General features: G+C 34.1%; 3 protein-coding genes across 6 annotated transcripts in view; all 3 read left to right on the forward strand.

The window, feature by feature from the left end:
- Positions 1 to 8206, forward strand: part of LOC125055134 (UBX domain-containing protein 4) — a 13086-nt gene extending 4880 nt beyond the window's left edge. For 3 of the 4 annotated variants that reach the window (XM_047657394.1, XM_047657397.1, XM_047657396.1), the window contains 3 exons: positions 5475 to 5643; positions 7317 to 7569; positions 7664 to 8206. In XM_047657394.1, coding sequence (XP_047513350.1) covers positions 5475 to 5643; positions 7317 to 7569; positions 7664 to 7667 — 426 coding nt within the window. In that variant the 3' untranslated portion in view covers positions 7668 to 8206. Of the gene's footprint in view, positions 1 to 5474; positions 5644 to 7316; positions 7574 to 7663 lie in introns of those variants that run through there. The other variant, XM_047657395.1, reaches the window with a different exon arrangement.
- A 9538-nt stretch (positions 8207 to 17744) lies between these two features.
- Positions 17745 to 22736, forward strand: LOC125055135. The gene is made up of 4 exons (XM_047657399.1): positions 17745 to 18097; positions 20424 to 20593; positions 21747 to 21861; positions 22226 to 22736. Exons 1-4 carry the CDS (start codon positions 17827 to 17829, stop codon positions 22360 to 22362), a joined length of 693 nt encoding a protein of 230 aa, XP_047513355.1. The 5' UTR covers positions 17745 to 17826; the 3' UTR covers positions 22363 to 22736.
- Positions 22737 to 50889: 28153 nt separating this feature from the next.
- LOC125055239 (R3H domain-containing protein 2-like) lies at positions 50890 to 99487 on the forward strand. Its single transcript, XM_047657611.1, has 32 exons — positions 50890 to 51279; positions 71597 to 71780; positions 72394 to 72469; positions 73860 to 74030; positions 75450 to 75607; positions 76494 to 76585; positions 77021 to 77075; positions 77214 to 77269; positions 77926 to 78055; positions 78581 to 78711; positions 79245 to 79344; positions 80235 to 80361; positions 82274 to 82369; positions 83297 to 83414; positions 84323 to 84421; positions 84650 to 84750; positions 85318 to 85404; positions 86097 to 86157; positions 87207 to 87289; positions 87408 to 87809; positions 90070 to 90178; positions 91235 to 91308; positions 91972 to 92068; positions 92335 to 92404; positions 93072 to 93168; positions 93544 to 93690; positions 94458 to 94646; positions 95859 to 95971; positions 96958 to 97040; positions 97688 to 97890; positions 98834 to 98882; positions 99247 to 99487. Exons 3-32 carry the CDS (start codon positions 72410 to 72412, stop codon positions 99294 to 99296), a joined length of 3408 nt encoding a protein of 1135 aa, XP_047513567.1. The 5' UTR covers positions 50890 to 51279; positions 71597 to 71780; positions 72394 to 72409; the 3' UTR covers positions 99297 to 99487.
- Positions 99488 to 121116: the final 21629 nt, after the last annotated feature.

A 121116-nucleotide genomic window follows, 5' to 3' on the forward strand; every position in this document is an offset into this window, starting at 1 on the left:
TATGCTATATCATAAAAAAAAGACGGGTTACACTCCGAAAGCGCCGGCAGAAGTGAAAATTGAATATTAACGTTGTGCATTTTTGATATTTTGGAATGGTTTGGGAATAATTTCGCACGAATTGCTTTAATTATCAGTATAAAAGTACTATCATTTATGTGGTAGTGTACAATATTTATTTATTGCGCTACACGTACACAAACATGCCAATTTATATTACATTAAATACGCATAGGTCACGTGTCTTGACGCGAGTTTAACATTTTTTACCCATTCCAAAAAAAGTGTTCAACGCCGCTAAAGATGTTTTCACTTCAATAAAAACAAAAAATATTGTCTAAAATGTTCAAAAAAAAATTGGGGTAGACACCCCATATCACTTAGGGGTTTGACAAATAGGTAACACGAGAATTTTATATATTAGATTGTACAGCTTGCCAGCAATTGGACTATGAAATTTGTGGTTAAATGTATATGTATTAAATGTCAGGAGTATCTGTATAGTAATGTACTGTATGTATGAGCAAACTGCACTAGATAACTAAATATGAGAGGATGAGATGTAAGAACCTAACCACCCTACGGAGAGCTTAGCCCTACAGGTGTACATTAACACATAAATAGTGAATATATAAATAAGTACGGGATGTCTGCTACAAGAGACCGAAGGTAACAGACGGAGCCCTTCGAGTAGGTTCAAAGGTTTAGGTGGTGGGATTATCTCAAAGCTATCGGGCAGACTCACCACGATAATTAAGTTATAATAATTATTTTGTAATGGTGAATGTGGTGGAGAACAGATTTTTTTTACGTATGTAACTATAATGACGTTGTGGTTTATGACAATTTCCTTTGAATAATTGTAATGTAGAGGGAGGGGAAAACTTGCTGAGTTTCTTGCCCGTTCTTCTCAGAACAAGGCCTCCTGGTTTAGCGAACAGATGGCGTAGTCTTGCTCTTTCGCGAATTTTGTAGACGTTTTTGACATTCATAAGCATGCCCTAAGACGCTTCTAAATTGAATAAACGTATTTTGATTGATTTCATTGATGATTTGAAATGAATGAGACAGAGCAATATTCAAATCTGATTTATTGTTAAAAAACATTTTAAATACTACTTACACTTATTCACACATACACAATATTATTTATGTGAGCTATTGGTGTATCGCGTACTTTCAGCTGTTAAAATTTAGAACAACCATGTCAGCAGTTGGTGAATGTTCAAATGAAATCTGAACAAACATCTTATTAAAATTGTGTACTTAGTATTTTAGTCACCAACAGGTAAGGGAGCGTTCAAGTATTGCGTGACGCAATTTTTGGAGATTATTGACCCCAATGTAACGCGCCGTAAAGTTTTTCTGTACCCAAGTATACTAAAACGTTCGTGATCACCTAATGACTCTTTATACCTATTACCATTATGTGGTGTAAAGTACTGAAAAGTCGAGAATAATATTAACAATAACGCGTAATTCGATCCCCGCCCCGCATCGTAACGTTCTACAAAAGGACAAAAATTCGTTACGTAATACTTGAATGCTGCCTAATAGGTACTCAAGAAGTTGAATTACGTTTATATATTTTATTAATAACTAGCTGATCTGGCTAACTTCGTTCCGCCCTACAACCTTATAATATCGTTGTTACTTTAATTTAACTTATTTTAGGATTTCATTAATGTTAAGTATTACATTAATACAACTTTTTTGCAAATACAGAAATGTTTTATTGCTTGCCATTGCGAAAGAAGAATGGCAGTTTTACACATTAGGCATCTTCTCTCTAGCGTCAATATGGCGATACTGCATGTTAAGCACTTTCTGATATCCAACATCTTTTGATCAGGATCAAAGCATGGTTATGCATCTCCTCATTCACCTCAAGATCGGAATTTCTTGAACTGACACGAATTCGACGTAAAATGATGCGAAGTTTTGTCAACAGATGGCACCATATGGTTTTTGCATTCGTAAAATTAATTTATTTATTTATTGTTATTCGATAACTTATCCGATATTTTATTGCTTATTCTGCTATTCGGGACGGAAACAAATCCAACAAATCAAAAACCATGGCAATCGGTCCAGCCGTTCTCGAGTTATACGTGTTGTAACAAACACGACTTTCTTTTATATATATAGATAATACATTTATATGATGAATGAAACTCCATTGTGTTGCTGAAATTATTATTTAAACAGCAATTACTTTAATCTAATTCTTTTAAAATCCAAAATGTTAAAAAAAATCTTATAAAATTCAAATGACAAGCCAAAAGGAACTAGTGTCTTTTCCACAGACTAACAAACAAATTAAATGAAACGTTAGTTAACATATGAGGTAAAGAATATAATCTTTTGCTTGAAACTGGCATAAACTTTTTTTTTTTTTAAAGACAATTCACACCAATTGGCCTAGTCCCATGGTAAGCTGGTGAAGCTTGTGTTATGGGTACTAGGCAACGGATATACATACATATTATTATAGATAGATATAAATACATATTTAAACACCCAAGACCTAAGCACAAAACCAAATGCTCACCACATCGATGTTCGTCTCAGCCGGGGATCGAACCCGGGACCCATGGATTCGCAGTCAGGAGTAGTAACCACAAGACCAATGAGTCGTCGCTAAATAAACTATTGCCATAATATTTAAAAAAAAGAATATAATCTAAGAAATTTAATTATTTATTTTCATTTATTTTCAATATACAATCACAAAAGGTGTCAAACATGTTTATGCGTCTGCCATGTAAATATATGCATTTTGAACATTTAAGTATACGTCCAAATTATTAAATCGGTTCGTTTTCCTTAATAAATCTTGAAATTAAATGTCGTATTTTGGTCTTTTGATATGTTTTTATTTTTAGTCATGAATATATATCATATATATTTTTAAATAATTCACTTTAAAATAATCTTTTCAAGTAATTATAATATTTAAATTAAACCAAAATCACATTTTCTTATTTAAAAATACAAAAAGTTTTTTTTTAAAAAACGGTCCGGATGCTTGTCTGTACCGCTGCTCATGGACAATCGTACTGTAAGAAGGTCGCTAGTGTGTCGCCGTCCTTTAAAAATAGGTAGTCTCTTTTACTTAATTAAAGCAGCATTTGATAGTGATAGTGATAGACCACCTACTCTAGTTAGCAGGTATTTACTTAAAATGTATATTATAACTAGCTGACCTGGCGAACATCGTACCGCCTAACAGTCGATTCTTTATTTTTTTTAATATGTACTTATTCTGCTATTCGGGACCCCGGTCTAGCTAGTAAGATAAAAAAAAGAAAGTTGATAATACAACAAATAAATATGTCAAACAATAAAAATTTATCTTCCCGGAACCCCTTTTTTTTTTTTTTTTTTTTTTTAACGTCAGGAAATGCTTTTACGCATATCCCTGCTGAATTTTACTCCAGCAGGAATTATGTGGGACTCAGACATAATATTTACACACCTACCCACTAAAACCTGACGGATGCCTTCGGCTCGCCAAAGAGCGGAGGCAGGTAACAGCTGTGCCCTATCCTTACCCCCGCCAAACGCGAATGCCACAATATCAACGTGACTCCTCCCACGAACAAATCATCAGCATCTTAACTTAGGGCAGACGTGCGAAAGCACGGCGTCGCTGCCCCAGTCGTCGTTTTCTTACCGGCGGAGCATCAGAATTGTTTTCGCGCTGACGCTCCGCATTCTCTTTCTCAGTCATGACGGCCTCACAAAAAGCCTTGAAGGCATTCCATGGGCCGTCATTGTCAGCTTCCACCATTCTTTGGATAATTAGTGGAAGCGACAGATTGCCAACAATGCTATCAGCAAGGACCGAGCGAAAGCCGTCCCAAGCCGGACACTCCTCAACAGTGTGCCTCACCGTATCCTCTCTACAGTCACAATGATGACAAGCAGGTGTCGCCTCTCTCCCAACGATTCGATGCAGGTAACTCCCAAAGCATCCATGCCCAGAGAGAACCTGAACGAGCCGATAGGAAAGCGATCCCCACCGTCGGTCCACCCAGTGTTTCAAGAAGGGACGAATAAGATCAACGGTTTGTAAACCAAACCGACATTCACTTAACTCATCCCTCCATTCTAGCAAAATTAGGCGGCGATACTCCTCCTTCCAGACCTTGACTACCTCCAGAGGTGGGTCAAAACCACCACTCCTGGCTTCAGCTCGTCTCCAAAAAATTTCACCTAAAGCCAAAGCTTCCAAATGCCAAGGCGGAGTGGCGGCTATGACACATGCCGCGTCACAGGATACGGTACGGTATGCCCTAGCAATTCTTATGGCAACTTTACGCTGTGACCGTCTCAGTAAAGCCTTGTTGTAAAAAGACAACTTATCTGCCCATATCGGACACCCATAAAGCGCCTTTGCACGCACCACTCCAGCATAAAGGAGCCTACAGCCCCCGCCTGGCCCACCGTTATTTGGCATTATACGACCCAATGCCATTGCAGTTGAATCAAGCTTGGGTTCCAGGGCAGCAAAATGAGCCTTGAAAGTCCATCGGGCGTCAAGAACCAACCCGAGGTATTTCAACGTCGACTTTAATGCCATATGAACACCATCCACTATTATCTCAGCGCCTCTAGGTGGTGACCTCCTAGCGAAACATATGACATCTGATTTTTGTAGAGCGACTCGAAGACCAAGTTGTCTTATACGAGTCACTACTTCTTCCACTCCAGCAGTAACTAACAAACTCGCCTCCTGATAATTACATCCCTTGGCCGTCACAAGTGTATCATACGCATAACATATTAAACCTACTCCTGGCATCAGTCTACCTCGAAGGACTGCATCAAATCCAATGTTCCACAAAAGGGGCCCAAGAACAGACCCCTGTGGAACTCCACATCGAACCTGATAGCATCTCCAACCTTCCCGACTTGGATAAATGATCGATCGATCAAAGAGATAAGTTCCTACTACATGGCGTAAGTACACAGGCACACCATGATAAAGGAGACCATCCATAATCGCTCTCCAGGGAATAGTATTGAACGCATTCGCAATATCTAGCGAAACCGCCAACACAACCCCACCCCCAGAGACAGTTTCTTCGCACATCTTCCCGGAACCCCTCCACTAACACTTGAACTTTATTATATGGTATTAAAGTTCAAATTGCCTTTAAATATTATTACGAATATTTTGTATGGGATTATAGAAAAGTGTTGCTTTTAGACTTTTTCACTCAATTTTTTTTTATTTTTCTCTCCGTAAGAACCAGCCTCGTACTTCAAGGAATATTATAAAAAAAGAATCAGACAAATCAGTCAAGCCGTTTTCATGTTATGTCGTGACAACGGAAAACTGGTTTCATTTTTATATATATAGATAACAGATGACACGCCTTTACCCAAGGGCGACATATCCATATCCACAGGCGACTAACATTTATCTATAGGTAAATAAAATAAGGCTTTATTATTATTATTAACAGATGACACGTGCTTCGTTTTCTCTCTGGACGGCGTTTCCTCGCCGCGAGTTGACAGAAAACGATGCGACTCTGCGCGATTTACAACTAATCCCTTCTGTGGCCTTGCTCGTGCTTCCGAGACGTACCACCGTCGTGTCTTCTAGTCCTTCGCCATTTAGTTCTCTTATTGGTGAGTCCTATACACTATATTTATTGAAGTGAAACTTCTTTATCGGGGTTGGAAAAAAATTTAGTGTAACATTTTTTCGTTACGCGTCACATTTTTCCGTTACGCGCCATCTTTTGAAGTGAAACTTCTTTATCGACGTTGGAAAAAAATTTACACACATTTGTCACATTTTTCGGTTACGCGCCATCTTTTTCTTGTCCCTACCACGGTTGATCCGAAGAGATTCGAAACCATTAGTAACAAAAATATATAATAACGATAACAATGATAGTAATACTAATAATTCTATTACAATTAATGAAATTCTGTAATAATCTTAGTACTACATAGTAGTACAGTAATAAGTTAAAATGAAATAATTGTATGTATTTGTATTCATGTCTATGATAATAAAAGCCTTTTGTTAAACTTTATCTAATTTAACTTTATTTAACCAATTTCTGTAAAGTTGCATATAGTAGATCATTTTTCGAAAAATAAGGTCATAAAGAAGTTTCACTTCTTACGTGTGTACACCCACACATTTTTTTAAACACAGTACAAAAGCTCAAACCAGTGGCGTAACTATACCATCTGGGGCCCGTGGCAAAATCATTTGATGGGGCCCTATCTGTAAAAATCGTCACGTTGTACTCAGTTTAATTTTAATAAACCTCGAGATTTTCAGCGTACTCAATTACACGTTGTATATGTCCAACTAATGGCCATAGACCTCCTCTCTTAGGCGAGAGGGACTGGTCTGTAGTCCCCACCCTAGCCCAATGTGTATTGGAGATTTCACATTCATGCATAGAACATAATATCTCTTGGGCAGGGGCCCTCTTGGGTTGGGGGCCCGAAGCATTTTGCCCTGCCACCCTATTGTTACACCACTGCCACAGTTTTCTGTATGTGTTACGTGATAATCTTTTTTAATAAACCTACTTGGTCTATCAGATGTTGTAATGTGTCTAAGGCAGTGTTGCCTTTTGTTCCCTAATTTGATTGTTAAGAATTCTAAAATTTATTAAAATTATTTCTAATTTGAATTTTTTTTTTTAATTTACATACTGTGTTTCGTTAACAATTTCCTAGTAATTTCTTCCTAAAACCTATTTAAGATTCTTAAGTGAACAATTATATTATTAATATTAAAAATTATGTATGGTACGTAGTGGGCATAAGAATTTTAGAAGGTTGGGAAACTGATGTAATGCATGCCGGTTTCATCACGATGTTTTCCTTTGTACGATACGAGCGAGTGTTAAAAATCCTTGCACAGTCGTGATTCGAACATAGCTACTGTTATACCCTTAGTATGTTACCTATATTGCTAACCTTTGCCAATCTAGTACGCTAGGTGATGAAAGGGAAGAATTTCTTTTTAAAGAGTATTTTAAGTTCCCGATAGCACGATCTTAAGGCTAAAGCGGGCCATAGACGGACCGCATGTTGCTGTCAAGACCGACTGCAATATGCGGTTTGCTCAGGAACTGCTCGAGCGGTCCGTGTATTGCGGATATGAATTTAGTATGGAAACTACAGATCGCCGTGCGGCGACCGCATATTGCTGTCGGTCTTGACTGCAACATGCGGTCCGTCTACGGCCCGCTTTAGAGATACTTAAGATTAATAATAATAATAATAATTAGCAACGCTGCTGCATGATTTTATTACAATTGAATTTTTTTCAGCATTTTTCTCACAACTTTTCTCCTCAATGGTCTTGGATCCATCATATCAGCTATACACTTGGATTCGGTCGCGTTTGTTTGGGGCAACGAACCCCACGCGAACCCAGGGAGGTCCGGGAAACGTTTCGCCGGGGAACATTCCTTCAGGCAACATTCCACCTGGCATCAGGCGCAGGGGAAATGTGCATAGACTGACAGGGGACAGGCCAGACGATGATAATAATACATGGAATGGGAATTCTACGCAACAAATGTGAGTGCTAAGGCAAATTAAATTAATTTAAAAAATATATATATTTTTGTTTTGCATGTGGAATTTACTTTATTTAAATAATTCTTTTTTACAGGTAAACGGTATTAATGAAGATTTCACAATTACTACGTCGTCTACATATAATTTATATTTAAATAACCATTTTATAAATAATATACAGCACAGCATACATTTAAAATATTTATCTGGCGTATCAGTACTTAAGAGACTTGAAACTAATTTATATCAAATTATTATTTACATATATTCCCGTATTTATATTTTATGATTTAGTTGTAACATTAGAGAATTATATAGCATTGAATAATGGATGAATAATATACAAAATTAAACACCAAATAATTTTTTTTTTTCAAAAATACGCTTTCGATATGTGTAAATCTTTGAAGGCAAATAAAGAGTGGACTATATTAGGTCCCGAGTTGTAAAGCCGTGATTATTTTAATTGGATTACATTAATTATAACTTTGAATTTGTAATCTATATCGATTATAAAATGTAAAACTATATTAGAAACATTATATCACAGGACTTAAGCCTTATTCCTATTCGTTTTCTAGTATAGTTATAAATGATTGTGATCTAATTTATAAATAATAAATATGTTTATATTGCATTTTGTATTTTTTTTATCCCAAAAAAATCTGTTTTCCAACTATATAGAACAAAAATGGAAAACAAATGATTCAATTCAAGAATAGAATGGATCTTTCGATGCTTCCAATGCTTTTAACTCGTAAAAAGAGTCTAATACATAGGATTTTCAAAGTTAAATTTGTTTTTTTTTGTTAACCATAAGAGGATGTAATAAAAAAATTAATTTTAAGCTGAATACTGGCCGATTATACTTTTCTGACAACCAACTAAAATAACTAGACTATTGGCAAACTCTATGGTTGCATACAAGGGCGGATCCAGCTTTGGTGCCAGGAGGGGGTCACATAGTCGTGGTCAAGTCAAGAACTTATAATTTAATTTTGATAACAATAGATACAAGTAAAAAGTAGATATTTTATTAATGTACGTAAGTATTGCACTTAAAAACTTCTTTATTGTACACTTGAAAAACTTAACACATAATATTGTGTACATACAGGTTGGTTCAACTAGTGACGTCAATAATTTTTTTATAGATTCCTCACACCTGGGGGCATACGAAAATACCCCATGTATGTTCCGCGATTTTTTGTAGTTTTCGAGTTATATTTTTTTTTGTGTTTTTTTAATGTTTTCTGCCAGCGAGGTTTCAAAAATTCCTATCTTTTTTTGTTGTAGGTATTTTGCAGTTTTTTTTTTCTGTGAAAGGATTGTCTTAAATGTTGTTTAAATAAAAAAATATATCAGCTTCCTAAAATTAGTTAAAGCTACTCAAAAAAGGTTTTAAAGTTAGAAGTTTAGTTTTTAGCTGGATTTGTCCAAACATTCGACTTCAATTTAAAAATACAAAAAGAAGTTTCCATAGCTTCTGGCTAATTTTAAAAACTCCGCAGGGTTCTAAGCTACCAAAACCATAGAAAAAAATGGTACTTAATTGGTATTTTTTTGTTGTAATCGGTGGATTTTTTTAATTTTTTCAAACAAAATAGAAACAGACAAAATACATATATTTTAATAACTAAATAAATTTTTCTTTAACGTGTTTTCCCGAAACGCGTTATTATGTCATTTACGTCAACGGGTACGTTTTCATGAACGTGGAGAAGTGCCAGTCCGGTTAGGCGATCTTCAACCATTGAAGATCTTAGCGACGATTTAATTCTGCGCAACGTAGAGAAAGACCTTTCTGCTGTCGCTTCGCTGACAGGGTAGTGTATCCAATTTTCATATATAATTGTAACATCAATATGTATTAGGATACATATTGATGTTACAATTTAAAATTCTCAACTAGATAAGTTTATAATATAGATTATTTGTCATGATCCTCATATCGGGCCGATGAAATAGTTATACATATTAAAACTAATAATAAAATAATATACATTGAAATAAATAACTAAACTTAACATAAACTAAAATATATCATTAAAAGGAGTCCCTTTAGGCAAGGTTCCGAAGATACTGGCAGCGTTCCCCCTTTGAATTGCTAAACTAATTCTTTGTCCGAGGTAGCTGCCAGATCTTCGGTCTCCTGTGATGTCGACTAACCTTTTTGAAATTTCTTTAAAAAGCCTTAAAGCGCTAGGACCCCACGGACCAAGGGTCTCGACACCGAATGGGACAAAATCATATTCTGAGCCCAGACCCCTGTATTTGCATGCTTTATTTTTTTCAGCCGCTTCACAAGCCGCACCAGCTCTGTAGTTGGTTCCATGTAGATAGGAGGGGCCAGCGTGTCTGAACAGGTTGCATCCCATACCAGTACCCGACCCATCTTCCATGGAATCAAACTCATACCGTCCGGTCTCTTGCCATCGTCCCTTGCAATACCACTCGGCTCAAGTAGACTTGGCACGTTGACGGTGGCAAGGGAACGGCGTATGATATCGTTAAGTGCGGCATGTCTCGAGAAGCGGCCTGCACTTTTTTGGCATGACAGGCCGTGATGTCCTAACTTGTCGACATCACTGCCACAGGGACATATATGAGGAGCGCAGACCGGAACCCCAAGCCGTAGACAGGTTGCGATTCGAAGCGTGTCAGGCTCAAGAAAAGTTCCTGTATTTGACGATGGGTAAGCGTGAAGCCAGTAGCCGGCCTCATGCGTACCCACGGCCAAAAGCCTAGCACGCGCCGAACCTGTACTACAACTCAAAAGATCGTCAAAAGTCAGTTTGCAGTGTATGTCATCCCAGCTCCTCTGTGAATTTAGAGATAATGGAAAATTTTGACCTGGGCATGCAATCAAGAAGGCGTTTCTAGCTTCTTCCAAGCCAGCAATCTCAAAGTTTGAAGGGGAAGCCCTTAAAATTTTACTTATGAGATTTGCTGAACTATGGACAGAAGATAGAAAGGCTGGCAAAGCGACACTGGAAATTTTGCGAATCCCTAAACCACCATAACGGATGGGTAGGGAAGCTTGGGTCCAAGATTGCTCGTTCAGCTGAATATTAAGAAGTGATTCTAAGCTAATTTTGATTAAGTCGTCTAATGGTGTTAAAAGATCTGGGTAATTCCAAAAGGAGCAGCAACGGAGCACATACGTAAATTTTGGGAGGAAAAGACAGAATTTTAAGATGCAAAGTGCATAATGTGGACTAATTTCAAGGAGACGGTCAGCAGAATTTTGAAATTTAGTAATTGAAGTATGAATATAATCAGAAATAGATTCATTAAAAATTGGAGAACCTAAAAGGTAAAGGGAATTCCTGTTAACTATTTTAATATTTGGAGCCAAAATTTGAAATTTTTTTTTTACATCATTTAAATTTAAGTCGCAGTTATTTATGAAAAGTTCGCATTTGTTAAAATTAAGCTCCAAACCAATGGCTTCAAATTTATTTTTGATTAAAAGAAGGTCCGAAAACACAGTATCCACATCACCTCCTAGGGTTCCGTCGTCCAAATACCAAACATTGAAATTAGAATTTAGATTTTTGATTATCGGATTTATAGCCAAACTAAAAATTGCAGGCCCAAGGGGATCACCCTGTTGACAACCTACTTCCGAGGAAAGTTCATTAGAACGATATAACAATTTAGTTGGATCGGCGTAACTGAGAAGAAGATAATTGTATATTTCCGGTATATGTTGTTTTATTTCAGTCAGCAGGGTATCCCTATTCACCGAATTAAATGCATTTTTCACATCAATTTTGAGCAACACGTCTGGCTGTCCGTGACTTAGGAAAGAGCGTAGGGCATGGACGGCTGCCTCACACCCTCCTTTCACACCGAAGCCTAACTGTATAGGTTCAAATTCTGAATTTAATTTTGGTAAAATATGTCGAACAGCAATTTTGGAAGCCAGACGTCTTAGTGTTGATCCAACAGCAATTGGTCTCACCCCTCCATCCTTTTTAGTGAGGGCAATGAGGTTCGCGCCGAAAAGAATGGGAACAATTTCTGTATTGACATCCCCGGAATACATAAAATTTATTAATTTTGTGATCGAGTTAATAAGTTGCTCGCCTGCATCACCCACAGAATGCGATGTTAAATCTTTCAAATGTTGGGGTGAGATTCCATCCAATCCTGCAGCCGAACCTGGTTTAAAAGATAAAATTGCATCAGTTACATCTTTGTTTCGAATTTTAAGGCATGCTTGCCCTGCTGTTGGTGGGTCGAGAAAATATGGGTTTACTGGAGCTGGGGGATGTCTTGTCCGTAATGCCTCAAGGGTGTCAGGGGTATCTGGCGATAGCACGTCATTGGAGAACAAAAGGCGATTATTTAAAAAAAGACTATGTTGTGATATGTTAAGGTTTAGTCGTTCCGATTCCGATTGAGGTAAGGTCTAGCTAGACGTTTCATAGCGACAAGGGCGCGCAAGTGTGGCGCGAAACATTCAAATTTTCGATGCGTTCATTCCCAAACGTTTGCCATCATACAAAGTTATTATATTATAATAAATTAATTAAATATTGAAGGTATGTAGTTACATATAATCTGTATGGTGACAAATTTATATATAAAATCATTATGTTCAATTAGTGGTCCACCTAAGTCCTGCTCAGGGGGGGGTCATGACCCCCATGACCCCCCCCCTGGATCCGCCGTTGGTTGCATAGAATACAACAAACTTTTAACAGAAAATTACTTTTATCGATTTTCAAACACCTAACAAATATTAGTTTTTAGACAGTTGCTTGTCAGATAATTAAGTCTGTCAATCGTTCTCGATTTTCGATTTTGATTTATAGTAAGAATGAACGTCTAAAAATATTAAATTACAAGCATTAAATATCTACGTTACTCTCTCTTAACGATCTAATATCAATGTATTGTTACAAAAAATCGTATAGCATATAATTTAGATCACTTTCACTCTAAACAAGACTTGGCTATATTAGGGTTCCGTTTGGAGATCAGTCCGTCATTTGCATCATATTAAATTTTTGCCTAATATTATAAAGAGTAAATATTTGTTTGTCTGCATTGATCCCTAATAAACATAAAGCTAGAGAGCTGGCGAGCAAAATATCTATATGATTTGCTCATGTGCGCTGCGTTGTTAATTGTCACCCCCCTTAAAAATGGAAAAAAAAAACAGGTTTTGCTCTTGTCTGCCTTTAAGGCTAATGTTAGAAACCTTGTCAAAATTAAAAATCAAAGGCAGACATCTAGGATTCTGACTTTTCAAGTTATGAATATTCAAAGATTTTTTTTATAATTTAAAAAAAAACCCTGCGAAGGAGAAGAAACAGATTTAACCCTGTAGCTTAAAAACGCAAATGTACGACCGAAATAAATAAAATTTTGTCGTTTTAATCCGAAGTTTAATTCCAATACGAAATACGAGCAAATCATACGAGTATACATACTTAAATGCTCGCCAGCTCCCTAGGTAATAGGCAATAGAATACTTATTATAAAACAAATGGCCAGTCATGCGCAGCTGGGACTTCTTTTTCTCTTTCAGAGGCCCTTTCATCTGTAATACTTTCTTAAAAACAAAATTTTCATTGTCGATTCAAAACTATACATTCACTAACAGTCTCAACCAACATTTCAACCTGTCCTATGCTGGAACGGAAAGTATTCTTCTTGTGCGTCAGTAGTTTAATTATAAAATCATTATTATGTCAAATGGAAAAAATTTGCTGCCCATCATACAGGGATTGGAGGAATGCAGTTTCTCTTTTAACTATTCGTCCTACTTTATGTGTAATAAAGCCTTTTATGTTTTTTTTATAAACTTGCTAGACCTGGTATTGGGTTTTAAGGCAAAAATATCTGTTTAAGTTGTTCCTGTTCAATCATACATATTCTTTTTTGTAAGCAACCGTTCTCAACGCATACCAAAACGGCGGACTGAATTATCTGAGAGCGATAGGCAATTAAAGTATAAGTTAATAATAGGAGTGCAAATTGACTCTTATAGTTTTAAATACATCAAGTTTAGGGTCATAATAATGTAAAATGACAGACCAAAACGTCAATTTGACTATAATAAGACAGACGGACGTAGCAGCGTGACTTTGCGTGTCAACGTGTTGGACTAGAGTGAGCAAGAATATAGTTTCGTCTTCTATATTCTTGCTCACTCTGACATTAAATACGTTATCTAGAGAACGTTATACGTCCTGCTCGTAATATGCAGAACCTAAAACTTTGTCTATCTTCAATTCAAAGACAATGACCGATGTCATTTAGTTAAAATTAACTGGCTCGTGACGGGTTCGAATCCAGCACGCGATACTTTCTTTCCGTATTTTAATTAATTTCTAATTGCATAATCGTTACGTTGTCATTGATAATTCGTTATAATAACAATACAATAGAATGATGATGAATAATTTAATGAGAAAGTATTTGTTTTTTTATAATACATATATTTTATTAAAAAATAAGTATAACATATTTTCAAGTAATTCAGAATAAATGGGTTTATGATCCATTTATTCTGTTTAACACTAAAATACCAATTTTATTTGTTACAAATAAAAAATGTTTTAGTCATACTTTACAAATGAATCAGCTAAAGTAACATATTCCCAGGAAATTGTAAAAAAAAATAAACACATCTTTAGTACATTTTAAAATACATCCCAAAACAAGGAATTAAATGTGTAAATTACCGAATATATTTAATGGATTGTCTTAATGAAAATGGCTTTTCATAAACAATTCAATCAATATTAATAATACACGTTGTTTTTAGTACTTTTAAATAAATTAAGGCTATATATGTATAAGTTGGTTTAGCCAAAGGAACTCGGCCAGTTAATTATTTAATTTTTTTCTTCTCTCATTATTCTTTTTTTGATAACTGTAACACTTATACTTCATATTTATGCCAGAAATGTTACTGAAAGCACTGCCTTATAACTGTAATAATTTAGTGTAATAATTAGTATGTACTTTGTTATAAGGCGAACTTAAATAAATGAAACAATACATTAAAGATCCTTATTTCAATTGACGAACATTATTAATAATCAAACAATACGCCGTGATCGTTTAAGCATTGATATTAGGATTATTTTTGGCTATCATATGGTGTCTTCTGGTGTATATGATGATAATTAAAGTATTATATTACTCCAACCATTATTATTATTTATTATTATTTATTATGTATATAAACACACTAGCAGCTTAAAAGACTGATGCGCGTGTATTTTGAGATTTGGAGAAACTATCCAATCTATTTTTAACCATGGTTTGAAAATAGTTCGAAGATATAAGAAATATGCTATTACTTTCAATAAAGAGGTGTGTCAATGTAATAAATTGTATGAGAAACAACAATACAATGAGATAAATGATACACATAACGGTTGATGCACAGACACACACGGTCTAGGGTTGTGATATTTGTTCCTAGAATAAATAAAGAGAGGTGTTAGAGAGTGGCATGCAGATAGAAATGGCGGAATTTGAAGGAAGTCTGCCAAAAAAGGGTACCCAGATAAGATGTATTTAAATGTAAAGTATTTGAAATAAAAGGCTTTTACTATCTATTATTATTATACTAAATAAACTAGTGGTGCTATCTTTTAAGGTCAGCCTTGCGATTCTGTAACTCGCACAGCGGTTTTAGCAGCGGCGGTCGCGCTCAAATCAGTCGTGAAGCAGTCATTTTACGATTTAGCATTCTGATAAGGAGGGAGCTCGTAGTTTATTGTTTATCCGCTGTGCGAGTTCGAAAAGTGAGTTACAGAATCGCAAGGCTGAGCCTTAGATGTCTGTATCTTGTATATTCGTGATCATTTGTTTTTTTCTAATAGGCAAGTAATTAGACTTCTGCCACTGACACACGCCGTTTTTGGGTTTATGGTATGCTGCTCTGACGATGCTTTCCTTCACCGTACGAGTAAGTAAAATTTACAAGTAATTAAATCTAAGAACGAAAGAAAGAAAAATTCTTTAGTAAGTTAAATTATGAAACTTAAGTGCATCCAACCTGATACGCTTGCTGTACGTGAGCGTCGAGACTGGTTCGAATAATTATTGTAAAAATTTGATTTGGTTATTTTTTCTAAATTCAAAAGTTTAATTACTTTTTATTAATTACGTAAAAGTGTTTCCGAGATTGGTTTTTATAATTTTCAAGCTATTTCAAATCGTATTATTAATAATAATAGTAGTATTATGAACACGTCGTAATCACCGGAATAGCTGTAAAATTATAAACAATTTGATTCGCTCACCTACTTTTCATATCACGGGCCAATAAATTCGTACGGGTTTTGTCTTCTTAAAATAATGTTTTAATAATATTTAATATTTTAAATTTTTCAGTTGTTCGTTCACATACGAGCCACCATAAGGAAAATGGTTATATAGTCTTTGATCTAAACCAGATATTTTGCTTATAAAATAATTGACTAATTTTTTTATTCAAATGGTTAGGCGGCTCTTGAAACTAGATTGACTGATGTTTTGAAATACGGGCTTTAATGTTCTAAATACGTTACGTTCTATAATTTAATTAAGCTCGTAGAGAATTAGGCTATTTCATCACTTTTAATTCGGCCATAAACTTTCTTTTAATGAGAATCACTACATTATTTGCATAACAAGAAACGTAAAATCTATGTCAAAGTTTCCTTTTTACTTAGGAAAATGTTTGCTTTCCAAATCCTACGATTTTGTAACTTTAGTCACGCAAGACGGATGTTCACTTTTTGATTATTTAAACTAAACAAGGATGAATGAAAAAGCGAAAGTTTTTGTTCACGTTGCTATTTCGTATACCGTGTGTAGCGGTAGATGTTAGGGCTGCCACAAACAACAAATGCAAATTTAAATTGTTTGAAAAAATTTGATTTATAATGTTATGTGTTAATTGTATTGCATTCTATTGTTTTGCATTTGATGACATGACATAATACATCCTGTTACAGCCCGTTCCCACTAGTCGAAAGTCGCATAAGACTAAAAGTCGAATGCTCTGGTCACCATACACTTTATATGGAGCTGTTCACATTAGATGAGACGCGACTTTTAGTCGAATACGACTCAAAAAACCATCCGACGGGCCAGCGCCCGTTTTAAGACTAAAAGTCGCGTCGAATCGTGCTCGCATAGGTGCCTGCTTATTGCTGTTCACACTTGTCGTACGTCTTTACGACTCGAGCGCGTTGTTACCTCTCTCCCCGCCCCGCTTCCTAGACACACATTCCTACACATTGCTTGCTCACTCCATTCGTGTTTTTTTGTTTGTTGTGTGAAAATGGAGAAAGAAATAAAAGCCGAAGAACTTATTCCATTAGTTGAGTCGATCTTTCTGTTAGGATTGGGTACATCCAGTATTTTCTTGGAATTGACATTTTTTTCAACTTTTTTAATTTTCTTCGTAAGTAGTAGAGCACAACATCGCGAATTCGCTACGTACTGAATGGCGCGAAACTACGATCTATACGACTCGCGACGCAGTGTGAACAGGGACATCAGACTTTCGACTTTTAGTCTTATGCGACTTTCGACTAGTGGGAACGGGCTGTTAAGAGTATAACTTATCCTTTCATTTATCTGCATTTTTTTGTTTGTAGCCAATAGGTACTACATAATTTCATACTTTGGTTCATACGAACTCATACTATGCCGAATTTGTTTTGTGCAAAAGAGTATACATTATGTATATACGTATATGTTCGCTGGAGTAAGGCAACCAGACAAATTATCACTAACGTATATTGGATCTCTGCATTGAAAATATAATTAATTGATATAGGTATATATATTCGGTATTAGCAAATAAACACATATGGACATTTAAATAAAGAAAATATTCTAAATTTATATTGACTGCCAGAACTCCGCATTTTTTAAAGTCGACAATTATTTGGTTTACCACACGCTATGCTTGATGGCGAAGTAAAGAGCTATAAGACCAAGCATTACCTACAACGTAACTGTCAGAATAAGGAAATGGGAGCACGCAGTCAGTAGAACAACACGCAAACACAGGCAGAACAAATCTTATTAGTGATACCTATAGAATAATATCAATAGTCAAAGAAAGTTATTATGTAGGACAACAGCTGACAACCCTACTACCAATTGTGGAGAAAGAAGAAATGGCGGTCATTGGACTGTCAGTTTTGACAGCGCACTGGCCGCGCGATGACGCGCGCCAAATTTTTCAATAAAACAAAAACTTAGCAAAACCCCTTCTTAGTTCCAATTATGGATATAAAAGACATTATAAAATGGTTCATACCATGTTTTCATTTACTATTGCGTTTCGCTAGAATGGATGTGCGTTTGACTTTCGTTTGTTTATTTTTATTTTTTTCGTGTCCGAGTTACGCGGGAAAAGTGAACAGTGCAAAAGATGTAGGTTTTAGTGATAAACATTATAAACAATTAAATATTTTTAGTGATTATTATAATTATAGCCAAAGCAATGTTCCTTTAAGTGAAGAAATGTCTAGTTTGGAAGGAGATACCTCGATGGGTAAGTGGCGAGTTAAATTAGGGTCACTGACGCTTTAAATACCTTTGCAATAAAGACCTGATTTCTAATGAAATACAGCTTCTTAGGTTATTTGGGTGAATAGTTGAATTATAATAGTTTATTTTAGATTTTAAAGGAACTAAGTCAAATATTTATTTTGATGTCATACTGGTGTAATTCTTGAACTTTAATATTCTTGCAAATGTTATCGAATAACATTTGACATTGGGGCTAGGCTAAAATCTTACGACAATACTTACGTTTTATTTACTTATTCGGTGAACTTGAGAAAATCTTGAAAGATCGATAGTACACTTACCTACATATGCTAAAATATAAAATATCAAAATATCAGATGAATAAAAATATCAGATCTTTTTGAACTAATTTGTTATATTTATTAAGTATTTTTCTCTTCAATTGATATTTAAAAAACTTTACATATAAAATATTAAGTATAGGTAAAGGTATATCGTCAGTAACCTCAAATATTTTGTGACGTATTTGTTGGATATAATCCATTGTTATTTAGAAAATTGTATTTTATTGTTGATAAAAGATTTCTTACTTTTCTGTACTTATTTTTTTTAAAGATTTTCCAATACAATTTAGATACAGGTGTATCCAACATATCTGTATCTAAATTGTACTTATGTAATTTTCTCGACTAAGTATTTATGAACAGAGGTTGGGAATAAGGTACCTACTTACATTTCGTTATCTGTGATCTGAAGTGTTTAAATAAATTACCCTTTATGGTTTAGTAACCAAAGCACATGGCGTACATCTGGAGGTCCTGGGTTTGCTTTTCACCAAAGCAATACTTATTTCAGATTTGTTATCATAAATAATGTTGAAAACTATTAATCTGTTTAATTTTTCTAAATTAATTTTAAATTTTTACCTGATTGCGTATCAGGTGATCAGCCTATTGTGTCTAACAAACGTTAAAACATTCCGCTCCATGTTTTCCTTAATCGTACGTAATTGCGCTCGAAGAAGGAAAAGCTTAGCCGGAATTTGACACGCGACCTCAGGGTTAATAATATATAACCACTATACCTAGTGAATACTAATCGCAGATTTTAAAATTAAAACTGCGAGAATAACAGATATTTTCTATATTCACATTTGGAATTAGTTTTTCGCAAAATAAGCACAATTTCTTTACGTGGCCGAGATTTCACAGCACATTGAGGACAACGAGTAGCCTTAATCACAATCGGCAAAAACTATATTTTCTAAAATATAATGCTTTATGGAGTAGAAGTAACAGATATTTCTGTCACATATAAATTCTAAATGTGTATCACATATTTCTAAATGTGTATTTCGACAAATGTTTTTGGAAAAGTGCTTAATGTTCGAAAGTTTCTATTAATTAAATAAACTTCGGGTATAATTACGACAAAATGAAACTACTTTTGGAAATTTCGCTTTAAACGACTTTTTAATATACACGCGTGAATATGAAAGTAAAAACTAAGTTATTATAATGTTAATTATAATACAGTGTCAACTCTTTATAACGTCTGTCGCTATAACGAATAAATCTATATAACGTAAAAAGGAGTTAAATGTATTTGGTTTAACCTAATATCCATACATTAATTCTTCCCTCCCTATAACAAAACCAGTACATAACGTATAAAAATGCTCGGTCCCTTGAAATTCGTTATAAAGCGTTTACACTGTATATTTTAACCAGTAGCCGATTTACGAGCAGGCTAAGTGAGCTGGAGCCTGGGCGGCAGATTTTTGGGGCTGTTTTTTCTTATTTGCTACCACCTAGAAATCAAAAAAAATCTGCATGACGGATTTCTGATGTTTTACAGGTCTGCAACAAATTTCCCCTCTCACCTAATAGACCTCTGCATCCTCAACTCACACTATGAGAGAAAAGAGCGAAATTTCAGAAAATGTATTTCCCTCTTTGTGTTTGTGTGTAATCAAAAATCAAACCCAATAACATTATTTTACTTGCAATTTCAACGAAATTGTTGGATTGTAAAAATAATGTTACACATGACAATTGTAGAGGCAAGGGCGGCAAAAACTTCACAGCTTTGAAAATTTGTAAAACTGCCACTGATTTTACAAATTAGAATTTGTCTCAAGGCTACGATTTGTAATTAATGATAGAAAAGAGTGTAGTACATACAATATAAAAAATATTCCCATACCTAAAAGAAACGATAGCAGGAAACGAATAATTGTTATATATTTATATATTTTCATATTTTATTAACGATATATGTGTTTTAATTTAAAAAAAAAATTATAGGTTTAGGATTCCACATTTCAAATATATTTTATCAATTTCCAGGTCGTACCTTCGGTCGTCCCTTCAAGAAGATGATCGCAGCGTTCATACCACTCGCATTTCAAATGGGTGCGGCATCCACTTGGGCTGTCGTAGCCGCCCTTGTGGGTGTCAAGACATTAGCCATAACACTGCTTATTCTCAAACTCTTATTAATAGTTGGAGCTGCTAAAGTAAGTATTGAAAAAATGCCGGAACCGGAATTGACCAAATCAATAACAGAAACTATTTATGTAATAGAATAAACAGATTTTTATATGGAGGTATTGTGTTAATTAGGAGTCTTTAGAATGCTTTCTTATTCGTATAGTAAAACGTCTCAAAGGGTACTCGACTACATGAGACACTAATGTCTATGCACACATCACACATTTATATTACAACTAGTAGACCGGCCAAGCGTCGCTGTGGCTAAGGTTTTAGTTATATAACATAGTAGTAACCTATTCAAGGGAAACGGTAGGAGAACACCGGTCATGGGGACCACCATGCTTTTTTGGTGGTTATGCCATTACTTTCAACACTGCGCCATCTGTCATGGTGGCTGTACACACTCGTCGAGACACCCCGAGACAGGCCGAGTGCGAGAGTGTACAGTAGAGCTCTCGTCTCGTCTCGCTTCCTCGCAGTTGGTCTCGCCTCTCTCGGTCGCCTGTCGGTTTTTTGCGCACGAATCAAAGGGTCTCGCGAGTAAAACGAGAGCGACCTGTACACACTCGTTCAATCATTAAATTAAAATTTTATGATCCTAATTACCAATTTCTGTTGCGGTGTATAGTGACCATCTTCTTCTTCGCTATGGCTTCGTATTTTTTTTAATGGTGAACGTGTAGAAAATTATAATAAATCATTGCACAAAGACAAACAGCAGCAGCGGTTGCCACGTCCATTATTAACGGTGTTTTAAATACAATTAACGTAACGAGTGTGTACAGGTTGCGCTCTTCTCTCGGTCCTCTCGGTCGAGACTCCCGGCGAGAAGCTCTCGCCGAGTGTGTACAGCCACCATTAGAATTGTGACTATCATATATAAAATAATATTGCGAGATATATGCTATCCTATCTTTTAAGTTAGATAAAACTGCACACGGTGTGCAAATTTGATTGAAATCGGTTCGGTAGTTTAGGAGTCCATAGCGGATAAACAACGTGACACGTAATTTATATATATTAAGATGTAAAACATTTTTTTTTAAATATTGAAGACAATTATTTATATTAACGATATTAGCTCTTACGAGCGAAAGCTTAGATATTGGTGGGACATCAAAGGGTTTTCTTTTAGGAAATTGCTTAACTTAAAAAAGATTTATTTTCGTGTTTTAGATTGGCGCGCTGTTTGGTGCAGCTAAAGGTCATCATGGCGGATGGGAGCAACCTCACCAGAAAGAAATTCATCTGCACATACACGGACAACACGGTGAAGAACATATTCCTATATGTATGTATATTCTCCTATTTATATATTGTAAATTATTTATTTATAAATAACGAGTCGTTAAATTCCATTATTTATGAATCAGAGTCCTCTAGCGTCTAGTTGGGAAGCATAAAAATTATAAATTTTAGTACAACTACCAACAGCTAGATGGCGCTATCACCAATCATATTTTAATGTACCAAAACATTTTAAGTGAATTTACGATAAAACTCTAATATTTATTTAATTATGTGATTATTGTATATTTTATTATAATTGTAGGTAAATATAATAATAATAAGTAGGTGAGGAAAAACATATGGTCCTTAAAAATTTTGTAATATTTTTGTAGTCACTATTCAATAACAGATGGTGCTTTTTACAGCGTCATGGAATCGGGAGGGTCAAAGTTCGGATCCTAAGAATGTAAACGTGGTGTACGAGCCATATGGCGGACCACAGACTATCAGTACCCCGTATGGACATTATATGAAGATTGAACCAGCTAATCATCAACAATAATTCTACAAATATATTATAGTGAGAATGCTGGCCTGGCTCTTAAATATTTATTCTGAATTATAGTAAAAGATGAGAAAAATGTTCAGTACGTTGTCTTAAGGAGTGCCAAAAATATGTTTAATTCGTATTTTCGATCATATGATTTTGTAAGTTGTATAGGAAATGTCAAACGTGCGAGTTGGTGTTTCCACATTTCTATTTGGATTTCCCAGTTTGTAATTTGTGACCTATGTACATATTTTATTAACTTACAACTTGAATTACAAGGCATTCAAATTCCTTTCATTTATATAAAGTACGAATTTATAATTTCTACAAAATTTAGTAAGGTATAGACTCGTTGAATAGATGAAAAACACGGCAAGCTTACTCTGTAAATACTAAGTAGCAATCAAATAAAACAACTACCTCTGAGCCCTACCTTTAGAGGGCCAATGATTCCATAACTAGAGACTATTATCCATTTTACAGAGTATTCTGCTTAGAATAAAACGCGATTTGACGTTTCGAAATCATAGTTTAATTTTAAACTTTCTGAGTCAGGTTCTTAAGACTTGTACCGATTGGTAAATAGTACTAAAGTTACCAAATATACACAAAAACAAGTATTATAATTATTTAATAATGTCTAATATAATAATGTGAATAAACCGAATAATCTTGCTTATTGCTTCCTAATATAAGAAAGAAATTTATAAGGAAACAAACAAATGCAATAAAATCTTATTTTTAAGTATTACTAATAAGATTTCACTTGATTTCGTGTGTTCAAATACCATAAATTTCATAAAAATCACATTTTAGATGCTTATTTAGTGATTTTAGGGCAAAAGAGCACAAAATCTGTAAACTTTGTAATATTTGAATAATTTATTTTTTTCCTTCAATATACTTCAGGGAAAGGAATATGTTAATCTTATGTTAATTTATTTATTTCTTATTTTAGTATGTTATTTATATTGTATGAGGAAAATAAAACAAATAATTATTTCTTTTCTTTTATTTACCCTTACCCTTTATTACGAGTAATATAGATCTATTATTTATTCATTTATTTTATTTATTTATTTATTTATTCTATACATGATTCTAAATACAAAGAAGTTGGCGTGGTGGAAACACAAACTGGACACAGTTATTAAAACAACAACCTGCAGCAGTAGGTACTTTGTAACGATTCGTATCTGTGAACTTAGCCGAGCTTATCAGCTAAGCACATGAAGTTAGTAGTTAGTAAGTAGTTTTTTCTCGACATTCAAGTTCAGAAAAGGATTTTTTAGGGTTAAAGCAGAACAAAACTCTCAGCAGAACAAGAAATTCCATTCCCACATCAATGTTCATGTTTTGTACCCCGCGATTTCATGCCTGCGGTATATGATCAACGGAAATTAAAATAAATTAATGAAATAATCTTCAGGTTCGCTGTTGCAATTGTTATTGGAAGTTACAGAGTGCTGTTGCTCGAAAGAACCTGGAACGCTGGAACCCTAGTCGTACCAATTATTCTTTCTATAGGCAATCCGCATCGGAGGATGAGGATCTGAAAGAAAATAGCTTGACTTTGACGTTTTCGAATCTAGAAACAGAAATGTGACCTCACTGTGGTCGGTACATAAAAATAAAATATGTTTTTTATGTAACATAAGATACAGATATCACTTATTCCACGTCATTAAATTTGAATAGGTAGACATCCCTACTCATAGGAAGATCGGTAAAGAAGACAGAGGGTGTAGGCCGAGAGAAAAAGCCGGCGTTAAAAACTCTCGGTAGGTACTCTTTTAAAATAGCAAATTATCAAACAACACTTATTTTAAAACAAATATCGCAAGTTATTTAGAAGTAGCCTGTCTAGCACTAGTCCCAGGCCCTTTTATCAACTAGATAATCGTTGACTTTATAGTAAGCCTTTTTACACAGCTTTTCTTTAATACATTTCTTAAATTTATTAAAAGGCAGAGATAAAAGAGCCTCTGGGATTTTATTAAAGAAGAGTATCCCTTTTCCTTAAAAAGAATGACTAACTTTAGATAGTCTAGTACGGGGAAATTGGAGCCTGCGTTTGTTCTAAGTATTAACATTAGTCTAGTCGACAAGTTGAAAATGGAACAAATTAGAGATACTGCTCTTAAAATTATGTGCGATAGCTAATTGGATCCGGAATGACGTCTAGAAAAATGTGCTAAAAGCGTGTATTAGCACATAAAAAATTGCAAAAGTTATAGACCATTAAAGATGAAAAAAAAATGGCATTTAGTTGTTTGCCAATATTTAATAAACTATTAATATTTAAGAAAAAATTTCAAATAAAGATTCTGAAAGAGGAGGAAATTTACAATAAAAAACTCCTGACTCCCAGAGCTCTATCTCCATTATTTATAATGTTAATTTAACGCTGAAAATAGGTCTGCGGGTGACATTTTTAGGATTCGCGCGTGGCGTCAAAAGCGACTACGGCACATTAATTAATTTATTTAAGGTATTGAATATTTTGTTTTAAATTTGAAAAAATTATGGTGTGTTCTGAACACTATAATTAATTTATTTCCGTTGAAAATTTTACTTAAAGTTAATTTTTCAACAAGTTAAATAATTGTTAACTAACGAAATTTTCTCGAACGACCGTCTTAATTGTAAGTGAAAAAAATGTTTAAATAATGGTCGTAAAAATATTTCGCTTCGTAGAGCCTTTCTTACATACATACTTAACAAGATCGTGCCATAAAAGTTAAAAAAATATTTATACTTTGTTTATAACAATTTTTTTACTTAAACAAAAACTTAAAAATCCATGTAATGATGTTAAAAAATTTTTTTTTTTTCTAAATCATCATATAATCGTTTTTTATTAATACAAGATATTTATTGATTTGCAAAAAAAAAAATTCCCGCCATTTGTTGATTAATTTTTTTTTAACAAATTGATTAAATCAATATTTTTAAAAAAAATTTTAACACAACTTTATTACATTAAAAATTTTATGATTTTTAAAAAAAAATTTTTTCCTTAATAACAATTTTTAATTGTTTATAATCGTTTTTTTTAATTTTCTATTGTTTAAATAATTAGTTAAGAAACTTTTTTCTTCTAAAAATCATAATTGACAGTCCTCTATAAAGTAACAGAAAAAAATTTTTTTTTAATCAACAATTCTATTGTTTATTAACTTACCAATTTGTTATAAACAAATATTCAACTTTTGTTTATTTTTTTTCTAAAATTTCTAAAATTAACAAAAACAACCATATACATATACAACATAACTTGAAATTTCTTAAATATTAATAGTTTATTAAATATTGGCAAAAAACTAAATGCCATTTTTTTTTCATCTTTAATGGTCTATAACTTTTGCAATTTTTTATGTGCTAATACACGCTTTTAGCACATTTTTCTAGCCGTCATTCCGGATCCAATTAGCTATCGCACATAATTTTAAGAGCAGTATCTCTAATTTGTTCCATTTTCAACTTGTCGACTAGACTACATTGTGCGTATGTTCTATTCTAGTAAACTTATCACAATTTTTTATACATACATAATATTTTGATAATATAATAATACATAATTTGCATAGCGCTGAGTGTGACTTTCCTTTTTCAAAAACATTTTTGACATACTCTTTACAGAAACCAATCTTTTAAGTATCAACATTGCGGGAGCCTCCAACACAAACTTTGATTATATTCAATAGACGATCAATCCGTGAGAATTAATGACAGTGACGTCATAATTAATTCAGCTGGTTTTCCTTGGATTATAACCTTGTGTATTTAATTTTTTATACGACTAGACGGTCAAAGTGTCCTGATAGCGCCACGTTCCTCAAGATTATGATAGACGTGATGTACTGGCCTCGCCATCTAATAATAACACTAATGAGAAACTCTGCATCTCAGATATACCTCTTTTGATATATTCAACAATATTGAACAATAACTTTGTTAATTAACATTATCTTACTTTAAGCTATTTACTAATCTATATATATAAAAATTAAACCCGTTTTCCGTTGTCACGACATAACATGAAAACGGCTTGACCGATTTGTCTGATTCTTTTTTTATAATATTCCTTGAACACTTTTCTATATTCCCATACAAAATATTCGTAATAATATTTAAAGGCAATTTGAAATTTAATACCATATCATAAAGTTCAAGTGTTAGTGGAGGGGTTCCGGGAAGGTAAATTTTTATTTTTTGACATAATGTATTTGTTGTATTATCAACTTTCTTTTTTTTATCTTACTAGCTAGACCGGTGTCCCGAATAGCAGAATAAGTATTTAAAAAAAATAAAGAATCGACTGTTAGGCGGTACGATGTTCGCCAGGCCAGCTAGTATTGTATAAAATTAAGTCAAAATAATATTTCTTATTAGCCAAGATTATTGTATGGTCTTACTTAATGTCCCCTAGGCGGTCCCAGTTAGTCTCCATCACGTTCGGTCTCTAACCTATTTCACCTAGCTCCAAGTCTTTCCGGCTCTTTTTGCCTCATCTGCAACTGTACATCGCTTTCACTTTCCATGGGGGTTCAAATCAAGCGCCTGCTTGTGGATATAATTAGAATATCGGAGCGTGATCATTATTGTATAGGCAAGATTGTAATTCATATAAATTGCAGTCTCATTTGTAAACTTTATAATTTAGAACCGATTGAGTGCTAAAAATATTTCAAATATACAGTCAGTGTTGTTTAAGCTCCTGCAAACCCTGAAAACTTGATTGAACTGTATTTCTACCTCATTTGTAGAAAGGAATTAAAGTGCAGGATACTAATTTATTTTAAATACATTTTAACACAGACACAAATAGTAAATGATACTAAATCTAATAAATCTGGATTAAGTGTTTGCTTATTCCAATACCAATAAACATAATGTTAACAAAAATATAATCTAATTAGCCATGTCTCACCTATCTCGGACAAGCGCAATGTTGGCGCAGCTGCAGAACAGGTGGAAGATTACAAACGGCTAAAATATAAGAGTTTCCTCCAGCTTTGATTTTGTTACCTTTGGTGTAGACTCTTGGGCCTTAGGGTTCAAGTGCGCATGCGCTTATTAAAGATTTAACTTGGTGCATGGTAGATAGTGCCGGTGGCCCCAGAGCTGATGGGTTCCTCAATTCTCGTCCTTTCCTTAATGAGTATTTCAATTCAGCGAGGAATTCCTGCCAGTATTAATTATAATATTGGGACCAAATTTATAAATTGATTTTAGTTTTCTATTAATCTATTTTTAATTATTATTATGTAGGTTAGGAATATTGTAAATACTCTATATTTGTGTGGTACTTAATAATAAATAAATTGATCATAATATCACATCTAATTTTGTTTTCATTTTTAAATCCATATAACACAGAAATGAATCTGTCTCTTTTCACCACAGCGTATACTCAACGTAGACTGACAGAAAGAGACATCAGTGTTAATGAAAGGGCTGCTTTTTCAGACCCGTAATGAAAAGGTGCAAAAATCTGCACCAAGAGAAGACGTCTAGAAATTTAAATTAAATACCTACATTAGATTTTAGCAGGATCTCGAACAGGTTTTGAACAAGTGTACAAATTACCGAATTTATAATCAAATCGGTTTGACTTTTAAATACCAAATGTGACTTTAAGGATAACCTCTATTTTGCTTTCTAAATATTCAAACATATACAGTGTGTTGTAATAAACTTATTAATTACAGTCATAAACGGGCTCGTTATCTAAAACTTCTAAATAAAATCCACATAGTTTAAACTACCTATACTTTAAAACGCCGGTCAAAAGACTATATCGAAAATGGTAAATGCGCATCAGGGGTAACTTTGGCGCTATTTCAGCCTTGCTATTCTGTAACTCACTTTTGGAACTCTCACAGCGGTTTTCGCATCGGCGGTCGCTCTCAAATCAGTCGTGAAGCAGTCATTTTATGATTTGGCATTCTAATAAACAATAAACTACAAGCTCCCACCTTTTCAGAATGCCAAATCATAAAATGACTGCTTCACGACTGATTTGAGAGCGACCGCCGATGCGAAAACCGCTGTGTGAGTTCGTGAAGTGAGTTACAGAATCGCAGGGCAGAACTGCAAAAATCTGGAGTCCGTTCGATGTCTGTTATTAACGAAATCTCGCGTGTACAGTAATTTGGATACTACCTGGACCTAAAATTAATTAAGCGGAAATCTTTTTGATTGATGAACGGATTGAAAAATAATGTTATAAAAACCGACAACTTTTTTGTATAAAAATATATGTAAATCTATATATATTATCGAACAAATCATAACGGAAAACTTCAAGGAAATAAAAAGAATGTGTGCGTGTACTAGTGTACACACGTAAGAAGTGAAACTTCTTTATGACCTTATTTTTCGAAAAATGATCTACTATATTATGCTTTACAGAAACTTTACAGAAATTGGTAAAATAGGTTATGAATACAAATAATACAATTACATATATCGTTTTTATATATTTTTGTTATTAAGGACTTCGAATCAACCATGGTAGGGACAAGAAAAAAGATGGCGCGTAACGAAAAAATGGGACGGTAAATTTTTTTCCAACGCCGATAAAGAATTTTCACTTCAATAATTTTGAACAAATTTATGCTATTTTGCTTATGATCTAATATATGGTACTTAATACCTCCGACAACAATATGGACTATATTAATAATATATGTTAAAGGTATTCGACATATAACATATATTATTAAACAAAAAAACTACAGCAGCATTACTAAAACAAAACACAGTTGTAATAAGTATAAATTAAGTCTATTTAATAAGATAGTGTTTATAACGATTACTAAACATTAGCCTTACGCGGTCCGACCTAACGCCAACTCTGATCTCAGGTAAAATAATTTAGAATAAAAACAAGTTATGACGTCATACGACCTAGACAACCTTGCGTATGCGTTCTTATGTATACGTTTATTTTAAACCGAATTAAGTTTCTTTGAATAAAAACACATATCAGTGAATAATTCCTAACGAAAATGAAATTAGATTAATAAATAGAAATAATTTTAATAACAATGATCGTGTTATATTTCAAATAATTTCGAAATCAAATATCAAAATCTATAAACCGCCACTCAACAGCCTTATAATTCTATATAAATTCAACATAATGTCCATGACATATAAGTATATTCCAAGTATTCATGACAAGTGATTGATATATTGTAGATAAATAACTCAGCAGATACAAATGTACATTAATACATACATAGAAAAAAGTTCCTTGCGATTTTTTCCTTGGCAAGCAGATCCAAGTTACATACGATTTTAATATGCCTCGGATGTACTGTTCTCTTCGTGACGTTTTCCTTCATCACCTGAGCAGGTAATCATGTCCCACAAAAATTAAATGTCGATGTGTCAGGGATTTAAATAATATTAAAGAAGTGTTATTATGTATTTCGTCTTGGTCATCAAGGTTTTTTTATTTACAATAAAACATGATATATTATATACGCCCCGGCTCCATCGGTAATATTATTATTTACAATATTCATGGGCGAGCCGGGGCGCAATTCTTCGAGAGACCCGCTCTTTCAGATTTGTTTGCCGTCTATATGTATTTAACAATTTTGTCGCAGAACCGTTCCAGGCACGATCTGTGCTTTATTAACATGTCCTGTAGGCCGTTACGGTCTACAGTCATCTGCTTTTTTTTTTGTTGAGAATTCACACCAATAGACCTAGACCCATGCTAAGTTGGTGAAGCTTGTGTTATGGGTACTAGGCAACGGATATACATACATATTATAGATTAATAGACATATAAATACATATTTAAACACCCAAGACCTAAGCACAACACCAAATGCTCATCACATCGATGTTTGTCTCAGCCGGGGATCGAACCCGGATGGATTCGCAGTCTGGGGTACTAACCACTAGACCAATGAGCCGTCGAATTTTTTTTCGTTTTAATTTGTTGTTGTTGTTGCGTCTTCAAGGTTGAACAAGTGAACAAAACGTAACCTCTATCAGGCTATGTCTGATACATCGTAAGACACAGACAAAGCCAAGGAGAGGCTAGGTCAAAGTTCGACTCTTATTGTCTTCTTTCTTCATTCTTCTCTTCATAACTGTACATCACATTTGATTAAAATTCACAACTATTAAATAATATGTTCATACAGATCCATGTGTGCGGTTCACACACATAGATCTGTTCTTTTATTATTTACCTAATCCCAGACTTTATTTATCTAAAACAGTAAAGGTAAATATTTATGATATGATAATATTATTATTACTAAAAATTTTGAATAAAAGATTTAAACGCGCCCGCACCTACTTCACTTTATTAATAATGGCGACTTCTGTGTAAATCACAATTCCGCCAATGTTACGTTCTAAGTCTTCACACGGTGAGGATAGATTTGATAGATTGAATTTAATCCAAGCAGAGTTACCCAAAACAAAAATGACGTCACAATAAAGACAACACACACAGACATCTAATAATGTACCTATACAAGAGCGCCCGCACCTATTTCAAATTACATTTTCGTTACACTTTGATCCATATGTCATACGTCACTCAAGACTTGACATAATCAATTTACAAATAAGACACAATTATAGACGAAGTTCTTTAGCATATTCTTGTCTATGCTTATATATGACACAAATTCTAATCATATGTAGCAACACACCACTAAATCCTCTTTCTCAACACGCAACCAAGGTGATATTGCCCAATAGAAGCCAAAATAAATATTTCTTGTCACATGCAGATATCAAAAAACACGCGACTGGAATGACAAAAACGCTAAAGCAGTAACTTGTAAACCTTGAACAAAGTAAAAGGATTAACCAGTATACGTGAAATCCAATTACGTATATGTTATACGAAATCTGAGCTCACAATAAATTGGTTTATTATTAAATTATGCAAATTCTAACATTTAGAGGCAGACGATATTCTTAATTCAGTGATTTGTTAATCTTTCGAAGTATTTCGAAAATTCTGAGGCAACTACTCAAGGGTGTTGCTATGTACTAGTGATCAAAGTTTGGCTTGCCTTAAATTGGTATAAAATGAATGCCTATGCAAAAGCTGATGAAGGAGGTTCGACGATGATGATGATCAATTCGGCATGTAATTTTTAATTATAATATTTGATGGTGTTAATCTTATAACCCTTACCTAAAAAGGTGGTATTAATTTTAAATACCGGTGAGCTGGTGCTTTTCTATCTTAACGGATAAGTATTTGACGTTCATAAGTGTACATTGCGTTACCTATATGAATAAATGATCTTGACTTGACTATAGCAATACAGCGAGGAAATGCAAAACTGCTTCAATGTATCAAACAAAAATGCTTTCAGTAAAAAGCAGATTGCAGATTTGTCCATAATTCGGTCGTGTTATACACGCGATACATCCAGTTTATAATAAATATAAATAAAATATGCTAGTTATGGAATATAAGATACAGGTATCACTTATTCTACGTCATTAAATTTAAAGACATCTCTACTCATCGGCAAAGAAGACAGAGGGTGTAGGCCGAGAGAAAAAGACGGCGTAAAAAACTCTCGGTACTCTTTAAAAATATCAAATGATCATACAAAATGACTATGGCAGAAAAACCAGAATGGAGGAAGATACGGTCCGCTCTTTATTTGTATTAAATTTGAAAAATATTTTAATTTGAAAAAGCAGTTCCTAAGATTACCAACAAACTTCCATCTCTATAATATATTTTTACACGAAGCAAACATCTCACTCAATTATAAAATCAAGATGAGAACATGTAAACATGAGTCATACACGGATCTATTGTTAACATAGTTTTGCCATTAGTTCACAACTTCTATGTTTTTAGTATTGAAAGCGTTTCAGTGTATCTGCTAATTTTACGTTTTTGGACTTTGCAAGTTCTCAAGATTCAAATCCTGAAGATCTATGTTATTTGATTCAATTCAAGAATGCAAAAAAAACTGCTCTGCGGTCCATTCCTTGGATATATTAACAGTTATCTATATTTTACTAGAGACAATTAATCAAGTACGACAATGATAATATATGAAAAGGGAAAATATTAAGTCACTTCGATACAAAATCTATTAGGAGGTATTGGTAATCATTTGTAAGGACATGGAGAACAGGATGACAACTAAGTCATGGACATGGAACATCAGATATTTGAGAAGTACGTCGACGAGTTATTTGAGAGTACATATATGTTCGATGTCCTGACAATATGGCACATTGCCCGAAGCACGGATGGCTTATGGGGCAATGGAATCGAGGCTGAGGACCAGTCGGCGACGCGTTGGACGGTCCCCAGTGGGGGACCTAGTGAGGTGAACAGATGACCTGGTGGATAGAAGGCATTTGATTCAAAGCGCGGGGAACCGGCCGTACTGGAAATTTAGGGGATACTCCTACGTCCAGCAGTGGACGTCAACAGGCTGAACGAACGATGACAATGTGAAAATTATTCGTGTGGAACTGTGTCATATTCATTAACACGCTTTGTAATTTTTTGTCCCTATCACTCGCATCTCAATTGCAAATTAAATAAACGTGACGAAAGATTATAACTAATTGAATTTTAGTAAAGTACTAAACAATGTTTGTTTACGAATAAAATCTATGAATGTAGAAAAGAAAGTAATATCCTGGAAGTTTGATGAAATTTAGTTTAGCAAAACAAATTCAAATTCCAAGTTTTGATATGCGAGCTTATCAATCTCTCTTGGGACTTTTAGTCTAGTCGACAAGTTGAAAATGGAACAAAATAGAGATACTGCTCTTAAAATTATGTGCGATAGCTCATTGGATCCGGAATGACGCCTAGAAAAATGTGCTAAAAGCGTGTATTAGCACATAAAAAATTGCAAAAGTTATAGACAATTAAAGATGAAAAAAATGGCATTTAGTTTTTTTGCCAATATTTAATAAACTATTAATATTTAAGAAATTTCAAATAAAGATTCTGAAAGAAGAGGAAATTTTCAATAAAAAACTCTTAACTCCCGGAAGTCTATCTCCATTATTTATAATTTTAATTTAACGCTGAAAATAGGTCTGCGGGTGACATTTTTAGGATTCGCGCGTGGCGTCAAAAGCGAGTACGGCACATTAATTAATTTATTTAAGGTAATGAATATTTTTTTTTAAATTTGAAAAAATTATGGTGTGTTCTGAACACTATAATTAATTTATTCCCGTTGAAAATTTTACTTAAAGTTAATTTTTCAACAAGTTAAATAATTGTTAACTAACGAAATTTTCTCGAACGGCCATCTTAAATGTAAGTGAAAAAAATGTTTAAATAATGGTCGTAAAAATATTTCGCTTCGTAGAGCCTTTCTTACATACATACTTAACAAGATCGTGCCATAAAAGTTAAAAAAATATTTATACTTTGTTTATAACATTTTTTTTACTTAAACAAAAACTTAAAAATCCATGTAATGTTGTTAAAAAAAATTTTTTTTTTCTAAATCATCATATAATCGTTTTTTTATTAATACAAGATATTTATTGATTTGCAAAAAAAAAAATTCCCGCCATTTGTTGATAATTTTTTTTAAACAAATTGATTAAATCAATGTTTAAAAAAAAAATGTTTTCCTTAATAACAATTTTTAATTGTTTATAATCGTTTTTTTTAATTTTCTATTGTTTAAATAATTAGTTAAGAATTTTTTTTTCTAAAAGTCATAATTGACAGTCCTCTATAAAGTAACAAAAAAAATTATTTTTTTTAATCAACAATTCTATTGTTTATTAATTTACCAAGTTGTTATAAACAAATATTCAACTTTTTTTTTTTTTCTAAAACTTCTAAAATTAACAAAAACAACCATATATAACAAAGTATAGAAAAAATTGTTTTGTAAATTTTTTGATTATTATGAATATTACTTTTATTAAAAATTATTTGAAATTTCTTAAATATTATCTAATAGTTTATTAAATATTGGCAAAAAAACTAAATGCCATTTTTTTTCATCTTTAATTGTCTATAACTTTTGCAATTTTTTATGTGCTAATACACGCTTTTAGCACATTTTTCTAGGCGTCATTCCGGATCCAATGAGCTATCGCACATAATTTTAAGAGCAGTATCTCTATTTTGTTCCATTTTCAACTTGTCGACTAGACTTTAATAAGTTGAACATACTATTACTTTAGTTGATGTTAGGTGTAGCCAGCAAGAGAGAGAACTAGAACTGAATGATAGAATAGATTTTTGGGTAATGTGGTAAATCATTTCATGAAATGTTCATTCAATGACACGGACTTTTAGAAGTTGATGGAAACTTCAATACTCAAATAGGAGGAAATGAAAAAATAAGTAGGTAATAATAATACTTCTTTGTTCACTTTTATTCTATAGACAAGTTTATCAGAGAATGTGTCAGAGGTCTTAGATATTTGGATTTGAGACAGTCTCCTCACTATGTTTGCCTTAATGGTAGAAGCGAGTGCACATAGAAACAAAATTACATTGGTGCACATCCATGATTCGAACGCACGCAATGAGGGTCGCACGCTAAAGCCACTAGGCCAATCTGTCAAAAATACCTCACCTAACCTCACCCACACGTTCTGATGTCTGAAGGTTACTTAGAAGATAAAGATACAAAAACTTGTTCGTATTTTTGAATTATATTGCTAGCTTAATTTTTTTTAGTTTTTAGTACATTTCACCTAAAGCTTTGAGTTAAAAATAATGTTGTCTTTTATTACAGAAATGATATTTAAAAAATACTGTACCATAACAATGCTAAGGTGTTAAGAGTGGGAACGTGGGAATAGAGTGCTTACGTAACTTAGCACCAACTTTAAGTTGATTCGTCAAATACCTAAACGTATACGATAATTTTAGTATATGTTCGCTCAAATTTATCAATTGCACATACAATTTGTATACTACGTATTCTACTATAGCGATGAGTGTTCCTGTATATGTATGTATGTACCTTTTCTATCATGATAGCTACCAGTTTTATTGTATCATTGGTGCTAAAGCCTCAGTACATTATTAAACTCAAAATCATTTATGATAAACGCGTTTAATCCGATTTTAAACTAAAATTTATTATATTTAAATTTTTCCGTCCACCAGGGCCAATAAACTGGACGATTTCTGTTAAACTGGACGATCCGTTATAATCATTTGTACAAATCCACTGATTCATACGAAATAAATTAGTCTAATTGCGCCGTTTAAACTAAGGTTTTCACGTATATAGTACCATCTCCTTTATAAGTTTGACAACCATCTGATAGATTTACAACATTGTTACATCGATGTTGTCTCCTTGTTTTTGTGGGTTATGACTCGCTACTGTGTACACCACCAGAACCCCACCACACCAGCAATCACCCGACGCAGGATACGGCAACAGCGAATCCTTGTCCGCATCCCGCCACGCGGTTATATTTTTCCTGGTGTAGCTGGAAGCCAACCAGCGGGAAGTGGTACCGCGAAGTGTGTCGTTTCGGAGGCCATTTTTGGTTGTTAAGCCAAAAGAACTTACTACGGTTCTTACTGAGAAACGTAGCTACAAAATTTAACGCTTCGTTACTTAATGACTGGTTAAAGTGTATAGAAACGTTTTAGCTTCCAATTGCATTACGATTACATATAAATCCTTACTGAATGCTTTAATGAACGTCTCTGAGGTTGTTAATAAATAATCCAAATAACCTTAAGCTAGTCACAGCTAAATCTTAATAACGCCAATTATCTCATTTAAACGATTTTGTCATTCGTATTTAGATTGTAGGTATACTTGTTTAATTGATCTCGTTAAAATGTTAATTTTGTTAAATTGCCTTATACGTGTTTTCGCTGCCTACTAAAGAAAAATAAAAAATAATTCTCGTATTTTATTCGTAAATATCTGGCATTTAATTCTTAAAAGTCTTTAATGTAGTTAAATTCAGTAGATTTTATTAATACCATTGGTCCTGCATTGTCCTTCAATTTATAAACAAAATTACATATATTCAATATTTTAATTTAAAAATAAAAAATAAATGCAATATTAATATATACATAGTTTCATAAAATATTTATGAAATAAAAAATCCGTGTAACATTTAAACTTTTTTTTTTTTTTTTTTTTTTTTAATATTATGGCAACAGCTTCAACTTTATGCCAGTTTCAAGTAAAAGGTTGGGAAACTACACGCGAAAAAAAATAAACAAAGACATCAGAAGGAAATAAAGGGATAAGCTGGTTAAAAATAAAATATGTACATAAACATATTACATCTTAATATTATTATAGATTATGAAAGAAGATAATACATTATAATACAATAAAGGATAAAGCAAAAGGCAGGAGATTTTAGTCGGAAACGGAACATGAAGTGATTGTAAAGAATTCAGAAAGGAGGTACGGTCATATTGGGAACAAGAAAAGAAAATATGGTCAAGGTCACCAATATCTTCTCCACACTCACAAATATTACTATCAATAATACGAAGCCTTGCTAAATGATGAGGTGTACAAACATGTCCTAAACGCATTCTGGAAATGATAGAAGTGACAGTTTTAGAACTTTTAACCTCAAAGAACCATGGTCTACTGGGGATCCTGGGTTGAATTTCAGCATAATGTTTGCCTTTGAACTTGCTGCTTCTCAACCAAACATCATTCCATAACTCCCAAAGATGGGTTTTCGGAAGAGCAGCTAAATCATGACAATAATTAATGTATGGGACTATGTCTCCATCCTTTATAGCTTCTTTAGCAAGCTCATCGGCTTTCTCGTTTCCTTTAATTCCACTGTGACTTGGAATCCATGCAAAGATAACGGTGTAATTTCTTTGAGAACATATTAAAAGCTTATCACGTATTTCGCAAATAATAGGATAACAAAGTTTCATTTGGAAAGGAAATTTTTCAAGAGATTGTAGTGCACTTTTTGAGTCTGAAAATATGATTGTACTTTTAGATTTTAATAAAATAACTAGTTCTAAAGCTTTTAAAAGAGCAAAACACTCTCCAGTAAAAACCGAGGATTCAGGAGGAAGTTTAATCTTTTGAATTATTTTATGTTGCCAATGAATTAGACCAACTCCAACACAATCATCAACAGAGATTTTAGAGGCATCTGTAAAAATATAATCCCAACCTTCCCAATTTTGTTCCTCAACGCTACTCATGAAACGAATATTTGTTTCCAGAATATCTTGCTTACGGACGCCTATATTATATCTTATATCCGGATCAAGAATTAAAGAATTGAATTGTGTCATAAATATGGGTAATGATGGAGATCGATGAATGCGGCTGTGTAATGTTAAAAATTTACGAAAGCTTATTATTAGACATGGTAATGATTTGTGACGCCAGTAACGGGATGTATAAATAATATTGTTCAATTCATGCAGCCTTCCATGTAGAGGGTGGTTAGAAAACTGCATAGATTTGAACAAGAATCGATCACTTAAAAATTGCCTTCTTAATTTTAAAGGAGGATCGCAGCATTCTACTTGTAAAGCATTGGATGGGCTTGATTTCATTACTCCTGTCACAATTCTCAAAGCTTTTGACTGAATGACATCAAGTTTTTTACTTCCCAAGACACTTCCTCCATCTAAGAGAAATGTGCCATAATCTAAAACAGATCTTATAAGAGCGTTATACACAAGTTTCATAGAAAACGGATGAGCACCCCACCATACACCTGAAAGGCATTTCATGATGTTAAGCAGCTGTGCACATTTCATAACAACATGTTCATAATGGGCAAGTCCAGACAATTTTGAATCCAATATAACTCCTAAAAATTTAATTTTTGTTTGGAGTGGCAAAGATTGACCATTGAAGGTCACATTTATTATAGGAGTTGTGCGTTTTTTGGAAAATACGACTATAGAACTTTTGGAAACTGATAGATCTAGGCCATTTTTAACTAACCAGATATTAAGACAATTAAGTGAACTAGACATGGAATTGCAAGCCTTAACCACAGATTTATCAACGGAATAAAAAAGAAGATCATCTGCATATTGTAGCACATTTATATGGGAATTTATAGATAATTCTAAATCATACGTGTAAATATTATATAAAAGTGGGCTTAGTACCGAACCTTGGGGAAGGCCTTTAAAAACTGTACGCTTTAACTCGGTAATATTACCATCTTTCTGAACGATTAATGATATGTATCTGCATGATAGTAAATTGATGATAAAACGTATTAATAACGTAGGAACCTGTAGCTCTAATAATTTGCGTTGTAGAATAGAAATGTTCACATTATCATAGGCGGCAGAGATGTCCAAAAAGGCAGCAACAATATCTTCATCACGCGAAAAAGCTATGCGAATATCTGTGGTCAATATAGCTAAATTGTCTATTGTAGATTTTGACTTCCGAAAACCGTATTGACTATTGGCTATTAAATTATTGTTTTCTATAAACCATTCCAAACGATTCTTCACAAGATGTTCAGCAATTTTAGTTAAAACGGAGGACAACGCAATAGGTCTATATGAGGCAACATCATTGGTAGGTTTGTTAGGTTTTTTAATCGCTATAACTTCTTGAGACTTCCATGTTTCAGGAATATTACCTGTGACCATGACGGAGTTTATTAAATTTAAAAAATACATTAAGGCAGTATCACCAAGATGAGATAAAAATGAGTACATAATACCATCCTGACCAGGAGATGAATCTTTAACATGTGAAAGCACACCTTTCAATTCATGTAATGAAAAAGGAGAGTTTAAAGAGGAAGTGTCATCTATCAAAGACGATTCCAAAGGAAAGTAGATCGATTCAGCAGCTGATGGAGGAGCTAATCTGTCTAAAAAGGCATTTGTTAAAAAAGGGGGAAGTGAAGACGATGATAAAGATTCTTTGAAAGCAGATCGAAAACGTTTAATACTTGTCCAAACTTCTGAAGGGCACGTAGAAGGAGATAAAGAAGTACAAAAAATTTTCCAGCCTGCCTGCTTTTTATCTCTGAGGAATTTACGTGTGGTACTAATAACTTCATTGAGAATATCTAAATTTTCATTGGACATGTCCTCAGCATAGACTCTCTCAGCTTCCTTTCTTCTGCTTACAGCAACCATACATTCTCTATCCCACCATGGAGGAAAAGGAATCTTATTAGACGGATTTCGTTTGACAGAAAAAATCTGATCGGCAGATTCTATTAAACATGTAGCCAAAGCTTTAGAGGAATTGGTCTCACCACCGCTAACTAATTCAGGCAAATCATTTATTTTAGATTCGACAAGGATTTTAAATGCAAGCCAATCAGCATTATTTAATTTATATTTCACACGAGGTTGTCGTTTTTGATAAGGAGAGCGTCTAATAGGTGAGGATATGATAATCGGGAAATGATCACTGCCAAAAGTAGATGATGAAGTGTACCAAGAACGAGAAGAAGCAAGATCTGGAGTACAAATTGATAAGTCAACCGCGCTAAGCTTTTCATTAGGCTTTGTACGTCTGGTTGGTGAGCCAGTATTAAGTAAACACAAATTATGTAAATCTAATATTTCAACTAAACGTACACCATTGGAGTCAGTAGTGCCACAACCAAACATTTGGTGATGAGAGTTAAAGTCACCCAATAGAAGGAATGGACGACTAAGTGAAGAAAGTAAATTATTAACGCTATTGAGAATAACAAAAGAGGAACGAGCTAGGTAAATGGAAACTATAGAAATATTATCAATTTTTATGCCGACAATATTAATGGCATCATTAGAGATTAATGAAGAAAACGCTATTTCAGAAAAATTAATTGAGTTCCTGACCAGTAACGCTACGCCACCATGGCCATCAAATCTATCATCACGCAAGCAGGTATATCCTGGGATCCTTAATAGGTACCCTGGCTTCAACCACGTTTCAGATAACGCAACAACAACGGGAGAATGTTTATTTATCAAATATATCAAATCATGTTTCTTTGGAACAACACTCCTGCAATTCCATTGAATTATCTTGGAATCCATTATTTTTAATAACATTAACTGATTTAATTTTTTCATTAATAGAGGCAACGTGGGACGGTTTCAATAAGTTTGAGTTTATTAAACTAGTTAATAATGCTAGTATCATTTCTAATACATCAGATTTTTCTTCTTCTTTATTTTTGTGTCCAACCAGAGCACTGCCATTTTTAGGCTCTGGAACTTGGAAATCTTTTAAAACATTATAATGAGCAACACGATCATAACCATGTTGTGGTTTACGAGGAGAGCGAGGTTTTAAGAATATTGTCTTTTTATTTGAGGCATTAGTAGAATTATCACGAGATACAGACTTCGCTGCGGAAGGATATACGGGTTTTGGTACTTCCGGAATTGTTGAACTTAATGCATCTGCGTATGAAGGCTTAATAGAAGAAAAATATTTACTGGCTTCGGCATAAGACATGCAGCTCTGAGCCATTTTAACTTTGATTTCTGTCTGTCTCACAAATTCTGGACATGACTTATCTATCGCTGAATGGGACCCTTCGACTTCACACATTACACAGTACAGAGGATCTTTATCTGACCTGTCACATGATACACCTGCATGTTGACCTCCACAGTTATAACATATTGGAGTCTTAGAACGACATTGAACTTTGGTATGACCATAACGGCAGCATTTATAGCATTGTATGGTAGGATAAATATATATTTCTACTGGAAGAGCATTATAACACATGAAAATCCTTTTTGGTAAAACTTGCCCATCAAATGTTAATACAACTGATTCAGAGGGTTTCCAAGAAACCGAGTCATTAATTTTTACCTTGCGATTCAAACGTCTTATTTTAAGTATTTTGCCGCAGCCTATAGGTACGGATACATTTTGTTGAACTTCCTCTACACTCCAATCTACAGGGACCCCGCGAACTAGACCCATTCTTGTTACGCTGAAAGTGGGAATGAAGGCTTTTAACTTTTTCGTTTCCAAAAGATTGCAGTTAAGAAAATTATTGGCGTCTTTATAATCGGAAAAGCCAACTACGCACCTGTTTCTTCCTATACGCTTTACACTTCCGGGAATAATATTATTAAATTTGTTCTGCTTTAAAAAATTGCCAAATGTTATTGGATGGAGAATAGTCCCATCGTCAGGTGAACTTTGAATACGTTGAACATGTATAAAATAAGGGGAAACATCGGTAGAAACATATTCAGCACGGCCAATCGAACGGGGGTCCGTATTGGTTACTGAAGTTGTGGTGTTGTTTAAATTTCCCGCGTTAGAGTCTTGAGAGATATTTGAATTTTCCGTGTAAGATGTTGATGGTCGAGAGGATGTGCTATGTGAATTATTATTATTTTGCAAGTGTGGAGATGACGTGGATTGAGATATAGGTTTTGAAGTAACCTTTTTAATTAAAATTGACTCATCTTCTACATTGCATAAGCTTTCGCACTGACAGTAATCACCGCTAGAGCCACTACCTTTCTTTTTCTTAATTTTCGTACATTGGCGACAAAGGCGCAAATAACGTGTTCGTTTACGACTTCCTTCACCTGTTTGAGATGATACCGAACAATCGGTATCCATTTTGTCAAATTCATCTTGTGAACCAACAGATACATTTGATCCCACAGGGAGATTCAAGCCAACAAGGCTATCATCCCCCCGACCTAGATCGGGGGGCTTGTTCATACAATATTTACAGAAATTACAAAAACTTACCGACTACACGATGACACTATACACAAATATGATATAAAGATTACATATAATACAAAAATTAAAACTACCAGCTTATCCTCTGCGTTTTAACTAGTAAAATTAAATTAAATATTCAACACCGTGAAAAATACATCTACCATGAACGAAGTTTCCCGCGCTTTTTCCAACATTTAAACTTTAAACAGGACAAAACTGTGAAGTGTGAAACTAGTTTTGATGTAGATTATAGAATAAATGTTACGTAAGATTAAGCAAAAACGTGACGACAAACCTCCTTTGAAAAATCTCCTTTTAAAATTTGCCACTACATAAAAACTCTTTACTAATACTCAAAGTAACTCACCCTGGCCTTATTCCAAAATTTAAAATTAACAGCCAACACGTCGTAGTTTCACAGACACAGAATTGAAACTGACTTGAATTAACTATATTCATTCACGTCACAAGATCTAAAATCAATATAACGTCCTTAAAACACTATGAATCGATTAAAATTATACAGAAACTGGTCGAATTATGTTAGATGGCGCCATTTTTGTTCCCGCGCGCGGGCAGAAAGACGTTATACGTTCGCGGATTTAAAAATAATATAAAAAAGGAAAAAAGCGCGCGGATCGGTATGCTATGGTCTATGGACGGCGACTCCAAGGAGGTTTTATTCTACGGGTTCCGGATAGATTTAGTATAATTTAGAATGTGAGGGACACAATAATGTTAACTCACAATACCTTATTGTATTAAATGTTGGGATCTTTGGTTTATCTCAACTCCTAACATTTTGAAATACGTTTGTATTAAATGATTTATTTATTAATTTGTTTGTTTGTTTATTTTATATTATCTGATATAATAGAATTTTATAATAATTGTGTTCATTGAATGTTAGGAATGATAGTAACAGAAAGGCGAGTTGCTTACATATTTGTCTACGGTTTAGAAAAATAACGTACGGAATCCCAAGTCCCTTCTCAGAAATGTCATTGTTCAAGGTTACTTACGACATACAAATGTCAAATGCAAATATTCTAACACATGATCACATAGTGATATTAACGTCTGCGATTTATGCTCGGTTCCTTTATGATAATGACGGATAACGAATAGTTTGTTGCCATGGAAACGGCTGAGTATTTTTTTGGAATTCTGGAGTCCGTGAGGTACAATTTCGAAAGACGCTGTTATGTGGCTATTGAATGTCTCCTGTGCCTTAGTCATGCCCGGTATGCAATGGGTTTATCTGATGGATAAGTATCTGAATTCGATTTCTGAGAAAATTGTTCAATTTGTACTTTTACTAATTTAAATTTAATAAGTAACTAAGTATCCACCCATTAAAATAAATCAGTGGCGCTACAAACTTTTTAGCTCTGTGCCTCAGATTTCTCTATCTGTTCCGTGATCATTTGTCAATCTAATACTAATAGGTGGACACACCTTTTGGGTCTAAGGCAAGCCGGTTTCCTCAAGATGTTTTCCTTCGCCGTTCGAGCGAATGTTAGACGCGTATATAGACAGTCAATTGGTACACCGCCGGCGATCGAACCTACGATCTGAGGGATGACACTTGGTGAAGCCAGCAATGCTCTTAAATCTTAATAATTGTCTAAATGGAAGTTAACAATAACATATTTTGTATTAAACCATAAAATATTAACTTATTTAATAGTTAAATTCTAACAGCCTCTATATTTTTCTTAAATCAGAAATACTTAGATCGCCGAGGTCAAGTTACACAATTAACTTGGCTAATTACTTATTCAGTTAAAATTTAACTCGAAGGTTGTCTATGATTTATTATATACAATAAAGCAAAGGTTAAAAATAATATTTTTCCAAACACTAATTATTTATTCTAGGTATTTTGTAATTGCCTATGGTTCTATTACCTGTTAAAAAGTATCAGAGAAGCGAGCCGCAACCTTGAGGTCGTGTGTTCGAATCACGGCTGTATCACGAATGTTTTTTTTCTCTCCATGTGCGTAATTAAAATCCCTCGTACAGTGAAGGAAATCATCAGGCTGATCTGATCTTTCCTATTAAAATGAAATTTTTAAAAACTTACTTAGAGTCCTTCAAGAAATGAGCGTACCAATCCTTGAAAGGCCGGCAACGCACTTGCGAGCCTTCTGGCAATGTGTGTCCATGGGCGGCAGTGTCACACAGCCTTCTGCCCGTTTTCCTCCTATTAAAGAACTGATGCAGCAATCTGAGCCCAGAACCATGATCATTGGTCATACAGTGCTGGTAAAAAATTATCCATTTATTAAATCGTTATTTGACTTTGTCGCTGGTCGTGGTGGAACGTACGAGAAGCTTTTTGGACTAGCGCAAGATTTCAAATTGTTAACAGTCAACCTTTAGTAATTAAGAAACACCTGAAGATGATGATGTTGATGATATTAATTTATCCCTACTGGGAAAGACAAAGGACTTTAGTCTATACAGCCAGGTCTTGTTCTTGGTCATAATGTAATGTATTGTATTATATTGTATCTTTGTATCTTCTGTCAATCCGAAGTAGTGGAGGCCTGATGACCTGTAACACAGGTACTCTTACCTTTATCAGGCATCAGTCACACACAGACTTGCTTTTTCCATTAACAGAAGTAAGAATATAATTGTCACTTGCCTATGTTCTAAGTTTAAGTTTTTGTGAGAAAAATAAATAAATAAATAAAAAAATAATTGGAGAAATTGGTAATTTTAAATGCCGAAGCCACGTCTTCATTATTCTCGGTCATAAGGCCTAAGCCACTTCTTCGATGTTTTGAATTGGTCGAAGTCAAATCCATAAGCACTAATAGTAGAATCCAAATAAAAAATATTTATATTTCCAGGTGCTGAAACACCTGTAGAAGAATATTTGACTTTGACAGATAATAGTGGAGTAAACAATAAAACACAAACGCAATGGCGCATTATCAAAAACATAGTTGCAGCTAAGTGAGGGGTACCGGGTTCGATTCCCGGTTCGAGGGCAAGTTTTAATTTAATTTAAATTTGTTCTCGGCCTTTGGGAGGGTTGTGCGGTACCGGGCGAGTGCCTAAACCGTACATGGAGGTCGAATTTCTAAAGACAAGCACGAATTATAAAAAATCCTATACTTGACGCTGGCACAAATCGTGCCAGAGCCATAAAAAAAAAACATAGTTATTGACAGACGCAACTATGAATTTCTGTGTGACCAATCAAACGAAACCTGTCAACTCTATGTGACCACTATCATAAAAAAATAATTTACCTATTGCACTATTTTAACTAAAGGACTCATCTCTTTTCACTACAGAGTAAACACAATATCAGAAAGAAATTTAAATAGTGTAAGTAAGTATAAGTCTTTGATTTTTTAGATTTTTACATTGCTCTTACGTAAAAAAAATAGATCAGTGGCGCTACAACCTTTTTAGGTCTGAACCTCAGATTTCTGTATCTGTTTCATGATCATTTGTCAATGTAATAGGCAAGTGATATCTGTGCCTGACAGACACCATCGACTTTTTGGGTCTACGGCAAGCCGGTTTCCTCACGATGTTTTCCTTCACCGTTTGAGCGAATGTTAAATGCGCACATAGAAAGAAAGTTCATTGGTGCACAGCTGGGGCTCGAAATACGACCTCAGGGATGAGACTGCCTTAAAATCGCTCAGTTGTGGAACCAAAATGTGCTAAAATAAAGACTATCTACTACTACACTACGTTAGTAGTTTCGACTTCATATAAATTATGTACTTACACACTAATGCTATTGTGTTCGGAAGTGACCCTGCAGCTGTTTAGCTGGCATATTTTTTTCGTGGCAATGGAATGCAAGGCTTGGCCAGTCACGAAATGGCACAGATGATAATTTTAATATGCTTAGAAATTCAGGGCCGGATTAATAGGAGATTTTCTGTAAACGAAAAGCAAATTAGTCGCAACTATGACACTAACGTTAATAAACTTTTCCTACGCTAGGCCTATGTGCAACTTTCAATCTCAGCCGGGGCCTTTGGAACAGACAGTGATGAGACTGATCGAGAATCCTGTCTTTAGGTTGGAGTGACAGTACACCAGTGTTTATGCCATCCATATCTGGAAGCAACGAAACTTCAAATACTATATCTTTGGTATGTCGATAAGATATGAAAAATAGGACTTTAAGATTTACTAATTGGCAAGCAGTTCGTGAAAAATTTGAAGTTTTTGTTGAAATATTAAAAATTTAAGTCAAAAGAAAGATACTTGGTGATATGTTTTTTTACCCCTACATAGTAGCCTAACAGACATGCCATCAGGCAGTTCTGTGGCCGACAAGCTAGGCAGCAGAGGAGTATCAAATCCTATAAAAGACCTTTATTTGCTTTAAAGGCTTGGCTTCTACCGTCGTGCCCGGGCGACAACTAATCCGGAAATATAACTTATATAACATCGATTTTGTTCCCTTAGGAGTAGAGACTCTTTTGCCGTGGTGTTCAAGTGCACAGGCGCTAATTTAAGATTTAAGTTGGCGCATGGTAGATAGTACTGGTGACCCCAGAGCTGGTGCTTTCCTTGGTCAACGAATAAGTATCGCAATACAGCGAGGAAATGCTTCCAGCGTTAAAAGTACACTGCCACAGGGACCAAACTTTTTACATTTGTTTTAATTTTCTGTTTAATTATTTCTATTATTACTATGTAGATTAAGAAAACTATTGTAAATACTGTATATTTGATTGTTATGTTTAGGTTTTAATAAACGATTATCTTTAAAATAACTTATATCTTAGTGATATTAGAATTGCCTTGAAATTATTAATGACCCGAAATCCCTGAATACCTCTCTGTGTAGAACATTAAGAGTCTAGACTTTGAAACCAAAGGTCAGTTGTAAGCTTAGGTCATTCCGCGTGGGCTGACTGCCTACGAATTTTAAGCTTTTTATTATCTTGTTTTATTAAATTTAGAATGGAAATAATTTCGTAGAGTCGGGTCGGTATCATTTAAAATAAAAAGGGTGCGTGTACTTATGTACGCGCGTAAGAAGTTATACTTCTTTGGCATTATTAATACATAATAGTTTTTTATTGCATACAAATAATAAATTACAATTAAATAATCAAAGACTGGAAAAGGAGTCATTATAGTCAATAAAGTTCAGTTTACATTTGAAAAATTAAATAAAAAAATATTTATTATTATTCTCTTACATTAAGTGTAACATAAATTCTATTATTATTCGAATGTTGTTTTTAAATTATGTCCAATGCCGTAGCATCTTCCGTGGGCAACTTCATTCTGTTAATTTTGTGTCACGGTGCGCGCATCGTAAAATTTCACTCTCATCAATTTTTCATAACGCGCCTAAAGAAGTATAACTTCAAAAACTGGGGCGGCCGCAGAGCAGGCTGGAAATAATAAGGTGCTCAAATATAAGTCTTTCCTCCAACTTCGATTTTGTTCCCTTTGGAGTTGAGACTGTTCTGCAGTGGAGTTCAGGCAGTAATTAATGATTAAAGGTAGCGCCTGGTAGATTGTTCCGGTGACCCCAGAGCTGGTGCTTTCCTCGCTCAACGAATGAGTATCGTAATACAGCGAGGAAATGCTGCCAGCGTTAAAGGTACACTGCCAGTGGGACCAAACTTTTTAAATTTGTTTTATTAATTTTTTAATAGTTATTACTGTGTAGGTTGAGAACATTGTAAATATTGTATATATAACTGTTATGTTTAGTTATTAATAAACGATATATTTATTAAAGTCTAGGAGATATTAATGTACAATTTTGTTTGTCTTTGCTACTCGTATATCGTAATATATTCTGTAATCTCAGCCCTACTTATATAAAAAACGATGGTATTTCGTCCCATCCGGTCCGGATACTGACTTAAATAGGTATAAAATTAAAATATTCTCTCATCAGACATTTGAGAGTATACATAATACTGTGGAGTAAATTATGATTTGTTTTCAATAGATAGCATTTTATATAAAAAAGTAGTGCGTTTTCACGAATAAACGAGTTACTAAAATACACACATTAAAAATGGCGTTAGCATACATTATAATACAGATACCGAAAAAACTATATTTTTTTTAGAAACAACAGATGAACATAGTAATAATTAAATGCTAATAAATAGCAAACTAAAACAAATTTAAAAAGTTCCCCGTGGCAATGTACATGTAGCATTTCTTCGCTGTAATGCAATAGTCATTCAAGCGAGGAAGGCACCAGTTCTGGGGTCACCGGTTCTATCTATTAGGTGCGTCAGTGCCTCTACTCCAAAGGGAACAATATTACAGTTGAAGGAAAGACTCTTATATTTTAACTCTGCTGCTGCACCAGCTTTTGTGCTTGTCCGAAGGAGGTAAAACGGGGCTAACGTATCTACACAAATAGCATATATATATTACGATGGCAAGAGACCGGACGGTATGAGTTTGATTCCATGGAAGATGGGTCGGGTACTGGTATGGGATGCAACCTGTTCAGACACGCTGGCCCCTTCCCATCTACATGGAACCAACTACAGAGCTGGTGCGGCTTGTGAAGCGGCTGAAAAAATTAAAGCATGCAAATACAGGGGTCTAGGCTCAGAATATGATTTTGTCCCATTCGGTGTCGAGACCCTTGGTCTGTGGGGTCCTAGCGCTTTAAGGCTTTTTAAAGAAATTTCAAAAAGGTTAGTCGACATCACAGGAGACCGAAGATCTGGCAGCTACCTCGGACAAAGAATTAGTCTAGCTATTCAAAGGGGGAACGCTGCCAGTATCTTCGGAACCTTGCCTAAAGGGACTCCTTTTAATGATACATTTTAGTTTATGTTTAGTTATTTATTTCAATGTATATTATTTTATTTTTATGTTTAATTCGTTCCTAACGTAATAAAGTTAATAGCATCCTATACCAAAGCGTTCTCGTAATAATGAGTTCGTAAGATTTGTATGTTAACTTTGATGTCTTTGTGTAGCACTATAAAATATAGTAAGTAGAAAGTACTCTTTCCTGTAAAGTTCATGCCAAAAAGACATATGCATTTACATTTTGCTGTTCAGGTCTAAGGAAGGGTGACTCCCATAACTCCTTTCTTCCTCACTTGGGCCGCGAAGAGTAATTTTAGCTTAGCTTTTCTTGAGGAATGAGCAGTGTTGGTATAGTGGCTTCAACGTGCGACTCTCATCCTTGAGGTCGTAGGTTCGATCCCTGTCTGTGCACCAATGGACTTTCTTTCTATGTGCGCATTTAACATTCGCTCGAACGGTGAAGGAAAACATCGTAAGGAAACCGACATGTCTTAGTTCTAAAAAGTCGACGGCGTGTGTCAGGCACTGGAGGCTGATCACCTACTTGCTTATTAGATCGAAAAATTATCATGAAACAGATTCAGAAATCTGAGGCCCAGACCTAAAGAGTTGTAGCGCCACTGATTTTTTTTTCTTGAGGAATGTTGAATGTGGAATTGTTTAATATTTTAACGGCTGAGTTTGGTTTCGTTGTATCGGTTGGATAGCTTAAAGCAAATATGAGCTAGATTAAGCATACTTTGTCAGCTGGGTGACCTTAGGCATTACGCATCTATACGGATGTAGAGTATAAGAGCTGGTGTAAAATAAACCTTGTACCTTTTCGATTTTTTTTTTATGGATGACACAGGAGAGAAGTTTTATTCCTTATTTTCTTAGTGATATTCTAAAAGGCTCAAGACGAAACTAATACGACTTTTACGTTTTCTTCATTGATAATATTTTCTATTAAGACAAGTTTTTTATTTTATATATAGGGGTACTATACATATATAAGCTATATAGTAACTTATTAGCCGATCTGTGTGTAGCTGTGGCCGACGGGAGTGTCAAATTTCCTAAAAAGGGACTTCATTTACTTAAAATGCTTGGCGCCTCTCGCCGGGCCCGGGCGACAACTACTCCAGGAATAACCTCATGATATTTATGGGCAAGTCGGACGGAGCCCGCGTTACCTCTTGTGCTATTAATTGTATTTGACAATGTTATGGTAGAATTTTTCCAGCTGCGATCTGTGCTCAAGCAACATGTTGGATACCGGGATACCCTCATGCCAGTCTAGAGCTCCAGATCGCACCTGGCTCTTCCGAAAGTAGGACAGTCTATTCTTGGGTTTAAGACAATTCTATTTTCTCACAATGCAACCCTTCACTATAACTGCAAGTGGCCATTGCGCACATAAAAAAAACATTAATGGGGATTACGCATAGATAAGACCTAAGCTTAGATTGATTGATTAAACTTAACCCAGTTTGAAAGACCACTCGCAAATATCTAGTGGTCATAGAATTTTGGACAGGTGTGGTAGCTAACTTGTCTGAGTATTACTGCTCGCTCTTAGACTATTTACAACGGCCAGCGGCCGCGGAGGCGTACAATGATGTCACTCTAACGGATTTCAAAACCTGTTACCTTCAAAAGCCTTCGTATTTTCAGGTTTTAACTCAAATATTTTTATTTTGAGTTTATTTCTCTAACTTGTCACGTATGAAATAAAAAAATGGTGGTAATATAGTATAGCGCCTAAGGTGAATTAACCTAACCATTAATAATAAATAATCTTCTCACCACTATTATTTTAAAACAATAAAAGACATCAAACAACTTTAAATTAAATTCATATCGAAATTGCTTAAAACCTCAATTGGCTTTGAAATTTAATAAGAAGAAACCATCTAGTGAAAAGTGTCCTCTTTGGTTGAATAATATAACATTTTGTTTAATCAACTGCCATCTTACGGCAAGTAGCTAAATGAAAAAAGGTAATTTTAATTGTGACAGTAGAGGTCTCTATCCACTAGTTTCAGTGAAGTTTGCAAATCCGCGATGCGCATGTCAAAACTCAAATATGCAAAATGTCATTCTATCTTTATTTCATTCACATTTCACTTAATTTTATTTTGTGAAACCATGAAAACGTTTTGATTTTGTGGGAAATTGCAAAAAAACATTAAACTTTGTGGCCGCGGGCATGTGCGTGCCTCTGCCGCGGACTTAAACCATTTAGTTTTAAAAAAGTCTTGGTTGTGTTTTGGTTTTAAATTTCTTCAACAAAAAAATTCTGAGGTTTTCCTTAAATTTTTCCCAAATTGTGTTCATAATGGCACTTTTCTGTTTTTTCTTTCGAAGTGAAGCATTTACATAATGTGACTCGATTTCCTGTGGTGTTTGGTAGTTAATTTTCTATTTTGGACACAAATTTGGTCTAAAATTATACCTGAGTGCTATATCGTCAGGAAGGCGCTCAAATTGCGTAAGTACTCTTTAATTATTTATAAATTATTTTACAGTTCAGTCTAATTAAATATAAATAGCATTATCAGCTTTCATATTTAATAAGTTTAAATATTCTGAAATAAATGAAAAAAATAGTTTGTACACTCACAACTAGTAAATAGCGACAAAATTTTGTTGTTAGGCGGTAAATATTATAACAATACCTACATTATGCACAAAAATTTTACTTGCATAGGTTTTACTGTAATGTTTTTTAGAATTGTTTTATAAAACCTAAATTATTATTTATAGTAAGTTTAAGGTGTTATATTTTGGATTGGCAAATATCAATGTTTATTAAATTTTATTGGTTTTAAACAAAAAATATTTATATACTTATAATAAAAAGTCTAACAAGAAATAGGATCTTTGTGCTACCCTCATATTTATCTGTGAAGTCCTGTTATAAAACTGCAGTAAATTTTAATTTTTTATCAATTATCATTCAATAGTAAACTAGCTAACTAATCCATTCTCATTAGTTAGTTAATTAAAAAGGCTCATTAGATTAATTTATGCTATTATCACATTTTAACATAGTACACTATTTTTACATAACCATTATAGCCCCACTAAATATTCCTTCAAATACATAAACCACTTTTGTTGATTTTATCATAATTAACAGTTAACATTTGAGAAAACAATGTGCAAAATATTAATAAAGTAATATTTTTGTACAGAGCTGTTATGCTGTACAGTAAAGCCAGAGGTTTTATCACAAGACTAAAAAAAATATAAAAAAATGTTAAACTTAATATTTAATATATGTATGTTTTCATAGAAAATATCTTTGGTGGTATTTAGTTATGTACACATGACACACTGCATAGAGAGACATGGGTTTAGTTCTCTACTATACAATTATTTTCTTCTTCAGCTTCCACCGAAGGTTGATCACAAAGTTGCTTTAAAAATCAGTGACAGAAATATGTCACAATTGGTCTGCCCTATACCACTCAGGACCTTAAATATGTAATTTTAGTCTAGCCTTTATCTCATTAACACTTAAATGACATTCTAATGTAAACTTGGAATAAAACCATTAAAATCATATTATGTTAAACCGATTTATGCTTTCAAGCATGGCGTCATTATTCATGTTTAGTCGGAAGTTATAGGAAATAATGTCAAGGTCAAATCACTCACAATGGGGTTGATTGTGGGTTGATTCATAGTTTGGTAAGAATTTACTGGACTATATTGTATATGTTCTGTGATGTAAAACAGAACACGCCTACAGTATGAAAGAAACTCTTTGTTAGTCTTTTCTTAATTTTTAGTATTTCCTGTTTTGCTTTATACACTCAACTGCATCTTACTAAATATACTTTTAAATACCTGTATGTATACTAATAAATACTATTCAAAATAAAATTACAAAAATATTTGTTAGGTATTTTGTGTCTTGATTAGATTAAAAAATAAGTTATAAACCCATAAATTTATATTTTTTAGGTATCTCATAAAGTTTGCTGCATGTTCATCAAAATTTTAACACATTCAATTCCTTAGAGTATACACCTTTGTAATATGCAGTTATTGTTTTTTTTATTTATATTCCATATTAAGCAGTAAGTTTACAACAATTTAAAATTGTGTAATAAATATGTGACCTTGTGTATATTGGCTTCTTCGTCAGTATACAACTCAGCCATGTATATAGTAATTGTTGTATTGTTCAAATAAAGAAAGATGAATAACAATGCTCTGCAAAATGTTAGTATTAAAACACCAGTAAAACAAATTACTGTGTCAAGGTCAATTGATTTCTTATCAAAGTTTCAGGAACAACATTTATTTTTTAAGGGAACTTGTTTGAACAATATGAACTTTTAAAAGTTACATTTAAACCCACTTCCCCATTCCCAAAGTGAACTTTCATGCTCTGGATGCAGTATCTATTAAGATAGATATAAATATAGTAATTTTTTGTGATGCTACATTATATAAATAGATTTAAAAAACTGTAAAATTATGGATTAAATGTTATATTTGTATTGTGGCAATTCTAAAGATCTTAGACTATATTTACTTATACCAGTTTTATGTCAAATACTAGTGGACCTGACAGACGTTGTCCTGCATGATATTTCAAGCAATTAGTAAAGCAAAGTATGAAAGTACCGACTGCAGCGCCATCTGGCGGGCTGATTTGTGAATCTAAACCATTCCCAGATCCCCTTGAACACACACAAAAAATTTCATCAAAATCGGTCCAGTCGTTTGAGAGAAGTTCAGTGACATACACACTCACAGAAGAATTATATATATAAAGATAAATTTTTTCTAACTTTTATATCTTAAACTATTTTGGAAATAGATGTCTATATTACCCAAATATAATGAAGCCTTTTAATTGTTAAAGTATTTTTAAAATTCGTCAAGTAGTTTTAAGTTAAGTCGAAGTCGGGAGTTCGAAACTAGCTGGAGGCGGCGGCTATAAATTCGTGTGTTCGTCGAATTTATAGTTTTTTTTATAGCTGTTGTTAGGTTTATCTAAAACGTTGAATGAATGGAAAATACGTAAATGTTAATTTTAACGTGAGCTTGAAAGCGAATGTTATGTGCAAAAGACGTCAATGAGTTAAACACAGGAAAATTACAGCTTGCTCTCGTAAAACAATTTGGAATTGTATGATTGTGCCGGACTTATAGGGAATTATAGAATCTAGGGATTTTCATGACCCTTTTGTTGTCGTGGCTGGGGTGGCTACTAACCCAAGCAAGACGAGCCTGAAGTGGGTGGGCTCTCCTAGCTATATGAACAAAGTATTCTACTTTCTGATCTATTTTCCTCTATCACGTAAGATTACAGGAATCTTGTATACGTTTTAAATTTTTAGAACAATAACTTTGTTTTGATAGTAACAAATATATATATGTAATTTAATGTATTTAAGAAATTTAAAAGGGTTTTATAATCACACATGATCGCAGATGTTTAAATTACAAAATTAAAACTGTGATGGTGACGTGCATTTGGCATAATAATTAATTTCTCATGAAATTTGTCATTTTGTTAATAAGAATAAAGTTCTTTAAATATTACAGTTACATCACTGTCGTATCAAAGTCAATGTTAAGGGTTGGGTGATGATGGATTGAGTTATCGATAAATTGTGTGCGATTGTCACGGATTATCTTCTATCGTCTTAATTATGTTTATAGTTACGTCAGTGTTAATTACGAGATGTTTAGATTCAATTGCGCATTCAAACATTAGCATTCAAAAATAACATTTCTACGTTTTTTTGGTTTAAATTTGTTCTACGTAGTATGTATGTAGTCTTAAATTAATTCACACAATACAACGACTATTTAAAAAAAGGTTCAAATACCGGTCAGGCAAATTTTAGAGTCAATTTAAAACTTGTAGAATAAGCCCTCTGGACCTGTGCTATCGCTAGTATTGCATATTAGTAATAGCTTACGTCATCATAAATTAATATTCGTTGCATTGAGATGTTCCTGGCGCCAGTCAATGTCAGGGATGAGCTAAAGGTGGGAATCGTGACTGGTATATTATAGTTTGTTGGTATATATATATTTCTTGTAGAATGAGAATGTAGCAGGAATCAGCGGATTTCGCGATGGATATATGAGTATTTTTTTTTTCATAGCCATTTTAGTAAACAATAGAAGACAATTTATCGACGTATATCCCTGAGGTCGTGGGTTCGATCCCCGGCTGTGCACCAATGGATTTTTTTCTATGTGCGCATTTAACATTCGCTCGAACCGTGAAGGAAAGCATCGTCAGGAAACCGCCTTGCATTAGACCCAAACATCTGTTCAAATTTCTGTATCTACAGAAATTTGAGGCCCAGACCTAAAAAGGTTGTAACACCACTGATTTACTTTTTTATTTTCATAGCTACCTTTATGACAGTTTCGCCATATATACCTCAATACTACACGAATACTATTCTATTAGAACGCTGTGCAAGTATAGTTAACACTGTTTACCGCTCGCAACTTCTGGTTAAGATTATTTGCGACCTCTTTAACAATTGGTAGTACTCAAAACCATAATGAATTACTTATTTACTATTTATTGGTGAACCGTTTGAAAATCCTTTTGGTAGTTCATCGTGTTTATACTCTTTATTAATACGAAATGCTGGTGTTTTCATAAAAATATTACCATTCGTTTTACGCATTGTTCTAGGTTCATTCTTAAAACACATTATCAAACCGTTGCATATAACCACGGGTCGATTGATCTATTTTACCTACTATCTGAAATAGCTGCAACGGAAAAGGTGATTTTATCGATTTCTCAGGCTACCTAATTTCTAATTATAAATCCACTATATCAGGTCGCGACGTCTGGGTAGGATAGTAGAACATAGGTTTGATATTGATATACGCGACTACAATTAAATAAATGTTTTTTTTGAACGGATACACGATCTATTCTATAAAAATAAAAATAAATCGCAAAATATATAGCAAAGCTCAAAACTTGAATATGGCTGGACCAATTCGACTTGTAGTTATTTTTATGGATTAAGAGAAATCGGAAAAAATTGACGGTAGAACCTAAAAGCCACTTTTCTTTTTCTGTAATTCTGACCTTGGACTCTACATAAGCAAAATGTTATATTTGTTGGTATGTAGCTACTAAAAAGGTAGGCTTAGTAAAATCATATTAAGGCGAAATGAAGTTCGCGTAGGCACTTGTTTGTAAAACTGAAAAATATATTTGGATTTCCTATTATAAGTGTTGGACAACATACAAGTAAATAGATAAATTTTAAGCTATAATAATTATAAAACAACTTAATGCAGATCTAGAATCACTTATAAGCAATTATTACCGCGTTGCAGTTTTTATGCGGGTAGGTACTATTTAAATTTTGAAAATACCAACTAGTGGGAGTGTCATACTGCATTAGCAGCCGAATGAGCCGATACGATCGGGGAAATGTCACTTTCCCACTGAAAACTACAGAGAATTGGCTCACACAGGTGTTTCGTTTAATGTGTGTGGGACTCCAGGAAGCTCACCACCTCCTCTCCGAATCATGGCAGCGTTAAAAGAGTATACTCCTCTCTCAAATCCCGGCAACTCACCCACTAAAATTGGTGTCCAATGGACATGGGATGCGATTACTGCCGGGCGGCTTCTGGGCGTCCCGTAAGTTAATAAAAAAAACCCTTTTATAAAAACTGCGTAATAGACCACCAATTCTTAGAGTGATTTTATGATTACTTCTGTGAATGAATTATAAAAATAATTTTCTTTTAAAATTTCGTTTATAGCAACAATTGTTTTGCATAATATTTCGCATACAAAGCCGAAATATAAATAATCCCACACGTTTTTTACGCTGCACGAATCCATCAGCGGTGCGCACGCGTCACAGGCGCGAAAATAGACGCGGTAAAGTTCACAATGACGTATGAACTCGATCGACATGCTTGCTCAAGGGCGTATTGGGTTTGGGAACATTTGAGATCTTTTCGTAAACTAATAAATTACTTGACGCGCGAAAGATGTTTAGAAATTTATAATCACAATATTATTTGTCTTTGTCACTAATAATGCCGTTGATTGGTTAAAGTTTTTTTTAATCACTCCAGTAATTCCACAGATTATCTCAAGTACTGTATCTCGTTAAAGAAAAAGTTCCTAGTATTATATTTTTATATTGGTTTTTATAGCTGTAACATGCCTCGTAATAATGGTTGAATACTGCGTGCTTTTCTTTGTTATATATATGTCACCGTAAAATTGTAAACACCGTTAGATTGTAATCTATCTCGCGAGATTGTAAACTGTCGAAAGATTGTGAACCTCAACGAACTGCTTACAATTTAACGTAGTTATATGCAATTGTTGGGAAGTAAAATTAATCTGTAATTGACCAAAGAAGTTTGAATGATAACTAAGTTAGTGTAGTACAATCTACCGAATAATAATACGTTAAATTGTAAGCAGTTCGTTGAGGTTCACAATCTTTCGACAGTTTATAATCTCGCGAGATAGATTACAATCTAACGGTGTTTACAATTTTACGTTAACATATATATTGTTATCTATCAGTACCTACCAATTCTGCCTGTTAATACAATCATAAAAGGAGAAGGAAGGTTAGCGTAAATTATTCTATGCAATAATATTTAACGCTGAAAAGTTCGTAGGCTAATATAGAAAAAAATGTTTTTGATAGAATTTGATTTGATAATTTAATATAGTTGCCTTCGAGAGCGATACAACTGATATAGCGGTCTTACAATGTTTTGATATCATTTTTATAGTACGATTTGTCTTTAGCCTCAAAATAGGCTTCCGTTGGCGCAATATTGTCCAACGAGAATTCTCTTGAGGTCTAAGAACAGGAAAGTCGCTGGGGCTAAATCTGGAGAATACGGTGGGTCAGTATAGAAATACAATTTGGTTATTATTTATTATTCCTGATTTTAGTGTATCGCTTTGTTTGAGACCTTCAATCCGTCGGAGGTTGTGTATACTAAATACATACAATAATATCAAAAACTTAATGTAATTATTGTACAAGAATATGGGCTATTTTTTACTTATTGAATCACTTTACCTGAATAGTAATTGTAATACTGTCTTCGTTGACACATTTCTTTACTCGACTAAGTGTAAAGGCCGATTAAAGGCCGATTTACATTATCTTAGTGTTTAGGAGAGTGCTTTAGGATAGTACTTTAGTTGAAACATGTAAACGCTACTTGCTTTAGTACGGTTTTACTTGACTTTCAAGTTGAATCAATTTAGAATCGCTTTTTATTTTTGTTTCAAGTGATACCCCTCCCGCGCCCGCGCACCCCCCGAGATCTTCCCTCGTTGTGTGTAAACACGTAATTTAGTCAAATCTTTAGGAGAGTGCATAAGTGCTGTGAAACGCGTGCGTGTTTTTTGATTTTTAAAGATGGCTAAATGGTCGGAAGATACAACTATCAAATTTGTGTCTGAATATGTTGTTCACGAATATTTGTGGAACGTTAAAAACAATTTATACAAAAACAAACCGGCTAGGCAATTGGCATACACTGCCTTAAAAGAAGCTATTTTGTTTATTATTTATATTTAGTTTATTTATTTCGAATAAAATCTCGTCTTCTATTTGTTCCATAACTACAGTTAGTATTTTGCGTAGAATAGAGCGTATTTGCCGACGTCGTTGCGCGTTAATTGTGGCGCTGTAATGATACTCTACTGGAAGAAATGTAAACGTTCACTCGCAACGCACTAAAGCACTAAAGAACTTGCCTTTCAAGTTGTACTAAAATACTCTCCTAAACACTAAGATAATGTAAATCGGCCATAAGATTCTGACGCGACTTACTGCTAAGTAATTACAACGTATGTTCGTTTTACATCTCTTTAATTCTCTCCGGAGTCTTAGCGCTAATTCTTTGAATCTCTCCCGAAAGCCAAGCGAATCTTTTTCGCTTGGCTTTAAGACTGTCGAAATATCTGAAGTATAAACAATATAGTGGTCATCCAGACATAATTCACCTGGATAATATGAACCTAGATAATACGTGAATCGCACGTACGGTTACGAGGTCATTGGGGCACGGCACACGCGCGGGACATCACAATCCTAGGGATTTGGTTGGTCTCCTATCGAATGCATTTGTGACGAAGTTATTTGTTTGGTTTTGAGATAAGGATCGAATAGAAGATGCAATTTTCCATTATGATGATTTTTAAAACACGATTCTGTTTAAAAAGGTTATGTATAACTTTCACGAAAAAAACGAATAGTTAAAGGATTATTATAACAGGCTGTGCCCTTCGGTAATTTTGAGATATGCTCATCACAAATGCGCCCAGGTCATTTGACCATTATTTTGTTGTGTTATTTTAAAACTATGAAGTATCCACTTAAAATTATATTGTTTTTAAAGTGAAATATTTGAGTGGAATCGTGTTTTGGATAAATTCATGTTTATCAAATCACTTTGAGCGCAAATTAATTAACGATTAATAAGCTTATAGTGGCAACATTAGATTTGTTCTGTCATGGGCCAATACAAGTTTTAAAGAGGAACGATTTTGTTATATATTATGGCAACAAAGCTCTCATAATGATTATTATTATTATATTCCGTTTTTGTAAAAGATTTCGTAGTTTTTAAAACCAAACCAGCTTCTCAGCCAGATACTAAAGTGTCGTCCTTAGTATTTAAAATCCGACCAATAAAATAAAAAACTTGCTCTGATGGCGCTAAATTAACAATTATTACAGTAAGTATATTGCAAATTGGCCACCACACTTTGATTATGACGATATTGATAATCAAAAACGATCCTCATAGCGATTGCGATCCCTATGTAATATAAGAGAGATATAAGATTTTATAAATCTAAGCCAGGACTTTAGCTATTATTGCTTATAAATACGTCATATACTTTTACTTGAATAAAGCTTATGACTGGTTGGATTGCGTTATATTAATTACCTATAGGTCCTAGATCGATGTATCCTAGGTGAGTTTAGTAGGTCGCCGGGTCCTGTACGCTCCCTCCAACCCTCGCCCCGTACATCGACCCCTCGATATAGGTCACCCACTTGCAAGCCTGCATCGCATATTGTTTTGTTTTTAGATAATCTGTTTTCAATACATATTTAATTCACAGACGATAGTAAATCTAGTGTATAATGGTATAATATTTTTTTTAATTATTGGGTTTAATTTATTTAGTCACGCCCACATGTCTAATTATTAAGTTAAATGTGCAATTTGTACGTTAATTTTCTCATTTTGTAAGTGTAATATTAGTTTTGGCAAATTTTATGGTCACGGTAATTTGTCATATTTTAGAACAATAGATTGTAACTGAAACTGTGGAAAGTTGTGTTATATGTGATATACAAATATGTCAATGTAACATCAGAATCACTACTTAGCGTATAGTATACTCTGAATCTTACCCTAAGACATAAAGTGTGTGCTCAACACAAAGGCAAAAATCTTTTTTTTTTCTTAGTGTATTGGTTGAAACGGATCTCAGCGCTGGTACTCTGTAACATCCAATAGTGATACCGATTCCGACGTTTCTGTATTCGATGTTTCTCTATCCATATCCGAGGCTGTTTCTCTATCCATATCCGAGGCGCGGAGCTCAACATTAAAGTCAGGGTGGCAATCATTATTTACGCGTCATGTATAACAATTTAGGTAAACGTGAAAAATCCAATAAAAATAAAAATACCAGAAATTATTGTTAAGCAGAAAAAAAATCTAATTCGTAACTCGAATAAATAATAAAAATCTAAAATACCAGCAAAACAGCGGATCGGTACAAGATAGGCACTTAACAATGCTTTCTTTAAAATTGATCAGCCCACTACTTCTACTTCTTCATATTGAGTATCAATAATTCTCCTTTAGTTTTTATAATTTACTAGTAGACTCGGCCAAGCGTTGCTGTGGCTAAGATTTTTGATATATTACATAGTAGTAAACTTTTCAAGAGAAACGGCAGGAGAACACCAATCCTCCATGCTTTTTTGGTGGTTATGCCATTAAATTGTAGCTTATGTGAAACGTTGGTACTTTCAACACAGCGCCATCTGTTAGAATTGTGACTATCAAATAATAAACAAATATTTTGCTATAAAATAATATTGCGGGTATAAATTGAGATGTAAGCTATCTTACCTTTTAAGTTAGATCAAACTGCACACGGTGTGCAAATTTGATTGAAATCGGTTCGGTAGTTTAGGAGTCCATAGCGGACAAACAACGTGACACGTAATTTATATATATTAAGATGAATCGATGTATTTATGTTTTCTCTTCGTGTATGTTTTGTTTGCCTATAAATGCTTGTCACCAATTAAAATTGATTTTAATTTATCTTGTACCTATGTCAGTCAGTGTGCGGAGCGTTGGCAAGCTTTTGTGAATAAAAAATAAGATGATTCCTGTCAAACTATAATGACTCTCTTTCCGCTACGCTTCCCGCTACTACGCTAATCCATTCACAATACAAGTGTAAATTTAGTTGATATTATCGCTATAAGTATCTGCTTCTTAGGATGACATTCAGAAACAAGTGTTGAAGCACATACGTATGAGGATTAAGCAATGAAATAGCCGATTTAAAATATGTTAAGAAAATTCTTACTACAAAAAATTAAAGTATATTTTTTATCGTTTATTATATTTCGTCAATAAAATATGGCACACTATACTAAATTAAAAAAATTGAGAATTTATTACTTTTTACTGCTTGAACTATAAAATAAACATAGCCACAAGTTAATTTATTTTATTTAAAAAAAAAACTTTATGTGACGGTAGAACACAAATTGGACACATTTCTACGTCCATCGAAGCGACACTACAATAATAATATGTACTTAAAAACAAAATTAAGAAGAAAATAGAAAATTCAAATAGGGCTTGATAATTGGTCTACAATCTTAGTACGTACTTAAGTACAATAATCATATTATATGTACATAGATTTTTTATGTTCTAATTTAAATTATTTTTGCAAATGGCAACACTTGAGATGTCAATATTCATTCTCATTGTCGTCATATGTCCAAGTGTTGCCTATAATTATAGTTAATTTATCGCTCCCAGAACAGGTTTTTTATTATATAATGGGGCTTTAAATGCTTCTAAGAGATGACACATCGCCCTTTCCAACCTTATTTTTTTTAAGGTCCAGGATTTCCTAATTTAAATAATTTTTGCAAATGGCAACACTTAAGATGTCAATATTGATTCTCATTGTCGTCATATGTAGAAGTGTTGCTATAATTATAGTTAATTTATCGCTCCCAGAACAGGTTTTTTATTATATAATGGGGCTTTAAATGCTTCTAAGAGATGACACATCGCCCTTTCCAACCTTATTTTTTTTAAGGTCCAGGATTTCCTAATTTAAATAATTTTTGCAAATGGCAACACTTAAGATGTCAATATTGATTCTCATTGTCGTCATATGTAGAAGTGTTGCTATAATTATAGTTAATTTATCGCCCCCAGAACAGGATTTTTATTATATAATGGGGCTTTAAATGCTTCTAAGAGATGACACATCGCCCTTTCCAACCTTATTTTTTTAAGGTCCAGGATTTTCTAATTTAAATTATTTTTGCAAATGGCAACACTTAAGATGTCAATATTGATTCTCATTGTCGTCATATGTCCAAGTGTTGCTATAATTATAGTTAATTTATCGCCCCCAGAACAGGATTTTTATTATATAATGGGGCTTTAAATGCTTCTAAGAGATGACACATCGCCCTTTCCAACCTTATTTTTTTAAGGTCCAGGATTTTCTAATTTAAATTATTTTTGCAAATGGCAACACTTAAGATGTCAATATTGATTCTCATTGTCGTCATATGTCCAAGTGTTGCCTATAATTATAGTTAATTTATCGCTCCCAGAACAGGTTTTTTATTATATAATGGGGCTTTAAATGCTTCTAAGAGATGACACATCGCCCTTTCCAACCTTATTTTTTTTAAGGTCCAGGATTTCCTAATTTAAATAATTTTTGCAAATGGCAACACTTAAGATGTCAATATTGATTCTCATTGTCGTCATATGTAGAAGTGTTGCTATAATTATAGTTAATTTATCGCCCCCAGAACAGGATTTTTATTATATAATGGGGCTTTAAATGCTTCTAAGAGATGACACATCGCCCTTTCCAACCTTATTTTTTTAAGGTCCAGGATTTTCTAATTTAAATTATTTTTGCAAATGGCAACACTTAAGATGTCAATATTGATTCTCATTGTCGTCATATGTCCAAGTGTTGCTATAATTATAGTTAATTTATCGCCCCCAGAACAGGATTTTTATTATATAATGGGGCATTAAATGCTTCTAAGAGATGACACATCGCCCTTTCCAACCTTATTTGTCTAATATACAACCTATGACGTCACAGATATAAAAGTAATTTTTTATTCCGAGGGTTGAAAGTGTATACATAGCGATGAATCATTCGGCCCCGACCTTGTGTTATCGCCGATCTAAGGTACTGTTTACTGGCTCTATCTTGATAATGGTTACGTGCCAACATTGCCTAAGCTTAGATTTTTTCATGTAAAATTCCTAGCATATAATAGAGGAATTTTCTACGAACGAATTTGGTCCAGAAAATTTTAAATAGCAAACAACCCTGGCCGCGTCAGTTAGTATATTCGTGATAAAACTAGTGGTTGTCTGGAAGAGATCGCTTGAAAGCGATTAGGCTGCCAGTTGCCATCCTTTTCATTTAATTATGTCAATTGTATTATATTTCTGTATGCAACGATGTGTTAATAAATTAATAAAAAATACGACATTTTCAAAAAAAAATCCTGAGCAATGCCATAGTATGTAAATAGGTTTAACATAACGATTACTGTTTAAGGATCAAAGAAAAATCAATCGGGTGTAAACTAGATCAAAATAAAATAAAAGTTTTTTTTTTAATTTAAACAATTTGTGGTTTTTGACTTTTATTAAACTTTTTGTTTCGCAGATATGCAGTTATTTGAAATTACCTAAATTCTGTTTTTTTTTTAAATTTATGTTTACATCATTTTGCCGAAATTATTAAACGATGAAAACTTGAATTTTCAAAATATTCTATAAATAGCTTAAACCCTAAAATTTATCTGATCTCGTGTATTTCGACCGTTAACCTCAATAGGGACGAAAACAAGTACTGGTCAACCCTAAATGATGTTTCCGGATGATGATATTTTAGATATGGTATATGACTACGTAAGTACAATGCTTAAAACTTACCTCGTAAGATTAAAATTACGCATCAGTATACGCCCTACGCCCTTCTCCTTTAATAGATGTTTAAATAAACGTGTGTTTACTTACGTACACTCCTTAGAAGTTATACTTCTTTGGCGTAACAAGATAAAAATCTTTAAAAAAAAAAATCTTTCGCCTTTTTCTACGTTTGTAGAAAAAACGACACTAACAATACATAGATAAAAAAATACTCTAATCAATTTTCCCTAACGCGCCAAAAGAAGTTTAACTTTAAAAAAATGTTGAATAGCTAACTTCAAGGTGTCAGTTTTTAGTGACGGTGTGCGCGCGCATCTTAAACATTTACTCTCATTATTTTTCCCTTACGCGCCAAAAGAAGTCATAACTTCAAAAATTGTAATGGTTTTTAATTTTTATTTTTTGGGCATGGAACTTGCACCGTTAGAATGCGGGCGCGACCCTGAAGCTTTAGAAGCGGGGTCGCAGTCTTGTAGACTACACAAAGTGGTTTTAGTGATGGGCCCAATGTCTGAAAATGCAGAAACCCTGTTGAAATTCGAGCCCCACATACCTTAGCTACTTACGGGGGCAGGGGACGCTCAGATGCATTTCCACTTCTGATATAAAAATAGGGGCATAACATGTAAATTATAATATCAGTCATAAAAATATTACGTATGCAATCTAAAGAAAGCTATATATAAATAAGTAATACGTCAATATTATTTGGCAGCTTGAAGCTATGGATTTTTTTATATATACTAGTGGACCCGACAGACGTTGTCCTGCATGATATTTCAAGCAATTAGTAAAGCAAAGTATGAAAGTACCGACTGCAGCGCCATATGGCGGGCTGATTTGTGAATCTAAACCATTCCCAGATCCCCTTGAACACACACAAAAAATTTCATCAAAATCGGTCCAGTCGTTTGAGAGAAGTTCAGTGACATACACACTCACAGAAGAATTATATATATAAAGATTACACAGTTTACTGCATGTTCTATTAGAACAATATCCTTTCCTTTACTTCTAATGACATTCACGCTTCTAAAGTTATTCAAAATGTATTGTTAATTATTAAGATATCCGATTTTACGTTTTTTTCGTGCAGTCTCCGCATAACGTTCCCAAGTTTACTACACTACATCTAGTATGTATAGTTTATATTCACGTTTATTGTGGTAATAGAGGATGAAAGAAAAATCTTGACTAAACTATTAAAATAGGTACCTGAAACTCACAGTACGCCATTAAAACAAACTGTAAACTATATTTTAATTTTCTCCAACATCTGTGAAACATTGGACAGCAATATTTTTTTACGTTGTCATTATTGAAAATAACTACATTTGAGCAGACGCCAACAAAACCATATGCCACATCCAAGGTTGTGTTTTATGAGTTCAGTGTCATGGTACATTTCCTACCCTTTATGTCCTAAAAACAACCCCTGTAAACCCTAGGGTTTGACCCTTGTAACAAATCGATACAGGTTTTAATAATAGACAGATTTCTCGGGCGCGGTAGTTAGTGCTTATACATTTTTTTATGGTATGATTATGGTGTTTTTTTCTGTAGTAGGTACTGATATTGAATCGCAGTTGAATGTTTGATTTTATTTGGTTACTTTAAAGATTTTAAACTGGATTGCTAATGCAATTTAAAACGCTCTGAAACATGTGGTAATTATAATTAATTCATAGTAATTGTAAAAAATAACAATGATTAATGTCTATGTTTTAATGAAATCTTTCGTATACTACATATATATATATACATATTATATATATATATTGTAACAATACGATTAAAATAGAAAAGTGAGAAAAGTATTTACTTAGTTATATGTGTTATTTATTATTTGAAAAAAAAAACAGTGGAGCTACGACATTTTACGCGCGGGTGTTAGATTTCTATATCTTTATCATCCGGGATTCGAACCTACAACGTCAGACATGAGATTAGCACTAAGCCTAAATTTCTCTCAATGAATTTTATATATCAACAAATATTACATTCAATTTGATTAGCTGTCTGTGGAAGAATCTGAAGGTAAGTTTAGAGCTAAGTCTGACTTCGGTACGTCAAAGATGTATTGATTTTGACATAAGAGAGTAATAGTTCGCGCTAAGACTCATTTCTGATTCTCTTTCCCTCTCTCTCGTATGGGTTTTAAAACTGGGCGAAGTTCCACTTTTCATATAGTCTGACGATGATATCTGGTTTCTTTAGTTCACACGGCTTTAGGAGTTGCCTTCAACCATGAGTTCAATTCCCGTGGGTTATTTTTTTTTTTTGACAATTTACACCAATTGACCTAGTCCCATGCTAAGCTGGTGAAGCTTGTGTTATAGGTACTAGGCAACGGATATACATACATATTATTGGATTTTTTTATTACTGTGCGCAATTATTATTTGCACAAACGATAAAACAAATGTTCAAAAGCAAGGCCTTCATAGTGTGGGCTAGTATTCAGACCATAAGTTTGACAACAAATAAATAACTTAACCTATTATATGAGACTATGATAATTTGCATGCCTATTTTTATATTGCTGATTGTGGGGATTTTTATTATTAATCGATCTGAATGTCCCACTTTATTTGCAAATAAACGATTTATTTATTACTAAAAAAATAAGCTTTTATTGCTGTAATTAGTATAGTTTTTCTACAACAATTTACAGTTTTTATACAATTAAAACGACCCTTGTAACAAATCGATACAGGTTTTAATAATAGACAGATTTCTCGGGCGCGGTAGTTGGTGCTTACATTTTTTAAGGTATGATTTTGGTGATTTTTTTCTGTGGTACTTGATTTTGAATCGCAATTGAATGTTTGATTTTATTTGGTTACTTAAACTGATTCAAGCGTTTTAGCTCTGAAACATGAGGTAATTATAATTAACTCATCTTAATTGTAAAAAATTACAATGATTAATGTCTATCTTTGAATGAAATTGTATTAATGAGAATTTTAAAAGCTGTAAAACCATACATGGATAGACAATTTTCGTATACTCCATATATTAATCAGCTTGTCGTTCGACAAAGGCCTCCTCCGAATGTCGCCATTTTGAACTGTCCCTCGCTCTACAGTCTACACCATTCTACCCCGGCTCTACAGAGTTAAAGTCGAACTATGTATAAGTGGAAAACTCCGAGTGATAGTTATAATATCACGCGAAAAAAATATCAATACACTCAAACATAATGCCTGAAAAACTCATTAAAGAAACTATAAGAACCATGAACTCGAAAGAAGGAAAAAGATTCCGGTGTATTCAGTGACCAGATAAATAGAACATAGTTTAAAACTCAAAAATCTATGTGCCGTATATGAGGCTAATCTACTGTATAATGAAATAAATACAAATTAGACATCAATTGAGGTTTCTAGCGCTATTTTTTATGAAAAAGGTCTTTTGCTGCAGACATTTGACTCATAGGTCAACCGCAGTGTTGTGAGTAATCCCATGATTACCAATGGAAGGGTGTTTTATCGCTAGAGCATTTTGGTGACGCATAGCATCGTGAACTTGACAGTGGGACGTTGACGTGAGGTCAGGGATGTGTGCGTTTCCAATGTCGAACGGCATGGAATTAAGCGCAGGATCTATAGAATGCACTTAAAAACCGACAAAAATAAAAAGCCAAGTAAAAGATATGATGGTTAAGTAAACTTTAGGTCATTATTTTTGTTAGGCTTATAGTCAAAGTTCTTGGTAAGTCGTCGATTTCGTAGACTTAAGATTAAGCTAAGCTAGTACTCGGGTCTCAGAGAGATCATCATCATCTCAGTTTGCTCTATAAATACCGACTGTGACTTAACTCGAAAGTTAAGTCTGAGCAAAGTCTAAGTGCGCTCTATAGATCTTGCCCTAAGACGTCCTATAATACTTCACAGTTCACACCGCACTACATTACTAAGTGTTTTCTGCCTTGATACGATTTGCGTGATCCCATAGTAATGTTAGTGCTTCTATTTCACCACGCCTTGCTGTTAGAGGTGAAGTGTTTGGTTATTCTATTGATTAATTATTTTTTATTTAATTACATTAATTAACCGCTAAAAGAACTAACCATTCAATCTTGGATCCACCAGCTCAACTCAGCTAAACTGTTTTAACATGTGATGATGGGGGATGCGTGATGTGATAGGGGAGCGTGATGTGATGGGGCAGCGTGATGTAATGGTTGCAGGTGCTTACAAACATTTTGTAAAAAACCTTGACCATTTACAAGAGTGACGAGAAGTTTATTGCCATTTCTTATCTAAAATAGGTCTTCAATTCTAGAACTCGTTCTACTATCTTGATTTGAAAACTAGACGTAAAGATAAATTTAGCAGCATCCTTTACTGACGCTTATAATAGTACATAAAGCTACATGAATAAATTATATTTTTATTCAATGTATTAAAAAAGGTTTAGTGAGGACATTATATTAATTCTTTTTTCAATTGGGAAGCCACATAAAAGAAGTCTGTAGCCACAGTCAAGTAATAATCGAGACGGTAATCAAAATCGATTATTATAGTAACCAAGACAAACTAAATTAGTACGGATTAATTTGTTTTTAACTCTTTAAACTTTCGTTTATTTCTGAAAAGTAGTTTATTGTTTTCGGACGTTTACTACCACAAAAGTGTATTTACTTAAATTACATGAACTCGTAATAAATTGTATTATTATAGGTTTATTATATAAAATAATAAATAAGGAATGGATATATATAAAACGAATAACAAATAAATAGTCTACCACTATAAAAAAGACTTGAATTTAAAAGAAGATTTAAAATATTTTCATAACAAAACAATTTCTAATCCAGAACGTCAAATACACGGTTCTTTTATTCTCTACCCAATTATACTATTGTAATACTTTTTATTATTTTATTAACTTTGTATGATATTTTCGTATTAGTGCGGCAACTTAACCGTGAAACAATGGAAACATACTAACAGCGCGATGTCGTGCGAAAAGTGATAGCTATAAAATATTGTTTCCCGTCTTTTGTTAATGTCATGAATGCACACAATATATGCAACTTGCACAAATCGTGTCCTTGCAATGCTGATGGTAGATTAACATACATATTATGGAATTAAGTCTCCTGTAATAGCTCCTGTATAAACACGATATACTTAAAATTAATTTATTTTTTACGGGATTCCTAACGTTTATGCAATTTGAATGCAATATTCTATTAAGGTTGCGATCTTGCCAAAACTTACAAAAGGGCTGATGCTGGAAGCGAGTAATATATGGGAAAATGTTACTTTGTTATATTTTTATGCTGAAACAGTTTATAAAATTGTATCTAGCTGCCCACGACAAAGGAAATTTTAGTGAAGGCCTAGTGCACTTTCTCTTTTAATAAAACATCATTTTTTATTGTGTATGTAATAAAGTTTTTTTAAGCTATTGCATAGATTTGAGCGCGGCGACCGAATCAAGAAATTCCGTAACGAAAATTAAAGCCTAACACACGATGACGTAATATAGATGCGGCCAATATGCGTTAGAGCGGGACAGAACGCATACTGCGTATTCACATCTCTCTGGCGAGATTAGTGACGTAGCGTAAGCGCGGCCGATGCAGCCTGTACGTATAGGCGTGTTAGTCTAAGTCAGGTAGAGTGGTTAGTGCCACACGTTTTTTTCTTCCTTATTACGTACTATCACTCTTATCTTTAGCTCTATCTTGATTCAATTTGTTCACTGTGTCGTAATGTGTCAATTCTTCTCTTAGTATTTACATTGTGGAGGTTTTGCTAGTAGGGTAGGGCGGGGCTAGTTGAGCAATTTTTCACTTGCTTGGATATAGCTCCTCAATGATAAGTCTCAATGAGTTGTTATGTGTCCTGATGGATTAGTAATTTATCTCTTAACAAAAGTGTCCATAGTATTTTTTTGTAACAAGTCCAATATAATAGCTACAGATGTTTAAATGCAAAAAGTCAAGTATGCTCAATGTGCCCCATAGGTGGGGTAAGTTGAGCAAGGGTATGGGGCAAGTTGAGCACTAAGAATGTCTAGGCCAAACCATGGGTTCTATGTTAACTTGAGATGAAGTAAAATATGTGTTAGACAGTCAGCTTTTTATTTATAGTCTTTTATTGACAGAACAACAAAACTTAAAGAAATTTTCTTTGTATAATTACCCGAAACTAGAACAACAAAACATGAGCATCCATATCTATCCATTACTTCCGATAATTCCTGAAAAAGATTACCAAGGCTGGTGGGTTCGGGTTTTTGTATGGATAGCTACGATTTTTTTGTTTTAAAAACATAATCAACCATTATTTTCCGGCCATATTATTTGCAATTCAGCTGGGTGGAATTTCAATGCCAAATTTAGCAGCACACTCTTAGGCAAGGCGATGGTCGTCTTTTGGAGAAAAATTCCATTTGTAGCAAGTATTTTTTCAAACAGTCCTCCTGTGAGGGAGGATATACTTCCCTCGGTGTTGTATAGCCCATAAATGAACCATCACCTTCATTTAATTTATTTAAAAGTCAACCCATACCGAATTCTTTAGCGGCGGTATTCACACTTTTTCCCTCATCGTGGACAGCCTTTGCAGCATTATTTAAGTATTCAGTAGTGTAAGAACATCTCCTTCTCTTGTAAGCATCCAAACAAAAATAAAAGATTCATTACTCATCAGTTGTTTAAGTCGTGGAGTTAGTTGAGCTATAGTTGCTCAACTTACCCCAACCCGGAATTTTAAAAGAAAAGTGGGATTGTAAAAAAATGCCTAGAATTAGACCCAAATCCTATTTACAAATCAAAAATATAATAATCTTCTGGAAGATTAACACTGTCCTGATTGAAAACAGAGAACATTAGACAAAGACAGACGAAAACTTGCGATAAACAATGTTTTTACTTTTTGGTCACAAAATAAACAAAACGCCGTGACACTTCACTCACTCGTCGAGCTGCCACTAGCTATAGTGCGATGATTACCCCTCGACCTACGACTTCTTCTTTTTGCTATTTGCTACTCCCGCGTAAGTTGAATAGTTTCCGAGATATTTCGATTGCCCAACTTGCCCCTATGCTCAACTAGCCCCGCTCTACCCTATTTTAAGCTATGTCACAGATTTCATTTAAATTATTTTTTCTTGTAATATGGGTAATCTTCTATGCGTGTGTTTGTAATGAAACTCGTTTCCCCCATAAATTATTTGTGTGTCTTAAACTGGGTTTCAGAATGGTTTAGATTTTCAATTACATTTTTTTTTATTTAAGACATACAGTGTCTGTGGGGTCGGCTAGTTTATATGAATAAATAAACTGTGTATATATAAGATGTTTCCGTCGTGTCAAAAATTAAATCCTTCTTAATGTTTAATTCATTTGGAAGCTTATTAAGTTTTTGTCACTTTTGTTTGACGAGTTTTTATTTAAATAGCGTATTTATTTACTCAATCTTAAATATAGTTTCAAGAAATGTTAATTATTTTTTGCCTTATTAAATTGGACAGTGATCAAGAACATGACATAGGGAAAGTAAATTTATATATTAAAATTTCAGATTAATGGCGTCAACAATAGTGAAGAAGCACAGACTGAAAAGCTCGCAAGCTTGACGTACGATGCGCCCGCGCAGAGTTTCGAGCTTATCGAGCCCAACTTGGAGCTTTAACAAGTGTCTCATAGTTGCCTTCACCTAGGTCCAATATCTTTGTACATAACACGTTTTTTTCTGAGTGTGTGAGGTTGGTATTATTCAATTTTGTATCTTTATAATAGGCATATTTATGAGACTTTCTTTTGAGAACTAGTGAAATATGGAATCGACTCCCGTTGGGGGTCTTCCCTGAGAGATACGACCTCAAACTATTAAAAGTTACAGCGTACTTCTCAAAGGCCGGCAACACATCCACTAAAAATGGGTGTCCATGGGCTACTGACTGCCTTATTTAGGCTCGTTTGCCCCCTATTATATATTTAAAAAATTCAATTAGACAAAACCTTGTACGTTACTCAACTTTGTTTCTGCGAGTGGCATAATACAGATAAATTGATTAAAAATAAAATATAATCATTCGTGTAATAAATAAAGAGCTGCTAGAATTATTAAATAGGTCCTGAGATTTTGATACTTTAAACATATTTTTAAAACTTTTTATAACACTAGTAGTTAAACGTTCCCAAATGTTCATTTGTTTTGATAAATATGGAAGATTATTTATTTACTTTAGAGCCATCTACCGGAATTAATTGTCATTATCATCAATACGTAACTTAGTATGTAAATTGTACCTATCAGTACAACTCCATCGTTTATAATTGTTTGTCGAAATTTAATAAAATCTAAACCTGTTTCAGTGAAAAGTGTAAAAAAATGGATAACTCAGAAGTAGAAAAGACTGCCAGCGAAGACGCACAGCTTACTAGAAGTAGAGTGAGTATTAATCTTCTAGTAATCTTAATATATATAAATTACGTGTCACGTTATTTGTCCGCTATGGACTCCTAAACTACCGAACCGATATCAATCAAATTTGCACACCGTGTGTTGTTTGATCCAACTTAAAAGGATAGCTTACATCTCAATTTATACCCGCAATATTATTTTTTTGCAAAATATTTGTTTATTATTTGATAGTCACAATTAACAGATGGCGCTGTGTTGAAAGTAAGCTGTTAAGCTACAATTTAATGGCATAGCAACCAAAATGGATGGTGGTCCCCATTACTGGTGTTCTCCTACCGTTTCCCTTGATTAGTTTACCACTATGTGTAATATAAAACCTTATAAAACCTTAGCCACAGCAACGCTTGGCCGAGTCTGCTAGTATCTTATATATAACGATAGAATATGGTTTAGTAAGAATATAAATAGTTATTAGTAAATAAATACAATACGGAAAATTTGTTTAAATAGTATTCCGGCCATATATGGTTCAACCATTTCTTGGAATGTTCAATTCATAGACACATAGTATGTTTCTAAAGACCAGTTTCGCTACATACGTCATATTTTTTTCTTAATAGGCAAATAGGTGATAGACCTGCTGTGCCTGACACATATCGACTCGGTTCGGTTCAGCAGTGATTCGAACGTACGACTCTTGGTGTCGCTCACTGAAGCCAATATGCCAACTGCTCAACGTAATCTAATATATAAAATTCTCGTGTCACAGTTTTCGTTGCCATATTCCTCCGAAGCGGCTTGACCGATTTTGATGAAATTTTTTGTGCTTATCCGGTATCTATGAGAATTGGCCAACATCTATTTTTCATCCCCCTAAATGTTAGGGGTAATCCACTCTTAATTTTTATTTTTTTATTTTTTAGACAAAATTTTTAATTTCTATTTTTTTATGATACAGCATTAAAAAATACATACAACCCCTAATTTTCACCTCTCTACGATCAACACCTATTTTTATTATAAATGATATACACGGCAAAACGACGTTTGCCGGATCAGCTAGTAATATATAAAATTCTCGTGTCGCCGTGTTTGTAGTTAAACTCCTCCGAAACGGCTTGACCGATTCTCATGAAATTTTGTGTGTATATTGGGTATGTCTGAGAATCGAACAACATCTATTTTTCATCCCCCTAAATGTTAAGAGTAGTCAAACCCTAAATTTTTTTTAGATATTTTTTTTTATGATACAGCGTTAAAAAATACATACAACCCCTAATTTACACCCCTCTACGATCAACCCCTATTTTTTATTATAAATGATATACCTACATGGCAAAACGACGTTTGCCAGGTCAGCTAGTAAAGATATAGAACTAATCATTAAATTGGTTTACTTTATTGCATATAATTTCAGAGTTTTAAATCGAAGCAATTAGTACGTAGCCAAGCGATTCGCGAGTCTACGTCCCCCCCTCGTACAGCCTCACCCTACGAGCCTGGCAGCCCCGAGCATGAGAAAGAGAAGGAACATAATCGCTGCGTCACTAAGGTCATTGATGATGAGAAGATTCCAGTGCAGATACAGGTAAGTCGTTTAAAAGTCTATGTTCTGTCTGTCTCTTTTCACCATAGCGTAAATAGAAAGAGATGAATATAAGCCAGTTCGCCCAAACCAGCCCTATCGGCCAGCTTAGATATTATTGTGCGTAGACATAAGTATATTGTCTATTCCATAACTCCCAGGCTGAGATTCAGAGACGTTATTGTTACAGTCAAGTCCGGGCTAAGGCCGATAGAAATGTATTCATAGCAAAAGGATATTTAAACGTATTAATATGTCAAACTGCCAGAAACATCATTTGTAGTCTAAGAAAAAAAATATTTTAAGTTCTCAACTATACTCTGATTTTGAATTCCGTAGAATTCCTCCACCGAAAAAGGGACAAATATGACTTATTTGAGGGCAATAAAAAAATTCTACGTATTTTTTATGTTTTACCTACAAAAAGGTTAATCTGAATATTTACTTACTCAAGTGACCTAATACAAAAATCACAAATATCTCAATATCACTAGTTAGAATTTACCCTAACAAACAGAAGCGATATTTTTATTTTAAACATACATTATTTATTTAGCTGAGTCAAGTATTTTATGTTTATTTGTATACTAGCGACCCGCCCCGGCTTCGCACGGATGCAATGCTGATACTAAATTCAAAGTGCTATAGAGTATAGGGAGAACCGCGGCCTCCGACGCGCTGCGTCCCGCAATTTTTAAATTTGTAATATCTTCGAAATATTCATTTAAATCATATGCTGTAAAGGGCCATATAGATCTATATTAAATGAACAATGTATTCAAGGTATTTAATTGGTTAAGGATTAATGCTGTATTGGTTAAAATCGCTTCGAAAATTAGCCATTATTTGTCGTAAAAAGTAAATGACAAAAAAAAGTTATTGTGGGTTATCCATAAGAGATAGACATATACCATCATGGACTTTTCTGTAGACCTTTTCAATGTGTACAATACTTAGTACATTATTTTGATAAAACTCGTAGGGTTCAGCCTGCGTTTGCAAGGTAAGCGGAAAAAATTAATTATTTACGACATCACATTAGAAACCTCAAAAATAACAGTACTTCTCTACTATTTAATGGATGTTATTATACATATAAACCTTCCTCTTGAATCACTCTATCTATTAAAGAAACCGCATCAAAATTCGGTTTGCAGTTTCAAAGATTTAAGCATACAAAGGGACATAGGGACAGAGAAAGCGACTTTGTTTTATACTATGTAGTGAAGTTACAACATTCATTATTGTGTCACGAGAATTTTATATATTAGATAAATTTTGAAATGCTTGCATTTCACTTATCTCTCTCCAAGCACTCTACAGACCGATAGATCTCGATAAAACCGTGTGGTGTGTTTAAGGGTAGTAACCGAGTACCGAAAGGTTTGAAATTAGTTATAAATGATTTAACTAATATTTCAGATAACCTCGGGCGGCTGGGAGGAAGGGTTCAGCGAGCAACGTCTCCGCACACGACGTTGGTTGGGACAAAGACCGCATTCGGACTCCTCTAGGGACTTTCTCTCATATAATCCTCGTGTTACTTGCGTCTGTGGAAAGTGTGCTTGTCCACACTGCAGGTATTAATAATAATGTCTCTTTATGTTCACTGTGAACGGGAACTAAAATAGCTTTCATATTTAAATATATAATTTATTCCTAGAAACTGTCACTTACATCGCAAAGATTTTTTAATCCATTTTTTTAAAGATCAGCAACAATACCAAACGGTGTATAAGCAATAGACATAATATATTCTATAGAAGTTTAAAGTAATTCGAATTTGGAATGTTTTGATTCAATCATCAAAGACAACTTTTAAGATTACTGGCTGTCAAAAAAGATTAAAAAAATATCGCGATAAATCGTTTCTTCATTGATTTTGTTCCATTGACAAACAATGCATATCTTGTACTTTACCCTCAGTAGGTATTTATTTTTCCTTACTAGGGTTGCCTGGACGAAATCATTTATTAGCAATAGTCATGTTGCCTAACGATTTGTCACCATATGTATACTTAGGATAACGAAGTGTAACTTTACGTGGGCTGTGATTACCGCATATAGCTTGAAATCTGCAAGTCCTTAGTTTGGGGCCGTTCAAGTATTACGTAAGCACTATATAGGGGGGGGGGGTTGATTTTCAAGGTGATTACGTCAACACTAATTATCTACTTTGTTACACATATTACAGACACATTGTCTAAAATTAATATGTTTATGTACTATTATTTTTAAGAGCTTTGCTTACTTGTGCTGACAAGAGGAGAGGGGGAGGGGGGGGGGGAAGGATAAATTGCAGTAAATCTGCCTACGTAATACTTGAGCGGCCCGTTTGGTTTCTGGTAAAACAATGATAATATCGGGTTGGTAGATATCTTCTATATCTATCCATACAAATATCAGAATATTTTAGTATCATTGTTTACGAATTTGTATGTGATAATGGTAATATATTGTTTTCAGGGGTAAACGAAAACACATGTGCGCGATTAAACAGGACTCTGGTATAGTTTGCTCTGTGGACTGTCCCGACTGCTCTGATCTTGACAATATTGGTGAGTTCAAACTTGGAATGTCAACGATCTTGACATTTGACATTACTAATATTATATATGATATTGCTTAATTGATTTTACATATACTCAAGTTGAGCCTTTGTGTTGAAATTTCAGTATTGACAAGATTTTACAATTTTTATCAATTTCCTCATATGAAATTAGAATATTATAGGATAATTATTATTAATCTGTTATAGTGGTTGCCTGGAAAAGATCGCTCGAAAACGATAAGGCCGCCAGTTGCCCTCCTTTTCATTTAATTGTGTCAATTGTATTATATTTCAGCAACGAAGTGTTAATAAATAAATGTATTTGTTTCATTATTTTAAAAATATAACTAATTTTATTTAGGTGTTTGTAATCATTATTCGATAAGGTGCCATAACAAGTCTTTGTTATAATTATAAATTTGTAATGAGTGAATTTTTCCAGGTGCAAATGGAAAGTCTAGTAGTGTGGATGTTGATGATCAGACATTTTACTGCAGGTGAGTTTCATTGGGAAATAAAATAAGTAATTTGGGATCGCCCCGGTAATACCGTTTCAGTAGCTCGTTCTTATTTATACAATTATAACAAAGTGTTAAATACTTTACATAATAATAGTTAATTTTTAACTTTTACAGGTGTCCAGAACGTAAAGATAAACCGAAAAACCTATCGCTAAGCGGAAATGATGCAGGTAAAATGTTATTTTATCAGCATTAGACTTGTCTTTGGTCTTTCGCCAGTAGTCCATTTACACATTTTTTCATATAAATGCGAATTTATCACATTCGAATTGACGAATTATGTAATATAATTAATTTGCGTTTATATTTATATATTTATGTATATCTTCACGCCTTTTCCTCGAACGCAATGGCAGGGATCTCCACTTGTATAGTCTTGACATACCTCTTTTGCTTCACTACTTTCATTCTCAACGCGTAGGCGAATACTCTTCAAATAGTGATCGTTTTAAGGAATTCAAACTGATGCCACTGCGATACGTCAGTACTTAGATATGATTTCTCTATTCCTTTTATTCCTTCCGTGCCTTTTAAATATGTTTTATAGTGACGGGGTTGCAAAAATGTTTTACATAACTTTTTGGCTTTGAGAGCGTTCAAGTATTACGTCACGTAATTTATGTTTTTTTATTAATTTATGTTTTTTTATACACTCAGAAACACACCGTACTTAACAACTCAGGACAGTCCATTTTAAAAAGTTCAGTAAAAGTTAATTGATTGATGTATACATTTTTTAAAAGGCGTGGTTAGATTTCTATTTCCATCGTGATACGTAAACTTAAACTTTCGTATAATTTTGGATTACATTGAAATTCTATTTTAGACGACAAAACGGATCTGACGGACCAGGATTTGGTGAATTTCCTGAGAGACACGCTCAACAAGAATCCAAAGGACAGGATCACATTGTTGAAGGTTGAAAAGGAGTTGCACGCACTTGTCAGCGATGTTGGGTGAGGAAAGGAAATTCTAAAAAAAAGTTTACCTTAGTCGAAGTAAACCAAAAAAAAATTTATTTATGATGGTCTGTGTAATTGGTACATGAAGGATAAGGTGGGAGAATTATCTTAAAAATAAATGACTTTTTTTTCTAAACTACTTCAAAAAAAAATTAAGATAAAACATATAGAAAACCAGGAAAAAACTATTCTTATTTTGTAAAAAATATAGCAAATGTTGTATATAGATCAAGAAACAATACAATTATTTAAATAAATAAGTTCATGCATGATGTATGTGTCACCGTAAAATTCTAAACACCGTTAGATTGTAAATTGACGGTTTCACTTCGATAGATTACAATCTACCGAATAATGTTAAATTGTAAGCAGTACGTTGAGGTTCACAATCTCGCGAGATAGATTACAATCTTACGGTGTTTACAATTTTACGGTGACTTATGCACTACACTTGACTCTATGGACCCTAGCGATCCCTTTCAACTTAAGTATTCATATATGTTTATTCTCCCTTATCAGTCGTTGCATAGTGCGGTTTCCGGTGATGACGTCATACGGCCGTATGTTGGTTCATCGGGTGGCTGCGTTGTTTCAACTGGCGCATCATATCGACCACGCTAACAAGACCTGTGTGGTCGTATCTAAGAGCGGTGAGTAGAGATCATGTTAGGTGGGTCCAAAATAGTTCTTAATATATCAAGCAAAGTTAATATTTATGGCCTACTAAGTAAAGAGTCAAATAATTTTAGGAGCTGTCAAATTATTCTCTATAACTGGTGTCAAGACAAAAGTACAGATTTTTTAAAAGACAAACCCGATCATTTTTAAGCTATTGCATAGATTTTATCGCGGGCTTTGAGCGACCAAATCGAGAAATTTCGTAACGAAAATAACCTAACACACGATGACGTAATATGGGTACGGCCAATACGCGTTAGAGCGGGACAGAACGCATACTGCGTATTCACATCTCTGATGAGATCGGTGACGTAGCGTAAGCGCTGAGTCTGGTAGAGTGGTAGATTGAATTAATACCAAAGAATAATTATAATTGCATGAGTTGATAAAAAAATGCTATGTAATATCTTTACCACGGCAGTCCCCGAGTGCCATACTTTTTACTTTTTATCAATTATGTATATTAATGGCAAATATGTATCTTGAAGCTAAATTAATATTACAGGCACGAGTGGTGGTAGGATCCCTTGCACCAGCTTCAAACAGTGGTGCACGCGAGTGTTCCCCAAATCTCCTCCAAGGAGACACGATGATACACTCGCTAAGTACGTATATATTTTTTCAAAAATTTTATTGTTAACTAGCTGACCTGGCAAACATCGTACCGCCTAACAGTCGATTCTTTATTTTTTTTAAATACTTATTCTGCTATTCGGGACACCGGTCTAGCTAGTAAGATAAAAAAAAGAAAGTTGATAATACAACAAATACATTGTGTCAAAAAATAAAAATTTACCTTCCCGGAACCCCTCTACTAACACTTGAACTTTATGATATGGTATTAAAGTTCAAATTGCCTTTAAATATTATTACGAATATTTTGTATGGGAATATAGAAAAGTGTTGTTTTTAGACTTTTTCACTCAATTTTTTTAAATTTTTCTCCGTAAGAACCATCTTCGTACTTCAAGGAATATTATAAAAAAAGAATCAGACAAATTGGTCAAGCCGTTTTCATGTTATGTCATGACAACGGAAAACGGGTTTCATTTTTATATATATAGTTAATTATTGGTCCAGCAGTGTTTCCCAACGTGGGATCCACGCCCCACAGGGGTGCAATTTGATTGTTAAAGGGGCTTTTTTTAAAATAATTATTTGCAATTTCAGTTTTTCATTATATGTTTTAAAATACAGTTAATGTGTTTTGTTAACAATGTCCAAGTAATTTCCTCCTAAAAACCTATTATTTAAGTTTCTTAAATTAATTTATAAATTTAATTTCTTAGCAATTCAAATTTGGGGGGGAGGGTCATAAGAATTTTAGGATGGTGGGGCACAAAATAGGTTGGGAAACACTGGTCGAGAGTATGAATATTTAAGTAGGAAAATGTCGTACTCTTTGGATCTATGTAGTATGAAATTGTAAAAATTTACTCGATTATTGTCTATGACAATTAACAGTAATTAATTCAAATTTTACTACTTTTTGCAGATCGATACTAAAACGCGCGGGGAACGTTTCGGAATCGAGCGGCGGCGGTGCGGACGCGCCGAGGAGTAAGTCACTCGAGCAACGCGAAAGGGATTACGAGAGAGCGAGACGGAGGATATTTAGTACGGTGAGAGAGGGATAAAAGATAATATTTTAGACCCATAAGAAATTTCATCTAAGCACTTCCTTACATACCTACCTTCCATGTTCTCTTTTTCACAATAAAACGAAGCCACACGCCTTTAATTAAAGAGCTCGTCTCTTTTCATCATATCTTAAACACTGAGATTAGATCACTTGGTTTTTATGATTATGATGACAAACTCAAACTCAAAAAAACTTTAATCATATAGGTAGATAACCAAGTTTAAAAAAAAATCAAAAATCATTTAATCATATAGGTACATTGTACACTTATGACTTGTCAGTAAAGAAATACATATTAATGCTTCTAATTTTACATTTAGTGCCAGTTCTCAAATCAAGGTCCGTAGAACGGAAGAGAAGAACTGGCAATAAACTCTCCGCCACTCTTTTTAATCTCCATGTTTTTTTTTATACTTATGAACGTCAACAGAGAAGATGCTAAATTGATTCTAAATTAACATTTCCTACCGGTTCACAAGTCAAGGGTGTAGAGCAGGCAAGAAAAACTGGCAACTCTCCGCCACTCTTTTTAATCGCCAAGTTTTGAGTCATAGAATTTGTTTGAACTGGAGCAAATCAATACCAAGGATAAGGATCATTTAAATATTCGTTAAAGTTATAAAAATCACAAGGACCAACTTGTTATACCTTTTGAAGTGAAACTTCTTTAGAATCGTTGTGATTTCAAACCGGATGCAACAGAAAAAGCGACAGTAAAAAGAGACAGACACATAAATTAATAGGATTTGGCGTGAGAGAGAATGAGATAGGAGGCATTATACAGTGTATAAACTTTAAATTAGTGTGTATTCGATCATTTTCTGAAATAAAAAAAAACAGATGTGCAAAAAATTAAATAAGTAAGTCAAGTAAGTAGTTCAATTCGTAGTTCAAGTAGTGAAATTTATCAATTTTATTTACTTAATATCATTAATTATAGAAACTTTTTGAAGTGAAAACTTCTTACTACCTTAATTAAAAATTTTCTTAATTTAAAGTTTATACACTGTATAATGCTTCCTATCTCATTTTCTCCCACGTTGGACTTGTGAATTTATTTCAAACTTTTATTATATTAGTTTTTACCAAATAAAGATTGATATTAAAGTTATAAATTAAAATTTAACATTAAAAAATGTTTTTTTTTTACAGAAAAGATCCTACATTTACATAGAGAAAAAGTCTAATTAAGTAATTGTGCGTACAAGTTCCTCGGGTAAAAATCCGCACAAACAGCCATTAGGCATGCAAATGTCATATTAATTTTCATAATGTCATAATAATATGTTGAGTTATTTATTCCTACTTAGACCTACCTTCCTTTGTACTTTTATATTTTTTATTTTATTTATTTACACTTCGTTGCAAATAAAAGAAACAATACATAAAAAATATAAGGGATGCAACGGGCGGCCTTATCGCTAATAAGCGATCTCTTCCAGGCAACCCTAGTTAAGAGAAAAACTAAAAAAAAGACACTTGATGCGTGCGAAAAGTGCAGAATCCTTAATCTAAAGTAATACAAAAAAATAAATATATCAATAAATAACAAACTAAAAACTTAAAAACTAATCTTACAAATACATGAACAGCGAATAGTGATATAAAAGGAAACATAAGAATTATACAAGTCACGATTGATGAGGATAGGATAAGGTTAAGAAATGATTATACAGAAGAGTTTTAAAAGATGACAGAGAGGTAGCCAATCGTACGGAGTCGGGCAGCGTATTCCATAACTTAATGGCGGAGATCGTAAATGCATTGCCTAAGAAGGATGAAGTGTGGGATGGAATTTCCAATAAACATCTATTAGAAGCTTTTCTATCCTTTTTAAAGTAATTTACATCGATTACTTCTGCATATTTGTCTATAGCTCTCATTGCTTATAGGACAACTGTACACAAGACGAAAGCCAATGGCCGTGGCTCCCCTCTGGACCTGTCAAGCTTCTAACACCTGAGGGCGGAAAGAATAAACTTGTTAAGGTAAATTCTTGTAACATAGTTTAATTATATATCACTTTATAATGATAGAACAGAGAAAAGGGGATTTCAAAAGGTGGTCTAACAAAAGCAGCAGCTTCAAAATAACCCAATTCTGTCTTTAATTGTTATGTATTAGAAATCGCATGCTATGAACCCGTTCAGATCTTTATTGCACCTAATTATTGTTTAATTGGATATTTCCGATTAAACAATAATTTAATCGGTTCTATTGAACCTCCTAAATTCTCCATTGTGCGTATTGCATAACAAAGCGTTAGTAATGTAATGAGTGTCATAAATTTGTTTAACTTAGGGGGCGTCCATAAATTACGTAAGGTGTATAAGGGGGGGAGGGGGTCGAGTCAAATCTCATTTTATCTTACGTTGGAGAGAGGGGGGGTCTCGGCAAATATCACGCAATTTTTTTTCTGATTGAAAAAAAAAAATTAGGAAAACGGTTGACCCTAAAGGCCATCTCTGCAACTTCCCGCTAACTCCATACCTAAACGCTCAACATTTCACTTATTTTGTTTTAGTCGTAAATAAAAGCACGAAGCAATTTTTTTTTTTCATTTTACCATAACAATGCGTATGAAACCCACATTTTGAAAAATCTCACGTGAGATTGGGGGATGGGGGAGGGGGTTGATTAAAATCTCACGACATCTCACCAGGGGGGGAGGGAGTCACAGAAAATTTAAAAAAACACCTCACGTAATTTATGGACGCCCCCTTAGACTAATGAACGTCACGATGACGCAACGACTCCGTATCGATATTGGGTTGCATTGCGTGCACATTCCTACTGTCAGTTACATTTATTGCCCGATTAATTTTAAAATGAATCGACTATAGTGGGTTGTAAGTCTAAAAATTTTGGACTAGTTTAAAGGTTTTTGTGTTCTAAGGACTTTATTATTTCTATAGGTCCAATCTCTTGAGTCCCAGGGCCAAGAGACAAATTCCCGAGGTGCTGTGTCCAAAAGCCATAGTTTCGGAGGATACACGGCTGAACCACAACAGCCACGATTGCTTAGCAGACAAGGTAATTTAAATAACTAACATTCATTCAATTACATTACGCATTAAATTAGAGCGCGAGTAATTATATTTCCATAAACAATTCTTTCCATTCAAAATCATACCATTTCACTTAATTGGTACATTTTGAATATAAAAAAGTGCGTGCGTACAAAGTGAACATGCAGAAGTGAAACTTCTTTGTAAATTAATTATTGAGTAATAAAGCCGCCCAAATCGAATCGGTCTCAATTGCTCTATCCCTTTTCTTCGACAAAAACGCTGCACATCTCCGTGACGTTTCATAAAAATGTTTTTCATTACCCATACTTAACTTCTTCAGAAAAAAATTACAGTGAAACAAAACTCATGAATATAAAACAATTATTTCAATACAATACCAGCTCATTAATCTACAAAATTCTAAATGACCATATACACTACACTAACATTACTTTCACTAAAATAAGCCAAATTCAGAAGCGCACTTCACGACGCCCTCACAATCTTATTGTACCGAAGTTTAGAACTAATAACGGTAGAAAAACATTGAGCGTTGGGGGAGTGCTGCGGTATAATAGACTTCCACAAAATATAAAAAGTGCAGACAGCCTGGCAATATTTAAATTTAGACTAAAAGACCATCTCCTGAGTGGTCGCAGTTACCTGCGTAAATGAAAGTCCACCCAAGTTATACTTCGATAATTGATCCTTGAAGCTCTTCAATGACCCACGACGTGATAAATTGTAACTTTAGTATATAAGTTCTCATGTAAGTGACTATTGTCTGTTATGAGAATAAATAAATGTCTTTAAACCTAAATGTTACCCTCATGCGCCTAAAGAAGTTTCAAAACCTTAATATACTCTGTATCTGTTTCTTTCTCTTTCACTCTCCATATTACTTTCTCGCTCTTTTTGCTCAATTTTTAGGCGATTTGGCTTCAAGCAGCTGGCGTTTATCACCATCCAGTTCTGGATACAAAACGTTGAGTTTGCGTAGCACTGACTCCGTCACTCCTTCGCCGACAGGTATTTCATCATTTTTTTTCATGTAATTCTGTTTATTGAGCAAAATTCAATAATTTAGGCGTAAGTTTATATAGTGTTGGCCTAGTGCCTACAGCGTGCGAGTCTCATCCCTGAGAACAATCTTTATTTTATACAATAAAACCAGCCAACGCATTTCAGGACAACATAAAAACTATAGAAGTCAATAAGAAAGACTATAAGAGTAATAAGAATTGTTAATATTTTCAGGCGGAGCAAGTCCCGAGCCAGGCACCGAAGCCGCTACCCTCGTGTGGGCGGTGACTAATCTGTCTTCTGTACCGCCGGGAGCTATTGTTATACATCCACAGGTATTTCTTTTAATTATATATAATTAACACAATGAAGTTAGTGGCGCATGTTGGCACGCACGCCGCCTCTGTTCACTGTGTATTAATATTTATAATATTTATCCACATGCTTTGAGTTTCTACATTTAAAACACGTGTTTTCATTACAGTAGTGCGAATTTTATATGTGCGTCTGAATTATAATCAGAAGTGATTTAAATTGAATATTTAAATCAATAATGTCAAAGAAGTATAACTTCTTACGCGCGTACATAAGTAAACGCACTCTTTTTTTTAATCTGTTTCGTGATAAGTAGGTGTCTGACACACGCCGTCGACATTATAGCATATACCAAGGCATGCCGATTTCCACGCCATGATTTTTGTGTTGATGGCACTAGATTGACACTGCACCTGTTAAAGAAACTTTATATAAATTTACAAAAAAATTTACCTATACCATTCTCAAATCTGTTCATACCTGTTGATATCTTATAAACGCGGGTATCATGTTACAAAGCGTCGAGTAAGTCTGTTGCCATAGCAACTATACTTTTGCGATATTAATATGCATAAATATAATTGCAGACCGGACGTCCTCTAACAAACCCGGACGGCTCCATTTATCACTTCGATCCGGCTAACCCACCCGTTATTTACCAAGATAATGATAAGGTATGAAACAAATTAATTATACTGGAAACATTATTACATAGTCATGTCATAAATTCATAAGAAAAATTGATGGGAGTGAAATTTTACGATGCGCGCGCACCGTGACACAAAATTATCAGTATGAAGTTGCCCACGGAAGTTGCTACGGCTTTGGACATAATTTAAAAACAACATTCTAATATTGATAGAATTTATGGTATGGTTTCATTAAGTATGAATAATAATAAATATTTATTTATTTCATTTTTCAAATGTAAAATGAACTTAATGACTCCTTTGTCTTAATTGTAATTAATTATTTGCATGCAATCAAAAACTATGTATTTTAATAATGCCAAAGAAGTATAACTTCTTACGCGCGTACATAAGTACATGCACTCTTTTTTTTTTTAATAATCAAACAAATATTCTCGAAGTAAAAAAAACGTACATTCAAGATTTGTTTGACAATTTTATTATGCTATATAAAGACAACACAGATACAAAGCTTATAAAAAATGTAAAAATATTTTAAAAATTCTGGCTTCACTAATAAACGTCGACTCCCAACTTAATAATTATTTCGCCGGGAATTGAACTCAGGATTACGGATCACGTTCAGAGTAATTCTATAGTCAATTAACACGCGTTATTTAACTATAGTAGATATAAAAATTATAATCAAAAAGGATTTATATTATTGACTCTTTCAGAATGACGCAAATGAAAAGCGAAGGGGAAAGTTGGAAAAGCAACATTCGTTTATGGTTACTGGTAAGTTTAGAAATGCTTTAGTATGTTAATCGGTAATAATAAAGAAAATATTTAAGTGAATTAAGATCAGTCGCGGTTGTTGAAGGGATGATGAAATAAAAGAAACACTTTGTTCGAAGCTGTGTCAACTGTCTTTAATCGTTTAAACAAGTGTTTATAACCAACATAAAATTAGGGCTAGTATTTTTAAAACCCCAGACGCTCTTTTATCTTTTTAATAAATTTAAGAAATGTATTAAAGAAAAGCTGTGTAAAAAGGCTTACTATAAAGTTAACGATTATCTAGTTGATAAAAGGCACTGGGACTAGTGCTAGACAGGCTACTTCTAAATAACTTGCGATATTTGTCTTAAAATAAGTGTTGTTTGATAATTTGCTGTTTTAAAAGAGTACCGAGAGTTTTTTACGCCGGCTTTTTCTCTCGGCCTACACCCTCTGTCTTCTTTGCCGATGAGTAGGGATGCCTACAAATTCAAATTTAATGACGTATAATAAGTGATACCTGTATCTTATGTTCCATAATAAACATATTTTATTGTTTTAAATTATTAACTATTTTTTATTTTATATATGTATATGTAACTTATCTAATGTTAGGTTACATATGATTTACCTTCGAACCCGCATTATTATCGTATATTCTAGAAAAATTGTACAGTTCCTAGGTCATCGGGGTGCTTTAAATAACAGAGTATTTTTACTCTATAAAAAATATAAGCGTAACTGTTGAATAGAGTGCCTACGTCTGGCTTTACTCTCGGGGCGTAACTCCGACGATTTAGGAAGTCGCCACGCTTATGACACTAAGAAAGTCTGAGTGAGCAAAGTGGCTTGGCTAGTACAAGAATAGATAAAAAAAACAAATACCGTCGACAAATTTTACCTATTTAACCTAATAAAAATAAGTGCAATTCCGCCTTTTTAACTGAAGTCTCTATCCATCATCATGTAAATACAATTTGTCGGATAGAGACAAAAGACAACTTATATTGCAGTTGAAGTCTGAGTTTAATTTATTTGTAAGGGCGAATATTTTTTTTTATTTTCAGAATGTGAATGTCCTACGAGCGAGTGCAGAAAATGCTGTTGTGAGTGTAGACAAAATGGAGATCAGAAATGTAGCAGTGAGAAGGTATACTTTTTATAATAATTTAAATTGTTTTTTTTAATTATGAATCTCAAAGTTAAGATTTCGCTTTGACTATTCTCATATAAAGACAGTAGGATATTCATTTCACATTTCTTGACAGACTACTCCGCCGGGATCTAAAAACAATTCAATACCAAACAGTCCAGTAAAAGGAATTGAACCAAAAGAAGTACCTCCATCGCCTGAACCAATACAACCAGAAATTCAAAAGGAGGCAAAACCTGTATACGAAGTCGAACCACAGAGAACAGAAAACCGGTTCGAAAATTCAAATTTCGAACACCAAAAATCTGTTGATCACCAGAAACAGTTCGAAACCCAAAAATCATTTGAATCTCAAAAGTTTGAATCGAATTCGCCAGCCAATCAGAAGCCTTACGAGTCGCCCAATCAACGGCCAGTGTTTGAAAATAGAACGTTTGAGAATCATAGAAAAGTACAGGAAGTTCAGTATCCAAGTCAGGAATATAGTAGCTATGGGCAAGGATTTAGAATGGAAGAGGTAATTATGAGATGATAATAAATAAAAAATATGTAAATACACTTATTTATTTGCTTTAATCAGTATTCCTACAGCTACTTATACAATATCTAAACAATTAAATTATACACAAAAGCCAAAAACGGAATACACATTCAATCATACACTTAACACACAGTTAACAATTATTACGTATAGGCCGGCAGATAGTGACACAAAATAGTGGGTCATTTGTACCAGTATGGCGGTTCTTCAGGGGACACTGCCGCCTCTTATTTTTTTATAGACTATTGTAAAATACTAGAATTTTTGTGGAACAAATCGTTTGACTTTCGTAATTAATCCGACGAGTTCGACGCCCACGCGATTGGGCCGCTTGTACCAGCGCTCTGACCATCATTTTTCTTTTTTTCATTGCGTAATAAGACCCCAGAAGAACCGCCATACTGGTACAAATGAACCACTATTTTGTGTCACTATCTCCCGGCCTAGTACTTATAAAAAAAAATTATATAATAAATTGTATCATGCATTGATCATTATAATATATTTAATATAAAAGAGGAAAACCAAAGCCATTATGTCTAATAAAGGATACCGGGGTTTTTAATATTATTTTTTAGTTATATGAAATACCGATTCTTGCTCTTCCGATCTAAACGAGGAATTGCTAAATAAACTGGATCGTCTCCAAAATTTCTGTATCCGATTTATATTCGGTCTAAGAAAGTACGACCATATCTCTGCGTTCCGTAAACGGCTAGGCTGGTTACCCATTCGTCAGCGACGCGATGCTCATGTTCTCCATCTCCTATATTCCATTCTGTTCAACCCTAAAACTCCTTCCTATCTCAAAAATGATTTCAAATTTTTGGGATCCCATAACTATAGCTTACGCTCTTCCGAAAACTATATCCTTGAAATCCCGTGTCATAACTCCTCCTTTCTTGGCGAATCCTTTAAGGTCTCTGCAGTTAAGCTATGGAACGCACTTCCAGTCCCTATTCGCTTAGCTCCTTCTCTATCTTCCTTTAAATCTCTTCTTTACAAACATTACCTGTCCACATCGTATCCCTAACTTTAATAATAGGTACCTACCAACTGTCGTGAGACTGATTTTAATTTAGGAAATTAAAAATGATTCATGTGCATTTTCTATTATTATTATTTTCTTTTTTTCATGTATTCTTTATTAGTTTAGTTTGTTTTTTGTTCCTGATAAGTTACTTTTTCTAAAAAACTAAATATAATACATGTATTTTTGCACTTCTTGCCTTTCTTATGTAATTTAATACTTTTTTTTTTTTTCTCACAGTGGTTGCCTGGAAGAGATCGCTCGAAAGCGATAAGGCCGCCAGTTGCTCTCCTTTTTATTTAATTATGTCAATTGTACTATATTAATGTATATGCAACGAAGTGTTAATAAATAAATAATAAATATATCTATTTGCTGGTAATTTGTATTAAAAATATTGCGATACAATTATTGTTTCGCCAAGACTACAATCCAGGATCACCGAATTGTCTGGGAAATAATAACTAGATATTGTATACCACTGTACCTGTTATTTTATGAGTTTTTGAGAGTTTAACCCCAAAATGAGTCATTGGGTATATGCTCTACATCTGTTTCACTTTTATCTGCTGAAGCAACTTAGGTGACCGTCAGGTTGACTGACCACTATAATTTAATTGGGTTCTAAGAATCTTTGAGTAATAGCGTTTTTATACATATTTACTACCAATTTTCTACCTGAGTCTCAGAAGCCTATAATTTTTATTATTAGTAATATAGCCATGAGGTGTCTAAAATCGCCTACAATGCAATGTTGTGATTAGTAATACGTGCCGAACTTGCTTAATAGCCCATTGAAAAGTTACATTTGGGGTTGCGTTTTTTAGAGGACGCAATTTTATTTTTTTGATGTCTAGGGGGGGTCAGTGTAAAGCTAAAAACAAGTTTGTGGGGTCGCCACCCTTGTCCCACGGCCGCCATCTTGGAAATAGGGGTTGAAATGATATTTACGATATATCTCTTAAACTATTTATTTGATTAAAAAAAAATTGTTAACATTTTTTGTTGCAAATTAAATTCTCTACAACTTTGGTCCAGTCCAATATTGCAAATTTTATAATTAAAAAAATTATATCAAATAGGTAGAGTAATATAGCGTGTAGTTTGATTGCGATATCAAATTTGGTCAGCTAATCTGACGGTCACAACTTAAGCATGCGCATAACCACTAAGCGACGATAGTGATGTTCTGCATTTTTTTTACAGATAACACCACCACCACAGGCTATAGTGAATTATCACCAAGATGTGTCAGAAACTCAAATTATTCAACAGAATAAAATGACGCCCATACCAATACAGGATCCTAATATCAGTACGTATCTGTGCATTTAGTATTTTTTAGCCATTTCTTGTGTTTATTCAACAATAGTCAAAAGTTATTTATTCATATAGGTAACACAATGTACACTTATGAACGACAAAAAATAAATATACATTAAATGCTTCTAATTTTACATTTACTGCCAGTTCTCAAATCAAGGGCGAAAGAGAAGAACTGGCAATAAACACTCTTTGTAATCGCAATGTTGTTCTTTTCCTGGCGACTTCTTAAGAACACACATTGTCAAAAGGCTCGAAAGTGTGTTGCAGGCCTTTTAAGCTTAATATTATATAGCCTTTCTAAATCGTTTCAACCCGACCCAAATTCTGAAACTATGCTGCTTCAACAATAGGCTATTTGACATGATTTTTAAAACCATTTCAGAATATTAGAGAACCTTCACAAATTGCTATTTTTTATTCAGCTAAGCATTGGCTTTATAAATTCAAATTAAATATTCATAATTTCAAGAACTCGAACTCGAATATGTTTTTTTAAGTAAGGGAGTGTTCAAGTATTACGTCACACAATTTTTTGGATATTATTGGACCCTCCCCCCAATGTAACGCGCCGGTAACATTTTTCTGTACCCAATAGTAAAACGTTTCGTAACCACCCAGTGACTTAATATTAACAATAACGCGTAATTCAATCCCAACCCCGTATCGTAACGTTTTACGAGAGGAAATCACCCCCCCCCCCCCCTTAATTCGTTACATAATACTTGAACGCTTCCTAAGATGGCGTCGCAACAGGCTATGCAATCGTCAAAAATATTGAGTGTTACACAAATACAAATCTATTTTAATCAAATTCAGTCTCGAAAGAAAACTCAAGGACACTAGGTCTTGTGTGCTACTACTTGGATCTAACTGGCGAAGAAATATTATTCACAAACATGCTGCGTCATTGTCGATTCCACTAATCTGTGACCGTTTTGTGTCACGTGATTGATATATTGAAAAAGTTGTTTAAAGCCATACTGTTAAATTGCCTATTGTATTATGAAAAGATGGTTGTTACAATTATGTACTTTTTTTCTTCTAGGACCAGTCTCAATAACAAACATGATGTATCCAACGCTACCTCAACATTATCCTTTCGTTACTCCGTGTAGATTGGTAAGTTTTAATCAATTTGTCAAATATTTATCATAAACAAATCGCATTTATCATATAAATTTAAAGACATTAGTTTGAACTTGTGAAAAGGTATTTTTTCAGTCTTATTACTGTTTCAAAAGTATTTAAAATACATATAATAGAAAAATTTAAACAATATACTGACTTCAAATGCCTGACAAAATTTATTTGCCTATATTAAAAACAAGTGAACCTAGTTTGATGGAACTTTACCTAAGTTGAAAAATACCTGATAAAAATCATCTGGATTTAACTTTGTTTCCGATAAATCTGTTGAAAAACATACAAAACAAATTTGGAAGCCTAAACTATATACAGTGTAAACTCTTTATAACGTTATTCGTTATAACGGAAAATTAAACTGTTATAAGAGTTAAATTTATTTGGTTAAACCGAATACCCATACATTAATTTTTCCCTCCCTATAACGAATCCTCTCGATAACGAATAAAAGTTGTCGGTCCCTTGAAATTCGTTATATAGAGTTTACACTGTATTTATAATATGATCACATATCATACTCAAATATTCAATTCCAGGAATATCCTCCATACGGATCATACTGAATTTTTAAAACACTTTATTTTCATCAAATAAGTACAATTAATAAGAAAAATACAAATTAGTAATATAATTTTCCAGGATCAACAAATGCAGCCACTGTACCAGCAGATGCTGGGAGCAGAAGATCAGAAACACTTACCGCAGTCACCACACACTGATAACACGTTTCGTATAGGTAAATGTTATATATAGAAAGACTGATTTTCTGAAAGATTTTTTTTATATCCTTTCTATTTATTTGTCATCACATATAATCAAGTGAGCTACTTATTGTGGAGTACCCATCGGTTGTTGAGTCTAAAGGCAAGCCAGTTTCCTCACGATGTTTTCCTTCCCTGTACGAACTAGTGTTTAGTGCGCACATAATAGAGACGTCCATTAGCTCAATAAATGGTCGTAAATATGTACGATATTCTATGAGATTTTTTTCTACATTCTCAGATCCGAGCTATCCATATCCAACTGAGTTCAATGCATATGGCGGATGTCAAGATCCCGTGCTGCAACGAGGGTACGTTTTTTTTTACTTTGACCCCCTCTATGAAAAAGTAAATAAGTTAGGAAGTTCATTGAAAGGGTGACTTTCTCTATTGAGTTAAAGCCATTATAACTTTTTGAAGTAAAACTTCTTTATCGACCTATGGGAGAAATTTTGTAGCAAATCGTCACGTTTTTCGGTTACGCGCCATGTTGCTTTTTTAAGTTAGACTTCTTTATCGGCGTTGGAAAAAAATTTACCGCACATTTTTCGGTTACGCGCCATCTTTTTCTTGTCCCTACCACGGTTGATCCGAAGAGATTCGAAGCCATTAATAACATAAATATATAATAACGATAACAATGATAGTAATACTAATAATTCTATTACAATTAATGAAATTCTGTAATAATTTTAGTAGTAATAAGGTAAAATGAAATAATTGTATTTGTATTCATGTCTATGATAATAAGAGCCTTTTGTTAAACTTTATTTAACCAATTTCGTTAAATTGCATATAGTAGATCATTTTTCGAAAAATAAGGTCGTAAAGAAGTTTCAGTTACGTGTGTACACCTAGCACGCACACATTTTTTATATAAATAGGTGGTACAAAATCAAAAACCTTTTTTTTATTAATACCATAGATCCACAGAACATGTATTAACAATTCTGTAAGTTGTCTATTTTATTTCTACAGATATAGTATGGGCTACAGTCCAGTGGAAGTACCAACTATGGTGCCTTCTTATCCTGTTCCAAACGTTATTCTACAGCCTCCCATACAACACTATCCGGTGAGTAATAGTATTCATCCCTACATCAATTGTAAAAATGCAAGCTTTTGTAATAGCAATACTATATATACATATATACAAGCAAAAGGAGACCCGACAGACGTTGTCCTGTATGATATTTCAAGCGATTAGGATATAAGTATGAAAGTATCGACTGCAGCGCCATCTGTCGGGCTGATTTGTGAATTTCAATCATCCAGGGCGCCACCTAAACGCATGCAAAAAAATTCATTCAGATCGGTCCAGCCGTTTTAGAATTGTACATATAACGATAGTAGTATATACGATATATTGAAGAAAAATATAGGTTTAAAAGAATTTTTTTAAGGAAATAATTTTTTGCGTATTAAATATGAACGTAATTAATTATTTTAGACGTATCAAGAGCAAATCCAGTGGCAGGGCATCCAACAGCCCGTGCCAATAGCCAGTCCGGCTGCGCCAAAATTGATGCTACACGATGTCTATCCCATGGTGTGCCCCAACATTGGCTATCAGCCGTACAACGTTGTATATCCACAGGTGATAGCTTGATATCGAATTTAAATCTTTTTTAATTATAGTGTATTGATTAAGTTCTATATTAAAATGTATGAAACAGATAAATTTAGTTTTAACTAAAGTAAACATCTGCTAGAGATTCCTACTGTCAGCGATCAAAAATCTCCCCTTACGATCAAGATTTAATTTATTTCGATAAGAATTATTGAGGGAATCATTTTTATTTTAACTGATCAAAAATGGTCCTTCGAGCCGGATTAATGTACAGCTTGCCAGAGACAGAAAGTAACAGATGGAGCCCTACGAGTAGGATCAAAGGTTTAAGGTGGTGGGATTATCTCAAAGCCATCGGGCAGACTCACCATAGGAATTAAAGGCTTGAAGTAGTCTTCGCCACTTTGAGAAGAAGCGAGAAATGAATAAGACAGAGCAATATTCAAATCTGATTTATTTTTATAAAACATTCTAAATACTACTCACACTTATTCACACATACATAATATTATTCTTGTGAGCGGTTGGTGTATCGTACACTTTCAGCTGTTAAAATTTAGAACAACCGTGTCAGCAGTTGATCAATGTTCAAATTAAATCTGAACTTTTTCTTAAATTAATTTGTTTATGCCTGCTGCTAAAAACCATAGCTTGCTTATGCGCATTAACATAGACATTCCCCCATTGGCACACCATAGCGGTCACATTTATTTATATTTATCGATTATTATATAAACTGTTGGTGTCGTAAAATATTGACTTGTCTTCCCGCATTACAAATTTATTTTTTTCAGGTTCTACCACAACCATATCCCTTTCAGCCGGTATACCCAATAGTACCAGAATGTAGGAACAACATGACGCAGAGGAAACGCAACTCCCTACCCAACTCTTCTCGCAATACGCCTCAAACCCCGCTAGAGAAGAAAGAAGAGACGGACTCGACGGAGATAGCTGCTAAGATACAGCAGATTAAAGAACAGGTAAGCTTGAGTGCGATTAGCAAGAACTTACTAAGTAGTTTAATTATTCGTATGTATAAAGGTGGGAACTGACCAAAGTTACGAGGTGTAATGTAGCATTCGCATCGAGCATGTTACGCTGTGTTTTAAAATTGGCGTAACATGCTTGTCAAAACTCTGTGCTCCGCTTTCGCCGCCAGTGTTCACGAGATGGCCGACAGCGAGGACGTGTTGATATCTTTCATTATATTTAATTATTGTTTCATCCAAATTAAGAAGAAGAAGACAAAATGTTACTGGACATCAAACTGAAGGTGGTTTGTTATTGATTGCAATATTAAAAAACCAAATGATTACTGGACAGTATAAAAACTTTGTACGCATGTCTCGATTTTGAAGAACTGTTGAATTTAATTGGACCAAAAGTACTTAAAAAAGACACAATTCAATAAAAATCATAATCATGATCACTCGCGACGTGCGACGCGTAATTACTGAGCCGCGTAACAGTCAAAGGATTCGCCAAAAAACCGACAGCCGGGTGGAGCACTCAAAGCGAGCAACGAGCGGCTCGTTGCTCGCTGGTTTCTCTGTAACATGACGTACTGACTGCACGAATGCTCGCTGTGTAACGTGTTACATTACACCTCGTAACTTTGGTCAGTTCCCACCTTAAAATACATCCCAGAGAAAAGTTGTTACGAAATTTTTTACTGTTAGAAACTGAGACGAGAGTTAGCGGTAAGACTCCCATAAGATCTTCTTCTCATTATAAAAGTAAAAGTCAAAAATCATTCAGGTACACTTATGACTCGTCACTAAAGAAATACATATTAATGCTTATAATTTTACATTTACTGCCAGTTCTCAAATCAAGGGCGTAGAACGGAAGAGAAGAACGCCATTTTTTCACATGCCATATCAAGTAATTATAATACATAATAACATAAATTAAAAAAAAACAAAGACTTGCTATCATCAGGAGGCATGGTGAAATAGGAGCACGCACTTACATTCTCGTGGGAAACACGCAAACACATAGTCGAAATAACCAACATCACCGCATACACGAATCCAAGTACGACCTGTCACATCTGTCAATAGACACGATTTTGATTTTGACATTTACTGAAACCCTATTTATTTATTGAATAACTCATTTTTAAAAGTTATCTAAAATTTCAACGTTGCGTTTAAGGGGGCTTAAAGTTTAGGCTTATTTAATATTTACAGATGGCGCAAATGAATACAAAAGATAAGAGTGAGAGGAGAACAGACTGGAGGGCTAACAACGGATCGGGGATACTGGGGAGTTATCCCGCTAACTTTAACGGGAGAGTTAATGGGTAAGTTGAAAAATTTGTTCTTAAGTTAACACACCATAAACTGGCAATTATTCAAACAAAACAGTAACTTTGCAAAACGCTGATATTAATTCCGTCTTGGCCTTAGGCAAAAAATTTACTTTATTTTATTTATATTATGGGACCTCAAGGCAGAATACCATCCGTATCACCTCGACGTCCGTCGTTCCACAACAGAGCGTTTCTTAAGACAGTTTTTGCCGCGCACCAACACTATGTGGAACCAGCTAAACCAATTACGCGCCGTAACGTTTTTCTGTACCCAATAGTAAAACGTTTCGTGTCCACCCAGTGACTCTTTATACCTAAAAGTTACCATTATGCGTTGTAAGTACTGAAAAGTCGAAAATAATATTAACAATAACGCGTAATTCAATCCCCGACCCGCATCGTAACGTTTTACAAAAGGAAAAAAAATGTTACGTAATACTTGAACGCTCCCTTATGTGAAAATGTTAGACGACTAAATTCAAAACCTTCCTGGCTATAACCAAAGAACAGGGTTCCAGCAAGACGGAGCAACGTAACACACGTCCAATACGTCTCTGCCACTAGTTCGTGAAATTTTCTCAGGAAAATTGATCTCCAGGAGAGGTGACATAAATTGGCCTCCGCGCAGTCCTGATTTAACCCCTATGGAATTTTTCTAATGAGGTTATCATACATCTAAAGTCTACGCCAATAAGCCGACTTCTTTGGCGCAATTGAAAGAAAATATCCGTCACGAAATGGCATATAAGTAATTTTATTGTTCGATTAAATGAGTATCACGAACGCGAGGGTCTACATTTGGACGGTATTATTTTTAAGAAATAAATTCCCAAAACGTGTACTTTTATAATGAATAAACACTTTTTTGATACACGACTTACTTTTTTTTAAATCGATCAATTAAATATGTACTTCCTTTTGGGACATCCTGTAACGTATATATGCCTCGGCATTATTTATCAACACTATATTTGCAGGAGACCAACCGATGACACGCAGTTGAGTTCGGCCGCTCGGGCGATTGTCAATTCAATACGCAATATACAAGCGAAAAATAATTGTAAGTTATTTGAGCTTATTAAAATGTTGTAATCTTTTTGCATATAATGTTTTTCTTCAAACTGACAGTTACTTTATGCATGTGTTATGAAATCTGTGTAAATTTATTTGATAGTAATAATAAATTCTTCATTTGTGAAGAAATACAAAACCGCGCAATATATAATATTGACAGTATGTCAAGCTCATAATCACATTCTTGAAAGCATTACGGATTAAATAGTTGATTGCCACGGCGTAGCTTTTTTTTGATGCAGTGTGCTACATAGCTTAGCAACATTATACCTTAATTGAGTATTTTTTAAAAGTCGGCAATCTGCAGCTGTGGGTTTATCATCGGACGTCGAGGCAGAATCCGAAATTCCACCCTTATCACCTTGACGTCCGTGGTTTCACAACTGAGCGTTTTTAAGGCAGTTTTTGCCACGCACCAACCAACTGTCGACCGATGTATTTCCGAACCAAGAAAAGAGCTTACCAATTATAAAGGCCGGCAACGGAATTGCGAGTCTTCTGGCAATGTGTGTGTCTAAAGGCGGCGTTATCACTTAACATCCTGCCAATCTGCTCGCTGTTACTTTAAAAAAAAAACGACATCTTGGTTAAGGTATATAAGCGAAGGGATACAATTAAATAAATACATTTCAGACAACGACAGAAAATATGACAATAGACAGGACCAAAGACAAGATTTCCGCTACAGAGGCCGACCAGAGAGGGACGAGAAAGATCGGACTGAAGGCCAGAGACCGGTTATCCGGCCCGAGAGATCGGATAGGGATAGGAATAGGGGGATATTTCGGGATAATCCCTTTCCCATGCAATATAGGCCGCCTTATTTATTGCGACAGGTATGATGTTTACTCCAAAGCTTAATTTTATTCATATGTAAGATTGCACAGATTCACTACCCTTTTTTTTAACGAAAATTGTTAAAGTGAAAAATGACGTAATTCTTCACATGCGCTATGCTTCATTAATTTAAGCGATAACTTCTTATGAGGGTAAACCGTTTCGTTACGTAACGCGTTACGGCGCTAGTCTGTTTAGCTTCCCTTTCTATCACGCATACGACATCGGTAGGCAGGCTCCTCCTCTCTCGCTCTAACCCGCAGCGTTAGCTGTATTTCGGACAGATGCTTTTCCCTCTCTCTCCTCAGTGCTTAGTGTGCGTTAGACATTACTGTTGACAGTGAGCATATAACCTCAAACTATCACCGTTTTTGAAATATTATAAAAAATATGATGAATTAAGCAGAATATGATCCTCGGAGTATTACAGAATTAAATAGTTTAACTTAGCTTAGTTTCACTTCTCTCGGGCTTCCCGAGACGCATCACGCACACATTATTTTTTAAAAGTGACTTTCCAATGTAGGCCATTGGACCAATCACAATCAAGCGAAACTTGTCATCATGACGTTTTACATTTTTACTAATATCTCTACCGAGGCAGGGCAATCCACTTTTATAAAATAAATAAATAAATGTAGAAGCGTATAATGCGACTCAGTTGTCATTTTGACAATAGACTTCTAAAGAAAGAAACGGAAATAATCAACAATTATTATTATCATTATCAATCAATTATTAAAAGTTATTCTATTAAGGTTTAGGAATCAATAAATTAGTTTTTTACATACTAATATATTTATTAGAATACCTATACGTCAAACAGGCATTAAAATATAGTGGTGTGAATAACGTGAACAACGCTGATTTGCCTATAGATTTGTGCCTTTAAAACCTTACCTTATTATATAATTTCTACTAATATTTAAAAAATCTCTTTAGATGTCTCCTGGGGCTTGGTGCAGACGATCCCCAGGGCCGGTCCATCCAGGTAATTTATTCATATAAATATTGGTTTGGGAATTTGTAAAACTAAATTTATCTTACATATTTAAATTTTTCAAAAATATCCAGACAATTTGCAGTTGATAAAGTATGAATGTTATATTTTATAAAAATGACATATACGGGATGTCCCAATTTTATTCTAACTCTGATAGTACTCTATCTCCGGACCACCGCTTGGCACTCTTTTTTGGACACTCTGTATATTTAATTAAAACCTTCATTTGTTTAGTATATCTTTAACTATGAGTAAAACATTGCCCATACTAAGAAACGTTTAATGGTTTGTCTATATCACTCTTGGTATATATGAGCGAGACAAAACATTCTTTAGTAATTTTTTTTTTCAGTTTTGAACCCTCCAAGACGACCTCACCCGGATAGATATACGCGGCGTTAGTTTAAGTTTTATCCAATAGGTTGAGGCGCGTTTTGAGAATATTTTTTTTTAATATTTGTGTCACCATGGTTACCATTTTTATTAGTCTGGTAGTAAACTATACGGTACTATGTTTCACTAGACGATTTAAGTTCTCCGAAATTTTAGATTTTTTTTATATTTAAATATATAAAATTTGAATCTTGCCATGTTCTTTCTTAGTATATTTTTCATTTTGAAAATTTGTGTTCGCAAAACGCGTCTTAACTTAATAAATGTTCAAACATATCCCTGTCCACTGTTTGTTTCTATAGAACTTGCAATAGTCGATGTTTCTAGACAGCTTTTTCCTTAGAAGACACGCGTGCGACAATTGGTCGTGCGAGTTTTTGGTCGAAATTTTTAAATCTAATAAAAAATTTAAACGCGATTGTTATGGAGCCAGTAGACGTTCAACCCTTATGTTGTGCGTTCGAACGTTGGCTTTTCATTGGACTTACTATGTAATTGACGTTACTATGGTAACGGCAACATCGCGAGGACTACAGCATATCTTTGCCTATGGTTAAGATATAGTTTATACTCCCACATGTCAAAATCTAACGTATGGAAGTAACACTAAGCACTAAATAGAATCCCATTTGTTAAATCGCAATAGCATTTAAGAAACTTATTTCTCAATGAAAACAGAGCGTTTTTCGTCAAAGGGCTCATAAGACAAATAACGACGCAAATACAATGAATACACGATAGTCAATAGTCGCTGAGTAAATGTCGCACGTGTGTAAATACCTTATAATTGGTTTGCAATGAAAACGATTTAAGGGACACAATTCCCTATTTTGTTTTTATTAAGTCGTAAATGTGAAATTAATTATGTCCCTTAACTAGTTTTGTGTAAATAGATAGGACATTAGGTTTTTTTAGTATTTTTATTAAAAGAGTATTTTTGTTGTTCGGGGCTGCCTTCGGAATATCTTTAATACGAATATTTATTTACTCTTACAAAAATCTAATGTAAACAGCCGATTCTGTGTTGCAGTTCTTTGAGTATTTATTTACACAAGAAAAGAAATTTCGGTGATAAATGTGGGAGCGTTCAAGTATTACGTAACGCAATTTTTGTAGATTATTGACCCCCCCTCCATGTAACTCGCCGTAACGTTATTCAGTACCCAAGAACAGTACTGTACCCAAGTATAGTAAAACGTTTCGTGACCACCTAGTGACTCTTTAGTTACTATTATGTGGTGTCAGTCGAAAAAAATATTAACAATAACGCGTAATTTAATCCCCGCCCCGCATCGTAACGTTTTACAAAAGGCCCCCCCCCCCCCCCAAATACGTTACGTGACACTTGAACGCTCCCTGTAGGCGACTAACACAGAAGTTCAAAGATAATAATAAAAAATACAAATATAAAGCTATAAACTCATGCTTTATAATAATAATCACCAAGGTAGGTAGAAAAATTGGATTTTTTTATTTATTGGGCAATAACTATAACGATTATATTCGGTGATTTTGGTTGTGAAAATATGTATATGTTGATGAAAGCTGGTTACAATGTTCCCTCACTAGTGTACCATTTAAATTGTCTCCACTTTTTAATATAAAAAGCAGAAAATATTTATTGGTCAGTACTACTCAGATCATTTGCAGCAACGGAATCGGTTGATAGAGATTCACGACCTCAAAAATAGAGATAAATCACCGGTATTCGATTCTGATGAGGCTTTTAAGCCAAGCCAGGAGAAGCAGTATCTAAGGTTAATTGAGAACTAAAAGTTGTTTTGATTTTTAATCTTACCCTAAGCGCCTGTATTTCAAAATACCTGTACCTGGTTAAGAAACATATTTTTGTGTTACGTTTAATTGTAACTCAACAGATTATATAAATTATCTACAATGACACCTGTCAAATACCAAATACTGACATTGACAGATGCACGTCTGACGTTAAGGTATTGTCCCGTAGAGTATATTATCTGTACCTGTATTTCAAAATGTATTACATTTTTGGCTCACGGTAGCCAAGCCTCGTGCACAATATCGGACATTTGCATAATGTTTTCTTTAAATTACATACATATATTATGGTCCATATTTTCAAAATGTAATCTAAGAAAAGCTCGAGTAAGATTTGTTTTTGAATACCTTTGAATGTTACCATAAATCTCGCGGCGTTCAAAATGCCGTGTCCATCGCTAGATCTCATGACGGAATACCTAGTCATTACATTACATTTTAGTTTTAGGTTGTGTTAAATAGTCCGTCCTATTGGAACTTGGATGAGACATCGCTCATTATTAACCGAGAAAAATAATTTAATCTCATTAAATTTGCCTTGAAAACAAAAACGGCAAACATTTAAATGCGCATTACATATGGAGATCCGGGCCGTGTCCGTCTAAACTGGGCAAACAAATGAGCGTTGTTCAATCACCAATCAAATTGAGGTGCGCGTCATAAAGCAAAGCCAATGGAAATCGTTTTATTACAATATGTAAGGGTGGTATTTAGGACAAGACTTAACGCTAAGTATGACTGCCGTATGCCAAGAACGGATTTTGACGTATGGAAGTCTGTTTGCGCTGTCTCGTTTCTGAACGACATCCATAGACTCGTCACAGATTTGGTTGGTGGCTCGTCTGAGCGGACTTTAACATATAGTACTTAATAAAACATTACTTTAAAACCATAATATTTTTGTTAGAAATTTCAATTAGCCATATGCATAAGTTGATTCGCACGATAAATGTACAACCTTTGTTGCTACGTATATATAAGTGAATACATATATTTATGTTAACTAGCGTTGTGGTGTCTGCGCAAACTTAAGTTTTCGTTATATTTTTAGATTCTATATTAACTGCAATAGTATTAATAAACTGGCTTGTTTTGGTTCAAAAATAAAAGTAAAGTTTTGGTATTAATATACTATTATTTTCCAGTTACTAGTGATGCTATAACAATAATAATTATTGTACCTGGTTAAGAAATATATTTTCGTGTTACGTTGTGATTCAGTGTCCTACTTGTAACTCAATAGATTATAGAAATTATGGGGTTAAGTTTGTCTACTACCACAATGACACCTGTCAAATACCAAATACTGACATTGACAGATGCACGTCTGACGTTAAGGCAATGTCCCGTAGAGTATATTATTTGTAAGAAAGTTTATTGTGACGGTAGAGTATATAATTGTTGATATTAAAGATTTTAGCGTAATTGTGTGTTTTATTGCTAGCGTTTAAGTAAATTAAATGAAAAAAATCTATGGTGTGGTAAGTATTCCGTTTTAAAAGCAAATATGCCTAGATATTATAGATATTCGTTAGATAGTTCAAAATTTAAATAAAATTTAGTATCAAAAATTATATTACGCTACCCGGCTCGCATGAAGCGCGAGAAGCATTAGATTCTCTGTGTGTCTCCATTAAATGCTGTGATCCTGGTACCGTGCCTCTATCAGACAACCGTAGGCCCCTCCACCGGTGCGCTGGCTCCTCCCATTTTACGTTGCCCTGTCCCTCTGTGCGCATACGCAAACCATCTTACGCAATACTGGAAGGGCGGTCGCCAATCAGGACAAGGACACCTGTTGCTAAGACTTCTATCTGTTTCAACGGATATTGAACCTTAGCTTTGAGAATCGCAGTACAAAATGAAAAAATCTTCTCCGACACAAGGAAATGTTCAGTTGGAACGCGATGCAGGTGATAGCTCAACACAGGAGAGCGATTACGTCAATACTAAATCGCGGCAAAAGCGAAGAGCTGCGCGCGACGAGAAGGACGAGTTCCTCGTTCTAAAAAACGAAATTAGGGAGTGGCTGCGGTCGTTTCAACGTGACCAAAATGCCAGGCTCGACAAATTGCAAGAACAACAGAACAGCCGGCTGGATGCCATGGAAGGTCGTATTGCCGAACTTTCCGCAAAATTGACAACAGCCAATAACACTAGCCAGGACATCGGAAAGTCAGTAGATTTTGTTTCCGAAAAGATCTTTGAGCTACAAGAAAAAATTGTCAGTTTTAAAAAGGATTGGACGGCATTGTCATCTCAAATAAGTGACCTGGAGGACAAACACGAAACCTTAGCTCGAGCTATGAACAAGACATGCATCGAAATCCGAAATGTTCCCAAACAATCACCAACCCCTACGAAGTCGGAGCTTTTCGATCTCATATTGAAACTTTGTTCTGGGCTTAGTATTGAGTTACACTCCGGTGATATAAGAGATGTTAGCCGTTTTACCAACAGGAAAGATAACATGAGTTGGAACCTCACCGTTGAACTGTCGAACACCCTCCTAAAGAACAACATTTTAAGTGCGACACGCAAGTACAACATTGAGAATAGATCTAACAAGCTGAACGCCAGCCATTTGGGACTAGGAGGTAACACACCTATATATGTATCAGAATATTTAACACCTAAAGCAAAGCGCCTCTATTTTCTTGCAAGGGAAATTGCGAAGTCAGAACAGTACGAGTACTGCTGGTCTGTTAATGGTAACGTATATCTTAGGAAGAAGAACGGCTTTCCTTACATTCTAATAAAAAATGAAGATCACCTTAACTCGCTAAACAAAGCATGACTGGTGTTAGTTGTAGTTTTATGTTTTTTAATGTTCTTGTTTATATTTAAATTCCTCACTTTTTTTAAATTCTACACAAAGTTTAACACGTTCTACAAACAAATATCCTATACTGAACCACTCCTCAGATACGATAAACCTATATTTTTAAAAACTACTACACATATATTGTTACTCATACACTACTCACTCAACTATATTCAGTCTAGTATACCTATTATGCAAGCTAGAACTATCGCAAAATACTATATCCTAAGTACCAATAAACTTAACTTACATTCTCGTCCTATTTGTGTGCACAGTCCGACCCAATTAAATCACAGTGTATAGACAAATCAACGATAGTAACCTTTTATATAACGACCTAGATTCATACAAAAATATTCAATTTTCAATCTGTGATCCTGAGGAATGTCAAAATGTGATCAAAAGTACTAGCAAATCCTTATCAATCCTGTCGCAAAATATAAGAAGTTTACCCTGTAATATTAATAGTTTTATCACTCTAGTAATGCGAATTAATATGTCCTGGGATTTACTCGTTTTGACCGAATGCTGGCTTCCGTCTACTAAATCTATACCAAATATACAAGGATACAACTACGCTGCCACTATAAATAACTTAACACAAAATGAAGGAGTCATAGTCTATTATAGGAAAGGTTCTAGTCCACTCATCGAGGAACCCCAAGAATTTTATGACGCTAACTGTTTAGTAATTAAATTTGATCCCTCTACTGTCATCATTTCTATCTATCGTCCACCGGGATATAGAGAGCCATTAATTTTTATTAATTCATTAACCCTACTTTTAAACAAATTAAAATCTTATAAAAACATAATTATTATAGGTGACATAAATATTGACATTGCACAAGGGACAAGTGACCAGCGCTCATGGGACTATCTGAATCTACTTGCAGAGTATAACATCCACCCCGGGTATAACGTTCCTACCCACAACCGAACATGTTTGGACCATATTATGGTTAAATCAGATAATGAAGCACACTGCCTTATAATTCAATCTTCCATAACCGATCATAACAGTGTTGCACTCCTCTTAAAGATCGAAAAGGACTATCCTCTAACTCCCCTTCAATATAAAAACAGTATCAACCTTGCTGGCTTAGATTTAGCGATTCAGGGACTGGATTTTTCGCATTTGTATTGTCTGAAAAATGTGAATGAGGTAGCTAGGTTATTTAGTGACTTATTGACAAAAGCTATTACCGATAACACCAAAGAGATAGTTGTACCCAGACGTAAAAGAATTATTAAACCCTGGGTTACACCTGGGCTCCTCAGATGTATGCGTAACAGGGATAACCTTCACAAAAAAACTAAAAAGAACCCAGCTGACGAAATTTTAGCAGTGACATATAAAAGATACAGAAAATTTTGTAATTCGTTATTAAAAAAGGCTAGGCGTGCATATGAAAGGGATGAAATTAACAAACATAATAAAAATAGTAGGAAACTCTGGGAGACCATCAATAATATTACTCAATACAAAAAACCTAGATCATCATCTACAGAACTTATGAAAAATTGTAATCCACAAGAAAAAGTAAACAGTGTAAATTCATTCCTTGCAAATGTGGGGAAAAACATTGCTGCTGGGCTTGGTAATTATAATTGTAATCGCTCCTATGCGACCACTACACCACCCCCATTAAGTAATTCTCTTGTCCTCTTGCCCACTGACAAATCAGAAGTAGAGAGCTTGGTGATGAATCTGCGCGATAAATGTGCTGTTGGTAACGACATGATATCTGGCCGGCTTCTTAAACAACATGCCAAAGTTTTGGTACCACCCATCACTTACATATGCAACCTCTCCATGGAAACAGGTGTGTTTCCGGAAATCTACAAGAAAGCTCTAATAACGCCTATCTACAAGGGAGGTGACAGAAGCCTTGTAGACAACTATAGGCCTATCTCTTTACTTCCCATCCTGTCCAAAATCTTGGAACGATTATTGAACAGGCGATTGGTTGATTTCCTCGACAAACACAATATTATTTCAGACTCCCAATATGGTTTTCGTTTCGGTAGGTCTACTGATGACGCAGTTCATAGCGTGACAGATTTTATTGTTAGGAATATGGACAGGAGGGAAAAAGTGATTGGTGTGTTCATTGACTTGTGCAAGGCGTTTGACACTGTTTCGGTAGAAATCCTCTTGCACAGAATGGAGAGGTTGGGCATCAGGGGTATGCCTCACCAACTCTTTACGAGTTACATGTCTGAACGCACGCAAGTTGTCAGGGTGGGAGAGTGGACTAGCACCGAGTTACCAGTCACCTTTGGTGTGCCGCAGGGCAGCGTTCTTGGGCCCACATTGTTCCTCATTTACATTAATGAATTATGTGGGATGAACCTAAGAAATGGAAAAATTGTTGCCTTTGCTGATGACGCAGCCTTAGTGTTCCATGGTCAAGATTGGTTTCAGGCCTTTCGACATGCTCAGCGGGGTCTGAATTTGGTATCGGATTGGCTACATCGCAGTTCTCTGGCCCTTAATACCGAAAAGACCAAATTCATGACCTTCGCAATGTCCAGGCGCGACATTCCTTCTGGTCTGGTACTTGTGTCACATGCTGGTTCATGTCTGACCGGGGAGCACTGCGGGTGTCCAAAGCTCAACTCCGCAGGCACAGTGAAGTACTTGGGAGTCATACTAGATACCTATCTAAATTTCCAGGCTCATATTGACCTACTGGCAGGTAGAATTAGAAAACTGATATATGTATTCAAAATTTTGAGGCACATTGCTAATAACACAATTATAAAAACTGTCTACCTGTCGCTAGGTCAATCCATTCTGAGCTATTGCATCTCCACTTGGGGTGGCTCAGCAAAAACCCACCTTCTGAAAGTGGAGAGAGCTCAGAGGGCAATACTCAAGGTTAGTGCCTCCCTTCCCTTCATTTGTCCCACCACAGAGGTATACAGACATTGGAAGGTACTCTCTGTGCGTCAATTGTTCATTCTTGCCACAATTTTACGCAAGCACTCACTTATCAATTATGACCAACACCTTAAAGATAACAAGCGTAGAAAAGGCATAGTGATCACTTCGAAGCCCTTTCGCACAAGTTTTGCCCAGAAATTCTTCTGTTTTTTGGGGGATTACTTGTATAATAAGGTCACTCATGCGTTTCCACATATCCCCTAACTAAACACGAGTGCAAGAAGACGGTTGCACTGTGGCTACTGGACCTCAACTATGAGGAAACAGAAAAAATGCTGACAATAATTAAATAGTTGAGTTTAAAGTTGATTCTAATCTTTGTTAATAATAGGGAATAAATTTTTAGTATAATAGTTTTAGCTTTAATAGACTAACACTTAAGCAATAAAATATAAAACATACACAGACTCACACCCACACACATACACTTAATTTACACCTACACACATACCCTATGTGGTTTCCTCTATATATTGTAATGTAATGTATTGTAATGTAATGTAATGTATTGTATTGTATTGTATTGTATCTTCTGTCGATCCGAAGTGGTGGAGGCCTGATGACCTGTAACACAGGTACTATTACCTTTAGCAGGCATCAGTCTCACACAGACTTGCTTTTTTCATAAACAGAAGTATAATATAACTGTCACTTCCTTATGTCCTAAGTTTAAGTTTTTTTTTTTTTTTTTGTGAGATATTTTTACTACAACATGAACACGTATGAACTCGTGTAATATAAAGGAAAGGACTAAAATCGTCATTCGGTTATAGGAGTACGAAACGAACAAATTTCCGCACCAGTAAAAGCCCGAGTATAATTTTGGCGATTTTTGTAAGCAAACAAACAGAATAGTATCTACTCAAACAGATTCTACCTTCATATTGGTCTTAGTTATAAATTATTATTATCACGACGAATAAAGTATATTAAAACTACTTCAATAATTTCCTTTCTTTATAATGGTACATATAATTTAACCACTGACGTCACTGAGCTGCGTTCAAAACTCGTAATAAAAAAGTTGAGAATCCGCCCCCGGACGAACGTTAGGAACAACAGAGTTGATTACACTATTCTTGTCACGCTCTAACTTGATTAATGAAAAGCCAGCTATCTCTTTCGCATACATGTTTTACAAAATGGTCTGGGTTGTAAATTTTGTTTTAAAAACTTAATATTAAACTTTTAGTTTTTGTTTATTACGACCGTTTATTAAATGGGATTAACTCGAAGGGGTTCGATCGTAAAAAATGCGTATATCGAGCATATAATGATTATATATCTGTGTGTATTTAACATATAAGTTTTGTGCCTCGATTAAAAGCCGTATTGAATAAAAATTATAGGGTAGGAACTCTGTAGACGCCTTGGTACCATACCAAACCTCTACCTAAATCGAAAATTTTTTATTAATTAAGATGTGTTCAAAAGTCAGACACGTTACTTTTGGCTTTATACCTAAATGACTTTTTAGACTAATGTCGCGTCTCAACTGCGTTCGTAAGCAATCAAGCTCATTTCTTAGCGCCTTAATGTCTTTAATTTGTTTCCGCCCAACCCCCTTTGGCGTGAGAGTTGATGATATAAAATGGGCCGGCCTACTTACCACATACACTAGTATTCTAATACTTGTTTATCTTAAAACAATCAATGTTTTAAGTAATAATACTCTTTACTGCTTTAAGACAAATGCGCGGTCATTTCTTCTTTAAAAATAGTGGAAATCATGGACAGCATACCAGCGTTTAATGATATCGTTGTGCGTGTTCTTTATGATTGACACATCACACAATTTATACACACCTATAGCCATTGATGATAATAATGATGACAACTATTTTTTTTGTGCATTAGACAGCGTCAAGTATACGATTTTTTATAATTCGTGCTTGTCTTTAAAAATTCCACCGTGTCCTCCATGTACGGTTTAGGCACTCGCCCGGTACCGCACAACCCTCCCAAAGGCCGAGAACAAATTTAAATTAAATTAAAACTTGCCCTCGAACCGGGAATCGAACCCGGTACCCCTCACCTAGCTGCCACTTAATAAGACCGCTAGGCTATGAGGCCCCTAAACACCTATTTATCTTAAAAAAATATGACACGCAGAACTTTTTTCAGCTGTTCACACTAATATATACTAAAATGAAGAGACAATTTTGTTTGCAATTATTAATCAAAAACTTCACGCCTCTAAAGTGTTGCCAGGCTCCCGGACTATAACTGACAAACAGTCAGCGCGCTAATTACGATGATTAGTGAAAATTGGCATTTATTGCACTCGCTACTGTGTTGCCAGTTCCGGCATTTGATGTGCTATAATATTCTAAATACATTATTATGTTCCCTATATTCATTCGCATTTTGTGAAGAATGTCTAGAAGTTTTTTGATAACCTATAAAACGGCTGTGAAAAAAAAGGTTCATCAGTGACAAATAAACTCTACACCAATGAATATATTTTAAACATCTTTGAGTTATTATCACGGTACAAACAGAATATGATCATAATTCTATTTCGAAAATATGAGTAATAAATTATCAAATATAATGTACACGATAACTACTTCGTTTTTTACGATAACGTTTGTTAAGATTAAAGATAATATTGTTTGGAAGAATATGAAAAAGAATTTAGGAAAAATTCAGTTCGCTACAATCCCTCGTTGTTGGGCTCAGACCTCTGACACATGACTTTTTTTTTTATGTACCTAATAGGGTGCAAACGGCCAGGAAGCTCATCTGATGTTAAGTGATACCGCCGCCCATGGACACTATCAATGCCAAAGGGTTCACATTTGTACTTTACTATGTTTTTTATACCATCAAATATTAATTGCGCTCATCTCGAATGGCCTAGTCATTTGTAAAAGTATAAATTAACGCAAAAAGTCGTTGGAATTTCATGATATTTTTAAATAATGAAAATACTTTCCAGTCCGTCCCTGTCGGCCATCCAATTAGTGAACAGATTAAAGATATACCGAGGGAGCCATTACTGAACAAATTACCGCTCTGCGCGCCGCTCCGCTATGCCACCCCTTGATGGGCTAGGTCATAAACTGAGCGAGTTTTTAATATTTTTTTTACGAAATGTTTTGAATTTAAAATAAAACTAATGAAATTAGTTACAACGATTTGAAGTTGTGTTTGTTTATATACATTTTTAAGAATCAGTTATTTAAAATATGATATTGATGATAGTTTTATTGTGAATTCGACACAATCTTTTATCTAATAAATAAAAAATAAATTTAATCCGAAAGATTTTATCGGGGTTATTCGATTAATTTTGTAATGTTTTTATTTTGGTTTATCTTAACTTAATTTTTATGTACTTTTTTCTTCTTTTAATGTACTTATAAAAATTTAGAATGTGGTATGCGCCTATAATTGGGGTAGCACTTGGCTTGTGTTTGTGTTACATTACTTGTATTAGTGTCTACTTTGTTGGTGCATAAAATAAATAAATCCGTTAACAGGACCTTTAAACAACTGTGCCTGTAAAATGGATATTTGGTACTAGTCATCAGCGTACTGCAGTTGTATAGGTACTATTCCTCATTGTACAAAAACGTTATTCCATAAGTGTGTGAAAAAATGCTACAACACCAACAGTTCACAGTTGATTTTTGTTTGTGTATAAGATGCTTTTGATACTATAATGTAAGGAAAGGAATCTTTCGGAATAAAAATTGCATTTTAAGTCGTCTTTTGTTTTAATCCAAATTTTAGAGGCATTTTTGCCTCTCATATTCTAAGATGCTAAATCGACACCCAAATAAATTATACAAGAAAATAAATACACATCAAAGAATAGTAATAGCTGTTAAAAGTTTATAGTGACAAAACGTTTTAGAGTACAAAAATGAGAAAACACCGAAGAAACTTTATCATTAACACACATAACCTAACCAAAACATACAACTAATATTAATAAAGAAAAGGTAGCTTTCCTCGCTCAACGAATAAGTATCGCAATACAGCGAGGAAATGCTGCCAGCGTATTATTTTAATGTAGGTTAAAATAGGATATGTAAGGATAAATAAAAAACGTGTGTGTAATGTACATGCGTTAGAAGTTATACTTCTTTGGCGTACCAAGATAATTTTTTTATCTTTCGCCTTATTCTACGTTTGTAAAAAAACGACACTAACAATAGAAAAAATTTACTCTCATAATTTTTCCTTACGCGCCAAAACAAGAATAACTTCAAATATACTAAAATGTTGACTATAGCTATCTTCAGGGTGTCGGTTTTTTGTGGCGGTCTGCGCGCGCATCGTACAAATTTACTCTCATCATTTTTCCCTAACGCACCAAAAGAAGTATAACTTAATAACAAATTAATAACAGTAATAACAAAAAATAGCAGTTATCATATCTTTGAAAAAAAAAGGTAGACCTCGTTTATCGCTTAATGCTTGTCCCACCGCCGACCACTCCCGTACCAGCCAAAGTTAATTGTTTTAATCGCGCCTACTTACTCGTTATGTATTGTTGGCATGCTTTATATACAATTATGTACAGTTCCTTGTGGTACGCATTCTCATTATGCTCCCAAAACGTAGAGAAGTTCAATGTTATACCGGATGGCATTTTAATGTTTTAAACTTCGAAAGTTATTATGTATACTTTTAGAGGCTTACTTACTTGGTGGTAAACAGATTGTATCCTGGAGTTCAATCGTTAGGTTATCCTTGTCTTACAAAGTTTTCCAGGAAACTATAGGTAAGGATAACCTAATGCGAAGTACTGCCAATAACAATCAATGTTTAAAGAACTTTATTTTTCATTACAAAAAAGTATGTATTTTAATTACATGAGAAACTTAATATTTATATACGAGAACGAGATAGGTACACGTCGCAACCAGCCGTCCCAATTTTAGTCGACTAGGTTCATTCTGATATGTTAATTTAAAGCCCTTTTGAATTGGTTCTTAATGTCTTCTGAAGAGCAGATAAAAACTAAGAAAAAGAACTCATCGCATTGAAAATGTCGTGGTTATTTGAAGTTCTAGTCTCTCTAGATTTCAGGTCTTCGCTCGTCTAGAATTTGATCTAGTTTTCTAATGTACTACGTATTAGACATATTTGCTAGAATTTTTTTATTGTAGTCATAAGATTACGTTCATTCTTTTCGCTGAATTTAGGATTCTTGAAACTAATTTATCATGTTCAACTTAATAGCTAATTTTAGTGTTCGCAATTTCAATTTTACACTTTTCTCTCAGTTGTTTCACAATGTATGGATAAAGTACCAAATAGCTATGCAACACATAAATTATTTGTAAGATAAATTGTGCTATTTGACATTCATTGGACTCATAGCGCATGATGGACTTTATGTGACGAATAGCGCTATCTGTCGTGAAACGCAAAAATTTGGAACTTATGTAGAACTTATCCGTACATTGTGAAACAGACCCTAAAGCTGTTCGTACTAATATTAGCCAAAAAATGTTACAATTACGAAATACCAAGATATTTGTATGTAAAGCCGTTATGACGAACACATTGCACATGTTCATTTCGTTGAAAAATAATCGGAATTATCATTAATGGACACAAAGTGCTACTGTATTTGTTGGATTATTTACTATATCATAAGTACTTAATAGCCTCCACCTATATGTAAAGAATATATTTGTATGTTTGTTGCGCAAACTGTCCTTTTACAATTTTAATTAGCGCTGATTTTCATCAGTTAAACACAGTTTGAGCGAAGTGGAGTACTTAATTAATTAAAATTTGATTTAGATTTTGGTTTTAAGCTAGCGTTTAGAGAACGTTAATCTGATGTTAAGCCCATGGACACAAATTGCCAGAAGGCTCGCATGTGTTGCCGCCTTTTAAGAATTGGTTGGTTGGAATCCCTAATTATAATCTAGAAGCAGTAAAACCAATTTTTGGGTCATGTAGGGATAACAGAGGCGATATTTACCGTATAAGTCTCTGGTATATCAAATCCAATACATTTTTGTCTCTGAATCTGATCTTTGACCTGGCACTTCTGCATGAGTTTCCTTCATATTTTTACTTGGTGTTCAGCCTTCTGTCTCTACTCACTTAAGTTTGAACCCTAGTTTCCTCACGATGTTTACGTTCATACGAGAAAGTGTTTATGGGCATAGAAATAAAAATCTGTGTGTACCTACGAACTATGAACAATATTTGTACGCTTGGGCACGCTACCAATGCTCTATTCTATATAACTAATATAGCTTTAGTACTTATAGACGTGGTATTAATTAATAATAATAAATCCTTGTAAACTATAAAAATTACAAATCAGATGGTTGTTAGTTTTGTGAATACTACGTTAGTCATCTCCATTACGTGTTCAGTTACCCTTTTAGGGTAAAGGCCTTCTCGAACTTTCCATTTGGATCTGTCCTTTGCTTCCTCCATCCATTTCTCCCCAGATATGATCGTCAGTCCATCGCTTCTGTGGCCCTCCCACGTTTCTTTTTCGGCTGTAAAGGCCGATTTACATTATCTTAGTGTTTAGGAGAGTGCTTTAGGATAGTACTTTAGTTGAAACATGTAAACGCTACGCTAAAGAACTTGTCTTTCAAGTTGTACTAAGATAATGTAAATCGGCCTTAAGACGTGATCTCATTTTCGCCTTATTGGTCCCTTCGTATTACTAATTAATATACCTACTAATTTAGACAATTATTAAATTTAGTAGTAAACCCAAAAGGCGCGTTTAGTTAATAAAAGTATAATCCTTGGTCAGTTGTGTTTGCATTCACTCAACGTCACTTAGCGTCAATTAGACCGTTTGATAAGATAAGGCTTTATTATTCATGGCTTCTGTATTAAAACCACTTAATTTCACTATTTATCAATGTTTTATTATCCCGCGGCTTTACTTTCGTTAAACTTTCCTACACAATAGGAGAGATAGAGTATTGCTGAAATTAATTAAGCCGTTTAGCTGTGAAATCGTAATCTCTTTTGCGTTTTAATAAGTTAGGATAAAAACCCGACCTTGGATTCAATTGTCTCGTAATACGGGGCAAACATTTTTCGGAATTCATTTCAATTATTACTTCTTTCTGTTTCTTATGTCTAACTTGGAAAATGTGTCGGTGTGTTGCAGGGATCAAACTTAAGAGCGGTCATATTCCTAACTGCGACCCAAAATTTACGACTTATACTATTGATAGTAAAGAACTTAATTAATAATAAGTGTACCTTATGGGCCTCAGTTTGCATTATTTGATAAACAAGTAGGTGATCAGCCTTCCGACACATTTCATCGATGTTTGGATTTGAGACATGTCGGTTTCCTTACGATGTTTTACTTTTAATGTTGAGTTAATATGTTAAATGCGCATATAGACAGAAAGTTAGGCGCACAGCCGGGGATCGAACCTACAACCTCAGGGATGCGGGACGCACGCCAAAGCTCTGAGCTAACACTGCTCTCTTCTCCAATTAATTTTTTACATTCACAATGCTCTTATTTTCTTGTCACCATTTTAATTTCATGATATTTTATTTGTAAATGGATTTTTAAATCGTAAATTATATCATTCTAGGTTTTTCCGGTCAAACATTCCTTTCCCAGACGAGATAAACTAGTAGATTATTGAATCTTATCAATATATGTCGTTCCTCTAATAAATAACAAATCAAAAAGATAAACACACTATAAAAGCCAAATAATTCATACTTAACTGACATTATCTGTGACACCTGTCAAACTGTCACGTTGACAGATGACAACGGCCTAAATGAGGAAGAAATTGCGTTGTGATTCACATAATATATTAGTATTTTGAGATGTTTTTATCAATTGATAAGATTATGATTCCGACATTATTTAAGTTGTTTGAGAAGGATATTTATTTATTTGCAAGTCAGGTGACAAGCTAGGCATATGAACTCCCGATAAAGGGGTACCTATAGGGCTAATTTTTCTTGATGATGATTGATTGATTTTATAGAATTATTAATTAACTTAAAGCTAAATGGATTCTGTGATTGGAATAGAAATGCTGTCGTTACAAATGAAACACATCATATTATATACGCCTTTTTTTATAACTATCCTCTAGGAGCATCTCTTTATAGTCTTTCTGACCCTTCAAACAACAACTATCATGAAATAGCTCGTAGTACTGAATGGCGCCCTTACATATGAAATAAACTAGTTAAACACTAAAAAAAAACAAAATTGGTCTGTTTTAATTGCTGTAACGTATTTACGTCTAATTTAATCTACACGCGACGTTTTTGGAAGACGTAGTGTACCTCCAACTAGCTAAGGTCGGGAAGTTCTACATATTTATTTATTTGGCACACTGATACATTGGTACAAGAAAAACAAAATTTTATGTGACAAGCACTTATAGGCAAACAACAAACACGAAGGCAAAAAAAAATTATAAAAACTAAAGGAAAATTTATTTCAAAGTGTGAGGGGAGCAACTATATAACAAAATAATAAATGTTATTTGCAATAGAAAAAAATTTAGGTAGGCAAGAGTAGGTAGGTATTCTCGGTAGGTAGCTATCTCATTCTTTTTAGATATGTGTGTGCCCTTTTTTGGCAAAGGCCTCCTTCAGATCCCGCCATTCCTGTCTGCACTGCATTCTCTGCCATGAACCACCTGCTGTTTCCTCTATTTGGTCTATCTACCTTCTGCGAACACAATCTGCCAATTTATCAAAATGTATCTAGAGTTAAAATTTGGTCAAAGTATGAGTTAATATAACAGTAATTAGAGGGTTCCCACAAGCGTTATCGGGTAATACTGTGTTTGTTTGTTTGTCTGGCGATAAACTGCGGCCGTTCGCATTCACACGGGCTGCGCTGGGGTGACCATGCAAATCTGATAAATGTTATCGGTGTTTCACAGTTTTGCAAAGGAAAGCATCGATTATTATTATACAAATATTATATAGATTTTGAGCTAATCCAAAGAATATTTTATTTATATCTTCACACCGTATATACTATACATATATATTAACTGTGTTATGGAAGAGCTGGGATAGGTATTTTTGAAGTGAAACTTCTTTAGAATCGTTGTGATTTCAAACCAGATGCAACGGAAAAAGCGACAGTAAAAAGAGACAGACACATAAATTAATAGGATTTGGCGTGAGAGAGAGTGAGATAGGAGGCATTATACAGTGTATAAACTTTAAATTAGTGTGTATTTGAACATTTTCTGAAATAAAAAAACAGATTTGATGAAAATTAAATAAGTAAGTCAAGTAAGTAGTTTAATTATAAAATTAGATTATTTATAAATTTTATTTACAAATCATTAGTTATAGAAACTTTTTGAAGTGAAAACTTCGTACTACACTTAATTAAAAGTTTATACACTGTATAATGCTTCCTATCTCATTTTCTCCCACGTTGGATCTTGTGAATTTATTTTAAACTTTTATTATTTTAGTTTTTACCAAATTAAAGATTGATATTAGTTATAAATAAAAATTTAACATTAAAATATATATTTTTTTAAAGAAAAGATCCTACATTTAGATACAGAAAAAGTCTAATTTACATATTTGAATTATAAAAACTTTGTTTTTGAAGGTTTCACTTCTACCACGTGTGAATTGGACACATGATTTTACTTAAAAGGGTTACCAAATCTTACACATTGTAATGCATATCTACTTATAATTAAGAAAAACATTTATATTTTATTTTTTTTATATTTCCCGAAGAGGTTAGCATAATATACCACGGCTCTGACATACCTGTCTCGCCAAATCCACTTTCATCACATTCATTACGCATGCATACGTCCTGGATTTGGTCCAGGTATAGCCAACCTACCCAACAACTTCACCATGCATGGTTGCCTTGTATATCCTACTTGTTCCAAGAATAACTTAACTGACACACTACATGTAAGCCAAAAAGGCTATACATATTTAAAACGAGTTATTTATTTATTTATTAGTAATCTTATAGCTGACGTACATTCAAATCCAAAACAGATTACATAGATAAACATTTTATATGAAACAGAAAACAGAACTAAGTCAATTAATAGACAAAAAGAAGAAAAATTCAAAAAAAAATCAAACAAATTTTAAAATCTTTTTATATTTTAAGTACCTACATGATTCGATGAATTAAGAAGAAATATTTGTGTAATAAGCACAATCGCTTTTGTATGTATGTTTCTAGATTTATTTTTTAAAGTACATTCATTTCTAAAACATATTTGATATGAGAGCTCTTTATCATAATACAAACTCTCTCGCCTACAAACTAAATAATTAATCTTTCTTCCAACTTGATTTTGTTCCCTTTGGAGTAGAGACTATTGGACCTTGGTTTTCAATTGCAAAGGCGCTAATTAAATACTTAAGTTGGCACCTGGAAGATACCGGTGACCCTAGAGCTGGTGCTTTCCTCGCTCAACGAATAAGTATCGCAATACAGCGAGGTAATGCTGCCAGCGTTGACCACTGCTATAAATTTTTAATGAATATTATTTATATGTACCTATATAATAGTATCAATCGCTTATACTGGCAATAAATAAAGCGCAACTGCGTTTCTCTGTGAATACAAAAGAAACAACATTTAAAGCCTATATTCTAGGTTTTATAAAGTAAAATAATATAATGAAAAAATTAAAATATCTTACATATATTATGTCAAGTGACACAAGTTAAACATCGTCGATCAGACGGCAAAAACAACATTACAAAAGAGTTTATAGAAAATACAATATAGACAAGAGTTTGTATAGGAAAATATATTATGGTTTCCTTACATGTATATACAGAATATTGTAAATACTAAATATTTGTGTGATTGTATATATTTTTGAGCGTGTTATATGTATCCCTAGTAATACTGAGTATCAGTGATTCTATGGTATCATACTCGGCGTAATAAAGACAGAGGGACACTTTAGTATAAGTTACTTAGAATTTAGATATACATACATCTTCAAGAAAGGAGCATACCAATTCTTAAAAGGCTGGCAGCGCGCTTGCGAGCCTTCTGGCAGTGAGAGTGTCCATGGGCGGGCGGTATCACTTAACATCAGGTGAGCCTCCAGCCCGTTTGCCTTGTTTGTAACATTAAAAACAAAATCATAACTTATAAGAAACAAAACGTGCACACACTTTGTAATTTAATTATAAGTTTTATTTAAATAATTTGTTTTTTTTAGACCTGTACTCTACGACCTATATTAATAGCAAAATAAAAAATCTTAAAAGCCCCGCAAAGATATTCACCCTAATCGTAAACAAACACATACTTTGGTAACAGGTTGGCGAAATAAATCAATACGTTTAGATCATTTTACATTTTAATATTGATTCATTTCAACAATGTTTTAAGTAACTAAATTAGCCTTTTCGACTTGGAGGTGGTGTGTTCGAGTCCCGGCTGTGTGTCTTTCTGGGTGCGAAATTAACAGTCACGATATTTATTTATTTAATTAACTTCTCGTGGTTAGCAGGGAATCATCTAGCGCGGACTAACTCTTTCAACCGATTTCTGTCCAGCCCCTCTCTTATAGTGTACAGCCCTGCGATTCTGTAACTCACTTTTCGAATGCACACAGCGGTGAAGCAGTCATTTTATGATTTGACATTCAGAATAGGTGGGAGCTTGTAGTTTATTGTTTATCAGAATGCCAAATCATAAAATGACTGCTTCACGACTGATTTGAGAGCGACCGCCAATGCGAAAACCGCTGTGTGCGTTCGAAAAGTGAGTTACAGAATCGCTAGGCTGTTTTGAGGACGGGTCTTTTCCCTTGATCTGGTTGGTGATCGGTCACGTCTTTTGCCTTTTGTGTTACCAAGCACGATCACTTAGTAATCGAGGGTCAGCATCCATAAAAGGGCATCAGTAAAAGATTATAATTCTTTAAGATTTATCTAAAATTTAATTGTTCAAGAAGCTCAAAATTGTATCTCTTTCCTGTATATATATTTAGAAATGTCCCAGTAGACATGGTGAGAAAAAGGCTGTGCCAAAAATCAATCTGTAATTGTATAGAAAAAATACCTTTTGTATTGCCATCAATGTTTATAATAATTTACCAAAACAATAAAAGATCTTCCTACTAGAGTTTAAAAAGAAATTACTACTTTTGGAAAAAAATATTATTCTTTAAATGATGACTGTTCGGTTTTCTGGAATGAAAACTTTTCAGGTTTTTCTGTGAATTTTTCTCTGTATAAACCTCAGAGTTTAAGTCATAAAATTTTAATTAACAAATGAAAAATAGGGGTTAATCGTAGAGGGGTGAATATTAAAGGTTGTATGTATTTTTGTATGTTGTATCATAAAAAAATAAAAACAAAAAATTTTGTCTAAAAAATAAAAAATAAACTTTGGGGTGCACGGGGTGTGATTATGCATAAAATATTTCATAAGAATCGGTCGAGCCTTTTCGGAGGAGTATGGGAACGAACATTGTGACACGAGAATTTTATATATAGGTAGGTATATATTAGCAGACTCGGCCAAGCGTTGCTGTGGCTAAGGTTTTTGTACGTAACCTTCAGTTTACTACTACGTAAACTATTCAAGGGAAACGGTAGGAGAACATCAGCTTTTTTGGTGGTTATAATATTAAATTGTAGCTTATGTGGAACGTTGGTACCTACTTTCAACACAGCGCCATCTGTTAGAATTGTGACTGTCAAATAACAATAATTTGCAATAAAAAAATATTGCGGCTATAAATTAAGATGTAAGCTATCCTATCTTTCAAGTTAGTTCAAACTGCACAAGGTGTGCAAATTTGATTGAAATAAGTTAACTAGTTTAGGAGTCCATTGCGGACAAACAACGTGACGCGTAATTTATATATTATTAAGATAGAGATGATGAAGTTTGATGTTAGACACTGTTCCCTACTCATTACATTAATTTCAATCGATTCTTAGCTACCGAAATTTATATATTGAAGTCTGTAAAGTGTATTAATACAGATTTACGTCTACAATTTTATTCTATCCTCAAATTATACCATTATCATTTCATCGTAATGTGACTGTTTTACCTTAAAGTGAAAGAGCAAATCTTTAGGAACTCTGTAGATTATCAATGCTTGCAACATCAATTTTCATTCATTAATTTACGTACCGCCACTTAGGCACGGTTTGCTAGAAGGCCTATATTTTGCCCTTAATTGCCATGCCTCCTTAAAGGATTACTATCTAGTCTTGTAACTAGTTTAGGTAGATACGAAATAAAAAATACATTCAGAAACCATTGCGATAACTATTAGGTACCTACCATTAATTTAGGAATTAAATAATGACGATGCTATTTCTTCATTTAGCTTTCTGCAAATTACTCCTAATAAACCAATTAAGTAATTTAATTTAGACAAACATAAATCAAAAAGCGATACCCCGGCAGTCTGCCATCTTTAATACCGTAATTGAAGCACAAACCAGCTACTAATCTATCTAATTTCACCTAATACAAACTGCACTCTTCCCCAACCTATAAATATGTCAAAGAAAACTCCCTATATCGCTCTCTTTCTGGTGAATACAAAATTATCACCCACCTCTCTCCCGCACGCGCGCCATAGGTCCAAAAAGTTTCTACTCCGCCCCTCGTTAATAGACAATAGACTTGAAAAAAGAAAATATCTCCGTCTCGTTCTCGCGAACATTGTTTTAAGTAGGAATTCTTGGCGTAATAAAATTTGCCCGATTGCAAGTTGTTGCAAATTGGATTTACTTGAAATTGGTGATTTTTAACGCAACAAAGCGTTTATAGTTGAGAAATTGGTTTTGTATTTTGTTCTTTTAAATCTGAACAAATAGTTGTCAGACGTTTTGGACGAAATAAAAAGGTTTAGTTTTTCATTACTCAATATAAGTTTAGGTGCCTTTCTTATGTATAAGATATGATGAATTTTGTTATTATGTGTGTGTTGTGTATTATAAAAAATAGCATTGATTTTAATACAAAGTCTCCATACTAAAGTTAATTTAAATATTTCGTTAATTACCTATGTATACCAATTAGCTACCAAGTCTTACGGCCGCTTTCTATCTATAATCTTAAATTATTTCCAATCTAGATTTTCGCAAACTTAGATTGATAAATGGCAAAATTGAAAAACAAAAACGATCCAACCCTCGGTTATTGAAATTTTATAAGAAATGGATTGAAATAGTCTCTAGTAGTAAAAATTGGATTGGAATTGAGTATAGAAAGCGGTTGTAAGGCGTAGTAATTTTATTTTAGTTTCTTTTATATGCAATTAAAAATAAAG

The sequence above is a fragment of the Pieris napi genome, chromosome 13 (genome assembly GCF_905475465.1).
Source record: "Pieris napi chromosome 13, ilPieNapi1.2, whole genome shotgun sequence".
Lineage (NCBI taxonomy): Eukaryota > Metazoa > Arthropoda > Insecta > Lepidoptera > Pieridae > Pieris > Pieris napi.

Bases quoted from the DNA above. Each gene is read 5' to 3' on its own strand.
- LOC125055135 (XM_047657399.1), top strand. From the start codon at position 17,827: ATGGATATAAAAGACATTATAAAATGGTTCATACCATGTTTTCATTTA. The intron at 18,098-20,423 runs GTAAGTGGCGAG...ATCAATTTCCAG, and splicing joins GGAAGGAGATACCTCGATGG to GTCGTACCTTCGGTCGTCCC. The intron at 20,594-21,746 runs GTAAGTATTGAA...TTCGTGTTTTAG, and splicing joins TAATAGTTGGAGCTGCTAAA to ATTGGCGCGCTGTTTGGTGC.
- LOC125055239 (XM_047657611.1), top strand. From the start codon at position 72,410: ATGGATAACTCAGAAGTAGAAAAGACTGCCAGCGAAGACGCACAGCTT. The intron at 90,179-91,234 runs GTACGTATCTGT...TTTTTCTTCTAG, and splicing joins AATACAGGATCCTAATATCA to GACCAGTCTCAATAACAAAC. The intron at 91,309-91,971 runs GTAAGTTTTAAT...ATAATTTTCCAG, and splicing joins TCGTTACTCCGTGTAGATTG to GATCAACAAATGCAGCCACT.